This window comes from Cryptomeria japonica, chromosome 6, assembly GCF_030272615.1.
Source record: "Cryptomeria japonica chromosome 6, Sugi_1.0, whole genome shotgun sequence".
NCBI lineage: Eukaryota > Viridiplantae > Streptophyta > Pinopsida > Cupressales > Cupressaceae > Cryptomeria > Cryptomeria japonica.
In genome coordinates, this window is record NC_081410.1 from 394,804,814 (window position 1) to 394,948,992 (window position 144,179).

Genomic DNA, 144,179 nt, shown 5'->3' on the forward strand with positions numbered 1-144,179 from the left:
ACTTAGTCATGTTTTATCTCTTTGTAGCTTAGCCCATTCCCCTCTCTCTTTCTCTTTCTTCTGCTTTACCATGAGTATGACTGTAAGATCATACTCCGCTAAAGTGGGCTAAATATAGTGTTGTAAATAGTACACCTTTAAGTAGGGTGTCCAATTTCATACTCTCCTAGCTCTCATTTTAGTATCCTCGATTCCTCTATTCATTATGGGACCTTTTGTTAATTATAATTAATATTATGGGTCATCTCTTAATTAAATCTCACCAAAATTTTACACGAGCACTTATATCATAGACATGCCCTTTAATTCATTTATCACCTAATTAGGCCCTATTTTAACATGTGTGGCCTTCCATATTTGACCTCGATCTCAAAACCCAATTTACATTTAATCCTAGCCTCTCTTCGGTATATTGGACCACACGTCCAATTTGGGCCTAAGTTGGAGGGAGCAAGATGCCTTGGGCACTCCGCTCTCGAGAGCATGGCAACTTGGGCACCCCACTCCACTAATTCAACCCCAAATTCAAACCACTCAATGATTAGCTAGGTTAAGTGGGAATTCTCTTCCCATCTTGGTAGGTTATCTTCCCTCTTTTTAACATCTATCTAATCTATCAGATTCAAAAGATATCCTACATCAAGAATTCTCATTGCATCAACATTTATGATCAGATTCAAAGAGTTTAGCATCAATAAGGTACACGACATTTCAATTCTCAGATCTAGCCTCTTCTACATATCAACACACTTTCCTTTCATGTTGAATTCAAATCAATTTCAAGGTTCATTCCAAAATTGGGGTTTGACTTAGGAAAACCCCTTTCTACGCAATATTTTCTCTCCTTTTTATGTGAAAGAATAGGTGATGAAGCTACGAGAAAAGATGCAATACCATTAGACATGGATCTATTGTTTGGGATTTGTTAGAGCCAAAATTTATGGGAATGGGCTGAGTTGGGTGACTGACTCTTGGGAGTAGGTCGAGCTGGGAAAATGAGTCCCCATAGTTTTTCCTCAAATATGGATTGTAGGTTAGTTACACTCTATACGTCCACATTATTTTTTGGAATTGGGTTTTAAGCCTGTTGTCTTCCTATACGCACAAAAAACTATCATTTTAGCTTGAATGCTCCTAATGCATTCATTATTTCTTATAATTACATATTCACTTTCAACTCACAACGAAGGATCATTGAATTTACCTTGTGCCCAAGAATATTGAGCCAAGTGGATCATCTTACGTTCAATGTAAGAGTGGAATGGGCCTAAAATTCTTAGTTTGCATGCAAAAACTAGTGAACACTATTTCACCACCTTACAAAATCATTTGGAAATTTTATAAAGTTATTCCTTTTTTTATGGTTGACCTAAGAGAAATTATCCCCTAACAATTCAACATCTCTCTAAGGGCTTTATAAATATTGTTATCCTTGATAGTAAAGAAAATAGAGGTGAATTAGTTCAAGTAAGAGTGCATACTTAGACAAATCATCTTTATAGGTTGTGTGATAGATTTATGTGTGTGGAAAAGGCCTAGATCTATGAATTTGACTTGTAATAATGCAAACATTTTAAGGTAGAATACATATACATTAAATTATTTTTTTCCTTGAGATACCTATATTTTCAACAACATATGTGAATTGTTCATATTTTAGGCCTAGAGGTAAGTACTTTCATTTATCACATTTATTTCTTCATATTGTTGCATTTAATTTTCCAATTTCCTAATATTTATACCCATAACCAGTCATGAATAATTTGGTTTGATTTATGGTTGATTGCTTCATGTATTTAATGACCCTAGATAAAGTTTAGAATTTATTTATTTATTTTTATTTTAAAATGTATCACTTTTATTATTTGTAATACGCAAACACACACAAATTGCAATTAATATCTAATTTGATATAATTTAAAGCGAGGGACATTGTTTCTTGAACTAGGAATAGGTGTTTGCCACTTCATAATCCAAGCCTAGTTCAAACTTTCCCATTTAATATTTACTTGAAACATGACAACCCCAATACACTATGAACAACATCTATTTCATATGATAAAACTTGCATGATGAAATAACAACTATCCATTAAGAAGTTAAATTGCATCTTAAAACACATTATTATAGTATATATAATTATAAAATAATCATTGCATCCACATAATGTAAAGTATATTAAGTAATACCTATCCCACAAGTACAATCCCTATGTTTAAGATGGGATAAAACACCAAGTCTTATAGGTTAACAACTATGGATATTACAAACCCATCATATTTTTATTATATTTGTGTCATTTATTACATCCAGATTACATTGAAATGAAGTTTAATTAAATCAATGATTAACATTTTGGGGTCATGACACATTAGTTGTGCCCCTTTGTTTAACTTGAGGCAAAATCATCTAATCTAGTGAATTCTCTAAAGCTCTTTGGTTTGATCTGTACATTATGATCCTCACTATTATTAACATTAGATGCATCTTTAATCCCCATTTTTCCAATGTATGAGTTGTCGATCTTCATAATTGGAATAATAACTGGGTTCTAAAACCTCAGCTCAGGGATTGGACATCCTTACCGAGTAGCTACCTTTCCTATGAAAAAGATTCATTTACTTTATCAACTAGGGTTGTGAACTTGAAATGGGCCAGCACTATATGTGCACTAAGCTTGAATTGAAGCCATTCTATCTTACTGCAGGAAAAGGAAAGTTTTCGAAAGAAATATGCATAATCATAATGACTTAACAATTTATCAAAACTCACAATTGAAAGTAACTTAAGCAAATTCTACTAATGACAATGTTCTTTTTAGCGGACAAGAACTACTCTATCTGCTTTGGCTGCAAGAACATACATAGAAATTGTTTCCAGTGGCTACAGGAATAGTCGAATACCAAAACAACAATTATAACAAAATGGAAATTAACTAACAAATGCACATGAACTACTCACCAAGTGGGGCCCCTTTAGTGAGTATATCCAAAACTCAGATAACAATTGATAAACTCAAAATACCATCACCATCATCTTATTCACTTCAACTTGATTTCAGTACACATAAGTTTGAAAACCAGAATACTACTAACTCTATGGTCACACTGTCTACCTCCGCGAGGAAGTAGAGACTTTTATTTATAATAAAAACTTATTAAAAACTTTCAACTGATTAACTCACGTCCTAAAGGAATAGGTGAACAAGATTTATTACATTAAAAGAAGAAGTCAACGCATAAATGTGAACAAACAATTGTCCTACTACTGAGAAAATATAGCGCAACCTCCTTTCCTAGATTTATGCTTCATCGGGAAAAATCATGAATGCTCCACTAATTGCTCTACTAAGGAAACGGTCAATTGGTTGTGGACTCCTTCAATGCTGCCCCACTTTGACTGAGTCTACATCCATCGGCATGATGATGTGTCTCCTTAACCGCTAGCTTAGTCATCTTCTCATCTTGGTTGTTCCTGCATCATGGCTTTAATGTGCACAAAAGCACGTGTATCCATTGATGCTAACATAACATAAATTAAACCATATTTTAATATTATTTCGGATAATTTGCATAGTTTGACTGTATAAAAACCATCAGATAACAACCTTAGGTCTAGGATAAATCAAATCTAATAATACCAAAAAGACATTAACCAAGGAAGTTCTATAACCTAAACATTGTCCAAACATATTACCAAAGCAAGAGTTTTTATGATAAAATGTGATAAAATGGAGCCGTTATTTTGGATCATCATCACCCCCCAACCTAGCTTCTTGTTGGTCCTCCAGCAATAGAAAAGTTCCTAATTCTAGCATTAACTCTGAAATCCCCAAGGATAACTTGTCCATTGCCTCCTGTAGCCAAGCTCCAATAGAATCCTTTTATCTTTTCCAACCATGTCCATCTGGAGTGCTCTGTTGCTTCATCATAAGGTGGATTATTGTCCCTGCATCCCATCAATGGCCATAGAAGAATGGGTGGCTGAAAGCTAAGGGGCAACCAATGTCTTCCTTTTGTTCTGCCCAAATGTATATATTTGGGTGCCCGCCTTATTGTTGCATGATACTTTGGTAAGGAATGTGTCTCGGACTATTTCAATTCATCAGGTATACTATTGTAGTGCTGCACTAAATCTCTAATTGTCACCTGGCCCTCAATCATAGCCATCTACTCATAATCTTTGAATGCTTCTTCTCTCAAGAGCATAATGTTATCTCCATAATTCGATTTATACAAAAAAATTGTCATTCATAATAAAGCCTCCTTGGATTCCTGGATTTATCTCTCAATACAAGTGGGAGGTCAAGTTCCTCCTTTTCTATATACCCTAGATTGTTCTCTCCTATAAATTTTGTTTTGAATCCATGAGATGAGAGCCCTTACTTGAATATATCCAATGTAGAGCAGGGGATTCCAATCAATATCATTAGGGACAACATAATTATGTAAATAAAACTCACAAAGCATATTTTTGATGGCTACAAGAGATGTTTGATAAACATGGTAAAACTCCTGAGGTGTTTCTAAAGAAGGACTTAAGTCCCTAACAATGCTCATCAATTAGAAACAAATATGCTTCTCTTTCAAATATAGGGAGTAGACTCGAGGTGGTTCCCTGCACTGCATTAGTTGTGGTATCATAGTGGCTACCGTTTCCACTTTATTCTTTATCTGAGCATTTTCCTCATCTTTTTCTTATATCACCTTCTTCTGTTGATCAAATTTTCAGCATTTGTGCTTTCTCTAACTCTCATTCCTTGTAGAAGGCAAGAGAAGTAGCGTGACTAGTAAGAAAAGAGGGTGGACTATGAACTCTTTCTCTAGGTTTCAACTTCTCAACTCCACCTTCTGTGTTAACAATTTGTTCTACAACAAAGGCCAAGTTGTCAAGCTTACCCAAGCTCACACCTTCCTGCGGCTTCACAAGTGAGGTAGGTGGAATAACATCTCGGTTAGGACTACTTGGTTCTTTCTCTAGTGAGTCAACGGGAATACTGGCACTTGGCTTCTCTAACTGCTTTTTATATTTAAGCTTCCCTCGGATCTTGTGGTTTCTTCTCAAAGGAATTTCTTCAGTGGCTCCAGGAGGGTTTTCCATTTCCAACTCTTTAGGTGTTTTTGTAGCTCCTGCGGTGGCTACAGGAGAACTTTCTTTAGCAATCTTTCTTTTCTTTGTGATAGGAGAGGCTGGATCAATATTGTTTCCCTACTCCTTCTTTGTGTCACTTTGCTTCTCCTTACCTTTCTCCCTCCACGCAACAGCCCTAGTTCTCATTGGGGTTTGTGATGGGATCCCTGTTGAGGCTTCTGTTGACTTTGCCAAGGTTTCTTTTGGTGGGGATTCCTCTGCTACAGGAGGTTCCTAAATTGGTGCATTCTAGAGGATGAGGGCTTAGCAGCAGGGCCAGGTCTTCCCACATTTTCCCTTTCTTGAGATGGAGGCTTCTCTTCTGGACCCACATTATTAAACCTTCTAACCCTTAACCCTTATGAATTCATCCCATGTCATTTGGGAATCATCTCTCAAGGACCTCTCTACCAATAATTTAATCAACAATGATGAGTAATAGAGTGAGACCTACCTTTTTATGTCTCTGCTGCACTGATGGAAAGAAAATTATACAACACATTTGGAGTATTCATTCTCCTTCCATGACACAAATGACTCGGGAACTTAAAATGGTGGGAATGCAGGCATGAGTACCTTGCAAATGTGAAGGTGGATGAGAACCTTGGAAAAGAGATCATAGCATGTGGTTATGATGACAGACAACATATTGTTTTAGCTCCTATTCAGACTGAAGAGCCTAAGCAGAATGATCTGATAGAGACAGTTAACCCGGATGTTGTTGTTGTCGGTGAAGAAGTGCAGGAACCTAAAAATTAGAACAAACAAAAGACTCTGAGGTATGTAAGACTCATTCACTCTGAAAAACAAATATTGGTGATAAGAATAAAGTTGTAATGACTAGAAGAAGGTTAGTTGTTGAAGAAGTATGGTTGGTTTATAAAGTTGAACCTAAAGATGTTGTTGAAGCCTGTAAAGATGAAAATTGGATGAGAGCTATGGGAGAAGAACTAGATCAACTTGAAAAGAATAATACTTGGGAACTTGTGCCTAGACCTAAGGATAAGAATGTTATTGGTACTAAATGGGTGTTCAGAAATAAATTTAATGAAGCCAGTGAAGTTGCCAGAAATAAAGCCAGAAAGAAGGAATTGATTATGAGGAGACTTGCTCCAATGGCCAAACTTGAAGGTGTTAGATTGTTGCTTGCTTATGCTACTTATAAAGATTTCAAGGTATATCAGATGGATGTCAAATCTACCTTTTTGAATGTTGATCTTGAGGAAGAAGTTCACATTGAGAAACCTGATGGATTTTCATTGTCAGATGATGGAGACATGGTATGTAGACTGAAGAAAGCTCTTTATGGACTGAAGCAAGCCCCTAGAACCTAGTATGCTAGACTAGATAAATATTTGTTGAAATTGGGATTTAGTAAAGGTGCTTCTAATAGTAATCTCTACTTTAAGATAGAAAATGATAACATCCTGATTGTTGAAGTCTTTGTTGATGATATTATCTTTGGAGGTGATGATGACTTGAGCATGAAGTTTGTCATTGATATGCAAAAAGAATTTGAGATGTCTATGATTGGTGAGATGAAATTTTTCTTAGGTTTACACATTTCACAGACTGAAAAAGGTATATTCATATCTCAAACTAAGTTTGTGAAGGAATTGATGAAGAATTTTTGGTTAGATGACTCCAAACCGGTTGGAACTCCTATGGTGACTGGTTGTAAATTATCTAAGAATGATGAATCTCTGAAAGCTAATCAAAGTTTGTACAAATCTATGGTTGGTGGAATTATATATCTTACTCAGACTAGGATGTACATTATGCATGTTGTGTGCATGACTACTAGATATCAAGATGATCTGAAAGAGATTCATATCACTACTGTGAAGAGGATATCCAGATACTTGAAAGGAACTATGAATTATGGTTTATGGTATCCGAGGAATGATGATTTTATGCTATGTGCCTACACTGATATAGTTTGGGCTAATGATGTTGATGACTGGAAGAGCACTATCGGTGGAGCACTCTTTTTGGGTAAGAAGTTGGTTTCATGGGCTAGTAAGAAACAAGATTCGGTGTCCTTATCTATTTCTGAAGTTGAGTAGATTACTGTTGCTAGTTATTGCACTCAAGTAGTTTGGATGAAGCAAATGTTGAAGGATATCGGAGTTATTTATGATGAGCCTACAGTCATATACTATGATAATTCCAGTGCTATTAACATGTCAAAGAATCTGATGCAATATTCAAAGACTAAGCATGTATCAATCAAATATCATTACTTGAGGGAGCAAGATAGTGAAGAGAAGGTGATATTGGAGTATGTATCTACAAAGAAACAAATAGTTGATATTTTCACTAAGCCTTTGCCTGTAGATACATTTGTCTACTTGAGAGATAAGTTAGGGGTATTCACCCCTACTGATGAGAACTAGATGCATTGAGTTGCATCAATCCAATGTAGTTCACATTCTTATCCTTTTATCCGGATTGAAGAGTTGGTGTTACTCCTCTGGTGGAGTAGTCTGTGTTTTAGGGGGAGAGATTCTTGATATTCATGTTTCTATTTTGGGGAGTGAGTTTTGGTTTTCTATTTTGAGATCTTTGGCATTTTTGTCAAAGGGGGAGAGAGATCATGTGAAAAACTACTTTTTATGTCCTAATCTTAGGGGGAGTTTGCTGAAGATATCTTCTTGCTTTGCATTGACTATTTTTCACAGTCATGTGTTGCCATCAATGCCAAAGGGGGAGATTGTTAGATATTGTTGGTCATTGCTACTGCTAGGATATGTTGTTGTCATTTATGTCAACATATTCATGTGTTTTGCTTTGGTGATTGCATATTGGGAAGATCTTATGATCCGGTTTGTAGTGTTGTTTTGTTTATCATTGTTTTGCAGAGTTCGGTATATTCCGATGTGATCATATCATGTGCTGATATTTTAGGATATTTCTTGGGATGGTCTTGCGTATCTTCCTTTCAAATGAATCATGATTTGGTGCTCTGCAAGTTATCTTTGTTTGTGACAGTTGTTGATTGGTTGTGTTCTTGAGCTTTCAGACATTGACATATGAAGATTCGATAAGTGGTGTTAGTGCAGTTGTTCCTAATGATTCTAACATGCTTGTTGGTGTTTCCTAGTTGTGTCTTTTTTTTTTTGGTGATCCACATTGATTGTTGTGCGATTTTTTTTATGGTTTCTGTCAACCGGTGATGATTTTTGTGTTATGTGGTTTTTCTAGTGGTGTAGCATGTTGCAGTTGATCTTGGCATGATTTTTGGTGGTGTTGCATTTTTAGAGATTTGATTTAGGTCCATGTTATATCATGTAAATCATTATATTGGTCTGGTGGCCGATCTTTGTATCGTGTGATGTAATTTTGTAATTGAGGGTTGAGGGTTTAGTCGACCTTATTATCAAGGTTGATGATTTGTATACATAGGTGATATGCTCATGTAATTTAGGTGTCAATGCTATGTATGCATTATTAGAGAGAGGTTTATGTGTGAACAAGAGATTTATCCTTCGGTGTTGAGATTGCAGAGAAATTGGTGTTGCAGAGCACACATTTGTGCTTAACCGGAACTGTAATCAGGCATTAGGAGATGTTATTCTTTCAATTCATTTCTTCCAGATTGTATTCTGAATCTTGTTGTAAGGAAATGAGACTTCCCTAAGGGTTGTAGCCTTCTAGTCCATTATCTTTTGAGTAGTGAGATCTAGGCAGAGTGCCTGAATGCATGCACATTTCCCATTGTAATATTTTCACATATTACTGCAGAGTATCATCTTATTGTGGTTAAATTTGCTAATCTGATAAAGACTGATACACCCCCCCTCTCAGTCTTCCTTCTTGGCTACTGCTAACAGGAGAGCTATAGTTTTGGTCAGTATAGACTCAATCTCTTTGTTGGTGATTTCAGTTTGTCCATTCACTTGAGGATGGTAGGGGATTGACTTCATATGCCTTATATTATACTCATTGACTAAAGCTATAATCAAAGTGGAAGTAAATTGTGCCCCTTGATCAGTCACAATCTCCCGTGGAACTCCATATCTTGTAAAGATTTCCTCGTACAAAAATTATGCTACCTTGTTATCTTTTGTATGTTTGAATGCTTTACCTCAACCCATTTTGTGACATAGTCGGTATACACAAGGATGTACGATCCACCATTTGAGGGTGGATCAATATGTCCTACAAAATCTATCCCCCATTTGTCAAATGGTGTAACAACCACCTATGGATGCAAAGGCATCTCATTTGATCTAGTGGGTTTGCCCATCCTTTGACATCTGTCACATTTTATGGTGTACTTGAATGCATATTTATGCAAAGTTAGCCAATAATAACCCATATTCAAGATTTTTATAGTTGTTCTCTTGGAAGAAAAGTGTCCTCCACAAGGCTCATCATGACAGGCATGAATAATGTCATAAGTTTCATCCTCCCAAACACACCTTCTCATAAGTTGATCTGATCCTATATAGAATAAGCAATCTGCTATCCATGAAAAATTGAAGCTCTTCTCTACAAGTAACCTTCTTTCCTTGGGTGAGAAATGAGGAGGAATTTTGTTAGCTGCTAGGTAGTTAGCTATGTCAGCATACCATGGAGTGTGTACATTAATTGAAAACAAATGCTCATCTGGAAATGAATCATCAATGGCAGGAGGATCATCCTTTGTTTGCAGTATGGATAGAAAATATGGTACTACATTTACTTTACCTGGCTTGTCTATGATTGCAATATCAAATTCCTGCATGAGAAATAACCATTGTGCCAATCTGCCAGAAATGGAACTTTTATTCATAAGGTACTTGATGGCTGCATGATCAGTGTGCACAAATATCTGATAGCTAGTGATGTAGTGTCTGAACTTGTTGAGAGCATAGATAACAACTAACATTCCATTCTCTGTAATAGTATAGTTTATCTCAGGTCCCTACAAATTTTTGTTGATATAATAAATTGTATTCTCTAGAGTTCCTTGTTTCTGTCCCAAGACTGATCGAATTGCAAAAGTTGATGCATTGGTGTGAATGTGGAAAGGGAGAGACCAATCAGGTCCTTTGAGCACCAGAGCTTGGGTTAAAACTTCTTTGAGTTTAAAAAATGCCTCTTCACATTTTGGTGTCCATTCAAACTCAACATCCTTTGTCAAAAGAGAATACAAACAATATGCCATCTTCCTAAAGTCTTTTATAAATCTTCTATAGTACCTTTCATGGCCTAAGAAACTCCTGACATCCTTTTTTTTTGTAGGGACAAAGATGTTTATTATTACCTCAATCTTGGCAGGGTCGACTTGAATGCCTACTTGAGAAATATGATGCCCCAATACTATCCCTTCTTGCATCATCATGAAACATTTTTCACTATTTAGGGACAAATTATGTTCCTCACACTGTTGCAACACTTTGTCAAGATTGTGAAATGCTTCCTCAAAATTAATTCCATAAGCACTGAAGTCGTCCATATAGATTTCCATGCAATCATGGGCAATATCTAAAAACATACTGAGGACAACCCTCTAAAAAGTTGCAAAAGCATTAGACAAACCAAATGGAAGAACTGAATAGGCATACACTCCCTAAGGGCAGGTGAAGGTTGTATTTTCTTGATCTTTTGGAGCAATTCTAATCTGATTATGACCACTAAACCCATCCAAAAATGAGAAGTATTATTTTCGTTCTAAAGAATCCAGCTTCTGATCAATGAAAGGAGGTGGGAAATGATCCTTTTTAGTGGCAGTGTTGAGTTCCCTATAGTCCACACAAACTCTCCATTTACCTCCTTTCTTGGGAACTATGACTAGAGGAGATACCCATAAACTATCTGAAATAGGATAAATAAACCTTGCATTGAGCAACTTTTGCAATTCCTCTTTGACTAATTCCCTTGATGTAGGGTTGATCCTTCACTGAGGTTGTCTAAATGGCTTACAATCTTCTCTTATATAAATCCTATGAGTGCACAATTTAGGATCTAATCCCTTCATATCATGATAATCCCATGCAAAAGCCTATTTATGGGTCTTGAGTAGTTCTATCAAAGATAATATTTTATGTGTCGTTAACTGAGTATGGATATTCAGGTATCTTCCTGGAGCAACCTCTACTTGAGAAATTGACTGAATCTTAGACACGAGTTAAACAAGAAGTTTGGATTTCCTGTGACAGCAAGGTATGAAGTATATTTGTGGTTGCAAGAGAACTCAAAAAACTGGTAGATGGAAGAAGAGTATACAAAGGACACAATGGTAGACCAGGTAACTTCTAGGTTGAACCATAATGATTTTCCATGATGTTAGAGAGTACCTTATCATCTTCCTGGAGTTCTATGAACAATTCCCTGGCCAGCATCATACATTGTTGAACATAATTAAGTTCCTCTGCTTCTTCTCCTACGTCTAGCCACACTATTTTCTCTTGATCAAGTTGAGGTTATGAAGGCGAATACAGTGGAAGTGTTTTAGTGGTGATACAATCTGAAATGGTCATATCCCTTGATATACACCATATGTATGCATCAATTGTAGCAAGCCAAGGCCTTCCCAAAATAATTGGACATCCTCCCAATTTTTCTTTAGGAGAGAGTATCATAAAGTCAGCTAGATATTCCCAAGAGTCTAAGGTGACAACAATATCCTCAACCATCCCATCAAGTTGGATAGTAGAACTATCTGCAAGCTACATGACTGTTGGGGTGGACCTAAGACTAATAATACTTAGTTGTTGCATGACATCCTTGGTCATAACGTGTATAGTTGCTCCTAAATCTATCAGCGCATTCTTAATTTGAGTTCCATTGATAACCACTTCCAAAACAGGACTACCAACATTAGCATACTTAGGGACAATAACTTTTCCTAACATAATATCAACCAATTGCCCCATTACATGGATTGTTTGTGGATCCTTTTTCTTTCGTCTAGGTTTCTTTAGACATGCCTCCTTAATAGCTTTACATATATGGGAATATCCTTAATAGATTGGAATAGTGGAATCTTTACACATATATGTATTAACTGATCAATAAGATCAAAAGCTATGGCGTCTTGTTGCCTATTCACTTCTACCTGCAATCGTTGAGGAAATGGGGGTGTTTTAACAGGTGTGCCTGAAGTTTCAGATTCAGGTACCTATTTAGGATCTGCAGGTTAGTCAAGTATAGTATCTTGTGCAATTTCCTCTGATGGTAATTTAGTTATAACTGGAGGAGATGGGGAAAGTAAAGTTGTTCCTGGCCGCGAGTGAATGTCACTTACATTGAGAGAGTATGCAGGATATTGATTAGAATCAACTAAATAAACTTGTTGTTGTTTCAGAGGTTTATTATTAGGATTTGGCACAGGTTGAGTTGGAAATTGAGTGGACTTAGGTGGAGTAGAATTAGCAGTTGGTGGCATTAAAGCTGGTTGTTGGGACAGTTGTGGTGGCTACAGGAAACCAGAGGATTGATTTGGCCATTGTTGATCTCCCCTCCATTGAGGTGACTGTTGCCAATTACTCTAGGATGGTTGCCAAGGACCCTAAGGTTGTGACCAATTCCCTTGTGGTTGCTACTACTGAAAGGAAGGATTTTGATAATTGGGCCAATAATTTGGGGAATTATTACAAGATTGAGGTATATAGTTCCCAAAGTTTTGGGAATATGGAGGTTGCCACTTATTATTTTATGCATAAGAATTCATATAAGGACCAAAAAAAGATAATGGATCTTGTGGCATACCTTGTCTTCAGGGTCATGGCCTTTGTTGTGCAACATAGAAGAGTTTCTCATCATCTCCATAAATTGCCTTGAAATCTGGAGGAGATTGGTGACTATGAATTTTAGCAAGAAGCTTACATTTTCAATCCTTTTTTTTTTGCCTACAATGAGGACATAATTCAACAAGCATTGCTCCTGCTTCTTCATGCTTATTCTTTGCTTGAAGTGTACCCAACTGAGTGGCCATGTTATTAATAATGTCCTCCTTGAAATCCTTTAGCAGATGAGTTATCTCCATCCTTGAAACTGTTGAAGAGGCCTTTGTTGCTGAAGATGCAGGCCTATACTATCCGCCTTTCTTGGTAGAAGCCCTAGAGTATTTTTGACAAATCTTCCTGATGTCATCCCATTGAGCTTGAGTAATATCTCCTCCTCCCATGAGATCTAGTGATTCAATACAGTCCTCAGTGATTCCTCTTAGAAAAATCAATCTCAAGGATTCTTCACTCAGGGTGCTATGCCTAGACTCCCTGACACTGAACAAAAACCTCTCAAGATAGTCTTCCAAACTTTCATCTTCTTTTTGTGTCATGCGGAAGATATCATCACCATGTCAATCAATTCCTCTGTAGTAATCTTTATACTTCTCTAATAATTTTTCCTTCATTTCATCCCAGGTAGTTACTGCATCTCTTCCTAAACTCATAAACTGTTGGAATCCAAGAACACTAAGGTGGGGGGGGGGGTGAATCAGTTTTCTGCCAGTAATGACAGTTTTGAGCTTATTGATTATTAACCGATTAACAGTAAATAAAATTAAAGTGCATACACCAAATAACACATAAAGAGGCAACACCATAACACCAATATTTGTACGTGGAAAACCCTCCAAAGGGAAAAACCACAGTGGGGCTGATACCCATAATATCTATATACTTGATCAAGGTATACAAATATTACATGTAGGGGATTGCACATGCAATCAGGCCAATCACCTAGAGCTCACTACTCAAACACAGAATGGGAAGTCTCACTGACTTACAAAACATTTCAAAGTAATCAAAAAGTAGAATGAACTTATAAGATGCATCTAACCATGTTGGATAAGTTTCGGTTCATGCTTTGATAATCCTCATTATGTACCGGTTTGTTGATGCTCTGTTCTTCCCTGTTCTGCTACCGATTATGTTGTGCATGTGAAACTGTACATAGACGCTTCAAATCGCTGACCAAAATGCATACCAATAATCACTGAATAATTCGCAACCAAAAATTTGCATTCCACAACTTCTTTGATCTATCACTGAAAGGATCTCCTTAAATATCCTTCTATCTTCCACCATGTCGGCTTCAATGAAAAGTATAAACCTATCGACTGCCGAAACATAATGAATTTTAAACATAATCCCAAAGATCATGCCGGCCTTCACACGTTACCATAAATGATCACGGCCTTAAGATCTTGTAACCGGGTCCTATCCGTTACCGGGTTCCAAATGCACGTTAACGAGATCAGGACTTAGCCAGTTGTGAAGCAAAGTGAATGCTAGTAAAGTGAAATGAATTTCGGTTGATGTTGGTTAACCAAAACAATCTCCAATCACCTGAAGAAGAGTTGCCATCAATGACAACCCTAAAAGTCATTAACCCTTACCAGATGAGTGTCAATTGCCAACAATCTCCCTCTTTGGCATTGATGGCAACACTCATGTGAAAAATGATGATAGCACCAATCTGCCTCTGAATCTGCTATGATCACCTAACATGTACATATGCATCAGATGCTCCCCCTGAGAACTATATACATTTTTCACTTTATTCCTCTCCCTATTTAGTATCAATGACAAAGCGGGGCCTCCTCAAAGAATTTTATACAGTTATAAATGTAAGTCGGTTCTATACAAGTTTCATAATGTCTGCATACATATTCTTCAAAAATGAAAAGTAGATATCCCAACCTTACTAGAGTGAATTGAGAATGGAGATGAATCCATTCAAGAGACTAGCATGATACTAATTTTCTTGTGATGTAGTGGGATCCTCTCTCTGCATATTAGAAATACATTTAGTTTTATAAAACAATAAATTATCTAACTGGGGACCAATAAGATTCTGGAGCTCATTTGCTCTCTTTATTATAGTCCTTATCCTTCTCCAATTTCAAAATTTGATCTAAGACTACAAAAATCTAACCATCTAAAGAACTTGTAAGATTTGTTGTCGGGTTCTAAGAATTGGAAATCTAAATTAAATTGTTCCTACAATCTGACATTTGCTTGTCTATGGATGTTGTGAGTTTACCAAAATCTAGAGAAGTCATATATGCACTACCTACTTCCGCCAAAGCTGCATCAATGGATTGCAAGCAAGTTTGGAGTTTTCCTTTATCAATCTCAATCATTTGCAAAAATGTTAACTTTCGGGCCACAACAAAATTTTCTTTAGCCTCCGTTAATGAAATTTTCAATAAGGAATCATAGTGCTTAAGAATAAAATTAATAATTTCTTCTAGTTTAAAAGATGAACTTGCGCTTTCTTGTGCTTCAAATTCTCGTCCTAACCAGTTCAAAAATTCAAAACTGCGTTCAATTAACTTTTTGTTTTTTGACTCTTCCTGGGCCAATTCCTTGGTAGCTTGAGCCTGAAGAGCTATTGCCGCCAAAAATTTCTTTGTCAGTGATATTTTGTGATAGGGTTTGTCAAAACTGATATAAATTTGTGACAAATTCCCTTAGGATAAGACTGTAGTGTCAATTGCCAAGCCGGAAGAGAGTTATGTCACAACTTCCTTACCCTTGTTTGTCGATGAGATAACCTTAGAATCTTTTATATCTTGTACACTGGTGGCTTCGCCACTTGGTGCCCTATCCGGATCATGAACATCCTCTGCACCCTTATGAATTGTGTCCTTATCTATATGTGCCTTTGTGTCCTCTGTAACCTGTACATTATCTACTGGTAAATCCTCTGATGTAAAATGTGACTCACTAACTGGTACAGTGCTAGCCGGTGGAGTGCTAGCCGATTCAGAAGTAGCAAGCTCTGTGGATGGTGCTTCCAGTTTCTTGGAAGTCTTTGTTTGTACCAGGACCACATTGGGAGTGGCCTGAGATGCTTTTCGAGCTTCCCTTTCCTCTTTCCTTTTCTGCTTCATCTCTTCTTTCATGCGGGCTTCAATAATTTTAACTTTTTGTTCAACTTCTGCCCTGTCATGACCTTCACCAATAAGAGATTCCGCTGCAACCTTAGTCATTTTCTTTCTTATTGCAGGTGCAACCTATTCCTGGTGAACCTTAAGTCCTTTTTCTTGGGTTGTGCCAAGTTTTTCTTCCTTTTCATCTACCAATGCCTATAGTAGGTGTTGTGCATAGGCATCCAGTGTGGCCTCATCCACCTTGTATCCTATTGGCATGATCCAAATTATTCTTGGTTGTACAGCTTCCATCATGCATTCATCTTTGTTAACCATAAATCATATAGTATCCTTATATTTTTCTACTATAGATTTAAGAATACTAGATCTGTTCTTCATTTATTCTTGAAAAGTTTTGAAAAATGCCCATAGATTTGCCTTGCTAAGCTTATTCGCTTGCCTATCCAAAATTTGACCTATCTGAGATTCTACCGGGCAGTCAAAAGCCCGCTGAATCTTTTCAAAACCGGGAATTGTACCCAAAAAGTAAAATACCAAACAAATAAAAAAAGATCCATACCAAAAAGTATTCTTTAATTGTCTTGCTTGACTTTTTGGAGGTTTGGCATGAGTTCTTTCAGCATTACGCTGCAAAGATCGTAGTGTGCATCCTCCTTAACCATTTGATGAGCAACCAAAATTTTGTTGCCAGAGACAGAGTTCAGTCGGTTAAACTGACAAACCTTGTAACCTATAATCATCGTGGCAAATTTCACATCAATATCCTTTACATCATCAACTCTCAAAGATCGTCCATCAAAAGTAGTGTCGGTGATTTTGTTGAGTTCAGAGTTAGAAAGCTTGCACCTAGGGTTGGGTGCACCTCCAACTTTGTGTAAACATATGACATTCTTGATCACTGCCTCTGTAATCTTGTATGACCGGTCTAACCAGATAAACTCTCCTTGAATGCGGTTCAAAATCTTGTATGACCGGTCTAACCAGATAAACTCTCCTCTGTAATCCACCTCATCAAAAGTAGGAAAATCCAGTAACTAAGTGAAACCCTTCCTCTGCAAGTGTGCAAATTTTGGTTTCATCTGGTTTTCGGTGATTAGTTTCTCTGTGAAAACACAGGACAACTCATATCCTCTAAGCTCCTCAATATTGAAATGTATGTGTGCCCTAATATCCTCAGTGCGAAGAGTACCATGACAAACGCTCGAAAATGCACCTAATGGTTCATCCAAAAGAGACTTGAAAGGATGTTTCTTGAAAACTGGACGGAGGCGGTTCTTGATTTCCATCACCAAAGGAGTGTTGATGTTGGAAGAAGAAGCCATAATAACCAGATACGGAAACTAGGGTTTCTGCAAATGAAAAATACCTCAAGACACTACCGGGAGATGAAATTGCTTTTGAAAATAAAGTGCTTGCTCAAATCGCCTTCAACCCTTAATCGCTCTAGAAATCGCTCATCTGAATGCTCAATCGCTATGTGACGAAAATAACTTTACTTTTTTTTTATGGTCGTTAACCCTAATTTTCACTATCATAAATGCTACCAGGAAGCATTACCGATTCACATGGTCTGCAAGTACATTTTGGTAAACTCCTAAAATTTCCTGAGTACCTATCCGCAATCAGAATTCGCTGACTACAAATCCAATCCAAGGTATTTGCATGATCTTCAATGATTTTCCTTCTCCTAAGTGCCTTAGTTACCAGTTGTATTTGCTACCGGTGTAGGACTTGATGACTCTACCGGGTGATCTATCAGTTGTGTATCCGATCTTCTTACTTATCTTTTCTCATGTTGTTGTCTGATGTCTTCCACTTTTGCCTTTCCCTTCTCATCTGCATTTCCATTAGTTGTCGATGGGTTCTTACTTTTGTAATATTTAGCAATACGTCCAACCTTTTTCCATGCATAACAAACAATATTGTTCTTCTGATTTACTTTGTTAAACCTTGGATTTTCTTGATTTCTATTTGATCTGCATTTGTTAGACATGTGTCCAAATTCGCTACATGCATGACATCTTACATTTCCAAGACCGGTGAATGATGTATTGTTCTGATTATTCCTATTTCTACACTGACTAGCCATATGACCATATTTATTGCAAATAAAGCATGCACCATTGAATTTGTGAGAATTAGGTTGTCTTACCGGTGATTTTTGGTTCCAGTTGTTGGTATGATTTTGCTTCTGTCTGGTTGATTGATCTTGTTGTGTAGTGTCAGAGCTTTCTCCTTCTTCATAACCAAGACCTCTCCTGTCATTAGCATCTCTCTGATTCTTCAATAGTTCATCAAGTTTAGCAGAGCTATCCTTGAACTTGTCCTTGTACTCATTTGCAATAGCGAGGTCATCTCTCATGATTATAATCCATCTCTCAATTTTCCTGTTCATTGTTCCAGGACTGGGTCAACTAAAGTTTCAACATATCATTCTCATGTGTCAGTTTGTTGCATTCACCAGATCTATCCTTCAATACTTGAGCTAGATTTTCTTCATTTTTCTTTTTGTCCTCAATCTCCTTGCACATTCTCATGGTTAGGGCTTGCATCTCATTCTTTAAGATAGTGTTCTCTTGAATGTGTTTCTAACATTGATCCTTCATAGCATCTTACTCATCACTATTTTGATTTTGTAATTGATCACAGAGTTGCCTTCTCTTAGCCTTAACAACTGAAATCTTTCCTTGCAATGAAGTTATGTGTTCTCTGGCTTGCTTTAGTTCATTTTTCAGTTTACTATTCTCCATCTTCTCATTATCAAGATCCTCAAGAGCAAGTCGAAGTTGCTGCTCCAGACCGGTTTCCATTGATTCCAAATTGTGGATATTCCTCAAGTGGTTAAACTTCTTCCGAGGAACCAAGCTCTGATACCAATTGTTGGAATCCAAGAACACTAAGAGGGGGAGGTGGGTGAATCAGTGTTCTATCTAATGACAGTTTTGAACTTATTGATTATTAACCGGTTAACAGTAAATAAAATTAAAGTGCATACATCAAATAACACATAAAGAGGCAACACAATAACACCAATATTTGTAAGTGGAAAACCCTCCAAAGGGAAAAACCATGGTGGGGTTGATACCCATAATATATACATACTTGATCAAGGTATACAAATATTAGATGCAGGGAATTGCACAGGCAATTAGGCCAACCACCTAGATCTCACCGCTCAAACACAAAATGAGAAGTCTCACTGACTTACAAAACATTTAAAAGTAATAAAAAAGTAGAATGAACTTATAAGATGCATCTAACCATGTTGGATAAGTTTCGGTTCATGCTTTGATAATCCTCATTGTGTATTGTTTTGTTGATACTCTGTTCTACCCTATTCCGCTACTGATTATGTTGTGCACGTGAAACTGCACACAGACACTTCTAATCGCTAACCAAAATGCATACCAATAATCACTGAATAATTTGCAACCAAAAATTTGCATTCTACAACTTCTTCGATCTATCACTGAAAGGATCTCCTTAAATATCCTTCTATCTTCCACCATGTCATCTTTAATGAAAAGTATAAACCTATCGGTTGCCAAATCATAATGAATCTCAAACATAATCCCAATGATCATGTCGGCCTTCACATGTTACCATAAATTATTGGGTCCTTAAGATCTCCTAACCGGGTCCTATCTATTACCGGGTTCCAAATGCACGTTACCCAGATCAGGATTTAGCCAGTTGTGAAGCAAAGTGAATGCCGATAAAGTGAAATGAATGTTGATTGATGCCAATTAACCCAAACAATCTCCAATCACCTGAAGAAGAGTTACCATCAATGACAAGCCTAAAATTCATTAACCCTTACAGGATGAGTGACAATTGCCAACAATCTCCCCCTTTGGCATTGATGGCAACACTCATGTGAGAAATGATGATAGCAAAAATTTGCCTCTGAATCTGCTATGATCACCTGACCCGTACATATGCGTCAGATGCTCCCCCTGATAACTATATACATTTTTCACTTTATTCCTCTCCCCCTTTGGCATCAATGACAAAGCGGGGTATCCTCAAAGAATTCTATACAGTTATAAATATAAGTCAGTTCTATACAAGTTTCATAATCTCCGCATACATATTCTTCAAAAATGAAAAGTAGATATCCCAACCTTGCTTGAGTGGATCAAGAATGGAGATGAATCCTTTCAAGAGACTAGCACGATACTCAATTTCTTCTGATGTAGTGGGATCCTCTCTCTGTATATTAGAAATACATTTAGGTTTATGAAACAATAAATTATCTAACGGGGGACCAATAAGATTTTGGAGCTCATTTTCTCTCTTTATTATATTATTCCTATCCTTCTCCAATTTTAAAATTTGATCTAAGACTACCAAAATTTGACCATCTAAAGAACTTGTAAGATTTGTTGTCGGGTTCTAAGAATTGGAAATCTGAATTAAATTGTTCCTATAATCTGACAATTTCTTGTCTATGGATGTTGTGAGTTTACCAAAATCTAGACAAGTCTTATATACACTACCTCTTTCCGCCAAAGTTGCATCAATGGATTGCAAGCAAGTTTGGAGTTTTCCTTTATCAATCTCAATCATTTGCAAAAATGTTAACTTTTGCACCACAACAAATTTTTCTTTAGCCTCCGTTAATGAAATTTTCAATAAGGAATCATAGTGTTTAGGAATAAAATTAATAATTTCTTCCAGTTTACCAAATGAGCTTGCACTTTCTTGTGATTGAGATTCTGGTACTAACCAGTTCAAAACTTCAAAACTGCGTTCAATTAATTTTCTGTCTTTTGACTCTTCCTGGGCCAATTCCTGGGTAGCTTGAGCCTGAAGAGCTGTTGCCGCCAAAATTTTCTCTGTTGGTGATATTTTGTGATAGGGTTTGTCAAAACTGAGAGAAATTTGTGACAAATTCCCTTTGGCTATTGTTGTAGTGTCAATTGCCAAGCCTGAAGAAAGTTAAGTCACAACTTCCTTACCCTTGTTTTTTGGTGAGATAACCTTAGAATCTTTTATCTCTTATGCACTGATGGCTTTGCCACTTGGTGCCCTATCCAGATCCTGAACATCCTCTGCACCCTTATTAACTATGTCCTTATCTATATGTGCCTTTGTGTCCTTTGTAACCTGTACATTATCTGTCAGTCAATCCTCTGATGAAAAATGTGACTTGCTAACCGATACACTGGTAGTCGGTGGAGTGCTAGTCAGTTCAAAAGTAGCAAGCTCTGTGGATGGTGCTTATGGTTTCTTGGAAGTCTCTATTTGTACTAGGACCACATTAGGAGTGGCCTAAGCTGATTTTCAGGCTTCCCTTTCCTCTTTCCTTTTATGTTTCATCTCTTCTTTCTTGCGGGCTTCAAGAATTTTAACTTTTTGTTCAAATTTTGCCCTGTCGTGACCATCACCAATAAGAGATTTCGTTGCAACCTTAGTCATTTGCTTTCTTTTTGTAGGTGCAACCTATTCCTGGTGAGCCTTAAGTCCTTTTTCTTGGGTTGTGCCATTTTTTTCTTCCTTTTCATCTACCGGTGCCTGCAGTAGGTGTTGTGCATAGGCATCCAGTGTGCCCTCATCCACCTCATATCCCATTGGCATGATCCAAATTATTCTTGGATGTACAAAGCTTATAGTATCCTTATATTTTTCTACTATAGATTTAGGGATCCTAGATCTGTTCTTCATTTCTTCTTGAAAAGTTTTTAAAAATGCCCATAGCTTTTCCTTGCTAAGCTTATCTGCTTGCCTATCCAAAATTTGACCTATCTGAGATGCTACCGGGCAGTCAAAAGGCAATTTTGAATCTTTTCAAAACCGGGAATTGTACCCAAAAAGTAAAATATCAAACAAATAAAAAAAGATCCATACCAGAAAGTATTCTTTAATTGTCTTGCTTGATTTTTTGGAGGTTTGACATGAGTTCTTTCAGCATTACGTTGCAAAGTTCGTAGTGTGCATCCTCCTTAACCATTTGATGAGCAACCAAAATTTTGTTGCCGAAGATAGAGTTCAGTCGGTTAGACTAATAAACCTTGTAACCTATAATTATCATGGAAAATTTCACATCAATATCCCTTACATCATCAACTCTCATAGATTGTCCATCAAAATTAGCGTTGGTGAGTTTGTTGAGTTCAAAGTTAGAAAGCTTGCACCTAGGGTCGGGTACACCTCCAACTTTATGTAAACAAGTGACATTCTTGATCACTTCCTCTATAATCTTGTACAGCCGATCTAACTAGATAAACTCTCTGTGAATGTGTCTCAAAACATATCACACCCATTCTCCCTCGTGAAAAGTAGAAAAATCCATGAACTAAGTGAAACCCTTCCTCTCCAAGTGTGCAAATTTTGGTTTCAGTTAGTTGTCGGTAATTAGTTTTTCTATGAAAATGTAGGACAACTCATATCCTCCAATCTCCTCAATATTGCAATGTATGTATGTCCTAATATCTTCAATGTGAAGAGTACCATGACAAACGCTCGAAAATGCACCTAATGGTTCATCCAAAAGAGACTTGAAAGGATTTTTCTTAAAAACTGGATGTGGGCGGTTCTTGATTTCCACCACCAAAGGAGTGTTGATGCTAGATGAAGAAGCCATAATAACCAGATACGAAAACTAGGGTTTCTGCAAATGAAAAATAGCTCAAGACACTGTCAAGAAATGAAATTGCTTTTGAAAATAAAGTGCTTTCTCAAATCGCCTTGAACCCTTAATCGCTCTAGAAATTGCTCGTCTGAATGCTCAATTGATGTGTGATGAAAATAACTTTACTTTTCTTTTTTATTGTTGTTAACGCTAATTTTCAATGTCAAAAATGTTGCCAAGAAGCATTACCGGCTCACATGGTCTGCAAGTACATTTTGGTAAACTCCTAAAATTTCCTGAGTACCTATCCGCAATAAGAATTCACTGACTACAGATCCAATCCGAGGTATTCACATGATCTTCAATGATTTGCCTTCCCCTAAGTCAAAGTGCCTTAGTTACCGGTTGTATCTACTACCGATGTAGGACTTGATGACTCTACCAGGTGATTTGTCGGTTGTGTATTCGATCTTCTTACCCATCTTTTCTCATGTTGTTGTATGATGTCTTCCACTTTTGCCTTTCCCTTCTCATCTGCATTTCCATTAGTTGTTGGTGGGTTCTTTCTTTTGTAATACTTAACAATATGTCCAACCTTGTTACATGCATAACAGACAATATTGTTCTTCTGAATTGCTTTGTTAAACCCTAGATTTCCTTGATTTCCATTTGATATGGATTTATTAGTCATGTGTCCAAATTTGCTACATGCATGACATCTTACATTTCCAAGACTAGTGAATGATGTATTATTCTGATTACTCCTATTTCTGCACTAACTAGCCATATGTCCATATTTATTGCAAACAAAGCATGTACCATTGAATTTGTGAGCATTAGTTTGTCTTACCGGTGATTTCTGGTTCCAGTTGTTGGTATGATTTTGCTTCTGTTTGGATGATTGATCTTGTTGTGTAGTGTCGGAGCTTTCTCCTTCTTCATAACCAAGACCTCTCCTGTCATTAGCATCTATCTGATTCTTCAATAGTTCATGAAGTTTAGCAGAGCTATCCTTGAACTTGTCCTTGTACTCATTTGCAATAACCAGGTCATCTCTCATGATTTTAATCTGTCTCTCAAGTTCCTGTTCATTGTTCCGGGACTAGGTCAACTCAAGTTTTAGCATATCATTCTCATGTGTCAGTCTGTTGCATTCACCAGATCTATCCTTCAATGCTTGAGCTAGATTTTCTTCATTTTTCTTTCTGTCCTCAATCTCCTTGCACATTCTCATGGTTGGGGCTTGCATCTCATTCTTTAAGATAATGTCCTCCTGAGTGAGTTTCTAACATTGATCCTTCATTGCATCTTCCTCATCACTATTCTGATTTTGCAATTGACCACAAAGTTCCCTTCTCTTAGCCTTAACAACTGAAAGATTTCCTCGCAGTGAAATTATGTGTTCTTTGGCTTGCTTTAGTTCATTTTTCAGTTTACTGTTCTCCATCTGCTCATTATCAAGATCCTCAAGAGCAAGTCAAAGTTGTTGCTCCAGACCGGTTTCCATTAATTCCAAATTCTGGATATTCCTCAAGTGGTTAAACTTCTTCTAAGGAACCAAGCTCTGATACCAATTGTTGGAATCCAAGAACACTGAGAGAGGGGGGGGGGGGGGGTGAATCAGTGTTCTATCGATAATGACAGTTTTGAACTTATTGTTATTAACCGGTTAACAATAAATAAAATTAAAGTGCACATAACAAATAACACATAAAGAAGCAATGCCATAACACCAATATTTATACGTGGAAAACTCTGAAAAGGAAAAAACACGATGGGGTTGATACCCACAATATCTATATATGTGATCAAGCTATACAAATATTACATGTAGGGGATTGCACATGCAATCAAGCCAACTGCTCAGAGCTCACTGCTCAAACTCAGAATGGGAAGTCTCATTAACTTACAAAACATTTCAAAGTTATCACAAAGTAGAATGAACTTATAAGATGCATTTGACCATGTTGGATAAGTTTCGGCTCATGCTCTGATAATTCTCACTATGTACCGGTTTGTTGATGTGTTTTTCTACTACTAGTTATGTTGTGCACATGAAACTGCACACACACACTTCTAATCACTGACCAAAATGCATACCGATAATCACTAGAATAATTCGCAACCAAAAATTTGCATTCCATAACTTCTTCGATCTATCGCTGAAAGGATCTCCTTAAATATCCTTCTATCTTCCACCATGTCGGCTTCAATGAAAAATATAAACCTGTCGGCTGTTGAATCATAATGAATCTCAAACATAATCCCAATGATCATGTCAGCCTTCACACATTACCATAAATGATCGAGGCCTTAAGATCTCCTAACTGGGTCCTATCCATTACCGGGTTCCAAATGCACATTACCGGGATCAAGACTTTAATCGGTTGTGAAGCAAAGTGAATGTTGGTAAAGTGAAGTGAATGCTGGTTGATGATGGTTAACCCAAATAATCTCCAATCACCCGAAGAAGAGTTGCCATCAATGACAACCCTAAAATCCATTAACCCTTACTGGATGAGTGTCAATTGCCAACATAAACCACCTAAGAGCAGCTTCTTTTAGAGTAGAAGGGAATAGATTGTGTTTATGGGCATCAATTGTATAATCATAGCTTCTGCAGAGAATATCAAATTCAAATAGAATAGTATATGGATCTTATGTGATCAAGCCATGGAACTTCGGAAGAGAGGAGGCTATTATATTCTTCAAATTTGCATTATGATGCAGGTCAGGAATAGGGAATTTGAAGGTGGGATTAGGAGGTGGTCCTCCTCCACCAGAAGCTACCATTTGTGGTTGATAAGGAACTAGAGGTAAAATATTCTATTTAGGGGGTTCATTTAAGAAATCAAGGTCTCCTTCTGATAAATCAAAAACACCTTGGTTTCTAGCTTCCACAAAAGCTTCAGCAAAATGATTTATATATGGGGCCTGATTTGAGCTTATTTCAAGGGCAGATTGCGAGGGAAGAAATATTCCGAATGCATCTCTTCTTTTTCTATGCAGGCAGATTTTGTGAATGAACTCTAACAACTAATTTTAAACCTAAACAAACTAAAAGACTTAAAACTAACAACTACAATAGGTTCTTAGTTTGGCACCATCCCTGACAACAGTGCAAAAAATATTGGTCCTCGTAATTGGAATAGTAACTAGGTTCTAAAACCTCAGCTCAAGGATTGGACATCCTTACTGAGTAGCTACCTTTCCTTTGGCAAAGATTCATTTACTTTATCGACCAGGGTCGTGAACTTGAAATGGGTCAGCACTATATGTGCACTAAGCTCGAGTTGAAGTCATTCTATCTTACTGCAGGAAAAGGAAAGTTTCTAAAAGAAATATGCAAAATCATAATGACAACAATTTATCAAAACTCACAATTGAAAGCAACTTAAGCAACTGCTACTAATGACAATATTCTGGTTAGTGGACATGAACTACTCTGTCTACTTTGGCTGCAGTAACAGACATAGGAACTGTTTCCAGTGGCTACAAGAACAGTCGAATACCAAAAAAATAACTATAACGAAATGGAAATTAACTAACAAATGCATAGGAACTACTCACCAAGTGGGCCCCCTTGAGTGAGTATATCCAAAACTCAGATAACAATTGATAATCTCGGAATACCATCACCACCATCTTATTCATTTCAAGTTGATTTTAGTACACATAAGTTTGAAAACCTGAATACTACTAACTCTATGGTCGCACTGTCTACCCCCACGAGGAAGTAGGGACCTTTATTTATAATAAAAACTTATAACAAACTTTCAATTGATCAGCTCACGTCCCAAAGGAATAGGTGAGGAGGATTTATTACATGAAAAGAAGAAGTCAGCACATAAATGTAGAACAAACAACTGTCCTACTGCTAAGAAAATATAGTGCAACCTCCTTTCCTAGATTTATCCTTCATCAGGAACAATCATGAATGCTCCACTAATTGCTCTGATGAGGAAGCAGTCAATTGGTTGTGGACTCCTTCAATGCTGCTCCACTTTGACTGAGTCTGCATCCATCGACATGATGATGTGTCTCCTTAACTGCCAGTTTAGTCATCTTCTCATCTTGGCAGTTCTTGCATTATGGCGTTGATGTGCACAAAAGCATGTGTATCCATTGATGCTAACATAACATAAAGTAAACCATATTTTAAGATTAATTTAGATAATTTGCATAGTTTGATTATTTAAAGATCATCAGATAACAACCTTAGGTCTAGGATAAACCAGATCTAATAATACCAAAAAGACATTAACCAGGGAAGTTCTATGACCTAAACATTGTCCAAACATATGATCAAAGCAAGAGTTTTATGACAAAATGGAGCCATTATTTTGGCTCATCATGAGTGATGACAAGTCATGAGAACAAGAAGTTCTAGAAACATTATGATGTAAATTATCACCTTCCAATAAAGCACAATAGCATTCACATACACAAGCACATCAAGATGAAAACAAAAGATAAAACTTGCAAAACACTCACTCTATAAATTGTAGAAGTATGCCTTTGATAAATAAACTTTTAAGCCCATCATTTGGTAAAACTCATATTAGTGACTAGTTTGGATTCACAATAGATAATCATTTTATGCTCCCCTTGCTTTCTTTGTATAGTTTGATCTTGATAGTTTTTGTGACTCAATATTGTAGTGAAAATGTCTTATAAAAATTTGCTTTAATAAAAGAAGTAATAGAAGCAAGAGATAATGAATGAAACTACGTAAATACATAACCCTTGAAGTTGTTGGGAAATAATCTAACAAGTAACTCATACTCATGAAAATAGTCTAAGCATATGGTTATGAAAGGCTATATATGAATCAATAGATTACCTCTTCCATAATACTTTGTAAAACAAGATGTCAATCACTTGTGGTAGTGGAGTAGGATCTCTGAGGCAAATCGTGAGACAATGGAACATTGTTCTCACATATACTAAGTAGAAAATGAAAAGATCCATGTGTAAATCACATGATTATTCAATAGAAACTCCTCTACAATGTTGGTATGTGGAGATTGATGTTGTCAAACTTAAATTTTGGTGACCTTGTCAACCATGTTTTCCTCCCAAATCAATTAATAGGGGAGTGTAGGGGGTAGAGCCTCTCTTGCAAGGCTTGGGGGTGGAGCCTATGGTAGGGGATCTAAGAGCAACACTCCCTATCATTGGCTCGAGGGTAGCACCACTGAAGCAAAAATTCCCCATTATTTAATAAAGAAGTTGACTATTATTTTGGTATGTAAACCAACCTTTGTATACTGCCAAAAAGACTTGGTAAATAAGTAGTTGTGGAATGTGAAAAAATATAAAAAAACGTAATTCTCTCTTTGTTGAATAATAACAATAAAGTGAATAACTATTTCTCTATGAATGTAGCCCACATTGGGTGAACCATGTTAAATCTATGTATGTGAATTTTTATTTTTGCCTATTTTATTTTTCATTATAATTAATATTGTTTATATGATTTGCCTAAACCCTGACACATAATATTATAATGATATGTCGTAATAAAACATGAAATGATATAAAGAAGAGATACCATCGACATTAAAAAGTGACCTTTATCATCATAATACATAAAGAAATCCACGAGATCCTTTAAAAAGGATCTACTAAAAGGTGAAGAAAAAGAACCATATGAAACACATATTATAGAACATAGATTAAAATAATACATAAACACACATGATAAGACACGAAAAAATGTTAATATTTTGAGAATATTATATCATTCTCGTAGTTGTTAGTATAATAATTGGGTTTGTTTGTTTGTTTGAATATATTAGAGAGTCATTTTAAGATGTTTCATATAACATAGGATCTGAAAATCCTAATAAATGTGTAGTTCATATTAAATGAAAAGAAGTACAATATTGAAGCATGATATTATTTGAGTTTAATTTTTTGCAACTTCATCTCTGATCAAATTTACTTTCATAGTATCAGAGCATTGAAATTTCCCTGTACTGTAGAGGTTGTGCTTGCAATGAACAAATCATTATAAAATTGGTTGCTCGACATGAGGATGTTTAAAGAGAGCTTTTGTTGATGTAGATATTGTGGGAGGAACCAGATCCATTGGATTTTATATTTAGATCTAGATTAAACGTCTCAATGGAGGGTTGTTAACACCTCATCAAATACATTTGGCATGGGCTTGGGCTCTGGGACAAAGGATTTAATTGAATTCAACCTTTTCCTTTTGTTATATTTCTTTCGTTCTATTGTGAATCTACTCGGTTTTGCTTCTGCACAAAGAATAATTATTTTGGAAGCATAAAAGTTTAATGGATCTACCATTCAATCAAGCACAGAAAATTAAAGGAAGTTTGTTAAAGAATTGTATCATGGAATAGTAACATCATAACAGAAGTAATTAGTCTTTTAATGCAGCATAAGAGTGTGCAAGGAGGAGAAATTGGTAGTGCATGATAAAATTAGAGGTCTGCAACACCACAAAAATTGTTGTTCATTGCCAAACAGCAGTGGAAAGGTGTGAGTTTGTGCAGAAGGGAATTCATCATTGAAGACCTCGATAAATTCCTCTATGGAGTTGATCTAAGCCCGATCCATCTCTTCATATCTCTGTATTACCTAATGCTTATTCAAGGCATGGTTCAAGCATGTCGGCTATAAGCATTAATTCATGTATAGGAATGCACGATATGGTTTGGAGAGAGTGAAGGAGTTTTAAAATGAGATGGAAGAGGCATAAAATAGACTAGAGTTGCGGCACAACCTATTGCAGAGCGCATCCCCATCAGCACCAAGAATGACGTGAAGGAGTCAACTATAATAGTTTTGATTTTTCCTAATGTGACGTCCAAAAAGCGGTGAAAGAAATCAAACAAATTATCATTGGATGCATTATGGCTAGTACACGACATCCATATTGAGGGGGGGCGTTATAAAATTAAGCCTCAAAACCAAATTTGCTAAGTAGGTAGAAAACTCTCTAGAGGACAAAGGTATAGGAGGACATATGACATTCAATGACCTCTCGTTAGTCATTAGTGATGGGGTAGTGAATTACATTTGTGACAAAACTATCTATGCCAAAATGACTAAAGCTAAGATTGGTTTTCAAATGGCAGCGACGATCATCTCATATCAATTGTGATCAGAGTGGCAATGATCTATAATGGTGTTTTCATATGCGACAACGAGGGATTGGTGTTCAAGCTTTTTATGTTGTGGCTGGATGTGTATGTCCCCAATCATCTTTCTTGGTCGTTTGTGAATGGATGTGTTTGTCCCTATTCACAAGAAGATGTAAATGATTGGATGTGTTTGTTCCCAATCACAAGAGTTGTTAATTATGATTGGATGTGTTTGTCCCCAATCATAATTGTTATGAGCATATGTGTGTGACCCTGTTCATAACCTTGATATTGGATAGATGTGTTTGTCCCTATACAAAATTGTTGTAAAACCTTGGATAGATGTGTTAGTCTCTATCCTTGGTTTCATGGGTAGAAGTGTTTTTCCCTATCCTTAGATGAAAGGACACAAGTGTAGTGAGGCTAGTTCCACTATTGCTTGTCAAAAGTAGATGTGTATGTCCTTACTCATATTAGTGTTAGATCATATTTAGCTATTAGTTGCTTTTTTACAAATAGTTATACTTTTTTGCTTAAGCTCACTTATGAATGCTTATTTTAATTGTGCACCTAGTTTAACTTTTATGCATCTAGTTTAGCTAGACTTGAGCTTTATTTATCTCCTCGTGCTTGCACTTTAATTCTCCTAAATTTAGCTTTGTGCTTTCCATATAAGCACCTCATTGTACAATTGTAATTCATCCTATAATTCTGTATTTTTTGCTTTTGAGTAATATAACATTCTTTTGTGCAACTCTTGTTTGTGGAAGGTGTTCTGATTTGTTTGTCGTTTGATCTTGCAGGTTTGTGTGACAATCTTTTGTGTAGAAAAATTCAACATGGTATTAGAGCTTTGAAATTTCAACATGGTATCAGAGCATGGATTAGACAAGCCCCTTCTCAAGTTTTGAGGGCTTCTTTACTCAAAAGTGTTGTAGGGTCCATATTTGTTTTTTTGTGGATCTGGTGGTCTGTGAATTTTTTATTTGCTTTAGGCTCAAACTAAGGTTACCATCACATCCGTAGTGTTGAAATACCCTAAGATAGACTGTTGTTTCATCAAAATTGGAGCAGTTGAATTTTTGGGTCAAAATAGTTGAGGACACATAAATCAAGGAAAAATTGGAGGTAGCTAAAAATTTTGGGCACTTTGGCACAAAACGGAGGTCACCATCATGCTTAGAAGGCCCAAAAACCTTACGATCTCCTATCAAATTGTCAAAATCGAATATCAACAATTTTTTTGTTGATTTTTTTATTAGCACGATTTATGAGGCACACAAATCCTTGTGACCATACCACCTACATGCGTGTTAGTGTCTACGTTAGAAATTTTTTTCCCAAAAAAAATCGGTTTCATAAAAAATCCCCCCACATTCACTGGTAAAAAAATTTCAAAGTTTCATAGGCCATTTGCTTTGAAATTTTTTTATTGGATTTTGTTAAAAAATTTATTGTGGGGTTTGAATTTTTTAAATGCTCAAAAGATTTTTAGGTACATCCGTACCTTCAATTAGCAGCCCTTTACTTTTAGGTAGCCCCCACTAATTTGGCCACGTCTTCTAAAATTGGGGGTTCATCTATTTTTAGCGCCCCTTACTATTTTGGGTTGAGGAATCATTGAAGATATTTTTTTGGAGGATTTTTTGAGGGGTCTGATTTTTTTTCCACATTAGCAATGCCACATCAACAAGGCACCAGATTAGCACAATTTACCAATTTGGCCAAGTTGACTAGTTTGACCTTTTCTAGCCATAAAAACAACCTTTGGTTTTTTTCTCATAACTTGGTCATACGAGATTTGTTTTTTGACTTTCGCATATAGTCGAAAAGCTCATTTTGGTGTTGATCTATACATGGCAGTAGTTTTGTCAAATTCTACTCTAGGTGTTTGCTATAGGCCTCCAAAGTTAGACTTATTTTTCGCACTTCTAGGGCCATACCTTGGTCAAATGAACTTTGTTTTTTTATTTCCGCACATCGTTGAAAATATCTCAAAGTCCTCTATCCATATCTACTGCTATTTTTTGCAGATTAATCTCTAGGTGAATTTTATTCAATCTTTTGTGTTTTCACTTCATGACTGATTCTATTTGCATTAGATGGCTTCTCTTGGGTTGACGTACATTTATATTATAGCACTTTTCCCTATTTGGGCATTTTGAACATCATGTTTAAGCACTTCTTTGTTGTAGACACACTAAGACAAAGTGCCACTCTTGTGTATTTTTTGGGGGGGGGTTGGTACATTCTATTGTGCCTTATTTTGTACATGCACTGTATTATAAAGTGTCAGGGGGGGGGGGGTTGTGTAGTTCCTTTTGTTTTGCCATCACACCTTTTTTCCTATGAGTGTCCCTCCACGAAAACATCGAATCCCAGTGATTTTCGTCCCATGCGGGTGCGAATTAGTTGCATTCCCTTTTTCAGTTGCAGGTACTTTCTTGTGCACATTTAGATTCTCCTTCATGCACTTCATGGTGACACACAGTTTTAGTGGACCTATCATACCTCTCCCTTGTCAGCAGGGGGTTTAAACTATTAGTGCTAATGATTCCTTAGTTTTGTCTTGGAGGTGACCCTCCATATTTTATTGATCATAGTTCTTCAAGCTATTGGCACCTGTATTTTTTACTAGAAGTTTTCTCTTGCATGGTTGGGTAGTGTCATTGGGGTCACTCATATAGATTCATGTGCCATTTATATCTTCGAATGATAGATGTTTTTCTTTTGTTTGCCATCTAATTGTTCGAGTAGTGTCATTAGGGGCACTCATGCAAATTGTTGTCTTCTTGATCCTAATCATCATCTTGGTTTCAGAGGAGGCTCTTCATTTAGAACTATAGCAGTTATCTCTCGAGAGTCGTCTACAACTTCTTTGTGCTTCAAGGATGTTCTTCATGTTCCTATTCTTTTGGGACATTTTCTTGGAGGCTTCTTAGTCCTTCATTCTTTTAGAAAATTCATGCATTCAATCTTTTTCTTTTGGAGAGGGGTTTTTTCCCCTTTTTCTCTTTAAAGAGAGACTTCATTAGTTTGTACATGGGTACCTAGTCAGGCCTTTTGTTGTCAGGACCCATTTTGCATTCATGCATTTAGAGTTTTTTTACTCACCCTAAATTTCACTTAAGGGGGTTGTTAGAGCATATTTAGCTATTAGCTACTTTATTTACAACTAGTTATGCTCTTTTTCTTTTTTGGTTAAGTTCGCTTAGGAGTGCTTATTTTAGTTGTGCACCTAGTTTAGCTTTTATGCATCTAGTTTAGCTAGAGTTGAGCTTTATTTAGCTCCTCATGCTTGCACTTTAATTTTAATAAATTTAGCTTTTTGATTTCTTTATAAGCACCTCATTGTCCAATTATAATTCATCATGTAATTTTGTATACTTTACTTTTAAGTAATATAGCATTCTTGTGTGCAACTCTCGTTTGTGGAAGGTGTTCTTGTTTGTCGTTTGATCTTTGTTATCTCCAATTTCAGCTTCGGTGAAAATATGGGACAACCCTTACAAATTTTGTCCAATTTGTAGCCCATGTGCTATAAGCATGTTGATCAAGGTAAATTTTCATTTTCCTCATTAGCGATTTGGTCCTCGAGAAATCATCTCGATTTGAGTTTTAAGTTGTCAATTTAAAAGATTGATAAAGTGTCTCTTTGGGAGTTAGTTCTTATTTTCCTGTTTATTTTCAGAGTTAAACTCCAATTTCGTACACCTTTTAAGCCTAAGTGCATTTCGGTGTTACAAACTTGAAATACACATGTTCATGCATTTCGGGCTTGTAATCTCGAAATGCACGTATTCATTGTTGGCACATTTTGCATTAAATCTTTTAAGTGTTTGTGTTTATATTGGTTTCTTCACTCTTTCTAAATTTCATTCCTTTTGCATTTTGTTGTCATTTCTTGTTCCTCTTATCATATTATAACCAATGAAGCATGCCTTAGCTTCATTTACATTGTTTGGAGATCGATTGAACACTCTAAAAATTGGTTTTTGATAATTTCATTCACAGGTAAGTTGTTTTCCCTCCTTTTCTTTATTTTTGTTTATGTTTTTGGCATGCAAATCTTGTGCCCTTGTATTGTTTTGATTTGTAATGATATTCTTGTTAGGGTTTTATGGTTTTTGTATTGAATTAGTCTTCTTTCCCATGTTTTTACAACCCTATGCGCCTTTTGTGTTTGGTGTTGTTCGGATTCATAACACCAAAGAACACCTCCTTTATGTTAGTTCTTCCCATACCTATCAAAACATGTACTTTGGGCTTACAAATCCAAAATACACACAATTATTCCTTCCTAATGTAGTTCGACCTTGTAAGTCTGAGCTACATGATTGTTTCTTACTACACATTTTACAAAAATACTATCACATGTGTAGCTTGGAGTTAAAACTCTGAATTACACTGAAGTATTTCCTTTTAAAAGTGTAGTTCAGAGTTATAAGTCCAAACTACACCGAAATACCTTTGGAAATTTTCACATAGGTGTAGTACAAGTTTACGACTCTGAACCACATCCAAAGTATTATATCTAAGTGTAGTTCAAAGTTATAACCCCAAACTACACCTAGTCGGTCACTTGTAAATAAGTGTAGTTTAGAGTTATAATTCCAAACCACATATATCCTATCATTCTTGTTATCAAAGTGTAGTTCGGTAGTATAACTCCAAACTACACCATCTTGAATATGAACTCAATTTGTATTATGTAAATTGGTATTATAAGCCCGATTTGCACTATTGTATTTTCAAGGAATAATTTGGGTTTTTAAATCCAATTTGTGTAAATCCAAGGTATGATTGTGAATGATATTCCTCAAGCAAGTTACTCAAATTGAAGAAATATTTTTCATAGGCTTCTTTTCAAAACATGGTGGTGATTTTTATCTAACTTTGGAAGTTTTTTTCCAAATAATGTTGCAATTTTAGCTTCTTGATAGATGACATAGTTGTCTCCTAGTAAGAGGACCATGAAGCTCAAAAAGAAAGATCCTCATCTAGTCTTTATGCCTTCTTCAGTGTCATCAAACATAGATAATATCAGAGACATTGAAATAGGTCATGTGGATCTTGAGGAGTTTTTGAAACGAGTCAAAGAGCCTCCAGAGTACTGCAAGATGAAGTCAACCATTACTAATAGTATTCATTTGGTTTCAACTTTTCCCATGTCTGCACAAAATCTAGAATATGTAATTGCAATGGCTAATTGTTTTGATCCTGAGAGTACGAGTGTAAAGGATGTAGATGGTAAGAAGGTCATCGGATTAGATGAAGCTTTCTTCGACACTATCTTCAAATGTCCAAGTATAGACATATATGCTAATATAGATATGCAAAAAACCCAAGCTTATTACATGATAAGCACTTGGACAATTGTTGAAGGAATATAAATGATAATTGGCTAAAAACTTCAAGGCCTACTATTGCCAGATGGCCCAAGACCATACACCAGAGTGATTTCATAGAAGTGAATGAATTGTTCACTCTTCTTAGTAGAATGAAAGGTCTTCTCATCTCTAATACATATCATAAATGGATGTTTTAAAATATCCACATCATCAGGAAAAATAAGGAAAATACATTTTGGGGTAAATAGATAAGTGATGCATTATGTGATCAATTCTTCAAGGTACCAACAACTTTGAAGTTTTAGATGACTTCATACTTGGTGTATACCACAACTTCTATGAGGTATTTTCTAGGGTTGTCCATAGATTGAGATAGAAGGTATGTTCTAGTTCATGAGTGTTACTCCCAACTAGTTCTAAAGAATAACTTGCATAATTTCAGGAGATTTAATGATGCTTTCTTCTACTACTTTATATGCATGTTCAATAAAGATCCAAACAATAATAGAGTATCTGGTGAGGCTTGGAATATTGTCCATCAATATGGGTGTGTGTTTTGACAATTTCGTACCTTCACCTACCTTAGGGTGGGATGTTTTGATGATCAACCTTTCATGCTTCCAAGGTATCCATCTGATAAAATTGTTTTGATGGAGTTGGCTCTACAAATGGTTGCAATTCATGAACGTTAATCAAGTTCTCTTAAATTTGGCTTTAAATTATCATTGGCCATTAGAAGGTATTCTATTACATCAATCTATAAATCTAATGCAATGGAAGGAAAAATGAGAAGAGTTACAATGAGGTTTTTCAAGGTCAAAATGACTTCAATTATAGAGGAATAAAAAATAAATTGAAGAAGAGATACACTCATGTGCATCACATAGAAGACATATGAATTGATTGTAGGATAGAGGAGGATATTAGGAGACTTGATTGCTATCATCTCACCTTGGAGCAGATGGAGAACCTCAATCTAGTAGATGTTACTGAAGGCCTAAAAGATGATGGGAATGTTTTGGACCCTATATATGAGAATAAGAAGATCATTGACACACCACTTCCACTCATCCAATGGTCTCAAAAGGAAGTGACTTCAATAAGAGCTAGGTTTCATGATATCATTGCAAAAACAAAAACATATGGTTGACATAAAAAGGGATCCAATTAAAACCTTTCACTACTAGATCAGAGGATGATACTACTGGACCTGTTGGAAATAAATTAGAGCTCAAAACAAAGAATAAATAAGGTCCTGCTGCCTCACAACAGACTCCCAAATATAAGCTTACTCTAGGAAAAGGTAAAGGCAAGGGTCAAGGTGAGTCCTCGACTCAAGATGTTCAATAGGAAAAAGAGCTAGAAGGAGAAGGAGAGTATGAAGAATAACCTATTAATAAAGAACAACTAGAGGAAGGAGATTTACTTGACGAGGAACAAGAAGAGGAGCATGGTGAAGAAATATTTTTAGAAACTTCTAGAGCTCTTCAATTTGAAAAGACACAAGGATCCATTCTCAGGTATCAGATCTTATTCCAACTACTACACCTCAATAAGTTTCTACCTTTGAATCTGTGCCTTTCGACTCCACCATTTCATATGCTTTAGTTGCTCCTAATGTGGTTGTCTATAATATCCCTTTGTCTACCACTAGTGAGTTTTCTCTAAACACTCCACAAGACAATATTGAAAATATGTTTTCTTCCTTCCCAATTTTTTTTGAAGTGTCTACTATAATATTGAGGATTTTGAAAAGTTCATATTAGAAATTGGATCCATGCCAAATGTGTCAACCACAAAGATTCCATCTATTCTTTTGTCTTCCACCCCACCTATTGTAACCGCTGCTATGTAGGGACAAGAAACTCCTTCTCAAACATTGGTTGTAGGTGCTGAAGATGATTCTTCTTTGCCACCTTGAATACTTTCAAATACTCCCAAGAGGAAAAAATAAGTCATCTCCCCAAATGGCTTTGACTTTAGTTAGCTTGTTCCCATTAAGCCAAAGACTTCAAAAAAGGCTAAGACCATTTCAAGGGTTAAGGTGGAAAAATCCAAGAATAAATATGTTGAGATCATTGTGCCTCCTCCTAACAAAAGCATTGATAAGATTTAGCCCACAAATTATGCCATAAGTAGGATTGAATTAGGAAAACAAACACATGAGAGTGCTAAGGAAGACACCGAGGTAGCTTTTGATGCCCTTTTGGCAAGGTATGATGAAGATAAAATAAAAAAGGATAAGCTTAAGGCACGAGTGGAAAAACTCACTCGTGCTAATTAAGATAACTAAATATTCTAAAATAGTTGAGCCAGTGACTTCATTAGAGGATGAGGAAGCCATAAAGAAAGTTGATCAAGTCACCTCTCGGGGTAAGGTAGTTGGTGAATGCATGGAAATGATGCTTAGCCAAGAGACACATATTTTGTGTTCCACTGGATCCCTTTAATCAAAAAATTGGAAAATGTGAAAGTCCAAAGTGGACAAAATACTGGATCTTCTCTCTCAAGAATTGGAAACATAGGAAAAAGACTTTGACAACCGGTTGAAGTTATAAGACTTTAAATTAGACGTTCTAGGTGAAAATCGAGTACTTCCCACTTGGAGTATGTACATTAAACAATGGGAGGCACTAGAACATGAAATGAATACTTTAGAGCGGCTTATAGAGGATATGCAGAAAGCACAAAATGAATGTATTGACAAGGAAAAAGAAATTTATAGAATTCCCATGCACATTCTTGGATGAAAATCTAAATAATCTTCATTACGATGCAATAATTAAAGAATTTAGTTTAGTAGTAAGTGCAGAGGCTGACAAAGAGGATTTTTTCATATCCTCGATTGACAAGCTAGTAGATCTTCAAGTAATTATGGATAATTTGGGGTCTCTCCTGAAGAAACATAAAAAATGTTATATTGGTTTCGAGGATTCTATCACTCTGGTTAAGGTCATTACCAATCACTCCCAAGGTCCTGATAAATCCTAGATAAAGATTGCTTTGCAGAAGTTTGAGGAGTTTCTGAAACGAGATCAAAATGGACAAGAAGTGTTTGATGACTCTTAGTTCATTTTATGCTTTTTAGTTGTAGATGCATTTTTGTAGTTCACAATCGATACTTTAGGTGTCTTTTTGTATATACATTTTTACATATAGGATTGCACAAGTACTTAAGTCAAATAGAATTCTACTTTTGACTTCGTCATAGTCAGTTGAACTTTTTCCTAGTTTTTCTCATATCCCCTCCCCTATATATATGAGGGCGCTCATTGTAAATATTCATCTTTGTTGTCCTCATTTTTGCTTCCAAAAATGAAGGACCACTACATGAAATTTTTGTAAAAAAATGAAATTTTTTACTCCATGGCATGCTTCTCGAGGCAACATTTCGACTAAGCCTTGGACTGGCTTAATCCTCGGTCCATCCTTGAACTACGTTTCAAATTTTGTCAAATTATGGGTTCATTTTCTATGTCTTTCCTTCAATTTTGGGTTTTAAAACCCAACTACAGGTGGAGAATTTTCTTCAAACTGCAAGTTTTAATGATATTCATCGTTTTGGTCTTTGTAGGGGAATTTTTGGCTTATTACATGTGCACCTTTATTCAAGGATGAATAATTGTAATTTGTTTTAAATTTCCCCTTTGTTGTTTTTATTATTTTTATTGTTTTTTGGTCTTTTTAGTTAAAATAGGGATTTTTTGGCTAAATTACAAGCAAACTTGTAGTTCTCTCGAAAAACCCCTACTTTAATGGTTTTTACATGTAATAGGGATTTTAAATCCCCATTACATATGTGCAAGCAAGTATAACTTGTTGTAGGGATTTTATTTCCCTTTTACAAGTAAATAAAGCTTGCATTTCTCTCCAAAAAACCCAATTTTACACATAAAGTGCATTTTTGACAAATTAGAACTTGTCATATGTTCTAAAAAATCCGATTTTGCTTTGTAAGTGAAAAGTCAAAAATAAAACTTTCTATTTGGCTAAAAAAAACCCGAATTTGGCTTTGTAAGTGAAAAAGTGAAAATTAGAACTTGGCATATGTTCTTAAAAACCCGATTTCCACATACTTATGCATTTCAAACTTGTCTTTTTCTCCCAAAAACCCGATTTGCAAGAAAATCGTTTTTGTTGAATTTTTCAAGGCAAATTTTGAGGAAAATTTGTTGGAGGAGGAAGGCGTTTTGGATTTCTTTCTATTTTCATGCATGATTGGACACCTTTCATGCCACATGGAGGTTGCTTTTGCTGGTTTTTAGCTTATAACAGCCATCACGTTTTTCCAAAAAAACACGTTTTTTACCCTTTGGGATGCCACGAATCTTCAACAACATGAATCATTTTGGCTAAGAGTGACAAGGCGTTGAGGGTTAAGGAGGTTCTAAGCATTTTCCATGCCTTTTTATTTGCATTTTCTGCCACGTTTTTCCACATAAAATATTTTTTCCAAAACATGGCAAGGGTTTAGTGTTGCGGTTTGTCTCTATTTATTGGATATTCTTCTCCATTCCAAGTTTGTTGCTTTTTTGGAGAAGCATTTTGAGTTTGAAGAAAGGTATGTTCTCTTTCCTTTCTTTCCTTCATTTTATTATTTTCTTGTTTTCTTAGTTTTCTTTCTTAGTTGCATTTTTGGAAATATGTTGTTCTTCCCCCAAAAATCGGTTTTTGTGTGAGAGATCTTCCCCTTGGTATGCGATTTTTCAATTGCATTGTTCTTCCCAAAAATTCCTTCTTTACTTGTATTCGAAATTTTTAATCTCGATTACAAGTTTGCTGGAAATTCTTGTTCTTCCCTTACGGTTAAGGAATTTAACCATTTTTGGTTAAAATTACAAGTTGAAAAGTGTGAAATACCCCTCCCTTTCAAATTCGGGTTTTAAAAACCGGATTACATGTTGAAGAGTTCTTCCCTTTTTCATGAAAATGACATTCTCGGATTTTCCCATTTCTATCCATTCATGTTTCCCATATCCGTACTTTTCATTTCCATTATTTTCTGCAAGTCAAAATCTCATTTTCCATCCATTTCTCCATTTGCAATTTTACAAGTGTACTTGCATTCAGGTTTTAAAACCCCGACTGCATGTATGTTCTTTCCAACTTGTATACTTGCGAAAATTTCCCCAAGATCCGAAATTGGTCAAAGTCAAGATTTTCCCATTTTCATATATTTCCCCTCTTCCTCTCACAAAATCATGAAGTTCAAGAATCGAAGTTTTTCCCATTTGGAGAAGGAAGAATGATATTTGCAGCTGACTATGATGTTGCCTTAACTCTTTTAAGTCTTCATCACAGTATTCCAGGTTCACAATCAATGTCAGATTTGCCAGCATCCTCAGCTCTGAAGAAGATGAAATACAAATATGACAAGTATCAGAATGAGGTAGAACCTTCCCAGGTTTCTTCTCCTTTGGATCGCATCAAAGACACGAAAATAGGGCATGTTGATATGTCAGAATTCGTCAAGAGGGTAGAAGATCCATAGGATAATAACTTGCAGCGACTGTTGGACAACCATATCCACCATGCATCATCTTTCCCGGTGGTTGCCCTAGAACCTAAGTTCGTTCTCGCCTGCGCCCATCATTTTGACAAAGAGACAAGAGTCATAAAAAATGATGATGGCGAAGCTATAATCTGTCTTGATGCAGATACGATCGAGAAGGTCTTCAGAATACCTCCTGCACCTGTTTATATGGAAATCTCCAAAGAAAGTGCAGTAGAGTATTATGTGAAGAGGGAAAAAGATTGCAAGTGACACATCAAATAGGTGGATCCAAGAGTCACGAGCCTCCTTCTCAAGGTGGGCAGAGTTGTACCGCTACGATTTCAAATGGGAGATAGGAGACACCATAACTCTTCTCAATAGGATGATGGGCCTTGAGCATTCCAATGTCTTTGAGCCATGGATGTACCAGTTCATCATGTTCATAAGGCAGTCTCATCACATTTCATGGGGAGAAGTCATCAGCTATGCCTTGTGCGAACAAATTGCAACAGTTCCTACCACCACGACCTTCTTCATGAATTCATATTTGGTATGTTTGGCAACATCACTTAGACACTCTCCAGGTCTTTCTACCAAGGGTGATCACTCACTTATACCAGTTTGGGAGTATTATGACCAGTTGCCATTGAGACCCAGCAGACTGCATTTCAGAAGAGTCCAAGATGTATTCTTCGGATATTTCATGTGTCAGTTTGATAGAAATCTCAGGAACAAGAGAGTATCAGATGAGGCATGGGACAAGGTGTGCGAGTATGGATGTTTGTTTCTGCAGTTTCCCACCTTCACCTATATGAGGATCAGATGCTATGGTGGTCAGCCATATATGCTTCCCAGATACCCAACTGATAAGATCATTCTTATGGAGTTGGGAAGATAGATCATGGTTGTTCACACTTTTCAGTCTGCTAGACACAAGGTTGGAATGGGGATCTCTACCACAAACCCATTGAAAATTGGTCGATATTCCCTTGTCACATTTGTGAAGGCTAAGGCCATGGAGACTAAATTGTAGGAAATCAAGCTCAAAAGGTTTAAACCTAGAGCTGATTTTGATTATAGGGGTATGAAGGAGAAGATCAAGAAATATTTTGTGCACGTGCATCGCATTGAGGACATCTGGGTAGATCTCCGCACAGAAGCTAAAGTTCTGAAGATGGATTACTGCAAGCTCACTGTTGAGCAAATTGTTGATTTGAACTGGGTGGATATTCCACAAGGGATGATTGATGATGGGCACATACTTGATCTCGAATACGTTTCTCGGGGGGTTAAGGAAGCTCCACTTCCTTTGATCCAATGGTCGCACAAAGAGTGCATATCCATCCTTGAGAGATTTCAACCTATCTTGGCCAACACCAACACATGGCTAAAAAGTAATGCTGTTAGAATTATAAAAATCAAGGTTGGTAAAGAAGATGATTCTACGGGGCCTCTTGGACGTAAGTCTGAGATTCAGGTTGACAACAAGGAGGGTGCATCATCTTCGGGCACAAGGATCAAGTTGCGAGTCAGTTGTGCAGTAGTGCTTCCTCCTGAGGAGACGACAGTTCATAGGAAGGAAAAATCACGATTCCATGTTCAGGTGATCGATCTGGATAATCCAGAAGAGGGGAAGCAATCTGATGATGCTCCTAAGTCTCCGGTTTCAGACTCGCCTCATGAGATCATTCCTCCTATTTCCATTGAGACGCCTCTTTCTCCTCCTGACTTGCTTGTGGACGAGTCTCCTCATAATGCTATTCCCATTTCAGCATACGAGCCATCTCCTGATCCGAAACAAGAGAGTGTGTTGGAAGTTCCTGAGGATATTCATACTTGCATCCAGTTGTCAGAAATTGATACTTCCACTTTTGGTTTTGAAGAATTCATGAAGCAATCTTCATGCCCATTGGTAATTGAGCAAACTGTGGTCATTGTCCAAACAGATATTCCTCCTAGGATGACCACAGTGATTCAAACAAAAACTGCTTCTCCTTTGCCTACGACTTCTACTGGAGGGGAGTTGATGACTTTGCCTCCGTGGCTTAGTTCTTTTACCTTGAAAAGGAAGAAGCAAGAAATATCATCTGATGCCTTTGATTACCAGCAATTGAAACAGTCTAGATCCAAAGTTGCTAAGAAAGCCAAGACTATCTCCAGAGTAACTGTTGACAACAACAAGATGAAGGTAGCTGAAATTGTGGAACCTATTGCAGATAAGCCACTTGAAGAAATGTCAGCCACCGATTATAAGGTTACAAGGATAGAGTTGGGAAAACAGACGCATGAGGTCATTAAACATGATGCTTAGTTTTTTGTTGCTTTGCTAGTACAAAGGTGTGATGAACTTCTAGCAAAGAAAGACAAGCTAGAAGGTGAAAACCGACAACTTATGGTAGCCATTCATAAAATCACAAAACCTGCTGCTGAAGGGAGTAACTCCATAGGTTCTTCTACTTCACAAGAATCAATTCGTGGAGTGGAAAGGGTTGTTCAAAAGGTACAAGCACTGAATTCCTAGGTTGATCAGCTTCATGATCTATGTGCATAGGTAATTAAAGACATTTTTCAGATGATGTCTAAGTTGGAGACTGTTGAGGAGAAACTGGATCAGACTTCTAATACTTTCAAAAAGAATTTGGAAAGTGTTGAAGAAAGTTTGACAATCTGGCGTACCATGCCCCAACAACAGTTGAGTGTTCTACAAGAGCACGCCATCATCTCTTCCAAGGTCATGTACTTAGAATTTGAAGAGCTCCTGGAAAACAAGGCCCTTGTTCTTAAATCCCTCATTGAGGAGATCGGTGATGCAAAGAGATTCCGGGGTGAAGTTTTTCGAGATATTGTCTCACATCATGAAAGGGCCTCTTGTAACATAGTAAGTCAGGATGGAGAGTTGATTCTAGAAGAAGAGGTTCTTGCTGATTTACAAATGAGGATTCATAATGAATGGAGGAGCAAACAATTCATGACCGCTTCAATTCAGACATTTACGAAACACCAAGTCTTTCTGCATGAAATCTAGTCTATCCTGGATAAAAACAATTCTGCGCTCCTCTAGTGTCATGACACTATTGTGAAGACCATGGTTGTTGCCAAGAACACCCATGAACCAAATCCCGAGAAACTACAAACGAGCATCTAGAAATTTCAAGGATTTGTGTCTTCACAAAATGCAACTTAAGTGTTTTTCAACACTTAGTTGTATTTTTTCCACTTTTGTAATCTTTAGTTGTAATTTTGTTTTGACAAGTTACATGTAAAAATATTTTTTGTAAAATGCAAGTTACACATTACTTGCACTTTTGTAATTACATGTAAGGCAACTACAAGTTGTGTTCGATTAGGATTGCAGTTAATTAAGTCTTAGTTAGTTAATGAAGTCTTAGTTAGTTATTGAATAAGTCTTGGTGGTTGAGAGAATCCTTTAAGTTAGTTAGGATCCTCCCACCTTTTTCTCAAGGCTCCTCTTCTATAAATACTTGAGGGGTCTATTGTAATATGGATCTTTTTGGGAAAGCAAGCAAAAACTTTGCCAAATTTACAGCAAGAAGTCTTTGAGCTTATGTATGTGAATTGAAAGTTTTTTGAAGAATAATAAAGAAGAATTACTCAAGTTTTGAGTCTTTGAGCTACATGTTTGAGTTTGAATCTTGTTATTTCTTCTATGCAAAGTGTTTCTAAAAGGAGCTTAGTCTAATATGATTTGAAGTCTTTGAGTTGCAAGAGGAGAAGATTAATTAAAATAGGAAAATATCTAGAAAGAGCAGCAAGTCTTTGAGCTTGCGTCTATTCTTGAGGAAAAAATATTGTTTGATAAGAAATAGCAGCAAGTCTTTGAGCTTGCATTAGTTCTTGTCTTTGTGTTGAAAGAATAGATTATTCCAGTCTTTGAGCTGTTGTCTTTTATTCGTTGTAAAATTTAGTATAGCAAAGGGTAGATAGGACTTCACATAATCAAGTCTTTGAGCTCGATATTGTTGTCTCGTCCCGAAGGAAGTGATGAAAGTCTTTGCGCTTTCAAGAAACTTCATTTCCTTTCTCTTATTTCACTTGAAAGTGGTTACTGTTGTTCATATTCAATCTCTATCCTTTTCTGCGAAGAGAAAAGGATACTGTCTTTCTTGAAAAAAGAAGAAAGATTATTGTCCCATCCTATTTTATTTTCAAAGTTGTAGTTAGATAGGGGGAGCCTTCCCTTAATTAGGAGAGTTTGTACTCATGTGTTGTGGTTGAAACCACAATTTTGTATATTTCCCCAAGTGTACAAAATTTTCAACCAACAATCTTGATGCATAGCAATAAACCTTTGCCACTTTGTGTAGAAACTTGAGACTTTGAGCTTATTTTGCAAATCAATTCAAGTTAATAAAATGAACAATTGCACATTCAATAATTGAGTCGAAGCATTTTATTATGTGATTACAGTGTTCTTATGTCATCATGGTTACATAACTTGAATTTAACTTGAGGTATTGTGTGGTGGCTATTGAATTTAAAGCGAGTTTAAATTTGATTTTGATAGTCTTTGAGTTGCAATTATGGGTTTAGATATAATAATCAATAATTTATTTGAAGAGAATTTGAAGTCTTTGAGCTACATATTATCTTTTCTTTATAAGTTTAAAGCTTTAATATACTTGTTAGTCTTTGTACTGCTATATATTGTAACTTAGTCAGTTATTCTATAAAAGAGTTGTAAAAGTCTTTGAGCTTGTGCAAACTCTTTATTTATAATTTGCATTGGTGCTACATGGGGCTATTCTTAAATTGTTTAATCTCATGGTATCAGTTATTACTATTTATTACCATTCATAGTTGTAAGTGTTTGAAAGAAGAACTTATTTTGAAATAAGAGAATGAGGGGAACATCAATCCTGAAATAAGAGGAATAGATAAAAGGAACATCCAAGTCATTAAAGTTTAGTTTCATTTCCTAATCAAGAGTTATTTGGTAGCAAGCAATAAGAAGTTAGCCTCCCCTCTGTCAGGAGAGATTTGATCTCACACATTATGGTTGAAACTACAATTTTGTAAACCCTTCTAGTTTACAAAATTTTCACCCAACAGTCTTGTAGGCTTTTGTTGCAATCTTTTGTGTTGCAAAATTCAACAATTAGATGATAAACTACAGAACCTGGTCACCAAGTATTGTTGGTCTACTTAATCCTCATTTGAAGAATGATGCAATATTGGGGGGGGTGGGGGAGGTGGTTGGTGTTGGGAATATTACATCATTCCTGTAGCTATTAGTATAATAATTGGGTTTGTTTGTTTGGGTCATTGAAATAACTCAATATATTAGGTAGTCATTTTAGGATGTTTCCTATAATATAGGATATGAAAATCCTATAAATATGTAGTTCATATTAAACAAAAAGAAGCAGAATATTGAAGCATGATAGAATTTGAGTTTAATTTCTTGCAACTTCATCTCTGATCAAATTTACTTTCATAATAATCATGATACAAATCAAACCATTATTAAGCTTGAAAAATTAATGTATCACTAAATGAATTCATTAAAGTATCATCATCATCATATATATGCACATAATATGAATATAAAATTGATCTAACATGCAAAATCATATCACCATGAATACTAAATAACTATATCACTAATGTTTTAAAAAGATGTCCATCATTAAATAACTCATTACAAAATAAATAGTCATCAACCACATCACAAGAAAAAAAAAAAACCATCATAAATCTTCTAACTAAATAAATCATCAATACATAGAGAAGGGGTACTAACAACCTTGTGTGAAGGTGAAACATGTGTATCTAAACCAATAGGCTCCTTAAAATGAAGCAAGATCGACATATGAAGGATAATCCATACATGTAAAAGAGAAGGTACCGTGAGATGCAAATAGAGAATTCTTGCTGGGTATAACATCATATGAATCAAGATCCTTTGATCAATCAAACAAATGTAGGGCTGAAGAAATTGATTTTCTATTAGCATAGACCATAGAAGATGTATAATCTTAAAGCTTAATGACACAATAAGTTAGCTTAGATAAGAAAGGGGAAAAGTCATCCATAATAAAATTTAGCAATTAAAGCACACATGGTAGGGTAGGTGGGTAAGAATCATAATTTCTAGTTACAGGTAATGAAAACTTAAATGCCTAATCAATACAAATAAATAAAATGCAAGCGTAGGTGGATCCAAATCCCAATCATTGACAATCACATTTTAAATGAAAGATGAAAAAAATTATAAATAATAGTAGGAAATTAGAGATAGATAACATGCCAAAATCCTAGGAAAAATCCTATAGGGGTTCAAATATTGGGTTCACCAATTTAGTTGTCGAAAAAATCCACACCCATAAATACATCTAGAATAAATAAATTGAAATAAGTACATCACCCTAATATTAGAGCTAAGATAGTAATTAACACAAGCAATGATGATATAGAAACTTTCTAGTATGGATTGTGTTCAATGATCTAATCCAATGATCTAATATGGATCATGTGTGATTTGGAGACTTTCTAGTATGGATTGTGTTCAATGATCTAATCCAACACTCAACTATGAAACTACGGTGCTTTGATATTTTACTTTGATTCAATTTCATATTGTGGAAATGATCTTTGTGGCTATAGATTTGATCTCTATCTATGAATTTGATTCATGTTCTCTAAAAGATTACCTATAATGGGTTTTTAATCCTACTATATCTATCGATACTATTGAATTTTACTATGCAAGGGATTTCACACTAGTCAAACTCCATGTATCGATTCAATAGTGTAAATAAGATTAAAGACATACCAAGTAGCTATGCAATATGCATAATACATTCTTATCACATAGACGTTGATATTAGTCGATAATGCTACAACGATGTAATGCACTTTAAGTGACAATATAATGTTCAGATAGGAGATGATGAATTCATATGATAGATGGAATGTGTGTCTTTTGGTACAACACCTTAATGGATAAATATAATGTTTTACACTCAAATTACCAAGTCTTGTAGAAAGTGGTCAACTTAGACTTGGGCATAAATTTGAATTTTAAAAAATTGAGGATCAAATTTAAGTTAAACATCTAAACTAAATTCAAATCTACGATTATAAATTTAACTAATAATTTTGCCGAAGGCTTATTACACTCACATAATGGATGCAAAAACCTCCGTAAACAAAAACTAGAAGCATTAAGTTTGACATCCTTGTTGGATGCCATCCTCCCATTTCAAGAGTCTTTGCTTTTAGTTTTATTCATCCATCAATATTATAATATAATAATAATGCAATCTTAATAGATTTTTTACTTTTCAAAAGTTTGATAGAAATACAATAATAATTTTATACTATTTTTTATTTTTATTTTTCTAGAGATTTTAATAGAATATAGAAATATAATGATAAGAATAGTATAATCATATCTTTATAATAATTTAATATTAATTACAATATCATAATATAATAATGATTTAATACTAATTATAATATAATAATATAATAATTTTTTAAAGTAGAATAATGAAAAAATATGATATCTTTTGATATACATTACTTATATTCCTGAATTTCAAATAAAAGTCAATACAAATTAATTTATCAACTTTTGTAAAAACATATCACTCATACATTAATTATTATTATAAAATAAATAATATATTTTTTAGAATAAAAATTGTATTTTCTACTACTAAGTCAAATAAGTGGAAAGGAGGATGGAGATTGATTAGAAAGATTGGTAAAAAAATCAGTACCTACTTTTATCCACAGCTTTTAGAATGTAGAATGCAGAAGTTTAATAATAGAAGAAGCAGAATAATAAATTTTAACATTCATTAGACTAACAAAAGCATATGGGACAAACCGCAGATCAAATTGGCTTTTCCAATTCCAACCTCTCCAATAACCCCTCATTAAATAAATTATACCAAAAGCCAGCTGTCAAGATATTCACATAAATAAATTTTAATATCAAATTGGAAAACAGAAGATCATCACTTCCCAAAATAATAAAAACGACAGGATCTGCCGTCTCATAGAAATTTAAGTTCTGGATGATAAAACTTTTTTGTTTTGATAAAAATTCACCTATTTTGTTGATCTCGCCTCTTATAAATTGGGCGAGACAACACAGGGATTGCAGCCAAAATAATATGAAACACTGACACTCGCGTGTACAAGTCTGAAGAAAGAAAGCACCGCCATCAGCAAAAATGGATTGGGAGGAAGGCGTGGATGGGAATGATGTTGGGAATGCAAACGGTGGGGGTGTGATGAGCAGTGAGCAAATGGACGTGGAGGCATACGCCTCTCTTTACAGTGGGAGAACGAAGATAATGCGGCTGATGTTCATAGCGGATAGGTGTGGAAACGAGAGCATGGGCTTGGAAGCCCTACGGATGGCCTACCACGAGGTTAAGAAGGGCGACAATACGGCGCTGCTGAAGGATGTGCTGCACAAGCTCGAGACCAATCTTGGCCCCTCTTCTCAGTTCTCCCTCGCCAATGAGCACGACTGGATTGACGCCGTCGAGCGCCGTGCTCAACTCCGCAAGGAAAAGCTCGACAATGAACTCAATGGGTATAAGGTAACACTTTCTCTTTCTCTTGCTACTGCCTGCTATGTTCGCATTTCAATACAAAATTCAATTATAGGGACAAGTTTTAAATTTTGATCGGTCCTAGACCATACTAAGACATCATTGCTAACGTACGGAAGAAATTAAAAATTTTACTGGGTAATTGTAAACGGGGAGTCTTAAAATTTCTTGAAATTGTCCTAAGTAGTGTTGTAGTTTAACCCTACTGGAAAGAATTGAGTCGCGCTCCTTCTTTTGGTCACTGTGACCATTTTCCGCTAGAGTATCAGTTCTGAGGATTGGTTGTGATGTTACTTTTGAGATTGCAGACAAATCTAATAAAGGAGAGCATTCGGATGGGATACAATGATTTTGGGGACTTCTTCTATGCGCATGGGATGCTGGGAGAAGCATTCAAGAACTATGTGAGGACTCGTGATTACTGCACCACATCGAAGCACATAATCCAGATGTGTCTCAACGTGATCTTGGTGAGCATCGAGATGGGGCAATTCATGCATGTCTCTAGTTATGTCAGTAAGGCTGAGCAGACTCAGACACAAACCCCTGACCTGCAAGACGCTCTCCTCCTTGCAAAGCTCAAATGTGCTGCTGGACTTGCCCACCTCCATGCCTCCAAGTACAAGCTAGCTGCTCGTAAGGTAATCTCACCTTCTTTGCCCTTCTATACCAAAATTACTGCACATACATGTGGATGGGATGTTTATGCCCTTGTTATAGTTAATATATTTTTTTGAGGACAATGTTATGTGATTGCAGTTTGTGGAGACAAGCTTTGAACTTGGAAACAATTATACAGAGGTTATTGCTCCACAAGATGTTGCCACATATGGAGCACTCTGCGCACTTGCATCATTTGATAGATCGGAACTTAAGGTGTGATTCTCTTCAATTTGCAATATTGGTATCTTTTTTAGTGAAAAAACAATTTTTTGCTGCTTATGCTGAAAGTATGCTTTTGCCTTCTTTGACTGTGCCCTGCCATCAGAATAAAGTTATAGACAATAGTAATTTCCGGAATTTTTTGGAACTGGTGCCTGAAGTAAGGGAACTTGTTCATGACTTCTATTCAAGGTATGATTTCATCTTTTTTCATTTTTTCCCCACTTTTCAACCCCGTTGTCTGATTTTATAAATTAGAAGAAATGCTTCATTTTTCCTGTGTGTTCCGTTCAATGAGTTCTTGGCGTCCAAGGTTCTAGTTGCTTTAGAGTCTGGATGGTAGACGTCTTTCCTACCATGAGGTGGCTAACCTTATGTCAAGCCTTACTTTATCATGTCAAATATATTTGATTTTTAAGATCTCTGATTAAGTTTAAAACAGATAAATTGGGTAAGATATTTTCAGTATCTGCTCTTAAATCCAGTACAGAAACTTGTGAATGATAAATTTGGTTATGTGCTACGTGGTCATTACACCCTATAGGTGGTCAACCTCAAACTATTAAATAGTAAGAAGGAAGATCTAGTGGTCTAATTGAGTGAAGCTGACATAGAATTATTTATAAGAGGCATCCTTGTTTGGAACTTAGTGTAATGGCAGGGTACAATGGCAGATTGTGTACGTAGTATATTGCAAGCACTTGCTTGAAACGTTGTGTTAAAGATATTTTAAATTTTTAACTTAATATACTCTTTAAACTCTATGTTGTGGTCAACCTCAAATTACTAAATAGCTAGATGGGAGATCTTGTGGTTTTATTGGGTGAAGCTGGACTACTATGATTTGTAAAAAGCATTTTTCATTGGAACTTAGTTTAAAGGTTAGGGTTCATTGAGTACAGTATGCAGGTAGTAGATTGCAAGCATCTCCTTGAAAATGCTGTGTAAATATAATTTTGAGTTTTTGACTTAATGGAAGTAAGGTGAAATGAAAGGGGTCACATTCCAATAGGCAAGGAGAGGATCTTGAGAAGCTAATAATGCACTGACTGAACTAGGGGTGTCTACAGAATTTTTTGTCAATTTTGTCTAGATTAATATGTATTTTGATTTGTTTATTGAGTATTCTGAAGTTCTAGTACTCTAGGAAATCTAATTCCAGCAGTTATCCATGGTGCATAATCCTAGTGACGGAACTCTCTGTTGTGCCGGTTCCTCCAGAGTTGCTAGATGCTGTTGGTGTGAATAAGGTCATATCCTAACTAGTTCTTTGTTAGAACCTATTCACACATGCTTAAGTTTACTTGTGATAGCTTAGTTGTTACATGAAACAATCATTTAGTGTTGTTCATGTTAGTTATCTTAGGTGGCGTTCTAGATAGAGATGAGTCAGCATTGTGCATTTAATTTTGTCTTAGGGTAGTTGTAACTACTCCCTCCTCACTTGCCTATATAAGCAAGCTCATTTGTACATTGTATCGTATCAATTGATCATCAATTCATAGCAAGTCTTCTCAAGCATTGCTTTTCGTAGCAAGTCTTCTCAAGCATTGCTTTTCGATCTCGTTGTTCGTCATTGCTCAAGTTGCAACATTCTCATGTGTGGTTGGATAGTTTCCTAGTTCGATCCCTTGAAGTGTAGCCAGCTCCATGATGGGCTCCTAATCTCTCCAACATGGTATTAGAGCGTAGTCCAGGCAAATTACCTTTCCGTTTAGAGAATTGAGTAGTTGATAGAGATCCAATATTCAATCTCTCACAGTCTAGTTTGCAGATTCGACATCATTTCGACATTGAAAAATATCAGAATTTTCGGAAGTCGCCTCCATTCAATCTGTCATTACTCTTGTGGCGATATCGTTATCTTCAGTCCTCTTCCCGTTTGTCAGTTGCAGCGACATACACACCTGCAGTATTTGGAAGAGCAATTTAATCATTCCCTTTGTGAAGGTGATTTTCATACAAAGGTGGATGTGGTTATTGGTTCAAGGCGTAGCCTCTATTTTCAGCGATTCTCCTCTCACCTTGGCTTGATATCATATACAGCCAGTAGTTCTGCGTGTTGAAGCAACACGATCATAAGGAGGCGTCTTTGTATTGGTTTGACAAGCGATATTAACCTTGAGGCAAATCTTTATCAAAGAAGAGGCGCTGTTTCTTATTAGTTTGTGGCATTAATATAGTACAGAGAAGCGATATATTATTGGAGGTGCATATACATCCATGAGAGTGATAATCATTAGTGCCCACTACTCATTCATTCGCATGACACATTGGAGGTGTGGTTTTTTTAATTGAGGCCACATTATATGTCAAACGCTGGTGTGATGTATTCACAGAGGTGGCAGATTTATCTATTGGCTGCAATTTCTTATTAGCTCAATGCGATATATTAAAGGCTGCATCGATACTCAATTATAGATCGGTGCAATTTTTTTAAACATCCACATTGGCATATTTAGTTCGTAGAATTTTTTCACATTGAGCAATATTAAATTGAAGGCATCAAATTATTAACCGGAGCAATGTTAAAGGTGACTCTGTTTTTCTCCTTGACTGTGAGTTCATTTTACCTACAGTGACATCAATATACTTGCAATGACATCAACAATATATGGAGTTGTTTTGGACCTGATATCATCTTTTAAGGTTGCTAATTATACGGAGTGTTGTTTGTTTGGTGATCGTATATCCTTCGAAACTGGTGACTTTCAATGCCGATCAATTGTCATCTTGTAAGCCCCCTATCAACTGTTCTTGTCCAGTTAGGTGCTTTGCTTTAGCTTCATAAGCTATTATTTTCCAATTTGTCATTGTCGTAATTTTTGCTCACTTGGCAAATTTGGGAGTGTTGTTTGTTTGGTGATTGTATATCCTTCGAAACTGGTGACTTTCAATGCGGATCAATCGTCATCTTGTAAGCCCCCTCCCAACTGTTCTTGCGTAGTCAGGTGCTTTGCTTGAGTTGCATAAGCTATTTTTTTCCAACTTGTCATTTTTTTGTAATTTTTTGTTCACTTGACAAATTTGGGAATTGTAAAATCATTTATTCTAGGAGGGGTGATTGTATTGTATTCTTGTGATGGATGTAGTTTTTTGGGGTTATTGATGTGAGACCTCCATAATCACTTCATTCTTCACTTGTATATATCTTGCATATCTCTTTTTTGGAGAGGAGTTTTGTCCCACATGAGGTTTTTTCCTTTTCTCCTATTGTGAGATATTAGTTGTGCATGGGTACCTAACATGGCGTAGTTGTTGGGACCCGTATATTGCATCTTATATTAGTCTTGCATCATTTGCATAATAATTTTTCTCCCTAAGTTGCACTTACGGAAGGGTTTTGGTATGAATAAGGGCATATCCTAACTAGTTCTTGGTTAGCACCTATTCACACATGCTTAAGTTTACTTAGGATAGCTTAGTTGTCACATGAAACAATCATTCAATATTGTTCATGTTAGTTGTCTTAGGTGGCATTCTAGATAGAGATGAGTCAGCATTATGCATTTAATTTTGTCTCAGGGTAGTTGTAAGTTGTAACTACTCCCTCCTCACTTGCCTATATAAGCAAGCTCATTTGTACATTGTATCATATCAATTGATCATCAATTCATAGCAAGTCTTCTCAAGCATTGCTTTCCGATCTTGTTGTTTGTCATTGCTCAAGTTGCAACATTCTTGTGTGTGGTTGGATAGTTTCCTGGTTTGATCCCTTGAAGTGTGGCCAGCTTCATGATGGGCTCCTAATCTCTCCAATGGATGCTTCCCCTTCCCTGCTTGGATATGTGTATCCATGTGTCAAGTAACGGTACGGATCCAATACTCTTGTTTACAACATGGTTACCGTATTTTGATATATCCATATGTGAGCCCATATTTGGGCCATATAATGTCAATATATAGTATCATAACAATCAATACTGCATCTAATTTAGGTTTCTGTAAAAACATTAAAAAATTGTAAAAATGAAAAATTCAAAATAAATTTTTCTCTCAAACACATATATTCACATCACTAATGACAAATATAATAAATAAAAAAAATATTATACACAACATATAAAAACCAAACTATATACAATTTATAAATAAATATTTCCATTGTTATGTAATATGCCCTTGGATATATAAGTAATTGATATATGTGTATTTTTATAAGTGCCGTATCTAGTTATATTTGCATTAGGGATTCTTGAAAACTTGCTCCATCTGTGTCTGATAAAGCATCTGTTTCCATTCTTCTCCAAGTTTCATTAGTTCTCTAATAAGTTAGAAGAGGGGTACTTGTCTCCAGTCTTTTGTATCTTAGAAAACTTCAAATTTGTGTGTATGTGGCTTTTTCTTGATAAAGTTGATACCATTCCAAAATGGCATATACATAAATTTTATTTGTATTTTCAACTGTGTAAATGTCCTCTGCAAAATACTTTTCTTTGCATTCCTGGGTTCTCACAGCTCACTACAGGACACTACAAATATACCTAGCAACCAAGGGGGTTCAACCAAAAGAGGGTAAATCACAAACATGTCAAAACAATAATGTCATGTACTTCAAAGTTATCAAACGTTACATATAGTCATGAGAAAGAAAGACTGATCCATTGCCAAAGAAGTTGTGGCTGGTGAATGTCATGGCTAGAGGTGAAGACTGACCTTATGATGAAGAAATCTAATATAGATAACAGTTCAACCAGAGTTATTTGTTTTGTCATATCCATATGCAAGTGGGATGGAAAGTAAAATTTAAATAAAAAAGTAGTTGGATAGCTGGGACAGCTCTAATATTGGCTATAAATAAAGTAAAACCAGGTGTACAGACCCACCTGTAAAGGGTATAAAGAATTGAAAAACAAGTAAATGGACATCTATCGTTGTTTTATATTTAGCCTATATATAAAGGTTGTCTTATGTAAATAGACATCCCATAATAGAATCATATCAGTTAGTCTCAGAGACTCACATTCAGGCCACTTCTGCATTTTGGAGGTTTTGGGCAGTGTCTTCTTTCATTCTAGGTATTTACTCCAACCTCCAGTCTCTAATATGCAAATTTGTTTGGCAGCCAGATCTTTTTCTGTCTATACTTTGATGCCATATTTCTATTGATAAATTGCAGATTCAACTTCTGCTACCTAATGCTGATTACTTGTCCAAACTATTTTCAGTAATAGTACTCTTGAGTTGGCCTTATGGTGTAGAACTTGTACTCTTTGAGGAGAGGTCACAAGTTCAAATCCTGCATGGGGTAGGGTATGTGCTGTGACGTTTTCACACATTGCCCCATTGCAAATGGGGGACACTTTTTTTTGCTTTCTAGGTTCGTTGTCTTAGTTTAGTCGTCTGGTAGTGTCTCTTGCTGTTAACCTTTCACTTGAAGAAGTATAGTGTCTCAGGTTGACAAGAGGTGGTGAGGTCATGTTTCTCTCCCTTTGGGTGGAATTGAGTCAGTGTGGCTTTTCAAGGCTTAGGAAATGAATGATTATATGATGATCATTCCATTTTTATCATCATCATTGGATGAAGTGCTGAGTTTGATCATGAAGAATTGTTAAAGGAGATTGGAATGCTTGAAGGGAGGACAAGTCAAGGCTTAAACAATCTTGAATTGGCTTAAGGCAAGGTAGTTGCATGAGCAAATTGAACACTTGAGGTCATTTCCTTTGACCCCCCAAAACCGCGACCCATCACTTCCTTTGCCCAACCAAGGCATTGGCACCACTTCCTTTGTCTAGTTGATCAAGGGTCCAATCAGCTTTCATGCACTTCCTTTGACCTGTTAGATCCCCGATCCAGCTTGAGCCTACTTCCTTTGCCTCCTTGTCCGATCAGGCAAGAACATGTCTTATTCTGGATGAGTTTAATGTTTTTGAGGTCAATACTTTAGAGATTTGGAAGGATATGATGTTTGGAATGAGTGGGATCTGCTGAGAATGTGGAAGCACCTTAATATGTTAGTTGAGCAAGTAGTATTGACACCTCGAAAGCTCTTCCTTTGCCCTCCCAAATCAGCTAACTTCCTTTGACTTCCCAAATCAGCAAACTTCCTTTGACCTCCCAAAACAGCGAATTTCCTTTGCCTAGTGAAATCTCCGACCACGCTTGAGCATCCCTAAAAGGCTATGAAATTCTGATCCAAGGCAAGTGAGGGAGTAAATTGAGTAAGAATTCAATCAGCAATTCATCAAGCGCTGTCAATGCTCATTCAAATCCACGATTGAGGCTCTTCCTTTGCCTGGTCAGAACCGTGATCAAGCTTGAGGTCAGTGTCAATGCCTCTGTAAAAGTCCGATCAGGCAGGATATGTTCTTGTTTTGTTGAGTTGAATCCTGGTTGGAGAAAGTGCTTAAGGTTCTGGAAGTTATTGCTGTCTCAAGATTGGTGAGGTTGCTGAGAATGGAAGGAACAAGTCACTTCCTTTGCCCTATGAGATCCACAAACTTCCTTTGCCACCTGAAACCAATGCAAATCAAACATAAATCAGTCCTGAGACACAAATTCATACTCAAATTGATGAGAATTAGGTCAAAAAACAGTGAAAATCAGACTTGCAAAATCAGAATCAGACTTTCAAGATGAAATCAGAGATCAAACAAAGGGAAATCATTTACAAATTTGAAGAATGAAGTTCTCCTCTTCTGCATTTTGATCAAGGTTGTTTGCTTTTCAGGCTATGGATGCAAGGAAGAATGAACTTCATCACTTGAAGAGGATGAGGACATGCACGGAATCAGCTCCAAGATGAAGGCTCATCAGCTCACATACAACATCAAGATCACACTGTTTGAGACTGTAGCATATGAATGAGGGTCCAAGACATTGCAACAATCTAAGTCTCAAGCCCATACAAGGCAGCGGGTAGGATGACTTCCATCACAAAGAAAGACACTATAAAGCAAGTATAGGGCATAGCATTCAAGGGAGTTAACACACATACCTCATTCTTTCAACATTACGCTTCAAGCTAAAGAGGTATATGGAGCATGAGGATGTCAACTTGTTTCATAAAGAGAGAGATTTCATCATATAGAAGTGTTCCAAGTTCAAGGAAGCACAAGATTCACAAGAGCAAGCATGAAAGTGCATGTGCTAAAGGAGGAAGATTTTCGCAATCTTGAATTTCCCCTGGAAACCAAAGAATCATTGCCAATATAGCAAGAGGGAAGCTCCAGGGCGGAGGTGATCAAGACAGGAGATAGTTTCAGAAGAGTTAATCAAAGTTAGAGGATCGACTTGAGCAAAGTCATCATCACTGTAGGCACTTGGAAATGTTGAGTATTGAGAGATATGGCTTAATCACCTTCAACTTGTGATGAGGTACAAAGATCAAATAGTTGAGGTGACGCCCAGTCATCACTTATCCAATCACATTATTCCATGATAAGACATCCATGTTCAATGCATCTGTCTCATCCATCAAGGCAAATAACTACCACATGGGCACAAAGTTCAATGCACCTACCCTCACCATCAATTGGTTGAATATTCAATGAAGGACATGTGTCCATTTTGTTGTAAATCTATCATTGGTCAAGCATTAAATGCTTTGTACTGGTTGTAACAAACCCTAATTAGGGTTTCTATCTTTCAATCTTGGCCATTGATGAGGATTTGATCCTAGCCCTTCATTGTAATGAGAGCACTATATAAGGCTCCACTTCTTTCATTTGTAAAGGTTAATAGTTAATAGTTCAAGAATAGTGAATAACATGTAGATTATTAGTAGATAGTTAGAGTAGAGTAGGAAGAGAAGGCAAAGATTGTTGCCAAGACTTTGTTGTAAGCAACATATTAATTTCATTGAAGATATGGTGAACTTTATGTGTTGATTCAACAATTTGCATGGTCTCTACTTCTCATTTAATTTTCATATTGTTTAGATGAATGGAAGAACTTTGTGCATGATCAATGGTGAAATTTGTACATCCATACTACTAACACCTTGCTGATTGTAAAGTGCCTTGCATAGTCAACTGGATCCGTCTTAACCAAGTTTAACTTCAGTTGCTACTAAATTGATATGCATCGTCTTGATGGTGTCTATGACCGTGGTAGTGATTTGAACATCATACGCTTATCTTAGGAGATTGCACTAAACTTTGTGGAGTTGTTGCTTTGCATGGCAAAGAAAAGTCTAGTAGAGTTTCACCTAAGATTGTCCTTTGCTCTTACATTCCTAGGGCTAGCTTAGCTTTCTCAACCCTCATCTTTTTTCCTCTTTTTTCTATCAAGTTAATTTCCATGTTCTAGCGATATTCAAGCATTCTAGATTCAATGCAAGTCCAGGTCGTGATTCTAGCAAAATCACATCATACAACTGAGTCTATCCAAGAGCATGTCAAGACCATACATTCGAAACCTTGGAGTCATCCCATTTGATCACGCAATTTAGCACTTGGGAGGATTTTGTTCAAGAGAAGATAGAATACTTAGTATTTTGTTCTGTGTTGCATAATGCATAGAAAGACGCCATCAATAGGATTGGCGCTAGAGGGAGGGCGATGATCATTGCGAATGCTTGAACACAGGAGTAATCTCAAGCCTTTTTACTTTCCTTTGCGCTCAACAAAATTAGCCGACAACAAATGCATGAATGCGAACTCTTGAATAGGTGAATCCAGTGGAAGATCAATGGAGAGTCATCCTCAATGCTCGACAAAGTCATCATAAGAGGAAGGGAATGAATGCTGGGTTGCAAGTTGGACTTGCAAAAGGAAAGAAGCAATTCATGCAGTTGGAGCTAGTTGAGCTTTCAAGCTAAATTTGAGATTTGCAAGATTTCTCTTTTTCTGAAAAATCCAAAAAAAGTAGAAAAGTTGAAAATCCAAAAAATGTGAAAAACCAGAAAATCCAAAAAATAAAAAAATCAGAAAATTCAAGATTTCTCAATGGAGGGGCTGCAACATCACCAAGATGAGTAGGAAGTTGATATCCTTCAACTTTGGTGGAGATTGAATGCACAACTACATCCACCCCAATTGTCCGAGTTTGCATCGCCAGGGGATCGTAGAATCCATGAAATGAATGAACATGATGAAATGCATTGCTTGACATTCTTCTCAAGGATGGAATCGACAGTACAAGGAAAGATCTTTTGGGATGTCCCCAAGCTAGAGGCAAAATCAAGCAATTTCAGTGTCCCAGAAAGCAATGATCCTCTTTCAAGATTCGTAGAGATGATCGAAGGACAACTTATTTGGAAAGGTGAACTGCGCTTAGAAAAAATATTGCTAACATCATGGTGTAGGATTCACGATGTACCCCACTCTGAATTCACTTGCTTATGGTGAAATAAGTTATCAATCAAGCCAAATGCCAGTTCGGATTGCCAATCCTATCTGGGGAAGAGTGTAGAATGAATAGAGCTTGGAGTGCATACCGCGCAGCTAACGAGTATAGAAGAGCACAAGAATAAGGCGTTGCTACATCACCTGACAGTTAAGGAAGCTAGTTGCAAGTTGATGAGACAAGTCTACTTGATGATCAAGATATTGCAATACATAGTTCTCCACATCGTGCACCTAAAGAGGAACGTGTTGAAATGCAAGTTTAGGAAACAATTGAAGGCGTTCAAGCTGATGCAGTAGTGACAAATAATGATCAGGATGTCAGTTTGGTAGTCAAGGAAGAAAATGATTCACATCCCTTTCAAGAGGAAGAATTCCTTGATGAATACTCGTTCATCCTACGAAAGGAGATCCTTGAGAATGAATTGCAAGAAGTTTCAAGTAGTGGCCTTGAAAGGGAAGACAATCATATGGAGACATTGAACAAAGAATTAAAAGTTATCACAAGCAAGCCCAAATATGAAGAACAATTTGAGGGGGCACTAGAAGACATCATCACCATCATGCTATTCGATGGGGCGCTCAAGGACCTCATAGAAAAAGTACAAGAGGAGTCACTGTCAACATTATTGGAAGAGTGGCCAGCTAATAGCATGATTCAACTTGATGGTCAATGTGTTACAGTGAGTGATAGCTTTGCCTACCTTGTATCTAAGGAAGTCAAAGAAGCAGCGGAAGATGTTCAAGCCACCAAGATGATAGCAAGCAAAGACCAATGTGTGGAGACACTAAGACATGAAGTTCTATAAAATGTGGATACTTGTGAAGATCATCAAGAAATTGAGAGCGAAAATATAACACAAGACATAGGTGACTTGAAGTATCATCTTGATCCGCTATCACTAGATGCTTCATCATTTCAAAAACAAAGAAGCGAGCATTTACCACCTATTCAAGAGGACGACATCCTTGGTGAGTGTTCATCCCTGCTACAAGAAGAAGAATCAAATAAAGAACTTTCAAGCTTCCTTGAAGGTGAACAAATAGAGTTAGAGAGCGAAGAGCACTTTGATGGGGTGCTACCATCAATGTCAGTGTTTGAGCAACCACCAAAGGAAATTTTTGATGATTAGTCACTTAAGGAGACTCATTTTCAAAGGTATGCTTATGGAGTTTCATAAGGATGCATGGTTTATGCAAGATTTATGCAAGATATTGAACTTGTTGTCACCACAGAAGTGAAGAGTAAAGAGCAATTCAAGGTTGCGCTACTTCCATTCCTAAGGATTGAAGAAGAACTAGCAAGTGAGAATTTGCATATCAAAGATGCTAGTGGAATGATCCATCACCAATGGTGACCTCCTGAAGCAGTTGACGGTCTCTCTTCTTGTGATGCATTGGTGAATGGCAAGCAAGCATCTCCATTTGAGCAAGAGTTTGCATTTGAACACGAGCAACATCAGGTTGTCTCTTTCCTTAATCCTAGCTTTGGAAGTTATTATGATTTTGATTATGGGGGTTTTGGGAAAGCAACTTGCATTTGGATTAACCATGGGCCTGATGAGTTGCCTCAATTGATTTTCTTCCGTGAGAAACTGATTGAATATGAGAAATGCATTGAGAGAGCCTACCATTCTGAGTTTAAAGATGAGTTTGCGCAACTTTGAACTATCAATGTTGCCATGCTCATGCTGCATATCTTGAGAAATCATTCAAAGTCATGTACATATTTAGCCTCTTTGAGTCATGTCCGCTCTAGGAATCTTGTATATAACTTAGTTTAGACTAGGTTTTCTTTTTGCATGCTTTGGTTTAGAGGTTTTGGTTGAGCCAAGTTTTTGATTTGCCTCGAGTCATTTGACTCATGATCCTAGGTGGCTCAAGTAGTTTAGTTGTTTGCTTGCTTTAGTTTAGTTTGCCTTAAATTTTAGTTTGCTTTGGTCAGTGGGTTGTTTAGTTTAGGTGTCCTAAGTGGGAGCCTTTATTTGTGAGAAAGGCGTTTGTGTCATTTTCTCATATGCTAGCAAGATATTAGATCTTATGTTCGGTCCATTTCCTAGATATCTATTTATGAAGTGCCTTAGAACCCGAGGTTGTTCCTCTCTAGTTTCATCATTTGGTTAGGATTTATGCTCAACTTGGAAGGAAGCCACTTATTGTGTCCTGATACCGACATCTTTCAATTACTATATTTTACACGCTTAATCTATTGCTCGAAGTCATTGTGGTTTCTTAGGTGAAGTCGTGGCTTGTGAAAAATCTTAAATCTTGCTTCAACACCATTGTTATTCTCAAACCCATGCGAGCTTCACTGCTTATGAGTCAGTGTGGAAAATATGTGAAAATAAAGCAGTATCAAAAGAAAGAGAAAATGAGCAAGAAAAGAAAAATCAAGAAAAGAGAGAAAATGAAAAAGAATGAAATATCAAAGTGTTTGGCTTTGCGAATAACTCCATCGGGGCTATGGATGCCTGGCTGGCAATGGAGCAATTCTTGAGATTACAACGATGACCTCGTTGAGGCTATAGACGCTTGTTGGCAGCGAGGCTCTATCTTGGATGCTTATGAAGTTTGGATAACCACGTAGCTAGTCATGATGGATTCTAAGAGTCACATTGTTAGTATGAATTGGAATGAATACATTTGCACACACATGGGTAATCGAAGACTAAGTATCTTGATTTGGTTCGGGATTCTTCTTCCAACTTGAGTATGTTTCCTAGTCTCTTGATAGGTTGGGTTGAATTTTCCGGAGTGCTAGATGTTGTGACGTTTTCACACATCCACCTTTTTTCACTTTCTAGGTTAGTTGTCTTAGTTTAGTTGCCTGGTAGTGTCTCTTGGTGTTAACCTTTAACTCGAGGATGTATAGTGTCCTAGGTTGACAAGAGGTGATGAGGTCATGTTTCTCTCCCTTTGGGTGGAATTGAGCCAGTGTGGTTTTTCAAGGCTTAGGAAATGAATGATTATATGATGATCATTCCATTTGATCATCATCATTGGATGAAGTGCTGAGTTCGATCATGAAGAATTGTTAAAGGAGATTGGAATGCTTGAAGGGAGGACAGGTCAAGGCTTAAACAATCTTGAATCGGTTTAAGGCAAGGTAGTTGCATGAGCAAATTGAACACTTGACGTCATTTTCTTTGACCCCCCAAAACCTTGACCCATCACTTCCTTTGCCCAACCAAGGCATTGACATCACTTCCTTTGCCTAGTCAAGGGTCCGATCAGCTCTCATGCACTTCCTTTGACCTCTTAGATCCCTGATCCATCTTGAGCCTACTTCCTTTGCCCCCTTGTCCGATCAGGTAAGAACATGTCTTATTCTTGGTGAGTTTAACGTTTTTGAGGTCAATACTCTAGAGATTTGGAAGGATATGATGTTTGGAATGCGTAGGATCTGCTGAGAATGAAAGGAAGCACCTTTATATGTTAGTTGAGTAAGTTGTATTGACACCTCAAAAGCTCTTCCTTTGCCCTTCCAAATCAGCGACTATCTTTGACCTCCCAAATCAGCGAACTTCCTTTGATGCACTTCCTTTTCCTAGTGATATCTCCGACCATGCTTCAGCATCCCTAAAAGGCTATGAAATTCTGATCCAAGGCAAGTGAGGGAGCGAATTGAGTAAGAATTCAATCAGTAATTCATCAAGTGCTGTCAGTGCTCATTCAAATCCATGATTGAGGCTCTTCCTTTGCTTGGTCAGATCCGTGATCAAGCCTGAGGTCACTGTCAATGCCTCCCTAAAAGTCCAATCAGGTAGGATGTGTTCTAGTTTTGGGGAGTTGAATGCTGGTTGGAGAAAGTGCTTAAGGTTCTGGAAGTTATTGTTGTCTCAAGATTGGTGAGGTTGCTGGTAATGGAAGGAAGAAGTTACTTCCTTTGCCCTATGAGATCCACAAACTTCCTTTGCCACCTGAAACCAATGCTAATCAGACATAAATCAGGCCTGAGACAAAATCATCCTCAAATTGATGAGAATTAGGTCAAAAAATAGTGAAAATCAGACTTGCAAAATCAGAATCAAACTTTAAAGATGAAATCAGAGATCAAACAAAGGGAAATCATTTACAAATTTGAAGAATGAAGTTGTCCTCTTCTACATCTTGATCAAGGTTGTTTTCTTTTCAGGTTACGGACGCAAGGAAGAATGAACTTCATCCCTTGAATAGGATGAGGACATGCAAGGAATCAAGTCCAAGATGAAGGCTCATCAGCTCACATACAACATCAAGGTCACACCGTTTGAGACTTCGGCATATGAAGGAGGGTCCAAGACATTGCAACAATCTAAGTCTCAAGCTCATACAAGGCAGCAGATAGGATGACTTCCATCACAAAGAAAGACACTATAAAGCAAGTATAGGGTGTAGCATTCAAGGTACTTAACACACATACCTCATTCTTTCAACATTACACTTCAAGCTAAAGAGGTATATGCAACATGAGGATGTCAGCTTGCTTAATAAAGAGAGAGATTTCATCACATAGAAGTGTTCCGAGTTCAAGGAAGCACAAGATTCACAAGAGCAAACATGATAGTGCACGTGCTAAATGAAGAGGATTTTAATAATCTTGAATTTCCTTGAGAAATCCAAGAATCATTACTAGTATAGCAAGATGGAAGCTCCAGGGCAGAGGTGATCAAGACAGGAGATGGTTTCAAAAGAGTTAATCAAAGTTAGAGGATCGACTTGAGCAAAGTCATCATCACTGCAGGTGCTTGGAAATGTTGAGTATCAAGAGATATGCTTCAATCACCATCAACTTGTGTTGAGTTACAAAGATCAACTAGTTGAGTTGGCGCCCAGTCATTACTTATCCAATCACATTATTCCATGAAAAGGTGTCCAAGTTCAATGCACTTGGCTCATCCATCAAGGTAGATAACTACCACATGTGCACAAAGTTTGATGCACCTACCCTCACCATCTATTGGTCAAATATTTCATGATGGACATGTGTCCATTTTATTGTAAATCTATCATTGGTCAAGCATTAAATGCTTTGTAATGGGTGTAACAAACCCTAATTAGGGTTTCTATTTTCAATCTTGGCCATTGATGAGTTTTTGATCCTAGCCCTTCATTGTAATGAGAGAACTATATAAGGCTCTACTTATTTCATTTGTAAAGGTTAATAGTTGATAGTTCAAGAATAGTGAATAGCAGGTAGATTATTAGTAGACCGTTAGATTAGAGTTGGAAGAGAAGACAAAGATTGTTGCCAAGACTTTGTTGTAAGCAGCATATTAATTTCATTGAAGATATGATGAACTTTATGTGTTGATTCAGCAATTTTCATGGTCATTGCTTCTCATTTAATTTTCATATTGTTTAGATGAATGGAAGAACTTTGTGCATGATTAATGCTGAAATTCGTACATCCATACTACTAACACCTTGCTGATTGTAAAGTGCCTTGCGTAGTCAATTGGATCCATGTTAGCCAAGCTTAACTTCTTGTTCATTGATATGCATCGTCTTGATGGTGTCTATGACGGTGGTAGTGATTTGAACATCATACACTTACCTTAGGAGATTGTACTAAACTTTGTGGAGTTAGGAGATTGTACTAAACTTTGTGGAGTTGTTGCTTTGCATGCAAAGCAAAGTCTAGTAGAGTTTCACCAAAGATTGTCCATTGCTCTTACATTCCTAGGGCTAGATTAGCTTTCTCAACCCTCATCCTTTTTCCTCTTGTTTTTCAATCAAGTTAATTTTCACGTTCCAATGATATTCAAGCATTCAAGATTCAACGCAAGTCCACCTTGTGATTCTAGCAAAATCACATCATACAATTGAGTCTATCCAAGAGCACGTCAAGACTTGACATTTGGAACCTTGGAGTCATCCCATTTGATCACGTAGTTTAACATGGATTTTGTTCAAGAGAGGATAGAATACTTAGTATATTATTCTGTGTTGCATAGTGCATAAAAAAACACCATTGACAGTATGAGTGCCTTGTTTGTAGCACAATAGACCCATATAGTATAAGCCATCTGTAGACCCAATAAGAGATCGCATGGTATTGTGGACTATAGAAGGATCCATTTCATTTCCATGTCCATTTCTGAAATTTCAGATTACTTCGCAGCAGTTATTTAATGTGTTTTTTGTTCTCTTGCTACAGCCATCATGCATATCAACATGTTGTTTTATTAGATTTCAGATCGTTGATGGTGGCCTTCCTGAGATCAGATCTATGGTTTTCAGATCAGTATTTCTTTGCTGCACATTGATGTTGACTAGATTAAAGATTTATTATATTCTTGTTTCTTTTTTAGGCTTTCTTATAGACATTATAATTTTTTGATTGCAATCCTTTTACCTGTAAAAGTAATCCTTTTTTTGTATCTGTTTTTTTAATTTCATTGACGGTTTTACTTTCAAAGTTTTCTGAGCCAAAATGCTGACATGATTTAGTTGCTCACTTAAGACTCGAGCTTCATGAACAACAAAAGCAAAAATACAATTCTACCATTTTATGCTGTGGATTCCAATGTCCTTGCTAACCATGGGACCTCAGGCAGCAGAGGTTGTGGTTATGGCCCTTGACATAGACTGGGGGCCTAGGATTTTAACCTAGTATTACTCTAGAGACAGTCAATACAAGGACAATTTCCCCAGAGCCCAATGGTCTCCCTTAGATATTTGAGTTCCTTGCCCATTCGTGCTTGTTCAACTGAGTATGAATCTGTAGAAACAAGTTGGAGATTGCAGTATTTACAACCAAATATTTCAAGAGAAAGTATGGCTAAAAATAGCTTCATTCCCGTCCTTTGAGAAAAAAGAAAAATATCAGCTCTGACTATATGTCAAATTTGTGCCACTATAACAGGAAGAGGTAGAAAATTTTGAGTAGAATATCCCTCCAACAAAAGAGTTCAGGATGGAAGGGGTTAAAAAGTTTATCAATCTAGTGCCAAGCATCCCTAGCTTGGAGGACTCAGCCCTCCAAAAATGCAGTATTGAGGACAAGGGATGCCCTTATGCCGGAGCTACTCACCAAAAGGTAAACCTTGATACATTTAGCACCACATGAACTGTTAAATTTTAGGCTTAGTGGAAATTTTCCAAAGCTATTCATATATCTTACAGCAAGTGCCAGCTGAAGAGTTCAAAGGTTTCTTGAAGGGCTAAAATTGAAAGTAAACTGTCAGCACAGTGTTGTTGTTTGCTGCTTCCTCAAGCAACAAATTTGTTAGTTGTTTAAGCTCTTCCCACTCGAAGTTGAGAGTTTCCCAAATAGGAATGTTTGTAATTATGGCTCAAAAATCTGGTCTTGGCTAAAACTTGGCAGCCTAAAAATTTGAATCAGGCTTGGATTTGGTGATAAACTTGGGACTTTGATTTGGATGAAACCCCATATCAGGATAAATTTTATTAAATATAGATGAAATATGTCTACAAAACACTGAAACAGTTTTTCACTCACAAGAAACCTTTATTGTGAATAATCTAGGAAACAACCCCACTAAATTCTTTTCTTTGTGGGTGTTGTTATAACCTCAACAACCTTACTAAAATAGCTACCAATCATTAACTAATAGGTTTAAATAAATATTTAAAACTACTAACTAAACACTCCTAAATAATTTATTTATTCACCAACAACATTGTGCTACTTAAATACCTAACATTCCCCCCATTATTACATCAAGTTATGAGACTCGGAGATAATAGTTTTCACATGTGGATTGCACATACACACTGTACTGCATGCTTATAATTAGTAGTGGGAATGGCCACACTACACTTCCTTAGTACAATACAGCCTTGCTGAACTCTTGTTCAAGAATAGGGACACACGGAACTATCCTTTTCAAAGTTGTGAATAGAGACACACATAAAAGCAATAGTGGGAATGACCTCAATATGCTGATTCTATGGGAATCGTCTCACAGGTCTCATTAACAGGGGAATATTCAGTAAATGAAGTTGCAAATAGGGAAACCAATAACTGTCCACTGTTAGACATTTTGTCATTGATGTCAAGTGGTTTTTGTCAAGCTTGAGTCATTCAAGCTAGAGGATTACTCAAAGTATTATTGGACTGAGTTTGGAGTGTTTTTCAAGCTACTGTTTATTCATTAAATTTTCTCAGTTCTGCTTGAGGTGCATCAACTCCTTGCCTGCTTGCTCCAGCTGCCTGGCTGGTTGGTTGAGGTGCCTAGTTGGCTACTTGAGGAGTGTGGCTGTCTACTTGTCACCTTTATCATTTGTTTTATGCTACGTCATCATTGGGATGTTAAAAGGAGCCGATAAGTTTTTGGAATCGAATTTTTTTTCAGCAGTGTGGCTGTCTACTTGTCACCTTTATCATTTGTTTTATGCCACATCATCATTGGGATGTTAAAAGGAGCCGATAAGCTTTTGGGATCGAATTTTGTTTCAGCAGCATGGCTGTCTACTTGTCACCTTTATCATTTGTTTTATGCCACATCATCATTGGGATGTTAAAAGGAGCCGATAAGCTTTTGGAATCGAATTAGTTTTTCAGATTTTATTTTGTGGCAAAAGTGGTGTATGTTGTGCGTTACTTCTCAAGGCTATCATGGACAATTATTTCTTCTGTTTTCTATTCTGGACCTTTTTTTTCAATGTCAGAAGGGTGGGTGTTGTGGGCGCTGAAAGTCGAAGTTGTCTTCTGCCAAGAAATTCATTAGAATTTATGGGTGCATGGGATTCACGTTTTCCAAAAGTAGGCGGCTGGATTTTTTTTTTCATTTCGTGGCTTTCATACCTGGCGAAGAGAGAGGAATGAAGATGTTCTTATTTTTAATGGAAGACATTTAAGATGGTTTTTGTTCTTTTCAAAAATGGGTATCGCATTATTTTCTGTGGTTAATGGTTTTGGAAGTTACAGGAATCAAATTACACGAACTTGAAGATATATCTGTAGGGTGTTAATTCTTGGAATATATTGATTGGTGGTTGGCTATGTGATTTTCATATGATATATCTCTTGGTGCTGAAGAAGTTTTCTTTTTTAAAAGAAAAAGGTTATTTATCATCAAAAAGTCGTGTCAGATAGTGGAGATTGCAGGTGCCATAAATTTTTTCTTCTGATTCATAAAAAGAACGACTTTTGGGAAGTACGTTTTTTTTGTGGACTATATGTATGTCGATGTAAGGGTGAAAGTTTTTTTTTAACTGAAAAATCTGGAAGTTTTGGTGGGTGCGATTTTAGGGATATCATGAATGATGGTTAATGCTGGGTGTGTTGTGTGATGAATAAGATAATTCTTTTCAGTGTGTTAACAATCTGAAATATACAGGAACAAAACGTGAGTGCTGAGTTGTTGTTGTTTGAAGAAAAGAAATTTTGTAAGCATGGTTGGCACGATTTGGTGAAACAGAAGTGGTCTGCGTATGTAAAGGGTTGAACTTGAAACTTTCCTCTTCTGTTTTGGCGTAAGAGCTTCTCTTGGGATTGTACACACAAGGATGGTGATCTGGTTTAATTATTTGTGATGGCTATCGTGAAATCTGTAACAAGTTCGTGAGGCTGATGATTTCTATATCTTGACTCTATACTGTGTGTTGGAGAAGCATGAAAGTTCTGGTTTTGTATTTCTGAATTCACTTTTTGTGCTCATAAGGGAGTTGGTGCTCTTTTATCTGTGGATTGGAGTTTTTCTTCTATTTTGGGTTGGTGCCCTTGTTGGTGCTGTGTGAGAGTTGGTGTTCTCTTTCATCAGTTTCTTTGTAATTTGGGTTGGTGCCCATTCATGATAATAAAAATATTTTGATGCTGTGGTTTTTCACCCGAAAGGGTTTTCCACGAGAAATCTTGTGTTCTTGTGTTCTTAATCTTTTTTCAGTGTCTAATTGAAAATCTGGGTCAACTTTTGAAACACTGATTCACCCCCCCTCAGTGTTTCCTGAGTGTTTCTCATCCACAACACCTTGTGACTAGGGATATACACACACCTAGCTAATATGATCAGTTAGATTGGGTTTTATTGATCTTCACTGCATTTCTTGAAAAAGGACAAACTTGAATATTCACAACAATTGTGGTTCAGTTGGTCTAGGCCTTAATTTAAAAACCTTTTTCTCTCTTGTTTAGTGGAAGTATGGTCTTCATCATTGCCCTTTTCAACTCTGTAGTCTTTTTAGCTCTATATTGCCACTAAAGAAAAAATGAAATCTTTGAGTTAGCGGTGAACTTGAGATAATTATTCTCCATCCTTCTTTGGAACTTGGCTCACTCAGCAAAGTCGATCATGATGGACCTGTGGACCAGATTGTTGTATGAAGCTTTTTGATGGTTTTTGGTAGTGTTTTTTTATGGTACTTGTCACCTACATGGGAATTGGGTTCTGCTCCCAATCAAAAAACTTGTAAGGGTGTTGGTTACCATTGAAAATGCAACCATAGACAAAAATTTCAAGGGTTATGATAGATGACTTATAATGCTTTTTTATTTTTTTAAGAAATACAAGTGTTAACTAAAAAATACAAAGGCTGAAGCTAAATCCTTTGTCACAAGTTTTAGACTACAGTTTTACACAACGTGGCAAGTTTTTGTTAGAATCCACCTCCCAGATTAAAAATGTCTAGTATTAACACTAATCCTCTTGGCAAGATTTTAAACCTTACAGAAATGCTGAAACAATTTAATATGACAAAATAAAAGAGGTCGAGTGAAATGCTTTTGGGAAAGGTTGAAAATATCATGTGACATAAATTGACAAAATTTCATGGATCAATTTGACCCTGTGAAGGAGAAATCAAATTAATTTGATCTTGGGTTGTTTAGGGTGAAATATAAAAGTCAAAAAGTTCAGAAATATAGATTTTTTTTTAATAAAATTAATAAAATTCTCATGAGGCTGCCATAATTTCTTGTATAGGTAATAATAATGGGGTTCTTTAGGGGCCCTAGCCCATAAAACTAGCATGAGATAACATAACTAAATAACTTACAGACAAAAGTCGTGCATGAACAACCTTCCAGTGGTGGAGCAAGCTCAAATAAAAAGGGAACAACATCATAGAGCAAAACATGACCAGCAAAAAAACCACCAAGCACCATCCATACTACATAATTTCCGGCTCACCCTAATGCCTGGTTCAAGTTTCAGGTTTGTTACCATCATCTCTATTAAACAAATATGACTGTTCCATCCCACAGCTGCCACAATCACAAGCCTTTGTTTTATATCACTATTTGCTGCAGACTGCCCTAAATCCTCAAATTTAACTTGGATAATTTCAATTGTTTGGAGGCCCTCTGCAACAAATCACCCAAAAGTTAAGGTAGGGTATAGTCACTACTTAATTCCAATGTGCCCTTTTTGTAAGATACTAACAAGAACTTAACTATAGAATATAAATCTTGACAAAATTTTGTTAATCTGTCAATATCATTATTTACAGCTATTTATCCCCATTCAAACCATACCCACTAACAGATGTAGACATCAACCAACATTTTCCAAATCAACTTCCACCACCAGCTCATTCCTATGGAGAGGAGCAAAAGCTCCAACCATCCACAGCCTTCCAGAATGTAAACTTTTTATGAAAGTCTGCACCAAGAGTGGCACAAGAATGTAGGGACCCATCATCCACAAGATCGTCCTCGCCTAAGACGCTGTTAACCAGGTCTAGAAGCATAAAATTTGGACATCGAATTCTTTTTGTAGACAGTGGTCAGAATAGCAACCATGTCAAAAAGGGTCCTTGCAAGCACTGGCCAATTTTCTGTGAGCCATAATACCTATTAAACCACAGGACAACAAACAGAGAGCACTCTAAACTTTGGTTCATATCACTTCATGAACAACCAACTACAAATTAGAAAACACCATGGAAAACCACCTAACAATCTGCTATGGGAAGGGCAAGGATGGGCCATTGATAACAAAGCTTCACAAATGTCAATTGCTACTCATTAATTCAACATCAAATCAATCCAAAAGACAGAAGCCTAATAAAAGGTCAATGCTTATCTTTTGGGAATACAACTAAAGAGGATTATGTTAGGCATCTAAGCAATGTTCATGATGGCTTCTCTTTAAAAATGAGATCATCCAAACCATCCCATTTTGCCACCCTCAAGCTAACAAGGGATGTAAAGGGCATAAGTCAATTCCTTCATTAGCCAGAAAATTTGCCACCTTGTTATCTTTGCGGGAGTAGTGAGCAAAGGAAAGAGAATCAAAATTCTTATAAAACATAATTGCTTTTTCCCATTACATGCAAAGTTTCCAAATTAGATAATATGCTTTTTTGTAAACCTCCAAATACATTAGTGGAATCACCTTCAACCAACAACTTTCTACAACCTTCCGCTTTTGGCAAAGCAAGCTATGTGATCAGTCTCCCATTTCATTTTGTTGTTGGTTTTCTCACTTACAAAGAAGGAGCCTCCTTTTAAACCACACTTAATTTTGCAAGGCTCAGGTTACCGCAGGAAGCCCCATTGAAATTCAACTTAAAGAATTTTTCAGGAGGAGGCAGTGATTTTTCTATTCTTTCTTCTATTTTTTTGGCTAATAATCCATGGATAAGAGAAAAAAATTGAATATTCCAGGTTTTCAAGATCTGATTTTTTCTGGAGAAAGGGAGGAAGCCAATTTCTGAATGTCTGGTTCAATGTATTCAACAACAGTACTTCCAATATAGGACCAACACTATTGCCAAGAAAACTCCACTCCTTGAAAGTTAATATTGTTTCTTTCCCACCAAACCCCTCACAAAATACAAAGAGAGGATTTCCAAAGAGAATTCAGTCTGGGAGTGCTCTTGGACGAACTACAAATATGTTGACAAACAGTAGCCGAAATGTAATGTCCCTTTTTCCTGTAGGTTTAAGTGTATAAAAGGGAATTTAGATTCAAAATGATGGGGAAAGTGATGGTTGTCTACATGGACTATCAACCTTTTTGATGGGGAAAGAGATGTTTTTCTACATGGACAATCAATCTCTTCAGTTATGGCCACCATGATCAAGAAGGTAAAGGTAGAGACTGTATTGTAATGTCCCCTTTTGGGATTGCCTTAAATCTTGCCCAGAATTCACAAGTTTCATTAAGTAAGAAATGTAAAAGAGTTATTACTTTACCAATTAACAAAAACTTTAGACAAGATATATCCTGGTTTAGGTCTTTTAATCATGTTAGACAATTCATAAGACCACTTTATTTCATTATGGTTAGGGTTTAATAAGAAATAATTGTATATATATTCAATTCTATTAATGATCATTTGTGATAAGATTAAATTATATTGAACTTAATAAATAGGCAACATACTTAAATTTAGTAATCAACCATATTGTAGGGTTGAATGAGGGAATTACGATAGGGTGCCCTGAACATCCCTCCTCTAAGCCCAAGTTTGTGACTTTGCACCCCTTGGCCCTGTTGATGTGTTTTTTAGACATCTCTAACACAGAATAAAATACCAAAGTATTTTACCCTCGCTTGAACAAAATTACCTCGGATGCTAAATATATGATCAACCAAGACAATTCCAAGGTTCCTAATGTCAGTTCTTGATGTGTGGGTAACTCAATGGCGAATGTGATTTGCTGTATACACAAAGGGACTTACACAATTGTTCTAAAGACTTAAGCTTATCATGAATGGAGGTAGGCTTGCCAAGATCTTCAAATGACTTATGATTTTGCAAGATGAGCACTTGATCTATTTCTAACAAAGTATTTAAAATAAAATGCAAAAGGAAAGGGTTTAGAAGTCCTATTCTAATCCTATCTTAAACCTAGATTGCAAGAGATAGTGAATGACTCAATGAAATTCAACTAGGCTTAGTTTTGTCATCAACAAACAACTCCACACAAGCTTAGTGCAATCTTCTAAGGTAATCAATTGATGTTTAAATTTGTACTCACAACATTAACACCATCCATTGGATCAATATCAATGTGCAATTAAAAATTAAAGTTAAGCTAAAATTAGATTCCAATTGACCACACAAGGCAAATTCACAATCAGCAAATAGCTAGTGGTATGGATAAAACGAATTTCATATGAATTCACTCAACAATTTCTTTCATTCAACTACAAAACACTTAAAACAAATTTCTAAACTAAATTTGGAGGTAAGAGAACCACACAATGCTTTGAGATCTCAATAAAATCACCAAGTTCAATGATTAAATTCAATTCTGGCAGCATATAAGTGACAATTCTAAAAAATCTCTCCCTTACAAATAAGAGGCAAAGGAGTTTATATAGAGTCTCAAAATGAAATAAAGGGCATGTTGTGACGTATTCACACATCGCCCCATTGCAAATGGGACCCCCACTTTTTCGCTTTCTAGGTTAGTTGTCCTAGCTTAGCCGCTTGTAGGTGTAGAGTCCTTCGCCATTAGTCTTTGCATTGAAGAAGCGTAGCTGGTCAAGAGGCCAGAGGTTAATCAAGTCAAGTCCGTCTCCTTAGGTTGGAGTAAACGTTATCAAAGCTTTTGGTTGCATTGTGTTGAAAGGTAGGTTGCATGGGGCAAAATTTGTCCAAGTATGGGAAAATTTCCATTGTCCTTTTGGCAGGAGCAATTTCCATTGCCTAAGTTTTGAGCGACTTCCTTTGCATTGGTTCAGGAGGGAATTTCCTTCTCTTGCCCTCTAGGAGCTCCAAGATACCCTTGGTCATCACAAATTGCAATGTGGAGCTTTGGTCAAGCAAAGAGTTTGATCTTTTAGCCCGACCTGATGCAAAATTTGGCTAATTATATGAAGATTTCCTTTGCTCCTCAATTAGAGCGAAATTCACTTCCATTGCCTAGACATTGGAGCGAATTTCTTCCTTGATCATCAAAGTGGAGTGGTTGCATGGCATAAACAAGAGTTTGGTGGTGGAGTTAAAGCCTATTCAACTTTGCAAGTATTTCCTTCGTCATCAAGGTGATCTGATCATATTTCAGTGAGAGCTAAGTTAGTGGGGCAGAATTTGACTAAGTACATGAAAATTTCCTTTGCTCCTTTCTAGGAGCGAAGTTCACTTCCTTTGCTCCAGTTTTGGAGTGAATTTTGCTTCCTTTGCTCCTTCTCAGGAGCGAATTTCCTCTCCAAGCCTCCTATGGCATCTAAAACCCCATTGGATCAGCATGTGATGTCTTAATTTGAGCAATGAATTCAATCCTTGGGCAACAATCATGAATTTAGCTAAGTATAAAGGTCAATACCTTTGCTCCTTCTCAAGAGCGAAATGGACTTCCTTTGCTCCTTTACAGGAGCGAAATCCTCTTCCATTGCCCTCATCTTGGAACAAAATCATCTTCCTTTGCATATTTGAGGGTAAGAAACAAGTTTAAGTGCCTTTAATATCATTTTGATCAAGGGAAGAGATTAATACATCATAATTTGGACAAAGGGAAGGATCGAAGTGGTAAATTTAGAGTGACTTCCATTGCTCCTCTCCTGGAGCAAAAAACACTTCCTTTTCTTCTCTTTAGGAGCGAATTTCCCTTCCTTTGCTCATTCATAGGAGTGAAGTCATCTCCAAGGTGTTCATTGAGAGGTATTTGATGACTTTTATGCATGGAAACCAAAAAAAACCTAAGAAAATGAGGTGATTGAATCAAGATCTAAGGGTGAATTCAAGTCACTTCCTTTGCTCCCTCTCAGGAGCGAAATACTCTTCCTTTGCTCTTTCATGAGAGCGAATTGACCCCCAAGGCCTCACATGGAGGTAATTTGATGCATTTGAGTGGATGGAATGAAGGGTAAATGGAGGAAACCAAGTGAAGTATCGAAAATAAGGTCATTTCCTTTGCTCCTCTCCAGGAGCGAATTTCACTTCCACTGCTCTCCTTTGGGAGCTAATTTTATTTCCATTGCCCTAGTTTACGAGCGAAATTCACTTCTAAGGCCTTTCTTGAGGTCAATTTGACACTTTTTCATGCATGAATGGCTAAAAACTAAAGGTATGAGTCAATGGAATGAAGGAAAGTGGATGAAATTGAGGTAAGTGTCCAAATTGCAATGACTTCCTTTGCTCCTTCTCAGGAGTGATTTTCACTTCCATTGCTCCTGCTTAGGAGTGAATTTCCCTTCCTTTGCCTTGCTTAGGATCAAAGTTGATTCTAAGACCTTCCTTGAGGGTGGTTATATGACCTTTTGTGCTTGAGGGCTAAATACCAAGACATGAGTTCATGCGACAAGCTAAGTGGCAAATTTGAGAATATTTCCATTGCTCCCCTTTTGGACCGAAAAACACTTCCATTGCTCTCCTTTGGGAGCTAAATTTGCTTCCTTTGCTCATTTATGAGAGCGAATTTGCTTCCTAAGCCCCTTTTAATGATAATTTGACACGTCTACACACTAAGAGAGCAAAACCACAAGATTTAAGTTGATAAAAGGGGAGTGATTGGTAAAGCCTAGCTAAATGGTGAATTTAAGGGTCACTTCCATTGCTCCCCAATTGGAGCGAATTATGCTTCCATTGCTCCTCAATTGGAGCGAATTTCCTTGCCTTTGCTCCTTCATGAGAGCGAATTCACTTCTAAGGCATTCATTGAGGGCTATTTGATGACCTTTTGTGCATAGAGGCATGAGTTGGTGAACCCAAGCTAGATGGCGAAATTGAAGCGATTTAATGTGATTTCCTTTGCTCATGATCAAGAGCAAAAGACACTTCCTTTGCTCCTCTTTAGGAGCGAATTTCCCTTCCTTTGGTCTCATGAGAGCGAAGTTGATTTTGGAGCCTTCTTTGAAGTCAATTTAACTCAAATCACACACACGAGTTGATGGAGTGGAGAGAGTAGATGAAAATTTGGCTGTGTATGAAATAATTTCCATTGCTCCACTTTAGGAGCGAAATGTGCTTCCATTGCTCCCTTCTAGGAGCGAATTTTACTTCCATTGCTCCTTTGGAGAAGCGAACCCCCTCCAATTGCACTCAAAAGTCCGAAATTCTTCTTTTAAGTTTGATAAAGAGTGTATTGATTTAGGTAATTTTGTTATTTCATTAATATGATTCAAAATGTCTTCTTTCTGGGTCCAATTGGAGAATCAAAGCAAGGAGTGAGGAAACACATTCAAGATTACCCCAAGATGGAACATAGCACAAGGCAAGCATGACATTCAAAAGCAGAAGGACTTCATCGACAAGCACAAGGGTAACAAGAAAGGTGATTACACAAGAAGGATTTCAAGGTATTCAAGAATCCTCACTGCAACATCACAAAGAAAGAATTTCGAAGGAGTGAAGAAGCAGCCATGACATCAAGGGTTCGTTCCAAGGCAGTATCAAGATTCAAAACTAAGAGGGAGTCAACATCTACACCCTGCACCTTCATGGCTTTCAACATTGAGACATTCAAGAAGATAGTTTCAAAAGAGTTAATCAAAGTCAGAAGATCATCTGAACAACATGATATAATTTGGAAACACGCCTTCATCATCATCATTGTTGAAGCTAGACAACGTTGAGTATCAAGAAATATTATTCAATACTCATTCATGATGATGAATCCAGTTCATAGGTGTAGATTAAGGTGGCATCCTAGTCACTACTCCACCAATCAGAGGGTTCCACATTAGCATGTCCAGATGCAATGAACCAAGCTCGTCCATGAGGGCACAAACTTCAATGTACCTACCCCCGTTTTCTATTGGTTCACATTCAACTTTGAACCTAAATGTAATTTTCTCATTGGCTAGAGGGAGTTGTTTTAACAAACCCTAATTAGGGTTTTCATCTTGTAATCTCGGTCGTTCGATTGTGAATCAATCCTGGCCACTCATTGTAATGAGCTCTCTATATAAAGCTCAAGCTCTTCATTTTTAAAAGGGAATTAATAGTTAAGAGTCAATAGAGAATAGTCAGTAGTTTGATAGCAGATAGCAGCTAGAGTAGATTAGGAGGAGAAGGCAAAAATTGTTGCCCAAGTGTAAATAAACTTCTTTTTCATTGAAGTGATGGTGGAATGCGTTGTTTCTTTACAAGCGCATGGTTTCTTGTTGGGTTTTCATGTTAGATCATGTTAATTAGATTGAATGGAGGAATTTGTTGAATGCATTCGTGTGGAATCCATTTAGTCTATACCACTAGCCTCTTGCTGATTGTAAGTGTGCCTTGCGTGGTCAACTGGAATTATATGAGCTTAAATTCAATTGTTATACGCCCATTGTTTATGCGTTAGCTTGAATGGTAATCAATGTTTGATGTTAATGGTTTGAACATCTTTGAATTGCACCTTAGAAGATTGCACTGAGCTTGTGTCAAATCATTCGACTTGATGGTGAGACCTTGCCCAGTAGGATTCCATCGAATCATTCACTCTTTTCTTGCATTCTAAGTCTTAGGATAGAATTCCTCAACCCTTTCTCTTTTGCCCTTTCTTCAATTCAAGCTAGTTTAGGATAAAAAGCATCACAAAATCGCAACATCAGATGATCAAGTTCTAGCAATTCAAGCATTCATGTACACCGTAAGGCCCCTTGGAGGAACAACAATCACAACAACCAACTATGCTTATCCACACGTCGTGACCCGACATTGAAGAACCTTGGAGTTATCTCAAGTGATCCTTGTGCGAATCTTCAGCATTTGAGAGACTTTGGTCAAGAGAGGATAAGATACTTTTGGGTATTTTATTCTATGTTCACATGTGCCTAAAAAACACATCAACAGGTCCAAGATTTATTTAGAATCAAGGGCCAAGATCATGCCAACGTTGTCCTAATTAGGGTTTACATAAAAAAAGTGGAATCACAAAAATCAAGAAATGAGGTCCAATGAGATGCCGCCTAGTCATCAAGCAAGTTGTCTTCTAGAGGATTCCTTCCTCCATTCCTCTCTCTAGCTGCATATTCAACGAATTTGGACATTAATTGAATTGAGCTCCTCCATTGTGACACTTGGCAATCCATCAAGCTGCAATTCGATCACATCCAAGGCATCCGAGCAAGTATCAAAAATGTTCTCCTAATCCAGTGTAAGCTTTTGCAAATTGTTGATGTGGATCATGAGGAAAACCAAATCATTCAACTAATTCTTCTTGATAGACTCCAACTCCTTGAAGTAAACAAACTTCATCTTTTCTTTCAACTCTTCCACAGTCAAAGTGTTGGAAGTATGGACATTTTGTCCCAATAACTCTTCAATTGATGTGAGGATCTTATAATGTATCTCTTGGATCGATCCTTCCATCTCCACACATTTATCTTTTGCATGATCAAATACTAACTTCTTCATAGCCAAGGAACAATACCATCCATGGAACTCATAAACATTACCCTCATGAATATCGCCCTCTTGGATCAATGTAGACGTAGGAATCCGCTTCAATACTTTGAGGTGAGGAATAGCCTTGTCTTGCACTGTCTGGAACTCGTCCCATACTCCTTCCAAGTATTGTATCTTGCTTATGAGCAACGTTGTTCTATCATAGACTTGGTTGAACTGGACAAGGAAATTATTTGCTTGTTTTGAAATATCTTCTATAATGCTCCCTCTCTAGTTGACAGGCAGTTGAGCAGGATTGGCCTATCATTAGGGTTCCCATAGGCCAAGGGAGTGGATATGGGACCCATTGTAGGTATGTTTGCTGTTGCGCCAAAAGCTCGAGCTATCAACACCCGCTACAAACGCCAGACTTACCTAGATCCATTGGAGGTGGTTAAGCCATGTAGCGAACCTCGAAAGAGGTGCTGACCACCAAGTCAACAGTCTCGCCCACAACACCGACTGAGGGTTCCACACCGACAGAATGAAGGACCTCCCGGGATTCGAACCCATGACCCAAGGCTCTGATACCAATTATAGGTATGTTTGCTGTTGCGCCAAAAGCTCGAGCTATCAACGCTCACTACAAACGCTAGACTTACCCAGATCCATGGGAGGTGGTTAAGCCATGTCGCGAACCCCGAAGGAGGTGCTGACCACCAATCAACACCCATCCAGAGGTTTGTGGGGCTACGCAGGAGCTTTATAAGCCGTTTTGGGTGGTTTGAGCCAGTCTCCTATTTTTTAGGAGGGGCTAAATTTTAGGGATTGACTAGGAGTTGATCGGAACACATTGGGAGACCTCAGGGATCATTATGGAGGCTTGGGTCTCAATCCCTATTTTTTAGGAAGGGATTGTCAATTCACCTGCTATATTTGGACACCACCAAGATGACACGTGCATCATTAGTTTTCAGTTCAGGGTGGCTAGCTGATGTGGTTTAAATAAAAATTAAATATTAAAACACTGGCTTTAATATTTAATTAAAATAAAATAAAGTGATTAATAATGTCACTTTATAATAAATTATTAAAGTAATAAAAGGACCCCTTGTCCTAGTCGAGATAACGTTGTTTTAAATGAGGGCCATTGAAGAGGTGTTAGTCATGAATAAAATTTGATTGTTAATAATGGCATAAGGGACCCATTTTCCAATGCCCAACCTTGAGGAGTTATATTTTATTAAAATTTGACTTTATGAATTCAATAAAAAGCCCATGATTTGGACACCAACTTTGGCAGGAGCATAATTTTATTTAAACTGAATTTTTAATTCATTAAAGTGCATGGGAAAAACCCTAATTAGGGCGTTGGCTTTTGAGGAAGCATAAAGTAACATTTGGGTTTCATTTTTGAACATCTTACATTCATTTTTACATCAGCAAATTGGGATTTGAGCTCTGAAGATGAATTTCAGCAGTAGATCAGACTTCTGTGAATGAAAACTCCTTGGAGATAGGTGAATTGGATGAAACCCTAGTTCACAGTTCAAGGAAATCCATACAAGGTTTCTATTGGTGCTTCAGAAGACATTAATTTCAGTAAGTAACAAAGTCTATACTGCAGATTTGGAGGGTTTGGAATCACCACAAGGCAGCCGCATCATCCCTAGAGCTAGCCGTACCAATTCCTTTGCTGGCCGTACCATTTAGCAGGCTTCAGGTTGCACATCTTGGCCGTACCAATCAAGAAAGGGTTTTGGATCTCGCACAAACTTTATAATCAACACCCTCCAACAATGACTTGGTGATCTCAACAGGTTACAAGAGCCAATTCTGATTCAGATCGTTATTCCTTTAGTAAATTGAATAATTTTGCCTAGAGGCCAGGTGTGGGGCATAGCAATTCCCCTATTTCTTTCAGTTTTTGTTTTGCATCTTATTGTAGATGCAAATAAAGTCATTTGGAGTCATCCTCACTAGTTGGAAGCTCACAGACTGCGATCTCTTGAATTCATCAATAAAATCCCTCTCCTGGTTAGGTGCTGGACTCTTGGTATGCAAATTATTGCTGTGGTGAATTGTTTCTCTTAATTCTGAAAATTTTTGACTTGCTGTTCCAAAATTCAGAACTCAGAATTTTATATTAGACATCTTTAATTTTGCAATTTGGGGTTCAAAGCATTGTTCTCTTGGTTTATATTTCATGTCAAAATGTTGTTCAAGCATTGACACTCAAACTCAATCAAAACGCTTCAAATCATCTCAAAAACCTTCAATCATCAACTTTAAAAATCAGAAAAAAATTCAGTTCAGATTGGCTGGGGATCTTTCATGAATATGATTCCCATCATCCTTAACTTGATCAAGATTCGAGAAGAAGTTACACTTCCTCGTGAAATCAACTGACATTCGAGACCACATCTTTCTTCTAACTCTGAGTTCATTTGTAAGATTCACCCGATAGTCCTCGATGTCTATCTTGTGTGTAAACTTTTCTCGTCCTCGCTGTTGAAATTCTCTGAAATGGATCGAAACGATTCCTTGCCTTATAAATTCCAAGATGAAAGAACTCTAGCTCTTCATTAATTGTCTTTGCTGCTGTTGCAATGGGGCATATCTCCATCATCTTCCCAAGCGTGATAGGAAAAGTAATACCTTGCCTATGCTTCCCTTTTCGGATACCATCAAACTCCGATAGCTGCCTCACTACCTCAAGCAACACTGTCTTGTCGATTGGATACCTAGGAAGTTTGTATGGTTCAAAAGATCCTTGAATCCGTAGGTATGTGAAGGTAGAAAACTGAATATACCATGATCTGTACTTCTCTACCAATGACATTGCCTCCTTGGACAACCGCCTATGTAGTCCACCTTGTAGCAACTGTGTGATGTACATGGTGAATGCATCATTCACCCTTCTATATTGTTCTTTCTCATGTAGGTGGAGTTGTGGATAACACTCATACACCTTGTATTGTCCAAGCCCGTTTCCAACTTTGCCTCTGTATATCAATCCTTTGTATACAATTTGTTTTGCTAGCATGTAGACTAGGTAGGAAGTCATGTAGAAAGTCTTCTTTCTCTCCAAACTTCTCAACTGGATGTCTAGGTTGTCGCTTATAATCTTCGCCCAATTGATCATCATTGTTCCATTTGATATCTCCTCAATGAAGTAGAATATCCACATTTTGAATAGAGCTCCTTGAGGTGCTCCTGTTGAGTAGAAATATCAAGTTGCTATACTCCTCTTTGAAGTTTGAACATAGGAGTCGCTTAGGTAACTTAGAGTGGTGACACCTTGCCTCAAGGACCCACTCATTATTGATGAGCGTCATACATGCTTCGGATCGTTTTTCAAACATAGCCTGAGCATCCTCCTTAGTTCTTTCTTGCATGTCTTGATGGTTAGGAATTCCAAATGCCTCCCTTATTGACTCCTCAGCTAGGTATGCAAGCACCAACGCCATAGGTGTTTTGATCGTTTTGGTTTGTGGATCATAGTGCCTTGCACACTCAACCATAAGCTTGTTGCATTGTATCGATGGTGGGAAACCAGCAGCATGGTAAATTCCACTCTTCATGGTGTTAACCATTCAGGGAGAGGGTAACTGGTTCTTCATTTCGTACATTTGCCGCATCATCCTCTTCCTATCCAAGTACTCCATGTTGGTGTCTCCAACTTTTTTCCACTTGAAGATATCTGCGACTCTGGATAGTATCCTTCAAGCACATTCTTCAATTTAGTCTCCCTTGCAGCTATCCCTGTCTTTGACATGGTACCTATATGAAGCTAGAAGTCAATAACCTTCAAAATAACTTAATAATTAAATTTCTAGAATTGCTCTAAGTTCTGATTTTAAATAATTTTCAGACTTGTAAGCTCATTAAAATCAGAAATTCAACATTGCATAATATAAATTCTGAAAATAATGGAGATCTTTGATCAAAAGATGGACATTTCATCCTTAAAAACCTGAAACTCAGACTTAGAATGGGTCTGATTTTGGATATCTAAGTCTGAATACACCTTCCCAAACTCAAAAAAATGAAGGAAGTTGCAATCAAATGTGCTGTCTCAGCTTTGGATTTCTGAGTGTAAATGTCTGAGAACACCCCTATAACTTGTATTTGAATATTTCCATGGCGCACTTCATATACTTGGAGCGATCTGCCCCCTCTTAGCTGGAAATACCATGCCTTTGCTGAATCAATGGCTGGGAATGACGTCTTGGTCTGAGAATGAGGGCTGGTAAAATCATTGCAAGTCTTGTAATAGCTCCCTCAATCAACAATGGCACCCTCTAGAGTTATACTTCTCAGCCTCAGCGACCTCCAATGGAGAGGCCTTTAAAACAAAATCGCACTCTTCTCTATCAATGGCAAACTTCAATATGCCTTCTCCCAGCTCTCCAAGCATTGGATCAGTCAATAATATTATTATAATGCCGGGCATGCATTTTTATTCAACCTTTCCCTCTCAACTTTCACCACAGCAAATGTGGGATAAAAAAAATGTGTTTGCTAGCCACATGGGAAAATCGACTTGCATTGGGATAATAAAATTTTTACTTTGTTTGTCCACCAAATGTAATGGTAGAAAATCGATTTCCATTGGGACTGATTTGTCCCTAAAATTCCATTCAAACTTCATTTCCAACCCTTGGTGGAAAATCATGGGCCATTGGGACATTAAAATTTTCTATTAAATTTGCCCCATCTTGATAATTATGCCTTATGTGGAAATTTGACCTTCATCTAGATTCAGAAATTCGATCAAATCTTGACAAATTACCTCCAAGTGGAAAATCAATGTCCATCAGGACACATAAACTTCATCAAATCTTTGCATTTTTGCCCCAAGTGGAGAATCGAACCTCATCAGGACAACCAAATTTCACTTCACCTTGGTCATTTTACTTACCTTCAAGTGAAAAAACGTGGATCATCGGGACTCACTCTCTTTATGCATTTTCATTCTTGTAGGTGTGGTGGAAAAATGACCTCCGTTGGGACACATCTTTGTCCTAAGTGGAAATTCTCGAGTCATCGGGACTTTCCACAAAATCACTTGCAAACTCAGTCCTGGAGTGGAAATTCGACCTCCATCAGGACTTTCATAATCCTTATTAAATTAACACTTTCATGCTAAAAAATGGAGTGGAAAATGATGCTCCGTCGAGACTTTGCCCATTTTCATCTTCATTGCTCAGTGGGGAAACACCTCCCATTGGGACTTTTGGTTTTATGACTTAATTGCTTGGTGGAAAAACGTTTTCCATCGGGACTTTGTTGATTTTCACACTTTAAAAGCCCAAACTTATCCAATTTCATCAATTTATGTAGTGGGAATTCTATTTCCATTGGGACTTTTAACATTTCATCAAGATTTGAAGGGTGGAAAATATAAGTCCATCGGGACTTTGTGCATTTTTGACTTATTTTACCTCCTAGGAGTGGAAAACCGACTCCCATAGGGACTTTTAGCACCTTAGTGCAAAATTCACACCAATTTGCAACATTTTTGATATTTTTCGCTCACATTTTAAAGGCTAGTTGCAACTTAGAAAAATTTAGGATAATTTTAATTTTAACATTTTTTCAACACTTATATGCTAATGACATCAAAACTTAAAGATTTAACATTATTCACATCTTGAAGACTTGGAAACATGATCACATTAAAAATGAGACTTGGGCATTTAAAGCTTAAAATTGTCACCTGACTGCCAAACCCTAAACTAACAAAATTGGAAAGCAGGAAAGAGGGGGTCCCCATTTGCAATGGGGCGATGTGTGAAAAGGTCACAATAGGCCCCAAGTGGCAGGCACATTGGACATCTAACATGGGGTGGCCTACTTGGTGAGGAAGCTTGTTTTTGCCTTTCCTATTCATGCCACTTCATTAACCCACATATAAGTGTGTGTCCACAATCAATCATCATAGAGGTTGGAGAGGAAGCCACAATAGGGTGCCCAAAACATCTCATCTAAGCCCAAGAGCATGACTTTGCACCCTGTTGTGACCTATTTCACACATCGTCCCATTGCAAATGGGGACCCCCCCCTTTTTTTTTTTGCTTTTTAGGGTTTTGCTTTAGTGTCGCAATTGCTAATCACCAATCTTTTTGCAAATTAAGAGTTAGAGTTTTGAGGTCATCCTGAGCCAAATTGAGAAATCATGCTCGGAATCACTTGTGAGTGTTGTCAAAGTGTTCATAAGGTCCAAAGGGCGAAAATCGCAATTGCTTTGGGTCATTTCTGACAACCTGCTATTATTAGAAATTTTTGCTTTTTCTGCTTTTTTGAAAGTGACATCTTGGTTTTGTTCTTAGAACTATTTTATTACTACCCATTTTGTTGGAATTTGAAAATCTCGCCTCTAGATATAAAAAGCAGGGATTCGAAAATTTTGCTTTTTTCCGAGATTAGGGTTTTGTTCTTTAGGTCATTTTGATCTTGCCCATGTCTTCAAATTAAATTTTTTGTGTCTAAGCATAAAAAGCAAGGGTTTGAAATTTTTTGCTTTTTTCGAGATTAGGGTTTCAATCCTCATGTCAAATTATTCCTACCCATGTTCTCAGATTTTGAATACTATGTCTTTAAGGGTAAAAAGCAGAATGCAAACCCTAATTAGGGTTTTTGTCCAGATGAACCAGCAAGGTATGAACGTGGCATGAACACTATTGACCAAGTCAAAAGAAGGCAAGTGAAATGGCACATTAAAAATTTCGCCTAGGTTGAAGAAATAAAAATGGCAGACAAGTTCAACAATGTTCAAGGGTAGAATGGCAAACGATCAGTTAAAAAGTGGAAGAAGTTTGAGCAGGATCAATTAAAAAATTGTCCAAGAAAAATTGTTCGACAGATGGCAAACTCCGACTAAGGGTCAACTAACTCATGGCAAAGGTTAACAAACCCCTGCTCAAGGTTAAGCAAACAAGAAACTAAGGCGTAAAAATGGTTAAGTATATGCAATTATGTCCAACATTTTCAAAGTCCACCTTAAAATTATGGCATGAAATAAAGATGGCAAAGATTTATCCAAGGCACAAACAAACATGTCAAGGAATTTTCAAAGCCCATCATACCTTCAAAATATGCCTAGGCAAAGGTAAATCATGGCATAAGGAAGATGTGCAAAATTTGCCAAAGCTTGAGAAAGAATGTAGGGCCCACTTAGGTGAAATTGAAGATGGCATAGAATAAAAATGATATAAATTTCCTAGTTGACAATAAAAGATGACATGGCATTCCAAGAGAATTAAAGATGGCAAGTATGATGACTTGGCATTTAAACAATTAAAGTCACAAAAAAAAAAAAAGAAAAAATTGTGACATGCCTTCCTCAAATTCGAATTTCTAGGAGATTTAAAACAAATAAAACTTTCTAAAACATGATGGAAGCTTCTAAGGATAAAATTCCAACTTCTTAGAGGGAGGATAAAACAATAAAACTTTCTAATTTTTGAGAATCTTCCAAGCTTCCTTCTAGAAGAAGGCAAGGAGTTTAAATTTCCTAAAGATAGAATAAAATAATAAAGCTTCTAGAAGCAACTCAAGAAGCTATAAAGACAAGGTTTTACCATCACTTCTCTTTGCCAAATTCAAGAAAATTGCTAAGAGTGATCAGAGTAAGCAGCTCCAAAATCCAATTAGATTATCAAATTTTCAGAAGAATTTGGATGAGAAATAAAGCAAAATCAAGGGTTTGAAGGAAATAAGTTCAATATTTTCCTCAAATTCGCCATTGATAACAGTTTGAAGGTGAAAATTCTACCTTGAACATCTCCAGAAGAAGAAATAAAGCAGGTCCAAGGGTTTGAAAAGGACATTCAAATGGTTCAAGTTCGCCATCACCAAGGTTGCTGATAAAATTCTGAGTTCACCATTAATTATCCTTGAATCTACCTTGGGAGAAAGAATCCAAATCTGCACATAAACTCCTCAGAAATCTTTCAAATCTGCAAGATGATACATGTCAAGACATCATCCAAGTTCGCCAAAGTTGGAGCATAAGCGTATGCCCAGAATTCGCCAAGGATGAGCAAAAGTAAGCAACTTCCAAACATGAAGAACATGGAAAAGCAATCAGAACATGATTAGAGACAGTAAAATTTGCCTTGAAGATAAGAAACCAAGCATATCAAACTCAGAAGTTCGCCATGTTCACAATAAATTTGCTTAAGGCATGAGAAAGATGTTTGTGTGAAAGCCAAGGAAACTCTTTGCAAATTCTGTCATGAACAGCGATCAGGACAAGACACAATGTATGGTAAGGGGGAATGATATAAGTATAGGGTGGATAGGAAGATAGCAACAAAGTTGAAGTAGTGTTAAAAAAATGGTGAGACTAAAATGAACATAACATCCAGTGGGAATGTTGGAGGGAGTATCATTGGAAGGCAAAACAAGAGGGTGGAAATGGTAATAAGTATATAAGGATAGTATGGATAATTTGAGACATTATGCATGATAATGTGTTGGACATGTCATGCAAAGAGGGTTGGATAGGAAAGTAATAAATGAGAACATGAGAATGTGGGAAAGGAATCAACTATATAACGTGAAGGAAAGTAGGAAGACACTAATGTGATTGGTCAGCAATAGAGTAAAGTAGGTAAAGACATGGATAAGGTGAATAGGATAGAAAGGAATAAGGACCAGGGTAATGTGAATAGTGTGTATTGATATATAGTTTATGTGAGTAGGATAAAACAACACAAAGTAAGTGGCTGGAGGTAGGTGAAGAGAGAGTAAGTGTTGTGGAGTGAGAGAAAGTGGAGAAGAGAGTGTGTTAAGGAAAGGATGGTATGATGAGGGAAATGAGATGGAGAAGAGGAGGCTACTTAGAGGTGGAAGGGACAGGAGATGAAGTTTTATTTGTTTATGTTTTGAAGGTGGAATTGTAAGCATGCCAAGGTTCAACTAAATATAAGTGAAAATAAATTCCATTAATTTTATAGTTTGTTTTATTTAATCTATAGTTATAGGACTCAACAAAAAATTGTGCAACTCGGTGAGTCTTGTGGTGAGCAAGCTTGGGCAAGTCTCAGAGACTTCGTCTTGGGAAATACTTGGCCTTTTGATTGCATGCCCTAGTTAATTAAAAGAACAACTTCCTTTTGCAAATGCGGCCTTAAGCAAAAACATGACCTTTTGAATACAAAGTGTCTCCTATCTACAATTTCTGTGTTTGTAACTTCATGATTGGTCACTTGCAATCGTAGAAAACCCCAGAAACTCAATTGCAAAATGCCATTTCTTCTATGTACAAGGGGAAACGACACCCTTCTCATATAGACAAGCCAAATGCAACCAAATATGATTATAAAAAACACCTAACTTGACAAGTATTTCACATGCCCAATCTTTGATATTCTAGTGCAAATCAGTCACACATGGCCTATTTGCATTTCTTGCATAGTTCAGGTCTTAGGAATGGTGGAGATGGATACGGCAAGAGAGACACAAAATGGGAAGGAGTGCAAATGAAGCAAATAAAAACTCTAAATCCTTATATTTTTTGGTTTTGATTTAATTGGTCAAGTTTGAGTGTTGTGTCCAAGTTCAAGTAAAAAATTAGCCAAATGAGTCTGAGCTGAGTGAGTCTTGTAACTATGGTTTAATCTACTTAATGATTTGATTTCATGATAGTAAAGAGATAAACTTAAGATTTAATCTACTCACTCTAAACCCTAAAGTTGGGAATTGAAATGAAAGAGCAACAAAGGAGACATGATAAAGAGAGTATGCTTGTTTTTGTGATACTTGATTATGATCTGGTGACTGCAGATAGTGAGGAAGCAATGAGGAGAAACTCTGGAGGTGTACAAAAAATTTTGGAGCTCAAATCCGACAGGGACACTTTCCCAAATGCCATTGTGATCTGAAATAGGCATTGTTACCCTGGCTTGCATCGCTCTTCAATGTTCAGAGCTTGTTCACCAAAAATCCGGGATCTTTGTGGTACATGCAGAATCTGGAAATGTGTTGTCAGTATTACATAAATAAATCATTAAATCTGACGGGGAGGAAGATTTGGGTGTTTAGCTCAGGAGGTTCCCTTAGTCAAGCCCTTGGTTTGGCCTTTTCAGTGTCAATTCTTACAACAGTTGGAGTGTTGGATTCTCTACTGTGCAAGAGTGATGATGGTGTATGCAGATTGTGTAGGAGAAAATCCTTTGAGGTTAGCTAAGGGTTAGTGGTGTGGGCATATAGTTGGAGAGAGACAAGATAATGAGAACTCAGGGTGTTGCAATGGAGGAGATATTCATAGGTCTACAATAAGATTTAGGGAAGGAGTTGCAGGTAAGTTCTGTAGTGGAGGAATAGCAGGTAAAGCATAAGAGAGCATTAGAATAAGAAGACACAGAAAAGAAAGAAAAGTTTGTAGCTCTTAGAAGAGTAGCAGTCCTTCTGAATTAGAAAAGGGGTTCTTAAATAGACAAAATTGAGTGATGACCATTTGAAAAGTGTAGTAAGATAACTTTAGGTTTTGGATGATTGTTGTTGAGAGATTTGGGTATAAATTTTATGAAAGTCGCTACTGTATGTGCAGCGGTGACCCAAAAGACACAAGCATGCAGACAACGGGGGATGCAAGTTTGACAAAAGAGGGGGCCCAGTATGAGTTGCTTGGCACACCTACAAGGGGTTTAAGCCTAAGAAATAAGCAAAATGTTTCCTAAACATATCTAAGGGAGGTATGATCTAAAATGAGTGCAAAACATGGATCGGAAAGTGCAAAGAATGCACTTTTCAATTCTACAAATGAAGATGTACTCCATGATCAATGTGAACTTCCGTTTGTGACAAGGTTAGAGGAAATGATGGGGATATATAATTTAGTTAGAAAATTAACTATAGTCCATATACAAGTGGTTGATAAAAATAAATCAAAAGTTAGGTGGAAAGCTGGAGACAATTAATCGTCATTGTAAGATATATAACCTATATATAGGCACTTCTTTATATAAGAAGACACTAAGAAAAATAGGCACTGAAAAATTTAGTCTTATCATCCTGGCCTGAATCTCATGACAAAGCACTGATTCCCTCATTCGCTGTGAAACTGCTGAACTTTATCTCACATCCTTCCAAGAGGATAATGATCAGAATTTTGGTGTTTGAGTTTGATTTCACTATGTTTAAGTTGGGTATATAAAAAACCTAGAGGATAGTTCAAGTTGGATTATGGCCATGGACTAACTCCACAAAGCTACTCATGAACTGTAAGGTCTTGTGGAAGCAATGTACAAAGGGAAAAAATGCAAGTTCACACATTTATGATGAATTACAATCTATCTCTTTTTATGAATGATAGATTCGGAAAATCATATACCTCTTACAGTATGCTCTTTTCCTCATTATAGACATTATTTATCGTTTGTAGATTGCCCGGTCGTGAATTAACATTCCATTCCCTCAGCATGATTTCTCATATTTTTTGATAAGGTGAATCTAACATTTGGAGAGTGCAAGCTTATTGACATTTTAGGCAAGAGACATTCTTGACAGAGGGGCTGAAGGGTATAGCAAAAGTGCATACAGAGTCCATCAAACCTCATAGCCATGATTTCTATAAGTATGTGATGCCCCCGAATTGACACATCTAATCAGCAACCCGCATGCCTTGATCAGCAGACCCACCGAAGAAATTGTCTTACTACAGTAAGACTTCACAATTTCTGCCTATCGCTTATCTCCTATGAGGGGAAATATTGCAGACCAGACTTAAAAGTCCTTCGGAGAAGGAATCGAATGGCATCGAATGGGAGATTGATTCATCTTTTAATTCGATTCCAAACGAATATTGGGAACCTGACACTTATCTTCTATGGTCAAGAACACTGCAAACCTGATATCATAAGATTTGTGGTTAAGAGATTACGTATGATCTCCTTTAAGACATGAGTAAAGAATTAGTTAAGAATAATTAACAAGGCACAATATGAAGCAGCAGTTTAGTTATGTGATTGTCAAGAGGACACATTCCTTCCCAAAGGTCACCATCATGAGGAAAGTCGCAACCCCACACCCAAAAGCACTATACCAAGCGATCAAGGGAGGCATAAAAAAGGAGGAGGAAGAGACTCAGATATAGGTACAACAATCAATAGGAGCAAACCAGTTTTAATAAGGTGTCAGTTTGTAAATCAGCACAAGGATCATCCAAAGAACAACAAATCAGTAGCATCGAAGAAAAGAAGATCAACCAGCACTCAAGCCAATACAAAGTTACAAACTCAGAAATTAACACATATATATACATCACACAGCAATGACATAACTATCAGATATCGTGGATCTAAATCAAGGCACTAATCCAGGCTTCAACTAGGAATTCTAGGGCAAGTTGAGTAGAGTCCCAATAGGGGACATTACAAGTGGTATCAGAGCATGTTCCTGCCAGCCTGAGGGAAATTAGTTAATGCAATTAAGTCAACGAGCTCTAAGGGCTATTGAAAGAGAAAGGAAGAAAGCCAACAAAGAACAAATGGAACATGAGTTTAGAGCCTTTATGGAACAAATTATTCAATCCCTGTGAAACATAATAGCAACCATAAATGACCTTAGGGCAAATTCAAGAGATGGAAGGGAGAACATCCCTTGTCAATCAAAAAGTGATAATATGATCATCCAGGAATCAACACCAAGATCAAACGGGGCACCTTTTTTATTTAGAGAATAACCATCAAGGGAAAATGAAGAAGCCAATGCACCCAACATGAGGGAACTCGCTATGGAATACACAAGACTAGACCCTGAAACAAAAAAGAGTATCCCATTTTTTGAGTATTATGAAGCCAATGCAAGGAGAAACCATAGGAGAGGAAAAACACAGGCTAACCTAGAAATACAACACAAAGTGGGGAAAATGACCATTCCCAATTTTGATGGGACTGGAAAAATCATAGCCCATTCATGGATTCAGAAACTAGAGACATGCCTCACCCTTTGCCCTATGGCAGAAAAGGATGCCATTACATTCATTATATTATACCTAGAAGGAATGGCTTATGAGTGGTGGCATTATGGCCTAGTTACCCAAGATCATAAAAATATAAAAATCTATGAGGCTTTCAAGAGAAGGCTTATTGGAATATTTGACCAAATTCACCCCTAGAAACATTTCAAGGAACTAACCCGAATAAGGCAAAGGGGGACTCTTAAAGACTACATCACGAAATTTCAAAGGTTAGCAGTCTTGGTTCTTAGAATATCTAAAGAACGGCTTACTTATTTGTAGAGGGCCTTTCAGACTCACTCCATGGGTTGATAGGTGCATTCGACCCAACCACTCTTCATGAAGCAATCTTAAAAGCTACCAGGCTTAATGCCAAATCAAGGGACAAATATCATACAAAACATCAACCCTCTCCTCCTCTATCTTACAATGAAAGAAAGGAGCTCATGAACAAAGGACTATGTTTCCATTGTAAGGAAAAATGGGGAACATGGACACAATTGTAATCTAAAAAAATTTAAAAGATGCCTAGAATACACAAGAAAAAGGTTTGTCCTTCTAATGCAAGAAAGAATGGAGGCCGAGACACATGTGAAAGCCAATTATGTAATATAGAGGCAATGTTCGACGATGAAACAAAAGGAAATCCAAGTAAGAAGACAAGGCACGATGAGGAAGATCTTAAAAGCATCCAAGCGGGAGAAGAAAGGACAATAAACAAATGGAGCTTTGTGGAGGAGCCAATCTAGTAATTATGGTGTCCTTACATCCTTAAGATCTATGGGACATATTAAGCAAATGTTTGAAGTGTATTGGAGAAAGTTTAGGACACATCAATGAGCATACAAGAGCAGAAAGTTTGGGGTTAGGCCCACTTTCTGACTCAAAATTGATTAGGAGCAGAAGGATTGGGGTTAGGTCCACTTTTTGACTCAAAATGGATTAGGAGCATAAGGATTGGGGTTAGGCCCACTTTTTGGATCGGAATGGATTAGGAGCAAAAGGATTGGGGTTAGCCCCAATTTTTGACTCAAAATGGATTAGGAGTAGAAGGATTGGGGTTAGGCTCACTTTTTGGCTTGAAATGGATTAGGAGCAGAAGGATTGGGGTTAGGCCCAAATTCTGACTCAAAATGGATTAGGAGCAGAGGGATTGGGATTAGGCCCACTTTTTGGCTCAAATGGAAAGATAGGGTTAGACCCACTGAAGGGATCTAACTTGTGTATTTGTTTGTATATTTTGTGATTGCATATATTCATGTGTATACTTCAAGTATTTGTGTATGCTTTGTGTCTACGTATATTCATGTGTATACTTCGTGTTTTTATGTGTATGCTTTGTGTTTGGTTCATACTTGATATGTTCTAGAGATGTGGATAACTTGAAAGATATAAATTGCATTTGAGGTCATAGAGGTGTGTCATGCTTCCAATCCTCATCTTAATATATGTTAAGATCACCCTTTGTTTGATGTAGAGAGATATCTAGGTATTGAGCAAACATGGGGACAACCAAATTAAATAAGGAATACAAACCTCCAAGGATTGGTTTGGGGACCCTCATTGCTTGTCCTTGAGGACAAGCAATCTCGGGAAGGGCTGACTGTCATGCCCCCAAATTGACACATCTAATCAGCAACTTGCATGCCTTGATCAGCAGACCCATCAAGGAAATTGGCTTACTACAGTAAGACTTCACAATTTCTTCCTATCGCTTATCTCCTATGAGGGGAAATATTGCAGACCAGAGTTCACAAACTCATCACTTATCTTCTATGGTCAAGAACATTGCAAACCCGATATCATAAGATCTGTGGTTAAAAGATTACGTATGATCTCCTTTAAGATATGAGTAAAGAATTAGTTAAGAATAATTAACAACACACAATATGAAGCATCAGTTCAGTTATGCGATTGTCAAGAAGACATGTTCCTTCCCAAAGGTGGTCACCATGAGGAAAGTCACAACCCTACATCCACGATGGAGAAATATAAAAGCACTATACCAAGCAATCAAGGGAGGCATAAAAAAGGAGGACGAGACTCAGATGTAGGTACAGCAATCAATAGAAGCAAATCGATATTCATAAGAAGGTGTCGGTTCGTAAATCAGCACAAGGATTCATCCAAAGAACAACAAATCAGTAGGCATTGAAACAAAGAAGATCAACCAGCACTCAAGCCAATACAAAGTTACAAACTCAGAAATTAACACATATATACATCACACAGCAGTGACATAACTATCAGATATTGGGGATCTAAATCAAGGCACCAATCCAGGCTTCAACTAGGTATTCTAGGGCAAATTGAGTAAAGTGCCAATAGGGAACATTACAATGTACTATTCATTGTCTAATAATGTCAGGCCTCAGTTTGTAGAGGTCCGTGTTTGTGTAGAAATAAAAATATGCCCCAGAATTATATTTATTAGAAATAATGGATATACAACATGTTTTTTTGGTTCAAGAGACTTTCTTGGTTGTTGAAAGTAACTGAAAGCGTTTACAGGATTCTTTACAATTTTCTGAGTATAGCAATTTTTTGAATACAAGGACTTATGAGATGAATCATGCATGCAATGCCATCCTGTCTTAATGATAACTTCTTCATAATATCTGATTACTAGTGGCAAGGTTGTTATGAGACCACTTCGTGATTTTCTTCAATAAGAGGTCCTCAAATCCAGCACTTTCTGTTCGCTACTTTCAGATTCTTATTTTTCTGTACAAGGTGCTTTGTGTTACATCGATAGACATTTATGTGCATGCACACCCCTATGAGATAAGCCGGTATCAAAAAATCTTTAACTTTCAGGGTTGACTGAGGATGTTTATATCATAATTTATGAGTTTTGCCAGAGTTGCAAAGTTTAGGGTAGTTGTGCAGTTTTCAGACTCTTAAAGGAATGAGTTTTCATCACGTTCTTTAGCCTGATTTTGAGAACTTCATGTGTTCAGTGTGTCATTTCCCTATTCCAATCATTTCATTTGCAGCATATTTATGTCAATGAAATGTTTATTCTTTATTCTGTATAAGTGTAATATGAATTTATGGAAAAAGAGGAATTTCTATAATAGTTATAATATCCAACCAGCAAGGAAAAATAAATGTCAAAGGAGCCAAGGGCAATGCAGTGTGAAGCTAAGAGGTGGAGTCCCTTGAAAACAGGCTTATGATTGTTGTTGTTTCTGAGACAAAACCTATGATGCCATGATGGACCAATAAGTTGATAATCAATCTGCTACCAGATGGATCCTAGGTAAAATTGCCAAGCAAGCTTGTTTAATTTTAATGTAATTGGAACTACTGATAGTTTAATGACAACAACCATTGCACTGAAGTTTGATCCCCATCCAAAGAAAATGCTTGAGCTGGTCGGTAAAATAGGATATGGTGCCTATTGGAAAACAAGGGAGGAGTTTATAAACCATGGAGTTGTTAGACATCATTACTTAAATTGATCTTGATATCGTCGCACTTGAACCTGATATTAAATATTCACAAACTTTGACCTGATATTATTTTTGTTTCATGCTAATTTTCTGACATCGTGACATGGACTTTGCTTTACTTTTATCAATTTGATATTATATCATGCTACAATACACATAAATTGGCCGTGGAAGGACTGATACTTGAATCTGATCTTCTATAATGGTTTTCCGTATCTGCTGTTGCTTTCTAGACCAGCTAAACTGTATGCCTGTGCTCTATTTAGTTTCTATTTCATCATTTATTGCACGTTGCATTATAATCAACACACCCCATGAAATAAATGCAGATAAATAAAAACTAGTTTTTGTTTTCTGATTTTCATGCTCTGTGGAATTCTTGGTTTTCTGACCAAAGATGCCTTTGGTTTTTTCAGCCGATATGCATCATGCTTGGAATATCTCCAAAATCTGAAATCAAACTTGAAGCTTGATATACATCTTCATGCTCATGTAGAAACACTATATGATCAAATTCGGCATAAAGCACTGATTCAATATACAAATCCTTTCATATCAGTTGACCTTCATACTATGGCAAATGCATTCAAGACAAGTGTGGGTGGGCTTGAGAAAGAGCTTGAGGCTTTAATTATGGATGATCAGATTCAGGTAAGGCTTTTTCTTGGTATTGGTTCTTGTCTGAGAGAAGTTGCTTTATATGGCATCACAAAATATAAGAGTAATTGGCTCTGTTATAGATGATGCTAGTCGGTATATCTACCTGAATTTTCTAATAATGTGATATCTACTTGAATTTTCTAGTAATGTTATTGTATGATATTCATTTCTATACTGAAGTTCTTGCCTCTATCTCAGGCACGCATTGATTCACATAACAAGATCTTATATGCCCGCCATGCCGATCAGCGTAATATGACATTTCAGCGCGTTTTGCAAACTGGAGTGGAATTTGACAGAGATGTTCGGGCAATGCTTTTGCGGGCAAATATCTTGAGGCATGATTTTATTGTAAAACACTCCAGGAAGACGTGACAGATCAACATGAATGTTTTTTAAAGTAATTCTGTTGTCTGTGACCACCTATCCAAGCTTTGGAAATTCTGTAAATATTTAAGTACTTTCAGTTTTTTAAAATGCTTCGGGAGATTACCACACTTAACTGTGATAAGCTTTTTAACAGTTAATGTTTTTTCCTCCATTACAATGTTTAATTGGAAGGATTGTATTGTAGAATGTACAATGTCTTTCCATAAACAACATATACATGTATATCGTAATAGATATATGGCTCGAGTAAATTGCTGATTGGTAATTCTTTTGTTGACCATCCAATCTGTCTTTTTTGGATGAAAATTGGAGGACATCTAACAAAAACAGATATTTTTAGGTGTTCAGGGTATTTCTTGAGATGAGGATTAAGGATGTTGCTCAATCTCGAGGTTGTCAAAATTGGAGTTTTCTGCTTGTCTTTCTTAATTCTGGATATCGCTTCCAGGGATGATTTCATTGTTTAATTAAGGATTGTGCAAGGTGTAATGATGTTCCAATTATGGTTATCTTGCCAATGAGAATTAGAGCAGAAATACTTATTGGCAGCATTAGATTTTCAGTCATTTAAGTGGAAATATTTTGGATCACATTTTTTGATCCTTCAGAAGGATGGTTTTAGGTAAATTATGTTAACAACAGACTTTCTATATTTATATTTGGAATCAATTTTTGTGGCAATTATCAATCAACTTTTTGCGTTGGTAATTCAATATTTGAGTTATGTTTAAGTCTAGATTCTTATTGCTGCTGCGAGTTTAGTTTTTTCTTGGAGATGAAAATGCCTTTTATTGGCATCCAATAAGAATGCAGTCATACTCATCTGGTTTGCATTTTTTGCTCCAATTAGGATGGTTTTTTGGCATGGTAATATATATTGTTGATAAATTGTCGATTGTACCATTAAGTAGAGAGAACTTTGAGTGGGCACCAAATGCTGATAAATTGCATATTTTCGACTGAAGAAATACTATACATGTGAAAAATTACATTTTTCTTAAAACAACACAACTATTTCAGAGGGTGAAACCCGCTCACCCCCCAATTTTCCACCTAGCATGTCCCACGTGGGATTTGAATTTTAGTCACTTGAAGAGTGAAACCTTTTACTCAGTAAGCAAACAAAATCTCATTAATTAAATTTAATTGAACATTAATAAGGGCTTCTTGTTAAACTAGTACTGTAGTGGTAGATGTCAGGCTTGTAATAGTATTTATTATGATATCAAATCTATTGTATCATTAATAAATATATGCCATCTGGGGAAAGACCAATTGCTTCTAGTAAAGTTTGATCCAGGAAACATTGCAATGAAGCTCATAACTCTGATAGCACTTACACTTGGACTTAATTGACTCCACCGACTTAGTCATCACCAGTGGATCACTTGGCGATAAAGCGACAACCTAACTCTTCTCAAGGCTTATCACATACATTTGGTGGCATCTGTTTTAAAAATCTTGTTCTTCACACAGTCACAACACCATTTCTGGATGATGACCATACATATGAATCTTGGTAGTGCTTGGCAGAGCAACAATTTACAACTGTTGAGCCACTCTTCACCCTCGTACATGTATAATATTTTATATTACCATTTCTTATAAATAGACTTAGTAAGCTAGCTTATTGATGTTGAACATACCGAAATACTAGGGGCATGGGTGAATCAGTATTCCCAAAATAAAACACTGATAATCTAAAACTCAATTTGATCTTAGATATCTTTAACACAAATTGAAATATGCAATACAAGTGAAATGCACAACATACACAACCATGAGAGACACTGGATTTTTTATACGTGGAAAACCCAAATGGGAAAAATCACAGAGAGGGTTAACTCAAGATAATATGACTAGTTATATGGGATTACAAAAAAGGCTCACTGATTAGATTACGACTCAATGTCAGCAAGGTTCACTGCCAGAAAATAAAGAAATGAACTAAGGAAAATTGCATCTACATATGTATGGGATTAGTTCTTATTAAGCTCAAAAAACACACCAATTGTTTGCAATAGATCTGGTCAAGAAACTTTGCAAATTACTTCACTATTTGTCTGCTCGAAAGTACTATCGCACTAGATCAATCCTTCTCTTTTACTCATTCAGAATTGACTTCTTCACTTTATTGCTTACCACCTTACTTTTTACTTCATTGCAATTCATCCATCTGCTTCTGTCTCTCATGAAATATAATATGACTGTATATATATGAGTGTAACACTAAGAATGTACAAGAAGGTGGCTTCAATAACATTTTCCCAAAATATATTTCAATGGTCAAATCATACACTATAATCATTGGAGCAAATATCAACATAACCTTTCGAGGTTGGGTTGACTTGGAAAGAATATCCTCAAATTTCCACAATAACACGCTACAGGAGTACAACGATCACGATCCAATCCAACATTACACAGTTAAAGATGTGAACAATGAATCATCAAACGATTATTATCAGAAATCAAGAATCTAGAGGAAACCAGAGCACGAAGAGCTGCTCAATACTACATAACCAAATACATTTTCTAGAGCACAACATCAAGAGGATGACTTTTGGGGCACCAAAACCACGAATACAACAATCTTAGATGATGAAAATGTGCATATCAAAATTGCACTACCATATGCATCAAGAAACAAATGCAGATCATTGGACCTCTTAGATAAGTCAATTGTATAAAATCAGACTGCATGAACGATTGGAGCATGAAACCAATTGCCACAACCAACACCAAATCTTTCATATCAAGATAAATGTATCCTTATACTGACAATACATATTTTTGGAGCAATAAACACGTCTGCAATACATCAACAATCATACATACCTATCTTCCATTATTCTGCATCATATTCGGACCAATCCAAATCACTAGGTTTGACATCAATGACAACTAAGACAAGTATTTCTAACAAGTGATATAATAGAAGGATAACTCATGGGTTTATATATCCATCATCTTGGATCTTGTAGTTAACTATTGCATAATAGAACTCTGTATGTTGCAATTTCATGCTAGTGTTAAATTGTTCAGTTATTTATATTTCCCTTAACTACTTGGCTTTGATATTGTTCTTGGTCTCTTCCATTCAAAATATTCTCTTGTGATTGCATGTTTTGCTTGCTTAGTGTGGCTCCTTTGGGTACCATCCTAGGCCTTAGGATCAATGGTATTAGAGCCTATGCATTTTATATTTGGACTCGATTTGTATGTGCCCATCCACTTGAGGTTAGATTTTGTGAGTTGGGGGAAAACCTTCTTGTGTAGTGATCTATCCAAGATGGTAGGCATTGGATATTTTGACAATAGATATGCTCCAACAAATTTAGAAGATGTGTTAAATGAGAGTTGAGGTTTTGGAACAAAAATATGCATGGGATAGAAGAAGCCTAGTTGTTAGCTTTGACCAACTTTTTGAGTGTAACATTCTTCAGAGGGCTTTACCTCCAACAAATCCTTTGTCAGTTCTACATCGTACAAATCCTAGGACATCCTTATTCTTGAATGCACCATAGATGTTAATGCTTTGGATAATTGAGCTAAACCTATTTGTTCTTACTTCATGTGTCATATCATTTCTTTGAAAGATTGAAGATCACTTGTGCTCTTTTGAAAGCTTCCACGCCTTTTAAATATTGGTGGCAAAACTCTCGTGGATCCCATGAGAAGGCCCTTACATTTGAATGTCTTCACAACTAAATTGTTTTGTAGAAGCCTTGAAATAGGTCCACTGCCTAGTTGGGAACTACAAGGATCAATACATCAAGTTTGCACTATTGCATGCCAAACATGGTCAATTTGTGCAAGAAGACACTGATATTGTTTGCACTATATTTTCTAAGTTGGCATTCAAGTGATTGAGCATGCTCTTATATTGAAGTATAGGCTGACCTTGAAGCTCTACATCTGATTGGACATGGATTTCCTAAAGATTTCCACCTTCTAAGAAGCTTATAGATTCATGTACAAATTTGAGGCCAATGTTTGGATTAATGTGTCTCAGCCTTAGAGTCCAAACATGTTTATTATATTTATTCTATTGCACACTTTGGAAGTCCTAAAAAGAGGGGACTAGTGTCATAGGTTGCTATGTTAGAACTATGACAATTTTTTTGATTTACTATGACCTTACTAGTTCGGTGGAAGAGTCATGGAGAGTAATTATTTGGCAATTGGTATTTATGGTGGTGTTCACTTTTGACAAGTGATGTGAGGTAGGTATTGCATATGGCAAGGTGACCGTTATGGATGAGTTATGCATTGTTGCATTGGAAGTTGCTATGTGCAACATGTCATGGGCTTAGCAAGTTGTTTATGACAACACACACCTCTTCGACATTGGAGTTGGTTTTGAAAAGAATGGTTGCTTTTCACTTGTGTTGAGCTCTATAATATGTGGCTTCTTAGTGTATTTTGTATGATAGGTTGGTATCTTCTAAGAATCTTTGATGTGTTGAATATTCTCTAGAATTCCTTTTTGTTGTATTTACTCCTAAAGAGCATTGACTCTAGGAATTGTATTGCAACAACTAGTATTGTTGATAATACAATTGAGTCTAGCTTTTGGAGAGTGGGTTTTTTTCCCAAAAGGGTTTTCCCACGTATATTTGGTGTTGTGGTTTTGTTTGTTTAAATTTGATTTATGTGTATCTAAGTTTCAATAGTTTAAGAGTTTGTAAGAAATTTTCAACATCATCTCTCATGTTAGATTTAGCATTTGGAAGTGTTATTTTGCACTTAGGCTTCCTTTTACCCAAAGCCAAGTTCGTTCAAATTTTAGGATTAAGCATAATAAGGGAACACCAAGCTTGAATTCAAATGAATTATAAACAATGAAGTTGGTCTCCACAATGATCTCATAAGAATGACACCACTTAACGAGCATAAGAAACACACAAGACTAGAAAGTGGTGTTTGAGTTCACAACACCAACAATCATTCAATGGGAGAGTGCTGCACTAGAAAAGGCTTGCTAGCACAATGGATCTATTGGTCCTACCATTGCAAGACCCAAGAAAAGCAAGCTTATCATGGATGTAGAACCTAGCTCTATGACAAGTTTGCTAGAATTACCTGCTAGAATTACCTCTTTCTCAAACACAACTATAAGGAAATAGAGAAGTTCCCATATCAAATGTGGGGTAATGGACAACCAATACACTTCATAATCAACATTGAAAGTTAGAAGAAATATTTTCTCTTGAAGCAATTTTTTGTTTGAACTTTCCATTGCCACCTCACCCTTGACCATAGTCCATTGGATGGTTCAATTTGGTTTTAGAGAAATCCACCACTCAGTAATGTTAGTAAATGTGCAAAAACAAGCAATTTTAAGATGTCCTACTCTGTGATGTCACACCATAGAGGTGCATGATGTTTTACTTGGTCAACCATATTTGTTTCATTAATATGCAACTTATGAGGCAAATCGTATGAATGTTGCCATAGATGTTGGCAAGATAGATAACACATAATATACATAGTCTTCAAGTTTATATTCATTAGCACCAAGAAATGGGTTGTTAGCTTCAATAAAAGGTTTAGCTTTCCTATGGTTATATATAAAAAAACGTGGGAGCAAAACATAGATATCTTTCAATTACCAAACATAGTGCTTCAACATTGTGCAATAAAACACACAATTGAATTGATCCTAGAGCTATTCTACCTAATGCATCTCAATACCACATATCGTTGAAGATATTATGTAGTAGATTCAAAAGCTCATGGACAAGGTGTTGGTGCCTAAGTTAGCAGTGGAAAATTTTCTTGGTCCAATCCACCTTTGTGCATTTGGCCTCAATATGCCCATTATATATAATCGATTTACAAAAACTTTGAATAGGTCTCCCTTGGTCAAGTTTGCATATATATGATTTCTCATCGTCCTCCATATCCCTATCAGTTGTTAGAAGTTGCAAAAACCCAAGAGTTCTAATTCTAGAAGATTTTTAGTCATTTTTTATTATTTTTTGTGGAATTGCAAAGTTTGTAAGGAGTATTGGACTACTTCCAATCATCCAATGTCTAGTTTTGACCTCTATTCTTGCATAGAATTATTATAATCTCTACTTGGTTCTTCCTTCTTTCACTTTCTTATATTTATTCCTCTTTTCTAGGATTTTGATGGTCATATATACATTTGTCTCACGTCCCAATCTCAAGTATAAACTTCCACATCATGTCCCCACATGTTTCTGTTCCTTTGTTTTAGTTCTCATTTCTTTATATTACAAATTTGTATTAATTTTCAATGGTTGTTTAGACTTCCCTTCCTTGTTCCTATGTTTCAAATTTTCTTCCTTTCTTGCATTCTCCCAAGTCTTTCATTTCCTCTCCTTTGTGGACATTTGGAGTCCATTTGGATATCTTCCACTCCTTGTTGATCTTTGCATCTCCCATCCTTCCACATTTTCTCACATTCCTATCAAACTTCTCATGCAGACTTTTTTTAGACCACCAAAATTCCATTCAATTGTTTAGTATTGATGTACACTTTTGCATCAAACCTCTGTTTGCAATATGTGTTGTCATTGATCAACCTGATGCCTGACAATATATGTTGTCTTTGTTTGTTGAAAGTTGTTTAGTTGTCATTATGCGATTGATTGGATAGAGTTTGTTGCAATTGTTGAAGTAATGATGATGACATGTTGATTGATATGATAGGAGATTGTTGGAAGGAGTTGTCACTAATAAAGAGAATATATGGACGATGGGTACAATTTCTTTGTGTTGTGGATATACTTAGTATGATGTGTTGATGCAAATGATGATGTTGATAATGGGATTGATGACAAAGATGCATGATGATGATATTAAGATGAGGATTAGGTGCATGACAATAGAATGGAGACGTTGGTAATATGTATGCTACAAAATGTTGCTTATATTCTTGATTGTTCCTAAGTGATAAGTTGATGTTTCTAGGACACTTAGGTCCTTGGAAGTTTGATAGAGTAAGTTGGTGCATAAATACATACTAATGATAGTTTAGAAGAATTCTTTGCATTCCTCCACATTTGGTGATATCTTGCAGACTTGAACTTAATGTTTATGCTCTATGGACATTGCACTACTATATTTTTAGGTCCTTGGTGTTGTAGCTAATGAGGTTGGTGTTTGCAGTTTGTTGACAATCTAGCTGTTTTATCATGCTTAAAACATTTGTTCTGTGTCTCAGTTCAAGTTTCAGATGTTGGTGTTTATTGCAAGAGTTGATTGTCATGAACCGTTTTATCTATAATTACTTGCAATTATTAAATTATGGAAATGATTTATATTTTATGATTAGGTGGATGAAATTGAAATGAAAATGAAATTAAAATTGAAATAAAAAATTGAAATTGAAAATTGATATGGATTAGGATAGAAATTTAAATGCAAATGAATGATTTAAATTATCTTATTTATAAAATTGGGGATTGTCATTGCTAATGAGCAATCGAGTACAAGTGAATGCAGGAACAAGTGAATGTGGAAGAAGGCGAGAACTTGGTTCAGGTAGAGTTGTCTTAGCTTTTTGACTTCGATAAAGAGATGGAATCTCACACACCACATTAGAATTCATAAGTTGTATCTTGCAAAGATAGAATATTTAAATGACTTTAATTGAGTGTTTGTTTAAATTCGAATGATGAATTTCGTATGAGTAATCTTAATTGACATTTCTTTTATTCAAAGAAAGATTGATTTTTTTTTATGTTTTAAAAAGATTATACATGTATTTTGATGATTGTTATATGCATTTTGTGTGCAGATAATGTATACATTTCATAATAAAATGAATGAAATATCGTGTGCTTATTTCCTAGTTTTGATTTTTAGATAATGACACACACACACACACACACACACACACACACGCACACACGCACACACACACACACACACACACACACACACACACACACACACACACACAAGTGTATATGAATTCGATATATATATATGTGTGTGTGTGTATGTATATGTACACACATACATATACATACATACATATACATATGTATATGTTATACATACATACATACATACATACATACATACATACATACATACATACATACATATATATATATATATACACACACACACACACACACACACACACACACACACACACACACACACACACACACACACACACACTTCAATTGAATTCCCTAGTAGAATGGGTATGGGAATTCCATTTCCATGCTTATGTCTTGATGCTCTAGCATAAGCTGCCAACTGTCTAGTCACCTCAAGTAATATTATTCTGTCCGTAGAATACCTTGGCAACATATAGGGAGGTGAAGGACATCCATGGATTCTGATGTATGTGAATTTTGGAAACTGAATGAACCATGCACCATGCTTTTTCATGAGTTCTTGTGCCTCCAGAGATAGTTTATGGTGAATCCCTCCTTGCAATGTCTTGGTGATATACATCGTGAAGGCGTCATTGACTAGCTTGTAGCAATTCTTAGGTGGATGATGTAGTTGAACATAAGAATCACAAACTCTTATTTCCCTAGGTCCTCTCCTAACAACTCCTCTGTGTGGTAGCCTTGCATACTCGAAACTTCTGACTAAGGAATATATAATATATAAGCTCATGTGAAATGACTTGGTAGGGGCTAGCCTCCTCAACTGCACGTCCAGGTTGTTGCTAATGATTCTAGCCCAATTGAGCATTCCTTTTCCTTGGATGATCACTTGAATAAAGAAGAACATCCACTTGTCGAAGAAGAAGGATTGAGAGGCACCAGTAACCCGATTGAGCATGGTTATCAAGTCCTTGAATTCTTCTTGGAAATCAATTCTGTGTGGCGTATTAGGTATTTTGTTCAAGCGAGGTCTACTCTTTAGTAACCAATTCTTGTTGATGAAGTTCAGACAGGTATCAGGATCATCCTCGTAGATAGACCTAGCTCCTTCCAAGCTCTTGTAGATCATCTCTCTAGGCTCCGACAGATGAAAAGCTTCACTTATAGCTTCTTCTGAGAGATAGGCTAAGACAGTTCCATCCTTGGCTATGATCGTTCTCGAATGTGAATCATAGTGCTAGGCACATTCAATCATCAATTCGTGACATTTGACTGCAGGAGGAAATCCCGCGACCTTGATGATGCCACTCTCAATTATCCTCTTGGCAACAGGTGACGGCTTGCCGATGTAGGGTGCTTCTCGAAACTTCTTCACATTGAAGTTTCCTAGATTGGTGTCTCCGATATTGCTCCACTTAGACACGATCTTGGTCTCCAAGTCATTGTTCTTCTGATCTTCTTTGATGAGAGCCTGCTGGGTAGTGGATCCACTGGCCTTGGGGGTTGTCATATGATACCTACACAAAAGGCTTAAGTTAGGTTTGAGCATAATATCTTAAGGTAGGAGATTTGAGACCTTTCAAGGAAATAAATAGATTACAATTTGAAAATAATATGATAAACCTTTAGAATTATGAATTTTCAAATTGATATTAATTATGAATTAAATCAGATTATGAAAGACTTAACCTTACAAAGGATTGATATAGAAAATTAAATCTAATCTTCAATATGTCTTAAAAAATTTGATTACACATACCTTTTCCTTGGTTTTTAGCTATCAACCTTGAAAAATGGATAAAGGAAAATAGAGATCTGTTGGACAAAGGTCTTTGATTTGAATTTTAGGTCCTCCCCTTTGATGTCTTTAGCCTTCAATCAACCTTCAAGTATTCTTCAAAATCTGGAAATTCGCCTAAATCTGCTCAATTTCGCACCTCTAAATCTGCTCTTCTAATTCACATAGGAGAGAATGAATAAATTATAAATGATTTCACAAAACACACCTCTCCTTTATAGGACACTCACATTATTTTCCCAATAGGCCGACTTGATAAATGCATAAAAAAATAAAATAAAATCACCTTTACAAGTTGTCTGACTTAGCAATAGGAGTAAAAATATAGTTTTGAGCGCCAAACAATGGATTTTTTGATTTTAAAGGCATGAAAGAAATTAATTAATTTATTTTAGAAATTCCTAAATCATGCAAATTGCCTTATTTATCAAAGGTAAGGCTTAGTGAGTGATTTTAACTAGGAAAAATGTGCCTTGAATAAATTCACTTGTGGATTATTTGAAGAGACAAGGTAAATATAGAAGATGTTTTTTTATAGCCACTAGAATGCTCATGGTATGAGGAAGGTTTGAATCACACCAAGGAGGTTTGCTTGAATTTCTCACCTAGTTACATTTACTCCATTCATCAACATCTTCACAACCTTGTCATCATTTCTTTGCAACTTGCCTTTGTCGTAGTCCAAACAAGGTGAAGAATAGGCATCTCCAAGGATTTCGCCCTAGACCCTTTGGAAGGGTCAGAAGCGATTTCCTTGATTTTGCCTCAATTGCCTCATTTTTTTACTCCAAAATCCTCTTAAAGGTGGGCATATGCTAGCTTTACTTTAACAAAGCCTAGGGATCCATCTTTTTAGCTTCTAAAATGGGCAAATTAGGTGATGATGAGAATTTCGCTCTAGACCCTTTGGAAGGGTCAGGAGAGAAAATCCTTCTTTAGGTCAAAACTCACCTTTGTTTAATTGACAATCTCTTTTAAGGCAATCTCCAAGGTCCATTCACCTTGATCACTGACTTGGCTCAACACTATCTTGAAGAAAATATGACATTTTGTGAATTTTGCTCTGGACCCTTTGGAAGGGTCAGGAGCGAAATTCACCTTTTAGGCTTAATTTTCCATCTCCTTCACTTAAAATAATCTTTCAAGGCTTAAATAACCTCACTCCAATCTCAACTACACTCTAGGAATCAAAATCCTGACTTGACACGAGGAGGCAATAGTGGGTTTGAAGAATTTCACTCTGGACCCTTTGGAAGTGTTAGGAGCGAAATTCACCTTTTGCTTGCTTATCCACACTCAACTCCATTCTCTTCACTTCAACTCATCTAGACTCCCTCATTTTGAATCCACTTCTCAACATGGCAACATTTTTTTGATCCTCACAAGATTTGAAAAGGAAAATTTGCTCCAAAACCTAGCCAGGGATAGGACCTATCCATAATTTCACTTTGGACCCTTTGGAAGGGTCAGGAGAAAAATTATTGTTTTAGCTCAAAATTCACATTTTTGATGGTCAAAAATCTCTCAAAGGCAATCCAAAGAGCTTCTCTCACCCTGGTGTAGGCCTGGCTTCACTCAAATTTTGGAGAAAAAGATGGTTTTAGGGTTTTTCACTCTGGACCCTTTGGAAGGGTCAGGAGCAAAAATCTTGTTTTAGGCTTCTTCCTCCATCCTTTCAACTTGAATCAACCTCAAAAGCCAAGAAAACACTTCTTCACACTCATCTAAGCTATAAAAAGCCCAAAGTTTGACTTGTCTTGCAAGGAAAGTAGGTGATTGTAGAATTTTCGCTCTGGACCCTTTGGAAGGGTCAGGAGCGAAAATCTTGGTTTAGCTCAATTCCTTCAAGTTAAATGGTTTCTTAGAAACTTGAAGTCATTCCTAAGGACCTCTCCCATCACAATTCACCTTAGTCTGCACTAGGCTTGGCACAAAATTGGGAAAAAAGGTGGTTTTAGTGAAATTTCGCCCTGGACCCTTTGGAAGGGTCAGAAGCGAATTTCCATTTCTAGGACAAAATCTCCACCCTTTTTTGGTTTCAAAAATTTCCTAAGGAAATAACATGTCCATTATTCCTTTTAACATGCCTTGGATATTAAAATTTGATCAAACAAGGAAGAAAATGAGGACTAGGTAGATTTTCGCTCTGGACCCTTTGGAAGGGTCAAGAGCGAAAATCATGTTTTGGGCTTGATTTCTCATATTTCATTCTTAAATCTCTTCTAGGGGGAAAACATAGACTACTCTCCTTGCATCTCCATCTTGATCCCGTCTTTGGCTAAAGGGGAAATGAGTGTTTTCAAGAATTTCGCTCTGGACCCTTTGGAAGGGTCAGGAGCGAAATTCAATTTTTAGGCTAAAATCCTTCATTTCCTCCACTTCTAGTCATTTACTTAAGGCAAAAACATGTCTAACACCTCCATACATGCCTCAGAAACTAGGAATTTGGCCTTGACAAGTGAGAAATTGAGGTTTAAGGGGATTTTCGCTCTGGACCCTTTGGAAGGGTCAGGAGCAAAATCCCTATTCTTGGCTAGTTTCTCACCTAGGTTCATTTCATTCTCCTTCAAACTTGATCAATTAAATCATCTTCCTATCGTAATCAAGACAATCCATCATCCAACTGGGTCTAGGCAAGGTCAAACTAGGTTTTTAAGGCCAAAAGAAGGCTAAATGAAGGATTTCGCTCTGGAGCCTTTGGAAGGGTCAGGAGCGAAAATCATTTTTCAGGCTAGCTTTCATCATCTCAAATTCTAAAACCTCTTCTTCAAGGCAAACGTGCATCAAAACCTTCTCAACTATACCTTAAAAGTCAACAATCTTTGTCATATCCTTGAGCAAAGTGGAGGAAAAGTGGATTTCGCTCTGGACCCTTTGGACGGGTCAGGAGCGAAAATCCATGCCTTAGGTCCAAATCCTCAACTTTTAATGCTTTTGATCACCTCTTAGGCAAGAAAATATCAAAAAACTTCACTACATGCCTAAGGAACAAGACTTTTAGTGCAAACAAGGAGAAAAAGGTGCCTTCTTGGAATTTCACTCTGAACCCTTTGGAAGGGTCAGGAGTGAAATTCTTGTTTTGGGTTGATTTCACACTCAATTCCATTCCTTTTCATTCCAGACTTGATCAATTTCATCTCTCCCTAGTACCATCATGTCTACTTGCCATCCACTTGACTCAAAAATCTTCATTTTCCATGTCTTAGGCCAAAATTGAGGGTCAAATGAGGATTTCGCTCTGGACCCTTTAAAAGGGTCAGGAGCGAATTTCCTCTTCTAGGCTAACTTCCATTATTTTGTTGCTTCAAACCTTCTTCCTAAGGCAAATATGCATCCCAGTCTTCGACACCATGCAACAAAAGTTTCAAATTTGGTCAGGACAAGGAGCAGGGCAGAGGAATATGAATTTCGCTCTGGACCCTTTGGAAAGGTCAGGAGCGAAATTCATGGTTTTGACTCATTTTATACCTTAAAACTCTTTTCTTTACCTTGGATATAACTTTTTAAAACTCCTTCAATCATCACCAAGTGCATTTCCTCATCAATTCCTGAAATTGCCTCCTGAATCTCCCCTTGGCCACTGACTCTGTCCTGGAGGAAAACGAGACTCTGACTTAGAAAACCAACATTCCTGACCTACCCTGTCTTGAGACCTATCATCTCCCTTTTCACAATCCATCCATCTTCATTCCCCTGAAAGGTAAAACCTCTAGAACAACCCTAAGGTTCAAGGCAGACAACATCTGACTTCCCAAATCCAGACTTCACTCAGCTTTGATGGAAACCCTAATCTACCCAGCCCAGGTGACCACTCACTCATTCAAAACACCAAGCAAGCAGAGAAAAACTAACTAAGGGAAAGGCAAAATATAAGAAAAAAAGAGGGGGTCCCCATTCTAATGGGGAGATGTGTGAAATGGTCACAACATTTGGCGACACCACTAAGAATGTTCGCGAACATTTAAGAATCAATCCATCTTTAAATAATACTTAGAGAATCTCCCACAATAAATCAAGGAGTTAAATAGCATTTACAATAAGAGACTTTCATATTGAGATAGAGTACTAAGTCCATAGTTATCCATGTGTGTGCAATGAGTTAATTCCTCTCAACAAGACAATCATGATCTCTGGGTTCCCCTGTGATTAGCTACGTAGTTTATCTGAACCTCAAAAGCATCTTGGATAGAGCCTCGCTGCTAGTCAGACATCCATAGTCCCAATGAGTTTATCGCCGCAAGATCACGAACATTGCTCCATTTCTAGCCGGGCGTTCATAGCCCCGATGGAGTTATCCGTATATTCTCGTTAGCCAATTTTGGTATTTCATTTCATTTCATCTTTTTCTTTCATTTTTTTTCTTTCATTTTCTCATTTTTTTTCTTTTTTTTTTCCTTTTTCATTCCGTCAATTCCTTTGGCTCGTAAGCAGTGAAGCTTACTACGGTTTGAGGATTGCGGTGGCGCTGAAGCCAAATTTTAGATTTTTCACCAATCACAACTTAGCCTGAAAACCATAACGACTCAGAGATTATAAGTGTTTAAAGATATAATAACCGAAGGACACTAGTGTCTCACTTCAATAAGCCAATTTTACTTCACTGCAAATACAGTTTGACTCAAGATTCCATCAAGAAAGATTTCTTCATGTTCCTAAAAGACTTCACGATTGAGAAAATGAAACATACAATCCAGCGGGATGTCAGAGTGCTTCATAACAAAAATCATCCTTTTCAAATGGATACCCCTCAAAACAAGCAGACCAAGCAAACTAAGACGCAAAAACCACCTAAACTAAGACCCAAAACAACATATGCATATATCTATCTAATTTGCATATGTATCTATCCATATATATGTATACACACACATATACATATATATGTATGTATCTATCTATCTATCTATCTATCTATATATGCATATATATTTATATATATGTATATACATTTATATATATGCATATACATATATATATGCGTGTGTATATCTCATACACACACACACACACACATAAAGTGGTGGCCTTTACTTGGTATTCAAATCAATATGCATGTTGGTGATCACACACATATAGCATCGAATGGTTAATGCTTTGCATGGTCGATATAATACTATCAACTTGGGAAAGCTTGAACTCTCCAAAGTTCGTGTTAACAAGCTGATAATGAATGTGGTAATTGAAACATGAACCAAATTGGCAGTTGACTACAAACTGTGGCAAGTGTTGAGAGTTTTAAGCAATACGTGGGGGGGCGTAAGCCTGGACCAAGCCAGTCACTGCTGTTAACAATAATAGAACCTGCCACCATTGTCTTTGTATAAATGCAAAGCTTCAGTTAATGATTAATATGCAAGTGTTAAGCCACAAACTCAGGAGGAAAAAACCTAATGCCTTCAACATCATAAATGATACGTATTCATTTTTAAAAAGACAAGAAATGAAGCAAAGAGGATACTCTTCATACATTCAACCAATTTGGAAAAGGTAATCAGAAAGAAAAGAGAGAGAAATCAAAATCAACCCTAGTTCTTTTGATTAGTCTAAAACAAGAGAATCATTTTTCTCAGGTAGGTCATTATTCCAGTTTGTTTATATAAGATTGGTAGAAAAATCATTTCTTTTCAATGAAATCCCTGTCATAAACATATTTTTGAAGTATAGATGACTTTCTTTATCACTTTAGAACTCCATTTTTTTTTGGTAAAATTGCAACTCTGTTTCAAACATATTTCTTCCATAATCTTGGAAACCTCTATTATATTCAACCTCTTTCAGAAAATGAACTTCTCTTGAAAATATGAGATCTCTTTAGTTAAATATTAGTCTCTGTTTTGTTGAATTCAAATCAGCACCATGCGACATACATACATACATACATGTATGTATGTATGTATCTATGCATAGCAAAATGACGATAACTCTGCTTAGAAACAAAACTTTCACTTTGTGATGTATGTATGCATAGCAAAATGATGATAACTCTGCTTAGAAACAAAACTTTCACTTTGTGATGTATGTATGTATGCATAGCAAAATGATGATAACTCTACTTAGAAACAAAACTTCCACTTTGTGATGTATGTATGCATGTATGCATAGCAAAATGATGATAACTCTGCTTATAAACATAACTTTCACTTGTGAATCATTGATATGGACACACACACACACACACACACGCACACACACACACACGCACGCACGCACGCACACACACACACACACACACACACACACACACACACACACACACACACACACACACACATAGTTAGATTGTAGAAAACCAAGAATATGAAAACAAGTATGTTTCCAAACTTATATGCAGATGAAAAACATTTCCAGAATACTAATCTTGTAAACTTTTCTTGTTCAATTTATCTTTATAAGATATATGATCATAGCTTGATTGTCTTTATTTTATACTGAAATTCACAATGTTAAATCACTGAACAACATGCGTGTGTGCGTGTGCGTGCGCATGTGTGTGTGTGTATATATATATATACACACACACACACACATATATACATATACATATATACATGTATACATGTATACATATATACATATAGCTACATATGTATATATCTACATATATCTACATATATATATATATACATATATATACATATATCTATATATATACACACACACACACATGTATATATGTATATATATGTGTATATATACGTATATACATATGTACATATAGATATGCAAATACATATAGATATACATATGTACATATAGCGTATAGATTTCTATATACGCTATTCATGTATTTTATTAGACTTCAAACTGAGAAGAGACAACTTCTGAAACTTAGTGAACATTAGATTATCTTTGGTATACCTATGATAAACACAAGAAACCATAAAATATTAGAAGATACATAAAAATATATATTCATTTGAACATCAAACTTTGAAATAGATTACTGGATGACAAAATTTGGAGTTTTTGCATGCTTAACATATACTTGGATTATGTAAGGAACTTTAGATTTTAATGAATGTGTGCTCATATCTTCATTTTTGTATTTTGTTTATATGCAATATGTGCATACATGTGTTGTTGGCATTTGCATGAAGATTGCATTTATGATATGTCGTGTTGTCATTTATGTCAATAAACCCGTAATGTTATTGTAATAATGATGTTTTGTAACCAGTAGGATGAGCTAGTGAAAGGAACTGTAACCGGTAGGTAAGTTTGTGGAGTGAACCGGTATTGCTAAGTATTGGAGAGTTGAACCGGTAAACCCTACCTGTTGTTTTGATAATCCCTAACTGATCAAGTTTAGTGAATTGGTTATATTAGTTTATGATCTGATGATGAGCGGTAATGATTATGACACGTATGCATATTGTATGAAGAGAGTTTCAAAGTGCTTTTGGTGCATTGAGGTAACAATTTTTGTCTAGGGAATGAGAAAGTATATTGCATGTAATGCAAAACGCGTGATGAGTTACTAAGTTCGATGAAGCGGTGATCAAGGAGCGGTCGAGGCTTTCTTGAATGATGTGTAGAGATTGTTATGTAATCCAACGGTCATACTTGAACCGACTTGTTTGTAATCTCTATGAGAGAATTAGGTTTATGTTGTGTTACTGACCTAATTGATTTGTTTATAAGGTCAATGTGTTGTTTAGTTTCTGAGTTGGAAAAGTTTCAATTGAGTGTGTGGTTGTTGAACCAGATGATGTATTTGCAGTTTGAGTAAAGGCAGATAGGAACATGAAAAGGATCTGAACAAGCAAGTGAAATGCTATTCAAACAGATCAACAAACTCCTGTTGTTTTCTAACAATTACAACAGTTAAATCCCCTAACCGGGTAAGCTCTAACAAGCTTGGTGTTATTTAAATCCTCTAACCAGGTGTTCCATTAGCTTGGATTTCAAATCCTCTATAGAGGTTACTCCTCACAAGGTATTGCTTCTAACAAGGCATTATAGTCAATCCCTTAACCGGGTGGTCCCTAACAGGATCTGTTCTTAACAAGACTTTTTGTAAAGCTTTAACAGACTTGGCTCCTAACAGGGTGAACTTTAGAAGAGTTCAGATAGTTATCTTGTGAGTCTCATCTCACCATGGTTTTTCCCATTTGGGTTTCCACGTCAAATATTGTGTCAAGTGGTGAATGTTTTTGTGGTTATGTTTACTATGGTTGATTTGCTTAACTACTTAATCCACTTTGATAAGTCATGATAACCGACAACAATCTTAAATGAAGTTTTACTTATGTCAGTAAAAGTATTTGGATGTTTATGAGTTTCAAGTTGTTTATTGTTAGTCTATTGTAACAGTCAACCGGTTTACCTTTGCAATTTTATTCCAACAGAGATATTGCATTTATAGTTCAGTGGTTTAACTTGTCAGTTTCAAAGTTTACTTTGAGAAGTTTATTTTGAGATTGGTGAAAGTTAATGTTAGTTTTTCAATCTACTGATTCACCCCCCCCTCTTAGTAGTTGACCGGATCCTTGTTCTTTCATCATACCATCAATTGGTATCAGAGCATCTCAGGTCCTTTGAGGTTTAAGCCTAACAACTTGAGGTAAAGATCTTGCAGAACATGATGAAGAAGGAAGGTCCGAAGTTTAATAGAGAGAACTATAGAATATGGAGTTATAGAATGAAAATTTATATCAAGAGTCTTGGAAATGAATACTAGGAACATGTTGGCACTCAATATGTTGCACCTACTAGGATTATGGCTGATGATCAGAAGAAAGAGCAACAAGAAAACAATCAAGCACTGGAGGCTATTATCAGTTCTTTGTCTGATGTAGAATATGTTGATGTCCATTGTCTGGAAACTGCATATGAGGTATCGAAGAAACTTGAAGAGATTTACAGTGGTGATGAATATGTGAAGATTGTCAAGGAAGAGAGTCTAAGAGGAAATTTTGATGACATGCAGATGGCTGAAGGTGAGAATATCCAACAGTATGGTCAAAGGATAAAAGAGATAGTTGGTGAGATCAAGAGTGCTGGAGGTAAAGTTGAAGATACTATAGTGGTTAGTAAGATACTGAGAACCCCGCTATTGGTCTACGCTATCCGAGTTGCAACTATTTAGGAGCTAAAGTCTATTGACAAAACTAAGGTAACCCTTGACTCCATCATTGGTAAGATTACTGATTTTGAATTAAATGGTTATGATGGTAGTGTTTAGAAATCTTAGTCTGCATTTAGAGCTTCAGTTTCTAACCCATCTATGAGGAAAAATAGAAATGGAAGTCACAGTTATGAATCTAGATCCAACAGAGAAGTTGATGATGAAGACAATTTGGTTGAGCTTGAAGCATTGTTGGCCAAGCAATTTCCCAGAGGTACCAATAAATATAGAGGTAGATTACCTTTGAAATGTTTTGCGTGCAACAAGATTGGATACATTGTTGCTAACTGTCCTAATGGTGATAATGAGCACAAGCGATAGAAGTTCAAGAAATATAAGGGAAAAGGCAAAAGAGATTGTCTTATTGTAGTTGAAGGTGGTATCATTGATGAGGAATCTGATGGTGATGCTAATGAAGACATTGCATTTGTAGCCATTAAAGAGGAGACATCTGATCAGAAAGATTTAGTTTCTCACATGGATAATTCTGATGATTGGATAATTGATAGTGGTTGTTCACACATATGACCGGTGATAGGAGCAAATTTCTTTCTCTGAAGGAATTTGATGGCAGAGTTGTAAGATTTGGTAATGACTCACCCTGCATGGTTAAAGGTAAGGGAACTATTTCTCTTAATGGAAAGAGAAGTGTAGATGATGTCTAATGGGTTGAAGGTCTAAAGAACAATCTTTTGAGTGTTTCTCAACTCAATGACAAAGGATATCCATTGGAGTTTAAGAATAGTATGCAAAATCTATGGAAGAAAAGGTGAACTGATTGCAACCGACAATCAAACTAAAGGTAACTTGTTTCACCTGAATCCTAATGTCAACAACTGTTTAATTGCTAAAGTAGATGATAGTTGGCTTTGGCATAGGATATTTTATCATATAAATTTTGATAACATTGTTAAAGTGAGTAAGTCCAAGACAATGAGAGGTTTTCCTTAGTTGGACAAACTAGTTAATGCTCTATGTAAGGAATGTCAGTTGGGAAATATGACATCCTCAACTTTCAAGAGAAAATCTTTTTCAGCGGAACATCTGTTAGATTTGGTTCATACAGACCTCTGTGGACCAATAAGGACTAAAAGTATTCAAGGTGACAGATACTTTATGATCTTCACTGATGATTGCTCAAGAATGATGTGGGTCACATTCTTGGAGGATAAAATAGAAGCATTTAGTAAGTTCAAGGCATTCAGGGCCTTAGCTAAAAAGGAGAGTGGTAAGAAGATAAAGTGTCTAAGGACTGATCAAGGCGACGAATTTACTTCTGAAGAATTCACTAGATATTATGAAGAGAATGGTATCAAACGACAATTTTCTGCACCAAGGACACCACATTAGAATGGTATTGTAGAGAGAAACAACTGGTCAGTTGTTGAAGCTGCTAGGATGATGTTGATACAAGGAGGTGTAGCAAAAAATTTCTGGAGAGAAGCTGTCAGCACAACTGTCTATACTATGAACTGAATTTTGGTAAAAAGAGGTAAGGACAAGACTCCTTATGAATACTGGTATGGTAGATCACCTAATGTTAGTTATTTCAAGATATTTGGTAGAAAATGTTTTATTAAGAGAGGTGACTATATTAGCAAGTTTGAGGCTAAAAGTGATGAAGGTATATTTCTTGGTTATTCCACCAAGAGAAAGGCCTACAAATGTTATAACAATTGGACACAGAGAATCATTGAGAGTGCTGATGTTCGAGTGGATGAATATCCTGAAGTCTCAGAGGGAACCAGTGTGGAGAAAAATGATGAAGATCCTTACATTTTGTTTTTGGAACCGGAACCTGTGAAACCTGAAATTAGTAAAGAGAATGCTGTTGTACTAGTTCAACCAGAACATGTAGATTCAGAAGAAGATGATGATAATGAAGAAAATGAATGTGAAGATAATGATCATGCTATTATGAGGTATGTGAGACTCAATCACAATTCTGAACAGATTATTGGAGATAAGGATGTTGGAGTATTAACTGACATAAGAATTAGAGAGAATTCTTTCATGATCTCCACCATTGAGCCTAGAACTGCTAAGGAAGCATTTGGAGATGATCATTGGGTTAAAGCTATGTAGGAGGAGATTGAACAAATTAAGAACAATACATGGACTCTAGTACCTCGACCGATGAATAAAAATGTAATAGGTACTAAGTGGGTTTTCAGGAACAAGTTGAATGAAGATGGTGTTGTAGTTCGCAACAAAGCTAGATTGGTTTGCAAAGGTTATGCACAAGAAGAAGGAGAAGATTATGGTGAGACTTTTGTACCAGTGGCCAGATTGGAAGGTGTCAGAACTTTACTTGCATTTGCAACTCATAAGGGATTCAAAGTATATTAGATGGATGCGAAGTCAATATTTTTGAATGGAATACTGGAAGAGGAAGTATACATTGAGTAGCTAGATGGTTATGCTCTGACTGATGAGAAAGACACAGTATGTAAGTTGTACAAAGCACTATATGGATTAAAGAAAGCACCGAGAGCATGATATGAAAGGCTTCATTCACACCTGATGAATATAGGTTTTTAGAGAACCAGTGAAGATAGTAACATATATCTCAAAACTGAAGGAGATAAGATACCGGTTAGTGAAGTGTTTGTAGATGATATCATATTTGGAGGAAATGATGAAATGAGCAATGACTTTGCAAATGAAATGAAAAGTGAGTTTGAAATGTCTCTAGTGGGAGAGATAAAATTTTTCATAGGATTGCAAATTCAGCAAATGAAGAGGGGTATTTTCATCACATAGTCTAAGTATGTGAAAGAGGTATTAAAGACATTTGGTATGAGTGACTGTAAACTAGCTGGGACACCAATGGTTACAAGTTGTAAGTTGTCTAAGGAAGATGAAGCCACATCTATTGATGAGAAGGAGTACAGGTCAATGATTGGAAAATTGCACTACGTTGTTCACAACAGACCGAATATAGCTCATGTAGTTGGTCTAGTTGCTAGATTTTAGAAGAATCCTAAGGAAACACATTTGATAGCAACCAAGAGGATTTTCAGATATTTTGAAAGGTTCTGTTGACTATGGATTATGGTATCCATATGAAGGAAACTTTGACTTGAAGGTGTACACATATGCAGATTGGGTAGGTAATGTTGATGATAGGAAAAGTACAACCGGTGGAGCATTCTTTCTTGGAGGAAGACTTGTTTCATGGAGTAGCAAGAAGCAGAGTTGTATTTCACAGTCTACTGCTGAAGTTGAGTATGTTGCAGCTTATATGAATTGTACCCAGGCTATCTGGATGAGGCACATTTTGGAAGGTTTCAAGATGAAGTTTACATAACCTATAAAGATCTTATGTGACAATACTAGTGCCATAAATATTTCAAAGAACCCTGTCTTGCATGCACGAACCAAGCATATTGAATTGAAGTATCATTTCTTGAGGGAAAAAGTACAGAGTAAAGATGTGATCTTGAAGCATGTTTCTACCAAGGAGCATCTTGCAGATATCTTTACTAAACCTCTTCCTAAGACTACTTTTGAGTATCTTAGAAGTTAGCTACGGGTTGTACCCCTTCACGAGGTAAATTGAGCATGATGTAGATTACATCAGTCCCGGAGCTACTTGCGTAATTTTACAGCAGGATTGGTGTAGGAGTGGAGTTATTCCAGAGGGGGAGCATCAAGTTGCAGGTTGTTGATGTTGATTAGTGAAGTTTTACATTGCATATTTTACTTTCACTTTGGCATTGTTGTCGAAGGGGGAGAAGAAATATGTGATTATGGGGAGAATAATTTTATGATTGACAAAGAGAAGATGTACAACCAGCTACCAGCTGAAGACAAGGAGAGTATATGGTAAAATGTAAACCAAGATTCCTATTCACAATCATATCAATCAATGGTATTGATATTTGTATTGCCATCAATGCCAAATGGGGAGATTATTGGCATTTGCATGAAGATTGCATTAATGATATGTTATGTTGTCATTGATGTCAATAAACCGGTGATGTTATTGTTATAATGATGTTTTGTAATCGGTAGGGTGAGCTAGTGAAAGGAACTGTAACTGGTAGGTAAGTTTGTGGAGTGAACCGATATTTCTAAATATTGGAGAGTTGAACTGGTAAACCCTATCCGTTGTTTTGATAAACCCTAACCGATTAAGTCTGGTGAATTGATTATATTGGTTTATGATCTGATGATGAGTGGTAATGATTTTGACACGTATGCATATTGTATGAAGAGAGTTTCAAAGTGTTTTTGGCGCGTTGAGGTAACAATTTTTGTCTAGGGAATGAGCAAGTATATTGCATGCAATGCAAAGTGCGTGATGAGTTACTAAGTTCGATGAAGTGGTGATCAAAGAGCGGTCAAGGATTTCTTGAATGAAGTGTAGAGATTGTTATGTAATCCAATAGTCATACTTGAACTGACTTGTTTGTAATCTCTATGAGAGAATTAGGTTTTTGTTGTGTTACCGACTTAATTGATTTGTTTATAAGGTTGATGAGTTGTTTAGTTTCTGAGTTGGCAAAGTTTCAGTTGAGTGTGTGTTTGCCAAACCAGATGATGTATCTACAGTTTGAGTAAAGACAGATAGGAGCATGAAAAGGATCTGAACAAGCAAGTGAAGTGCTATTCAAACAGATCAACAAACTCATGTTGTTTTCTAACAATTACAACAGTTAAATCCCCTAACCGGGTAAGCTCTAACAAGCTTGGTGTTATTTAAATCCTCTAACCAGATGGTCCATTAGCTTGGATTTCAAATCCTCTACAGAGGTTACTCCTCATAGGGTATTGCTTCTAACAAGGCATTATAGTCAATCCCTTAACTGGGTGGTCCCTAACAGGATCCGTTCTTAACATGACTTTTTGTAAAACTTTAACAAGCTTGGCTCCTAACAGGGCGAACTTCAAAAGAGTTCTAGAAGTTATCTTGTGAGTCTCATCTCACTGTGGTTTTTCCCATTTGGGTTTCCACGTCAAAAATATTGTGTCAAATGGTGAATGTTTTTGTGGTTATGTTTACTATGGTTGATTTGCTTAACTACTTAATCCACTTTGATAAGTCATGATAACCAGCATAAATCTTAAATGAAGTTTTACTTATGTCAGTAAAAGTATTTGGATGTTTATGAGTTTCAAGTTGTTTACTGTTAATCTGTTGTAACAGTCAACTAGTTTATCTTGTCAATTTTATTCTGACAGAGATATTGCATTTATAGTTTAGTGGTTTAACTGTCAGTTTCAAAGTTTACTTTGAGAAGTTGATTTTGAGATTGGTGAAAGTTAATGTCAGTTTTTCTATTTACTGATTCACCCCCTCTCAGTAGTTGACCGGATCCTTGTTCTTTCATCATACCATCATGTGTTACACCTAATTTTTAAAACTTATCTTATCATGCTGAAAATGAAAGATTGTTTAATCCAAAATTATATTTGGTTTATGTTGAATAGAAAGAAAATAGGCATGCTAGATGAATGCTTATGCTAGACATGTGTATGTGGGAAAGTTTATCTTCCAGGATGGGTGCCAAATGTGGAGTTTAGACAGAATATTTTTCTTTTCCAAACTATGTTTTATTGCTATGCATGGCATTATACTTGGCCGAGTAACTTATTGACCATTGAAATAGATGGAATTATTTATGAATCTCTACCATATCCTTGTATTGATCTTTCTTGTTTCTTAAACGAGTTAGAATAAATGAAAATGCATGTATCATATTAGGCACGCACTAGATTCCATCTTGTTTATCGAATTCTTCTTGCTAAGCAATTTATGCAGAATCAGGTATTATAAATTGATTAAGAATTCCGGGGAAGTGTAAGCTTCAAGGTTGGGTGGAAAAAGCACCTGAATCTTATTCTTGTCTTCATTCACATGATTGAATTGAAGATAGCTAAAGGATTGGAGATCAAATGATGCATCTCATCCCTTATTGTGTTATTTATCTCGTATATGTATATTTTAGCTTAAGGCAATTGAATTGCCTAAGTCTCGTATGTAATTATGAATGATGTATAGTATGATTGAAATAATTTAAAGATATTCTATGTTGTAATAATACTATTTTATATCTCTTTATTTAATATAGACTTGTTATATCGATCATGGAATTCGCATATGTAATGATCTTATATGAATGGCGTTACGAAATTATGGATAATAATGAGAGAATTATGAATTTATTTAAGAATAAAGAGTTCTTGTTTTATTATTGAAGTTAGAATGTTTACGTCTTTACATTGATTTTGGTGTTCTATTCATGATTGGTTTTCATGGCCCTCCATAATAAAGTGCTTTGTATCAATTGTGTTGTGCTACTATGATTTTGATGTGACAAGAAGAAATAAGTATTTGGGAATGTTGTTGGATGTTCAAGGAACTTCTTGCATTCTCTGCATGATGCTAGAAGATCTATTTCTTGGTGCATTGTTTTTGACATGTGTGTTTCAAGGTGAATGCTCTGGTTTAGTCGACAAAAGTTGTTCTCTTTGCTTGTAGTGTATTCTTGGGTGTCTTCGCTTACATTGAAGTTTGTGTTACATTGTACTTGGGTCATACCTTGGAATATGAGGATCCACATTGGGCTTATCCATTTAGAATATATGTTTTGGGATGACTAGCAATATGCTACATTGCTTATCTACATGTTACCTTGTCGAATTTGGAGGATGTGTGATAGTGTGAATTGTTTGAAACAACTTAGAAAAAAGTGATACGATGCATTTAGGTCATCTCTTTCTCTGAGATTGGATTGCTTTTACCACAATTGTGTTTTCATGTCTGACTTGATAGGACCTATCTTTGTCCTCTACTCTCGTCGACCTAATTGATGTTTGCAATGAAGATGTCATATATAGAAGATCAAATTGGTGGTGTGGTGCATGTGCAGATTAATGTGTGTGCTACAGTTACATGATTGTATCATTTATAAAGAGTGATGCAAAGTTGAGGTAGAATAAGTGTATGGCGATTTCTTTGATGTTTGTTGCTTGAGATAGAAGTTTAAGGGAAAATTCATACTTGGAGATTGCTGGAGGCAGTATTGTTGAAGAACCATTCATCTTGATTCATATGTTCATGTACCTTGCTCTAAGATAGTGAGTCTCCTCTACAAGTTTTGTATCTTGCCTTGAGGTAGTTCTCAACCTACAAGTCCCTTGTATCTTGCCTTGGGGTAGTGCACCTCATCTTGGCAAGTCCTTCATGGATCAATGTGCTTCCTTGGTAGTGAGCTAAAAACATTATTGTAACCTTATTCATATATTGTGAGTTGATCCTCACCGTGGTTTTTCCTAGTATGGATTTTGCACATAAATCTCGTGTTTTCTTGTGCATGGCAATTCATTGTTTTATCTTTCATTTCTGCTAATAAGATTAAGGCTAAGTTGATAATGAATTGTAGCATAAAGTTTAAGTAATTGATCAAGACTATTTCACCCCTCCTCTCAGTCTCGGGTTGTGTGTTTAACAATTGGTATTAGAGTCAAGTTCCTCTAAAAGAAGCTTAACTGCTTGAGGATGGTCCAAGATGGTAGAAGATGGATCTTGCAAGATACCCAAGTTTGATGGAACAAACTATTCCTTTTGGAAGATAAGGATGGAATCATATTTAAATTCCATGGGGTTTGGAAGAACTCTATTGTATATGGTTATACACCTGCTCCTCCAACTACTTTGGATGAGATCAGAATGCATGAAAATAATGTAAAGGCAAGGAATGCAATCATAAGTGGTTTGGATAATTTATAACTCTTGAAGGTGATGAACTGCAAGTTTTCTAAAGATGTCTAGGAGAAACTTTGCAGTATATATAAAGGAGATTAGAAAAATAACATAAGTCAACTTGCTAAATTTCAAAAGAAAATTTGAGAATCTAAGGATGTCAAAATAAGAAAATATTGATAGCTACATACATTTAATAACTAAATTGGTAAAATGAATCAAAGACATTGGTGGTAAATGAGATGAAGATGAAGTAGTGAAGAAGGTACTTAGAACTCTTCCTAAAGCCTATACTCCTAAGGTGTTTGCTATTGAGGAAAGTAGGGATTTGAAAAAATATACAATGGATCAACTCTATGGTGCACTCATTACTTTTTAGATAAGAGTATTTGAATTGGATAATCCTAAGAAGCTAATAAGGAAGCTACATCCAAAGCTAGTAAGAAAGTGGAAGACAGTGCCAATCCTGATGATGAACTTGACAATGTCAAAGCAAACTTTATAAGAAGATTGAAGAAAGGCACCTACAAATATAAATGTAAGTTACTCTTCAAATGTTTTAATTGTGGAAGAATTGGTTACTATGCATCTAATGCACTTTTAAAGAAGATAATAATAGAAGAGGAGGTGATAAAAGAAAATGGGACAAGCCTAAAAGAAGTTTTTATTACAAAAAAAGTAGTTATTCTTTTGATGAAGAAGAATGTGATGATTCAAATGATGAAACATTTTTCACAACTGAAAAAAGGTGACAATGTTGATGAATGTAAGGAATCATGTACTCTTTCTAAATATGAAAATAGTGAGAGATCATTAATTGTGTGGACTGCCCTTCATACAAAAAAAGAACCAAATGCATGAGTGATTGACAACAGATATTCTAATCACATGATTTGTGATAGAAGAAAGCTCATTAATGTGAAGTTTGGTGGTGAAGAGGCTTCTCAAATTTGTGGTAAAGGAATAATAACCATTAAAGGAAAGAACAAGATAGAAGATGTTTTCTATGTCAAGGGACTAAGACATAATATTTTTAGTGTTTGTTAGATGTGCAACAAGGGATACAAGCTTATATTTCATGAGAATGGATGTGAAATTAGAAAAAGAAGATCAAGAAGACTAATTGCATAAGGTACAAGGACTAGTGGAAATATCTATTATCTAAAGGAAGCTACACAAAATTGTCTGACAACATAGAGTAATGAATGTTGGATTTTGGACAAATGGATGGAACAAATGAATTTTGATAACATGTTGAAGATTATCTCTACACAAGTAGCAAGAGATATGTCCAAGATTATCACGCCTAGAAAAATATCATGCAAGGAGTGTCAGATGGGGAAGTAGACAAAGAGAAGATTCAAGAATGAGGAGTATTATACTAAAAAACACTTGGAAATTATACATACTAATCTATGTGAACTTCAGGACAAAAGGGATAAATGCATAAGGGTATTTTATGATACTTGGTGATGATTACTCTGAAATGGCATGGGTTACTTTTCTAAGACCTCTTATGAGCTATCGTATAGTAGCATCGCAAATTGTCATTAGGCCAATTTACACCTCATGTTTGTACCCCTACTTTAAGACATCCTATTCTCGTCACCTATATAGGTCTATTTTGTGCCCACTCTCCAATTCTGATGCCATGATTACCCATTGATGGATTCCCTAGTGAGGTGCCCCTTTTCCTTGAGGCTTATTTTGGTCCCTTTTTGAGAAGGACCATGGCGTCCCTCTCAACGGGGCCCAAATTTGAATTAGGGTAGGGGTCATGTCTCTCATGTGGGAATTTATCTCTATGGATTCACATGACCATTGGAGGTTGGCCTAATAGACAATTTACATAGATACCCTGTAGTGTCTCTCCCTAGCTCATTCTTTATGAGAGGATGTGATAAACATTTTTACATTTGTTCATGTTCTGGACGCCTCCTATTTCATTCTTAATATTGATATTCTCATTGACATTATTGGATTCATTATGATTATTAGCTCCATGCCTTGGTGTATGACTTAGCTTCATGATTATATTGGATGATATGGTAATATATTGATGGTACTAACTCTACTCCATGATTATGCTATATGAGATTATGCCTATTGTGATTGTCTTACTATTGTATTTGTGATAAGAGACGATGTCATACCACTCAGCATGAGCATGATATGACGTTGTAATTCTCTTTCAATTGCTTGATCATTTATGATATAGATATTATTGTATATGTTGTTGGGTGGTTATTGGTGATTGCAGGGTTTGTAGGTACCCGACATCGACTCCACCTAGTTTCACAGGTCTGAGTGTGTCTTATTCCAATGGCAAGTTGATCGAAGATGGCATAAGTTTCATTCCTTACACTCTAGGTCCACGTTGATATCCTTGTCAGTTAGTGTTTCAGTTGAGTTATTGTGTGGTGTCAGGTAGCGTGTTGTTCGACCCTTGTGTCGGGTTGCCTTGTGGTGTTTGGTTGTTTACTTAATTAATTAATAATTATTTATATAGTTTATTAATGTTAAAATTAATTTATTATATAGTTTGGTTATTTAATTATTATTGGATGATTTATTGATGAGATTTAATATTTATTTATGACATTTGATTATGGTTTAATAAGTCTTCATTTGTTGGTTTATTATTATTTATTTATTATTTTATTGATACGGTTTGTGATTTTACATTTAATTGTGATATTTATATTGTTGCCTTTAATTTAATTTATTATTGGGCTTTTATATTTTTTTGTGCCCATGGTTTATTTAATTGGTTATTAATATTATTATTATATTTCCTATTTCTACCATTTGGGTTAAATGGATCTAATATATTTTCTACCTACCCTATTATTCTATTGGTTGATATTTGGGGGTAAGTAAACAATATTATTTTATATTCCTACCTCGAATTTGGGAAGGGGGTTGGTATAGAATATAATATTATGCATTAATTTGATTGATTGATTTTATTGTATAGTGTAAATATATTATTATTTATTGGATTTCCTGTGGGGATTGTTGAGTTACCTATTCTGGAATTAATTTTTGCGTATTGGAGATTTGAGATTTGATTTGTGAGTTTGATTGGATTTGGCTAGGAGTTTGCTTGGATTGGATTTTCCCTTCATTAGATTCTCTTTCCATAACTTCCACACTCCAGGTTGGAGATCTTTGCCTTCTTGCATTTTGGTTTTGAAAAGAAATGTTCACTTTGTGCCTGTGTAAATATTGTCTGTGGGATGGGAAGGATGCCATTCAGTTAGATTAATGATATGGATTATTTTATTAGGTTTGGGGATAATATATTTGTAAATGTATATTTATATAAATACATGGATTCTATGGGAATATTGCTATGCGTGAATGCATCCTTTCTGTGTGTGTGTTGTGACGATTCTATGTAGCTATTTGTGAAGGTTTGTTACTATTTTGAGGATGTGTTGTTTTCATTGAATCCTCTAATGTTCATTGTGATGGATACCTTGTGGTTCTACATGTGTTTGGTTGTATTGGTTCATGCCGGGAATCGTATGATATTTGGAAGAAGTGTTTCTTTCGGTTTCTTCTCCCTATGATTTTTGGAGAGTTTCCTTGGTTTATTGTCATTATTGCGACCCTATTGGGCCGACTTAGCATCTTTTAAAAGTCTTAATGATTGTTTTGAGTTGGTCGTAACTTTATGCTTCCATTTTGTTGAGTTTTAGAATTTGTCTTTAATGTGATACTTCCTGTGTCATAGGTGCCTCAGGATCTATCATATGTGCCTCAAGATCTATCATTTGCGCTTTAGGATTTGTCATATTCGCCTCAGGATCTGTCATATGCGCTTCAATATCTGTCAAATGCGATAGTTTGCTATGTTTTCATGCATATGGTTATTTTATCTTTCTGAGTCAGATTTTTGGATTCTGTCTTTTGTACCAGAGGCTTATGATGGTATTTTTGTGATCTTTGGTGTTGTTTATTGTTAGATTTGCTTATTTATTATGTTCTATGGCTCTAGAAAGTTGACGCGCCTTGCTTTGGAGGTTGAGTTATATATATATATATATATATATATATATATATATATATATATATATATATATATATATATATATATATATATGGATGAGCAAGGGAAAAGTTATGCTTGCTCTTATGTTTGATTGTTGAGGTTCTTAGTCACTTCATGTTATTGGCATTTTGGCTTTTCTCTATTGATTGGATTTCATATCTATAAGTTAGTGGATGTTATTTATAGAATGAATTTTGATGCTCTGCAAAAAGGATTAGAAAATCTGTTTGATGGCAACACACACAAGAGCACAAGAAACAAACGTTAGTGTTAGCAACAAAAGATTATCCTAAACAGGCATATCAAGAGAGATATTAAGCATGAAATAGAAAGCATATAAACATAAAATGAAATAGCTAATCAAGATGCTCATAGTTGCTCCTCCCTTGTTCCTCTCCTCTCCAAGTCCCAAATGAGTGTAGCTCTCAGCAGCTTTTTGCACTATGGATGCTTATGGAGGATTGAGATTTAATACTAAGCTTCAAATATGAAATGAAAAGCTAAATACTATGCTAGAGTAGATAGTGATGCTATGAAAAAGCTCTATGCTAATGCCAGTATAACAACAATACTCTAAAATGCTTCTCCTTTTGCTTGAGGAGAAGGGTTCTATTTATAGAAGAAATAGGGAAATGAAGGGTTAAGATTGAGCAATCTTAACAAGGGTTAGGATTGAAAGTTGGGGATCCATGTGCACAATTGGCACCAATAAAATGGTGACAAGTTTCAACATAGGATTGGGTTGAGAGAAGAGGTTGGAGGCATTAAAGGCCTGAGAAGACCTCATGGTTATCTAGAAGGCAAGGGTCAAGTCTAAATTAAGATTACCCACTGGATTAAGAGTTAATCCAAGGATAAACCTTTGTGCAAATGTTTAAGAGATAATCATGGTCAAAGCATTAAAGGCTTGATGAGACCTTTGGGTTGGGTAGAGGTTGAGTCAAAACAAATGTTTTAACCATGTGGGAGGGTTGAATTAACCATTAATGGTTATTGGAGACTTTGGGGATTAAGTGGTTGAAGGTTGGAAGCTTTCAAAGGTTATCCAAGACTTTGAGGGTTAATTTGTTGAACACACAAAGCATTAATTGCTTTTCAAAGACTTTGGAGTCTTTGAGAAGTGACTCCAATTTGCTTAGGAATGTGACAATATTTAGGGGATGGATTAGGCTAATTAGGAAGGGTTTAGAAGAATCTAGAAGGGGTTTAGGCATACAAGTGGATTTTGTAGGAAAATGCAAGTGGGAGAAATTTTGGTATTTTCAATTAAAATAAAATCATTTATTTCAATTAAATGGTGTAAGTTGCATTTGGATAAATATTTAAATAAATATCAATTTATTTAAATGAGAAAAAGAAGATAAAGCATTAAAATGCTTGAAGACTTTGAGGGAAACCATTAAAGGCTTGAAGACTTTAAGGAAAACCATTAAAGTCTTTAAGAAGACTATAGAAGGAAGCCATCAAGTTTGAAGACTTTAAAGCCATCAAGTTTGAATACTTTAAGGGAAACCATTAAAGGTTTCAAGTGGGTGAGGATAAATAGGATTTTAAATAAATAATTTATTTAAAATAGTTGTGCAACTTGCTTTTGTAGGAAAATACAAGTGGGTGGAGGGTAAAGGTGATTTAAATAAATTATTTATTTAAAATAATTGTGCAACTTGCTTTTGTAGGAAAATACAAGTGGGTGGAGGATAAAGGTGATTTAAATAAATGATTTATTTATTTAAATGTGAGAGGTGGGATTTTGGGGGATTTAAATAAATATTAATTTATTTAAATGTGAGAGGTGGGATTTTGGGGGATTTAAATAAATATTAATTTATTTAAATGTGAGAGAAGATTTAATTAAACAAATATGATTTATTTATTTAATTAATGGTATGAATTTGGTTAAGTGAATTAAATCAAATAAATTGAATAATTTATTTAATTAATAGGAGAATGGGGTTAAGATGAATTAATTAAATATTAATTTAATTAATTATTAATTGATGGTTAAATAATCAAATAAATACTAAGTATTCATTTAATTAAGTGGACAGATTTATGTGACTACAAATTTGTATGAGCCTCTTGTGTCATTGATGTATGTGTCTACCCTAAGGTCTTGGAACATGGTTAGGGGGAGTGGGCTTCCATGAGTTTGTTGAGGTCATGAGGGATGGATTGCTAGGATTCCTTGTGTTATGGAGCTGGGGTCTGAACTGTTGGGATAACTCATTGGAGGTTTATGGTAATAATCAAGTGATAACATTAATAATTAATTTTAAATGGGTTGGGTAACTAGTACTCAAATAAACAAGATAATAATTTGATTGGGGCCCCAACAATTAGTCCTAGAGAGGATGTTTTAGGATAAGCTAGGGAAGACTGTGAAGACGGTAGGTCAATCTCCCTTGATTCCTTCATAGGTTGAGATGGATCCACATGTAGAGAAGGGCATGGCTTGTACCCTTCTATATGAGGATAGCATGTGATGACACTCCACTCCTACATGTGTCCATGGTCCTTATGCCTTAATGGTTGGTACACCTCTAGGAGTTTATATTTTATGATCTAGCCTTGTGATGTGATTTGGCTTATTGTTCATGTGGTTTCTTTGTAGCTATTGTTGGGTGGTATAACTAGTACAAGACCAGAAAAATCCAAATAAAATTAATCCACCACAAAAATTCCCCAAGAAGACTTTAACTGAGATATGAGGGTCGACCAATCACTAATACTAGTCAGAGCAAAAATACCATTCCATATTTCCTCCTACAATTTGGCTTTCCTACCATTATTCACAAGCCAAGATAAATCAAGGAGGATAATAGACCTACATTCAGACATAAAATTCCAAATTGATGATCCTTTCGGAAGCGAGGAAGCTGTGAAAATAGTCTCCTTGGGTCTATTCCGTAAATATTTTGCAAACAAAATTGAAGGACACTTGGAAGAAGGTTCTATATATAACTTCCACACCCCTAAAGCCAAATTTTTCCTACCTAAATCTCTAATACCAACTCCTCCCCGGTCCTTAAGAGAACAAACCTTATCCCAAGCCATCAATGGTATTATAGCCCTACCAGTCACATTATCATTCCATAAGAATGACCTCAAAACTGACTGTAAATTAACAACTTCTTTTTTAGGAGCCTTTAAGACCGACATCGGATAAATAGGAACCTCATTCAAAACAACCTTCATAAGCACTATCTTACCAGGGAAAGTAAGCCACTTATGGCTCCAAGAAAGAATCCTTGTCGATATGGAAGAGGAGATTCTCTCCCAAAAGTTATGCTTCTTAGAACCAGTAAAAAAAGGAATCCCTAAGTACTTGTAAGGGAAGTGACAAACATTAAACCCCCAAAAATCAACCAACCTTGATTGTACCAAGGGAGAAAAATTAAGAAAAAAGATCTTAGATTTAGCACTATTCACCTTTTGGCTAGAAAAAGGTGAATAATCTATGATAATCTTACTAATAACTTTTTCTATCATTAGCAAAAAGACAATGTGAGTGCCTATCTGCCATATTTGGAATACTAATACCTTTCCAATGACCAGCCTCCCTAGTAGCCAAGATAGATCTGCTTAAGGCTTTAGCTAAAATGATAAACAGAAAAGGAGACAAAGGATCTCCTTGCCTAAGCCCTCTTGATGAGGCAAAAAAACCACAAGGAGAACCATTCAAAATCACAAAAAATCTAGTAGTAGAAATACATTCATTAATCCACCTCACCCACTTAACCCCAAAACCAAATTTTCTAAGAGCAGAAGATAAAGCCTGCCAACTAACCCTATCATAAGCTTTCATCAATATCTAATTTGAGAATCATTGCAGGAATAGATAGGTTGGAGATAGAATGCAGAACCTCATGTGCCACAATGGCCCCTTATGCAGTTTCCCTACCAAGAACAAATCCACCCTGCTCACTCAAAAAAATCTTAGGGATGAGCCTAGCAAGCCTCAGAGAGATTGCCTTAGTAATTATTTTATACAATGTGTTACATAATGCGATTGGGCGAAAATCAACAAAAGATAGGATTCTCTATCTTAGGGATGATGACAATAAGAGTAGTATTTATTTCTTTTAAAATAGATCTATTACTCCTTGCTTCCTCCAAGACAAGAAGAATCTCATCCCCAAGAAAATACCAAACTTTTGGAAGAAAAGAGAACTGAACCCATCAGGACCCGGGGCCTTCTCAGGGGCCATAGAAAAACAACCTCTTTCACCTCTTGATTGGAAAAAGGAGCCATACGAATTTTTTTATCCTCCTCAGAAATAAGTTGTGGGATGGCCGAAGCAAAACTATCATCAAAAGAAGAAGATCCTGCAACCAACAAGGATTTAAAGAACCCGATGGCTTCAATGGCGATATCCTTTTCCTCAGTTAAGAAGACCCCAAAAGAGTCCTGAATACAAGAGATCCTACTCCTCTGTCTCTTCATTTTGGTGGAGGAATGAAAAAAATTAGTGTTCCTATCCCCCTCCATAAGCCACAACTCTCTAGACTTCTTCCGCCAATAGATTTCTTCTCTAGAAAGGACTTCCTCAAGTTGGGATTTCAAAAGTTTGTGTTTAGCAAAGACAACAAAATCCATACCAATACTCATAACCACACTGTTTAAGGCTTCGAGCTCATTTTGGATTCTAGATTTCTCAACAAAAATATTTTTAAAATGTGAGACATTCCAGGACTTGATCTTCTCCTTAATAAAAGAGAGTTTTTTGACAAATCAAAACATTCTAGTTCCAGAAACAAAAGGAGTCGAAGCCCACCAAGATTCCAAAAGCATCTTAAAAGAGGGGTCCCTAAACCACATAGATTCAAACTTAAACAAGGTTTTTGCAGGAGCTCTATCATCTAAAATAGATAACATAATTGGGAAATGATCATAGTCTGAATTAGGAAAAACCATAGCAACAACATCCACATCCGAAGATATCCAATTTTTAGAAATCAGGAAATGATCAAGTCTTTTTGCAATCTGCGAAAAAATCCTTGCTCATGTTCGTCCAAGTAAAAGGGCCATTTAAAGTTTTACAATCCAATAAAAAAATTTTATGAATAAAAGAATTAAAATCAACCACAATACGTTTATTAGGTAAAATGCCCCCAAATTTGTCATCCTCAATAGCAATAGCATTAAAATCCCCTCCAAAGACCACAAACTGTCCCTAAAGAGGGGAGGAGATTAAGGTTAAAGAATCCCAAAGATCTCTTTTCCCCAAAATACTCATCGGACCATAAATGTTGAACAACCAAAATTTAACATTAGAAACCCTTCTTTTCACCAAAGCCAACATCAAGTAAGGAGTAGATACAACCAAAGATAATTCAGTAGTAACATCATTCTAGAGGAAAGCTAAACCCCCTGAAGCCCCTGTAGAAGGGAAAACACAAAATTTCCAGGCATTCCATTTAGAAAACAAAAAATCAGTGCCTTGCAGACTCAATTTAGTTTTCTTGCATCATAAGAACATCACACTTCATTAAGTCCAATTGAGACTTAATCAAGCATCTCTTGTTAGGGGCATTTAAGCCCCTAACATTCCAAGAAATGACCTTCATTGTCCTCGAGGAGAGACATTATCTCCCCTCTTCTTAAGAGCCCTATCCTGACCATTCTTACCCACCACAAAAGATGCTTGAAGATTTATTTTGGTAGCAACAAACCTAGTAAAAGGAGGACTAAAATTCTTTTTCCTCTTCCCAGAACCAAAACCCGGACTCAACAAAGTGGATTGAATTCCAACATCTACTTCCAACTGAGTGTGAAACGCCTTTGGCTTCCTACCCCGCTTAACAGGAGATAGTATCAGTGAAGAAGGAGATAAAGGAGTTTGTACTAAAGGATTCTTAATTATAGGATCAAACCCTACCTTATTATCCTCACACAAAACACCATCACAACCTAGAACTTTATCCGGAGAGAGAATCACAAAAGGATTGTGGGTTGGAGGGATAAACAAGGAAGTCTTTAAATTGACAAGATCCTGACCAATCGAGTTAACCACCTTCTCAGTAACATCTTGATTTAGCGTGATATTATTTTGAGATACAAGCTTCAGGACTTGAGAAATTAGGCTCTCATCCAAAAAAATAAAGCTCGATTCAATCCCTTGAGCCATAAGATCAAACTCCCCCTGAGGCAATCCATCCCCGAGCACTTGGTTAGGCATAGAAGCACTCATAACAAGTACCCCCTCATTAGGAAGCCCTAGATGAGAACCCGATTCAACTAGATTTTTGGTTTTTTCGCAAAACATCACCATCAGGGACAAATTTCTCCTTAATAGAAACCCCTTAAGTACTCTTCATGATAGTAGGGCAAACAAGATGGGAATCAAAATGCAACTGATTTTGATGGCATAAAAAAGATTCAAGATTTATCACATCCTTATTTGCAGGTTTTGAAGGCTGAACATCCTTATTACCAAACGATAAACCTTTTAGGGTAACAAATAGTGGAGAATTCATAACTACAAAAGATTTTAAAAACCAATCAGAATCATGAACAATACTCTGCCTCCAAATCCCATTGATAGGATTCAAATTACAATTGCAAGGAACGACATAAGATGAATTGAGTAAAACATAAATCTTTACCCTAAAAACCCCATCCTCAATTAAAGAATGTGAATGCATAAAATTCCCAAAAGAATAACCTATTCTTTGCAAAATATCAAGATCATAAAATTCATATGGGAGATTAGGAAGCGAAAACCAAGTAGTAATAGTTTTAACAATTTCCTGAGAAGTAAAAAAAAAAGGTTTCCAGGATTCCACAAAAACCAAATTACGACCAAACCAAAAAATGGTTTTTCTAGGGCCTTCATTTTAGCATCCTCAGAATCAAAGATAACAATGAAAGAACTTGAAGAGAGAACCTAAAAATAAAGTATACCATACCATAATTCATTTATCTTACGATGCAACTTTGAAAGAAAAATATTATCTCCCCAAACCTAAATGAAGACAACCAAAGAATGCAAATCCCTAGCCTTCTTGTCCAATAGAGCCTCAACCGTAGAGATATAAGAAATAGGCAACTATACCTTATCCACCGATTTTTCCTTACCCGAGGACTTGCCCTTATCAAGATTCACATTGTCTATCATTGTTGCCCGCAAATTCCTCGAGGCTTTTCCAACCATCATCTTGCCTCAACCCTCATTCTTTTTAGGGTTATTTCTAGACCACCCATTCCCTAAACCAACCCTATTCCTTATGTTTCTCGAAGATAAACCCTGAATACCTCTTGGTTTTTGCATACCAACACTCCTATTCTATGGACGAAAAACGCCCTTAAAATAATTTGATTTCGGCCAGCCATTATCTCTGCAACGCCACTCCTGCTTCTCCAGAGCTAGCACATCTACCCTTTTCCCACTTCAAAAAACCCATTGAGGAACATGATCGCCCTGTAATCCATAGGGATCTGAAGGAGGAAGGGGATCATCAAGGGCATCCTCGCCCCATGAATAACTTCGTAGGCGAACCGTATTCTGTGAAATCTCGTCCATGCTTGCAATTGTAAATGTCAATTAATATTGTAGATTTTTTAAAATATTCATTAGTAATACATAGTTGATATTTAATAAAAAAAGTATTTTTCATGATTTTTAAATAATAATAAAAAAATTAAAGTAATTAGTAATCAATAATTATTGAAAAGAAAATATTTTTAATATTATTTTTTAATGGTTGGAAAGGTTATCAAATACATGTTATAATGATATTCATGATTGTATGATTATATTTAATTTTTTTAAAAATATGATTAAAATTTTGAAAATATCATATTAAATAAAATGAAAGATTTTAGATAGTTTAAAATTAAAAATAATATAAAAATAAATTTTGATTAAATAAATAAATTCTAATTATACATACATACATGCATACATACATACATACATACATACATATACATATACATATACATATACATATACATATACATATACATATACATATACATATACATATACATACACACACACACACACACACACACACACACACACACACACACACACACATACATACATACATACATATATGTTTTCTTTGTTCTAGGTTTCTCTTATATATAGAAACTATATATGTGTGTGTGTATTCTATTGTTCTATTGTCATTGATTTTTCCTTCTATCTCTTTGTGTCTATTTTTGGTTTTCTTTTTTCTGGGTTTTTCTTATTGAGATTCTTTTTATTTATTATTTTTTCCCTTGCCTCAATCCTTATGCTCTCTTTTTCTCTCTCCCCTCTCTCATCTTTATATTCAGTCTACATCTGCAACTTGCCATCTTTCATCTCTTTTGAACTCTTTTTCATCTTGATGACGAATCATGGAGTGTGATTCGAGACATTGATGACAAATTTTTTCACACGATCTAATCAAGAAGCATAAAGAGAAATATACTATAATGTTTATAATTAAATATATAAATACTTTATTCAAATTAGGTTATATTTGACTAGATAAAAGTATAAATACTTTTTGAATTTTTTTGGCATGCAAAGAATATGATTAGAAGAAGTATTATCATTGAAATTTTGCACATCCCAAAATTTAAGATGACTTATGTATTAAAAAACCTAAAAGATATAAAAGATGAAAAGATTGAGAATGGAACATTTGTTGTTTTTCTATTTCTTCCATTTGTTCATTGCAAATGAACATATTAGCTATATAAAAAAGAGAATGAATATGCTAAACAAACTCTAAAACCTTAATAACAAACTTAGGGCTTGGGTTAACTGACACACTCGAAACATTTGACTACTTAGGTGGCTTTTTCTTTGGGCCCATTCAAATTGTGTTTTCTACTATTTCGTAGCAGTGTTTAACCTGTACTTGTATCAAACTCCCTTACCGTAACATTTTCACCATTGTGATTCACATATTTTGTAGTTTCTATTTCCAAGTCTTGAGACATTTGTTGTGTCATGGATGAGGGTTTTTATTTTAATCTCACATGCATTATTTATATTGATTGGGGTTTGTTATTATGTATATTAAGAGATCTCATAAAGTGAAGCTGCAAAGACATGACAGGTAATAATAATATTGTAGTGCCCCTCCCTGATTTATCTTGTCTTTTTGTACATCAAAGGAATATATTGATCTAGCTTAGTCTACTTTATGATGATTTGATGGTATCATGTTATGTACTAACCCTATTTCATGATTGTGTTGGATATGACGATGGATCTATATTTGATCATTCTTCATGATGGATCATATTGCTTATGGGATTTTGATGACATTATGATTACGCTAACCCTACCCTATAATTATGATGACTGAGTTGATGCTATGATGTTTGTGATTATCTTCTAGTGTCTTCGTGATTAGAGACAATGTCATACCACTCATTGAACTCTATCACTTGCCTGATCATTTATGATGTATATATGTTGTATATATATTATATTGCGTTTAGTGGTGGATGTAGGATTGCAGGTACCAGACATTGAATCCACCTAGTCTCACAGGTCTGAGTGTGTCTTTATCCCAATGGAAAGTTGTTGGAGATGGCATGTGTTTCCCTTTCACACTCTAGGCTTAAGTTGATAACCTTGTCAATTAGTGTCTTGACTTGAGTCATTGGTCAACGTCATGTGGTATGTTGTTCAACCTTATGTTGGGTTGCCTTGTCGGTTTGCGATTATTTATTAATTAATAATTAATCGATTTATATAGTTTATCAATATTAAATTAAATCAAGGGATTACATTAATATTTAATATTAATGTGCGATTATTATTATTATTATTAGAGAATTATTATTCATTAATGTTTATTTTATGGATTTATATTTTATTGGTTATTTGGAATTATGGAAATAAATTAACCAAATTATTGCTTATAGCGATTGGCGTAAATTATTAAATAATGGTTAGTACAAATACAATATATTTATACATATGTATTTATTGGGAGTTTATAATTAATTAATAATTAAATTGGTGGAATTATATTAATTGAGTAATTATACTTATCAGTGTTAGCAATTGACACTCTATTGGTTGGTTTCACTATGTTGTCATTCATGGCAACATGATTTTGGGTTCCGACTTCATATGGTGTACCGACAAGCACTTCACAGATTCTACATCGGCACTAGCACCAGCAGGTCAGAAAGATTTCTTTGGTCACCAACAATGCAGGCCGACATGGTATAGTAAAGGTTATTGATATTGGAGGCGAACTTATCTTGGATCCGACATCAACAACTTGTTTTAATGTTTATTCATTTATGTTATCTGGCCGACATGTAATCTGATATTGTGTATATCCTTGTAAGCCGACATAAGGCATAAATTTGTATAGGGTATATAGGGCAGATTGATTACATCATTTATATATGATAGGGAGGTAATATAATGGATCATGATGCAAATGTAATGCAAAATATATCAGAGAGATTATGTATGTGAGGAATTTATTGTAAGGGTTATTCCGGTAAAGGGGTTTAGGGTTTTAATCGGAACAAACATAGCTTAAAACGGAGCTGTATTCTGATATAGAAGATGCTATCTTAGCAGTTCACACTTCTCTGGATTGTTGTTTGGAATTTTATGTAGTCAATGAGGCTCCTATTGTGATTGAGCAGTGTGCTTTAGGCTGTAAGGCTTCCTACAAGTGCAAGCCCATCATATATTGTAATATCTCTTCATATGGCCAATAGATTGATATTGTGGGTCACAAATACCACCATGGTTTTTCCTCATTGAGGTTTTCCACATATAAATATATGTTATGGTTCTCATTTATGTGTTTGGCTTATTGGTTGCTTTACTTCTTTCAATTCTATTTATACCGGTATACCGATTGGTGCATGAATGTTTTGTTAAGGCTAAGATCTACTATTCTGGTATAAAACTGATTCAACCCCCCCTCTCAGTGTTATTGGTTTCCAACAATTGGTATCAGAGCCTTGTGCCTCGAAGGGAGTTTAACAACTTGAGGAAGATCCTAAAATCGGAATCATTGAATATGGCTTTGGAGAAGCAGCTTGAGATGACACTTGAAGATTATGATGCTAAAAGGTTGAAGAACTTAAAGCTATAAGATGAGTTTAATTTTTCTAAGGAATTCATTATTGTCCTACAAGAGAGGCTATCATTTGTTCAAGCTAGGAGGAAAGAACTTTTGCAAAATCAGGATGATGAAGAGAAAAATGCACTTAAGGAACAATGTCAGAAATTGTGTCAGGAGAACTTGGTTATGAAGAATGAAATGAAAGCTATAACAATGAGGATGTCTAAGGAGATTGAGGACATAAAGAAAAAGGAAGAAAATATTGTTGTATCCCTAAAGAACAAGTTTGAAGAATGTGGTAGGTTGGTTCATGAAAATGATATGTTGAGAACTGATTTAGAACAATCCCAGAGAAATGAGCAAGAGATTGAGAGACAAATGATAATACTAAGAGATGATTTAACTACTGCAAGTGAGTACAAAGAAAAATTCAAGATCAACTCAACACAACTTGATGAGTTACTGAAGAGACAAAGGCAGATTGGAGATTCCAGTGGACTTGGATTTGAGCAAGGATAAAATTCCGGTACTACTAATGAAGATCAAAACCATAAGGCATCGATAAGACAATTCAATACTTATAAATTCAATGGTAGATGTTTTATTTGCAATAGATTGGTCACATGGCTAGGAAATGTAGAAATAGAGCAAATCAGAACCCTGATTCTGCTCCTGGTAAATGTTCTAAATGTAATAAAATTGGTCATAAAACAAAAGATTGCAGAATGAATGTAAAATGCTATGCTTGTGGAAAATTTGGACATATGACTAATCAGTGCAGGTCAAGCAATTCAAAAGAAAAATGTTACATGTTATGCATGCAATGAAATTGGACATATTGCTAAGTTCTGCAGAAGCATAAATCCACTGATTAGTAATGGAGAATCAAATGAAAAAGGAAAAGAGAGGGTTAGTGAAATCTGACATGATCACACTTAGAGATGGGTTAGGAAGACTAAAGAACAATCATCAGATGGGAATGTCCCAGTTACTTATCCGAGAGAAGAGGTTCCTCTTGCACCGACAATGCAATCATTCGGTAACTAAGGTAGATGTCTTAGGGGTAAGAAAAATTCATGAAGATGCTGCATATGCCTCAGGAAGAGGTTCTAGAAGATGTTCCAGCTATTGAAAAGGATTATCCGACATGGACATATTTTGAGTGAGATCCGATATCTTTCACCGATAGTCATTTATGTCAATGGAAGATTAGGGTTTTCTCTCGAAGGATAAAAGGTCAAATACACTTCATTGTTAATCACCCTGCATTCAGAGTGATTTAGAGAGACTAAGTACAACCAGAGGCTATTCAGATATAATCTGATTTCTTCATGAGCGATCACATCGACGTCTGGAAGAATTTATTGGAGGTTTCTACCGAGAGTGAGCAAAAGGTATTTTTTGAAACATAGAAGCGAGATCATCTTCTTGTGCTATTTTTGTTGCAAATCCAACTGTAGTGGAGGTTAAGGACCACCCTAGGCCAATTTTTAAACGATATCCACATGTGGCTACCAAGGAAGATTTGGTTGGAGCATTTTCTCGCATCCGGGAGGGAGTGGTGTATGTAGAAGATGTTAGGGCATACATTCACTATCATATAAAGGACTTAGAAACTTCAAAGATCAAGGGTATGTATATGAATGAACTAATGGGAGAAGCTGGAAAGATCAAACCGACATATCAACACATTGAAGATCTAGGGTTTACAAATATTCTAGATATTCTAGAGTTTGAGGATGAAATAATTAGATATGTACTGAGAAGAGTACATGGGGAATTCATATGGTTGGACAGACCTTATAAGATCACTAAGGAAGCCATCCAGGCAATTATTGGTTTGCCATCGGTAGGGCAACATCCAGATAAGAAAGTGTCAAACAACTTCATGAGGCAGATCACCAGTGCCACATCTGACAAGAGATCGATGAAAGTGAGCACTATCACCGACACCGACATCAAGCTTGGCAGCATGGTTATAGGATACAAGGTAACTCAGTCAAACCGACTAAATTTTGTTTCTAGTTAATGTATTTTGAATGCATATAAGATGATGAGAGAAAATGTAAAGTTAGATCTTTGCGGTTGGATGCTTGAAGCGTTATTGATCAACTTAGGAAAGATTAAATGTGAGAAGAAGGGCACCTTCCGGTATGAGAATTTGTTAGACTTCTTGATGTTATACTTTCTAAATGATACACCCGAATCTGGTAGGATGCAATGGGCTACTGACAACTGGTAGGAAGACAGTTAAAATAATCAATTGTTGCATTAGGAAGTCTAAGAGATGATAAGATATGGGGTTATTTCAAGGCTTTTTAAAATCTATGAGGTATAGGATAAGAATACCTGCACATATAGTAGAGAAATACTCTAATGACATATGTTTCATGGTTAATAAGGATGTGACTCTCATGGAGGTAGTCAAGCCTCAGAAGATTTGGATAGAGGAAATGGGCTATGAGGTAGACGCATAGATTCTTGATGCCTATGCAAAAATGCTAATTGATGCAGAAATTGATGAGACAGAGAAGCCCTGTGGATCTGGACAATAGAAGACTCTAGAGGTTGAAACAAAGTTCAACTAGAAGAGAAGGGAAAAACAAGAAGGAAAAGCAATCAAATTTATACAAGAGGTCTCGAAGGACATAAAGGAACTTATTGATGTTGTCCTGGAGAAAGGGAGAAAGAGGAAGGATCTGGTAGTTCACATTGAACCAGTTACTGCAGATTTTGAATCAGAGGATAACACACCATTAGCATGCAAGAGGATTGCTAGGAAGAAACCAAAAGAACCTAAGGTAGAAGCAAAGAAGCAACCGGTTAGAAAGGTCAAAATCAAGTTACCCGCTCAGAAGAAAGCACCTAAGGCTACACCTACAACTGCATCTGGTACTGTTAAGAGGAAGAAAAAGGATGCCACAGATTCTGGTAAGGTTACACCTAAAACTTGTGCATAAATTATTGATGAAATAAATAAAGATGGCATGCTGAAGAATGTTAAGTTTTATTATGACAAATTAGAGGTTGATGAACAAAGAGAGGTAGAGGAAGAAATCCTATTATATTTGGATAATTATAAGAAAGCCTTAATAGAGATAGAAAATCAAATACGAACTAAGTTATATAACATGTTAGATGCTAGGAGGTTATCTGCTATGCAAGAGGATAAGCACATTAAAATGCAAGAACTTTTAGCTATCTGTGTTAGTATAACTCTAGATGAAATGGATAAGACAATTGAGGCTACAGATATAAAGGTTTTTAATAGAAAACATAGGATAACTAGCCTGATGCTACGGAGAATGAATGAAGTAATAAAGGAAACTCAGAAAGATTGGATTAAATTTTTGGGAGAACACAAAAGATTCTTTACTTCATTGGAGACCAAGACCAACACTGTAGATACCCCGGTTGAAGGGAAAGGAAAAGGGATTATGGGTACTCCACCCTCAATTTTGAAAAATATCAAGATAGTGGAAATTGAGCCACCAGTAAACACAAATGTACAGACAAATACTGAAACACCAATTAATATTGAGAACATGGTACATGATACTAACATTGAGGACAATTGTCCTCTGGATACTGATGCATAGGTTGAGGATACTGTTCCTAGAGAGGAACTGACAGTTGTACAGATTGTACCAAGTGGCGAAGCCACCAAGGTAAGTGAGGAGGTAATAAAGGATAAAACATCAGAGGAGAAAACAAGAGAATCCGATAGGGAACCAGTTGTTGGCACATCATTATTGATAATTGACACTTCTCTAGTGGAAAAGAAAACCATCATAGAGATGATTCCCACAGAATTGATGATGATGGCTTCTCAGAAACTGATGAAGGAGGGAACCACATACAAGGGGATTATAGATCAATCAATCACTGTTCTACACAGATTGGTCCCAGAATGTAAGATTGAAAATGAAGCGAGCCCTTCTGGAAAGCTTAAGGTAATTACTGAGCACATATGAAAAGATTTTCAATCCTTACAACAGATCTCTAACCGCCAAGCACTTGAAAGATTCACTCAGGCAAGAGAGCCGCTTTTGATCAGATCATTGAAAGGGAGAAGAAAAAGATTGAGGAGAAGTTAATTATAATTGAAAATTATTTGAAACAATGTACAAACATATACAATGTATGTTGCAATACTGAGATACTTACAACAAATGTCGATAAAAAGATAAAAGAGATACAGGAGAATATTGCTGGTATTGCTAACTCTTTTGATGGATTAATTTCATTGACAACATCAATTGATGGTCAAATTTGACTTTGGAGAACCAAATTTCTGCTCTTGAAAAAGAAAGAGATAAAATCATTCAAAGAGCCAGAAGTCTTTGAGGTTTGGTGAGTCCAAGATTGGATTCACTTTGTGTACATAAGAAGGAATGCATGGAAATGCTGGGAAAGCCCACACCGGAAGAGGTCAATGAGAAAGAATATTTTGCATATTTATTGAGTGGACTTGTATCTATCTCTAACACATTTAAAACTGACTGGGATACTTATGTGGAATTACTGGAGAAAGCTTATCCAAAAATCTTGAAACTGGTCAAGCTCTGGTAAGACATTTTTGGAGGTATTCATTGTACAGTTCTTATTCTTTGACATTCTTTTTACAATTTTTGGGCATTGATGTCAAAGGGGGAGTAGTATAGATGTCAAAAAGGACAAAGGGTTGCATACATTAGGGGGAATTATAGAGTTTTTAGAATTTTTGAGATATGGAGTATTTTGCATATTTAGCTCAGCGAGAGTAGGGTAGGATGAAACCGACAGATGAAACCATGGCCATTTTTCACATGAGTGTTGCCATCAATGCCAAAGGGGGATATTGTTGGCAATTGACACTCTATTGGTTGGTTTCACTACGTTCTCATTCATGGCAACATGGTTTTGGGTTCCGGCTTCATATGGTGTACCGACAGGCACTTCACAGATTCTACACCGACACCCGCAGGTCAGAAATATTTCTTTGGTCACCGACAATGCAGACCAACATGGTATAGTAAAGGTTATCGGTATTGGAGGTTGAATTATCTTGGATCTGGCATAGGAAACTTGTTTTAATGCTTATTCATTTATGTTATCTGGCCGACATGTAATATGATATTGTGTATATCCTTGTAAGCCGACATAAGGCATACATTTGTATAGGGTATATATGGCAGATTGATTATATCATTTAGATATGATAGGGAGGTAATATAATGGATCATGATGTGAATTTAATGCGAAATATATCAGAGAGATTATATATGTGAGGAATTTATTGTAAGGGTTATTTCGGTAAAGGTGTTTAGGGTTTTAACTGGAACAAACATAGCTTAAACCGGAACTATATTCTGGCATAAAAGATGCTATCTTAGCAGTTCACGCTTCTTCGGATTGTTGTCTGTAATTTTATGTATTCAGTGAGGCTCCTATTGTGATTGAGTAGTGTGTTGTAGGCTGTAAGCCTTCCTGCAAGTGCATGCCCATCATATATTGTAATATCTCTTCATATGGCTAGTGGATTGATATTGTGGGTCACAAATCCCTCCATGGTTTTTCCTCATTGAGGTTTTCCATGTATAAATCTGTGTGTTATGGTTCTCATTTATGTGTTTGTCCTATTGGTTGCTTTACTTCTTTCAATTATGTTTATACGGGTATACTGATTGGTGCATGAATGTTTTGTTAAGGCTAAAATCTACTAATTCGGTATAACACTGATTTGCCCCCCCTCTCAGTGTTATTGGTTTCCAACAATCAATACATCCATCTATTTGTTTATTATTTATTATTTATTTGATTATTTAATATGTATTTGTACATTTAATTATTTGTTTACTGTTTATTTATTTATTTTTGGCTCATCTATTTATTGGTTATTTATTATTTATTTATATTGGTTTTGATTTATTATTTGAGCTTTTGATTTATTGGATTATTATTTATTTATTGATTAATTAGTGGATGGGTATTTATGTTTGTCCGTACATTTATTTATTTATATTCTTTACTGATTATTTATTGTTTATCTAATTATTTATTATTTTGATTATTTATTTATTTATTTGCATTGTTATTTATTTGTTATTATTTATGTATCTACCCCTTGTTATGATTGGCCCTCTTGGGAGTTGTGATTGCGAGGATAATATTATTTAATTGTTTATTTATTTATTTATATTATTTGTGGTTTTATATTTAATTCAAACATTTATTTATATTTCCTTTGATTTATTTTATTGGGCTTTAATTTATTATAATTGTTTATTATATTATTATTATTACATTCTCTTGTTACTAATTGAGTAATTAAATATTATGTTTATACCTACCTTGTTATTTTATCGGTTGAGATTTGAGGGTAAGTAAATAATATTATTTTATATTCTTACTTGGATTTTTGGAAGGGGGTTGGTATAGAATATATTTTATTGAAATATTTTGATTGGCAAATATTCTTCTGTAGTTTTGAATGAGATTCTATTTATTGGCTTTGTGAGAGTTTTTGTGGATGTGCTTCTGGATATCTCTTTGCGACATTTGGATTTTAGAACTGCTTGGTTGGGTTGAATTTTGGAAAGCTTGTTGGTTTAGATTTTTTCTCTTCTACGATTGCATTACCGTCACTCTACTTCCAAGTTGGAGATCTTTTACTATTCTTTCATTTTGATTTTTGAAAAGAGTTGTTTTCTTCATGACTGTTAAAATATTGTTTGAGGAGATTTGAGAATG

At 36.2% G+C, this 144,179-nt stretch overlaps 1 protein-coding gene across 2 annotated transcripts; it reads left to right on the plus strand.

Annotated features, from left to right (window-relative positions):
- Positions 1-48,466: 48,466 nt before the first annotated feature.
- On the plus strand, positions 48,467-96,574 carry LOC131038313 (COP9 signalosome complex subunit 1). Of its 2 annotated transcripts, XM_057970675.2 has the most exons (7): positions 48,467-49,074; positions 49,395-49,727; positions 49,846-49,962; positions 50,075-50,160; positions 95,249-95,483; positions 95,691-95,892; positions 96,223-96,574. In XM_057970675.2, exons 1-6 carry the CDS (start codon positions 48,700-48,702, stop codon positions 95,865-95,867), a joined length of 1,323 nt encoding a protein of 440 aa, XP_057826658.2. In that variant the 5' UTR covers positions 48,467-48,699; the 3' UTR covers positions 95,868-95,892; positions 96,223-96,574. The 2 variants fall into 2 exon arrangements, with proteins under 2 accessions (XP_057826658.2, XP_057826657.2); XM_057970674.2 differs by lacking the exon at positions 96,223-96,574 and having other exon boundaries at positions 95,691-96,162.
- The last annotated feature ends 47,605 nt before the right edge of the window (positions 96,575-144,179 follow it).

Excerpts from the sequence above, each read along its gene's own strand:
- LOC131038313 (XM_057970675.2), top strand. The coding sequence starts at position 48,700 with ATGGATTGGGAGGAAGGCGTGGATGGGAATGATGTTGGGAATGCAAAC. Across the intron at positions 50,161-95,248 it reads GTTCATGACTTCTATTCAAG|CCGATATGCATCATGCTTGG; the intron begins GTATGATTTCAT and ends TGGTTTTTTCAG. Across the intron at positions 95,484-95,690 it reads TTATGGATGATCAGATTCAG|GCACGCATTGATTCACATAA; the intron begins GTAAGGCTTTTT and ends CCTCTATCTCAG.